Genomic DNA, 144,179 nt, shown 5'->3' on the forward strand with positions numbered 1-144,179 from the left:
TCCCGCATCTGATTAACATTATGTGTAATATCTGAGAGGACAAAAAAATATCCAGCTTTGATCAAAACAAGCACTGATCAAGATGAAATGCTGTACTGCTGCTGTGTTTGTTTTGTTCCATTGTGTGGGCGTGTGTATGTGTTCTGGGTACAGGGAGGATGATTGAGAGTAATGCAGTATGCAGTCAGAGACAGAAGGGCTAGCATTCAGTTTGATAATAATCAAATTTTTGATTCAACTTGCAAGTTAATGTTAACTTTTTTCGAAGTTAACAATGACATAGGTGCAGGTGGGTGTGGGATATCTTATACTGACTGGGGCCGGGTGCTTCATTTTGTTCTGCTTGTGAGGAGGTGATTGAATGTTCCAGGGGTTAAAGGATCTAAAACATGTAAAACACTGACAAATTTTCTCATTTGTTAGAACTTGTCACCGGGGGAACAAAAATCATGAAAATGGTGGCTGACAACACCATCAACCACCCACAAAATTAATCATAACTACACCCTATGTCATTTGTGATTTGTGCATCATGATCTGAAGTTTGGGTTTGACATGCAGGTTGTGTCCTGTTAGCATGAAGTTAGTATGACAATGACATGTACTTTCACCTTGGTAATTGCAATATGTTGGACAAAGAGCCCAGTTTTTACTAGCACCAAACATAGCTGGCGTATAAACAAAAGGGAAAAGCATAGCATTAACATAAGAGCAAGCAAGTTCTGTTCAATTTAATGTTGGGGGAAAAAAAGATGCATTTGTAAATTGATATAGGCAAGAGTGCTAACTTGATTTGGCTAAGTACAAAACAAATCAAATTATATTTATATATTTATTGCTGATATCTGTTTATCAAGGTTGTTAAAATGTAGTTTACTTAAAAAAATTGAGAAAACAGAAAGGAAAGCATTATAAAACAGAGGAAGTAAAGGATGTATAACTACATATGACAAGACAGGAGATTATGCTGAAAGTCCATCCATCCATTCATGAAAATTGCATCTGACAAAGGGACCCACAAGTCAATAAAAGAAGATCTGAATTGATGGACCAATCTAATGCAATTCATATCTAGTCACATCGCCATTGTAAGGATGAGCATACCTCCCAAAGTTAATTTTTATGCAAGTATGCTTCATTTACCTCCACAATCAAATCTTTGGGATAAGATTCAAGGCAGAGTATCACATTTCATATGGAATGGCCAAAAACCAAGAATAAAGAATAAAATAATTCAACAGGAAAAGCGTTTAGGAGGACTAGGAGTTCCAAATTTGGAGTCGTATTATTTAGCTTTTATGATACGCACCATAACAACGCGGTTTGAGCTTGACTCGGGTGTCCCCTGGGTTGAGCTGGAAAAACAGATTCTACAGCAATACACCTTAAAAAATATCCTATTTTCTGGTAACAAATCACAGTCACAATCATTTCGGACCCCTGGTTGCCCATTCTGTATGTACTGTATGTCGTGTCAGGTTGTACAAATGGACCGATGGGACACCAAATGGCACATTGAGACACCAATATTTGGGAACAATGCACTATTAATTGGATGTAAGCCTATCAATTTTCCACAATGGCAGAATCAAGGAGTTCATAGTTTAAAAGATATTATGAGTGAGACTGGTTTAAGGTCCTTTGATGAATTTACAAATTTGTTGAACTTACCTATAATAGCCTTTTATTTTTATTCACAATTAGGAGCATCAGTGCATGTATCTGGGGTCCCATGTGGACAGATTCCACCAACCTATTCCCCTATTAACTTTATACAATCACCCAGAAAGGATGGTCTTGTTTCTTGTCTGTAGAAGAAACTCCCACAAGCTAAGAGTGTGTCAGTGGGCATAATTACAGTATGGACATCGGCCCAAAATATTATGTACAAGATATAAATTGAGAAAGGGTCTGGAATAACATCCGTCTCACCTCTAATAATGACAACAACCAATTGATTAACTATAAACTTATACATAGGTATTACCTATCACCGCATAAATGTTATCAATTTAGAACAACCGCAACTCCAATTTGTACTTTGAGTACTGTTAATATGGTGGGTACTTATGCCTATATGGTATGGGAGTGCCCAGCAATTGAGGCCTTGAGGAAGCACTGTAGGTCTTCACGATAATTTCCAATACGGTGAAAGTTCATATACCATGCCTCCCAAATATTGTATTGTTAAATTAAAGTGGAGCGGCTGGTGGCCCATATTCCCGCTCTCATATTCAATTTGATACCTATATGATGCTGTTTTTGTACCTGTTCACAATTATCTTAGTGTTTGTGTAGCTTTATCATAATTATTGTATTTTTCTAAATTTGAACAATGATGATAAGAACTGGAGAGGAGAGAGGGAGAGGATGGGGGGATGGAGGATCAGTTGCAAACAGGGAAGTTAGTGGGAGGGAAAGGGTAGGATAGGGTGTGTTGTATAAGTGTATGTATGTGTATGCCTACCTGCGTGTGTGCATGCATGTATGTGTGTGTGTGTGTGTGTGTGTGTGTGTGTGTGTGTGTGTGTGAGTGCATGTGGAATCCCATGAATGATGCATTCATGTATGACGCATGTCTTATTGTTTCCCTCCATTGAGGTATACTCTTTAAAAAAACAATAAACATTTGGTCCAAAAAACAAAAAAACAAAGGGACCCACCATAAAAGTGTCCTGGATTATAGGAATCACATATGTAAACTGCATTTCGCCTTTTTACCTTTACTACAAACCATCTGTCCGCAGAGTTTGGAGACACCTTTCTCAAGACAAAGTTATATGCTGCTCACCCTTCTTCAGCATCAAATCTGAAACCTTACAGTCATTGATGAGGGAAATGGTATTCGCCTGAAAACATTTGCAGTTCATCCGGAGAAGGAGACATTTTTACAATTGGTTTAAGAGGTTATGAAGCGTCCATATTTGGTGTTCATTTTTTTTTTATCTGTAATCATTTCTGGAGGAAGATTTTAGTGAGAGATGAGTTTGGATACTATTAGAATTTACTGCTTTGTTTCCTCTTTCACTCTCTCTCTTGTCTTTGCCCCATTGACATCTGCCATCTTTGAGGCAACTCACAGGGCGTAAAAAGCCTTGAAGAGATTCTCTCTTTGTTGTCTGCACATATCAGTTTCACCTCAATCATTATTCTGTTATTTGCCGGGAGCACAATGGATGTCAAAATATATATGGCGGTGTTTCTGTCGTGTAGTGACACTAAAAATCATTCAGTACCATACACACACTTCCACTGTGATGTGGGGAGCAGGCCATGTGAGTGATGATCAGTAGGTATGAAGGGGTGAGGGATCAGGGACTGGCTTGCATGATGGATCAAAGGGTTTGGTGACAACCAGGCGAGGGCTTCCTGGTTGACAGAAACATTCTTCAAATGGACAGCAGAGAAAGAGATAAGTCCCCAAAATAGACAGTGTCCAGTATCCAGGTTGAAGTGTTTTCTTCATCTTAAGACATCCTGTCTGTCTGTGTTGTTATCTTCATCTCTTCATCCCTGATCTGTCCCTGTTGCTCTCTTCTAAGGGGTAATTGTAGTTCATACTGACCTGACAAATTTCACATAAATGAAGCTGTTGTGATCCATGCTAACCTAGCATTCATCAGCTCCATTACCGAAATTCTGGAAATTGAAAATTCTAAGCTGATTTTTTACAAGAATCATTTCAAACACTTACCTTTGAGTCCAAAAGACTGAAGCAGACAAAGCTGGCCATAAATGACATTTGTCCAAATGCCATTTTTTTTGTAGGCAATGTGGTGGAGAAATGAAAAATACCTCCACTAAAATCTATTGTCATCTTCCAAATATATGTAAAACAACAGCAACAACAACAACAGTTTTTTTCCCCATCAAAATCCAAGGCGTTTGTCTTGCTGTAAAAAAAACTTCTGACATTTTTGCAAATATTCTGTGAGCAGCAGAGGAAGCTTTAGTGGACCGGATATGGAAAACGGGCCACCAGTTGATGATTCCTGACAGAGAAGTTAGCCAAGAAGAGCAGCAGATATAGCTTACAATGAAGGATCTACATACACAGTTACTGTACATGTGTATCAAAATAAATGCAGCATAAAGAAAAAGAGACAGCATAATTGGTCTGTGTATAGACTGTACCTGTACAGTTGATTCTGTATGACTCTTCACTGAAGTGGAAGGAGAACAGGACAGTGGACAGGAATGACGGAATGGCACAAGAGGTGATAAAAAGGTTGTAAGTGCAGTGTTTTGGGAATTAATCCATTGTACTAGTGAGGAGAAACTAGCTTTTGTGACCCTTCTCCATGTATCACCATGTCCAGTGCCCTGGGGTCTCTGTGAAGGTATAGAATCACATGGACCAAACATAATAAAGGTAATTTACTGCCAAGGCAAATTCCATAGCTCTGGGCCTCCACACCATGTTAAACAGCCTGCTGACCTTTAGCGTCTGATTTCATAAAGAGGGACACAATCCGATTAGGCCTGGACAGGAAAGGTCAAATGCACTTGCAGTTGTAGTGGGAATGTTGCCGATAGCCGGCTAGAGACGCAGAGCATGGTCAGGGCTTTGAGGGTTACAACCCTGTGCATGCTGGAGTGTGTGACTGAGAAAAGGATGGATGGTCTGTGTGCGTGCGTGTGTGTGTGTGTGTGTGTGTGTGTGTGTGTGTGTGTGTTTTGATGGGGAGACAGAGGCGGTGGCAGCAAAGGCAGTTAGCCTCTGTGGCCTCTGAAGCCATTAACAGAAAGGGCAGCATATCTGACATGGGCGGCATGCTCGCTTTTTATGTCCTGGTGACCACACACACTCACACACACCAACATGTGCACACACAGTGGCATGGCACCAGCTTTTCTTGATAACATCTTCAAGTCCACTGAGCCTTCAAGTGCATCACAGTTTTGCGGCGTGTGTGTGTCTGTTGATTTTCTGTCTTTTCGTTTAGATGTTGGGTGATGAGAATGTCACAGCACAATGTAAAGGTGCAGTCTTAGCTGATTGCGAGTCTCTGTTTAATTAGCTTTGTTGCTTGACACGAAAACTGACCGGGCCTCTGTGGCTGTCCACCAAGAAAATGATAAATCTTCCCGTAATGACTCATGTTTTCTTTGCTTTGAATGGAATTGGAATAAATCTTAAAAGCAGCACACTTGCGCAGTGGTTATCACTGTTTCTAACTGGTAGGGGTTGACCAATATGGGGTTTTAATGGCCGATGCTGGTATTTAAATATTTAAATAGCAGGCTGGCTGATGGCCATGGTAATGTGATGCTGATATCACATTTTGTTTTTTGGGGAGGCATTTCATAAAATACAACAAATTAATAATACTGAATAATGATAATAGTCGAATGAGAAAAAAATTCACCAGACTTACATGAAGATTTATCAAATAAATAGTGACGAAGGATATCAGTAAATTTTGTAAACACTTTTGGATCTGAGTCAACAGAGCCATAAGGGACACGATTTCTGTCAAATCATTTTCAAAATAGAAAAAAAACCACAAGGTAAATATTTGGTTTCAAAATGATCGAAACAGCAAGAGGTGGAATTCTTGTATTCCTAAGGCTGGCTAGTTTGATATCTAATATCTCCTGATGAGTAGGTTGTCAGCCTCAATCTCTAACGTGTGACTGTGTGTTGAATGAGTGAATGAGACAAGATACGGTGGTATAAAGGTTGAAAAGCACTATATTAATACAGTCCAATTATCATGCATTCCACGATTTCAGAATTTTTTGGATAATTTGCCATTTTACCGAGGTTATGAGGGAGCTGTGACATGGAAAACAATGTCACTGAAATGTCAGCTTTCAATGAGAGTGTCTCACTGAAAACTACTCAATTTAACAACACAAATAGATAGAGCAGTTTTTTCTTCAGGTAATAAGTATCTTTAACTCATCCTTCCCACACCAATATAAGAAAGTTTATTTCTATGAATTATTGTTAATCCATCCATGCCGTTTTGCGTGATTCACTCTTAGGGCCTACGAGCTTGATGGGGTTATCCTGTCGTAAAATAATTAATAAATGGGTCTTGAAAAATGTCATACTTGATGTACAAATGCTGTTTTATTGGATGAGCTTGTACTTACCTTGCTGTATCTTCAATGTGTGAATACTTGTGTCTCTCTCAGCACAAGTAGCTTGTCTCTCTTGTGGATTATCTTGGTAGTAGAGCTGTCATCTGTTTTATGAGGTGCCCATTAAGGAGCTCACATGGATAATGCTGATTGTATGGGGAGCTGCCAAGATATGCCGGTGAGTGTGTGTGCAGCCATCCATTGAATGTGTACCTATGCACACATGCTGTATCTAAAGTTTATTTATGCATAAATCCCAATGTGTCTCTGCATATTTGTGAGCAAATTTTATCACAGTGTCTATGTGGACAAATATACTGGTAAATATGTGTGTGTGCTCTGTGTAAAGTTTTGGATTAATGTACGTGGAGTGTGTTGCAGTATGTGTGTGTCATGGTTAATGTTGATTGTGTCAGGCCACAGCGAGGAGCTGACAGTGCCGTGTCTGCTGAATGACGGAGATGATGTTAACAAGCACAGGGAGGTGGTCACCACCCCCCTGTTTACAGTATGGGGGTGTTAAAGCTGTCGAGACCATAACTACTGCATACTGCTCTGTGTGTGTGTGTGTGTGTGTGTGTGTGTGTGTGTGTGTGTGTGTGTGTGTGTGTGTGTGCACACTAATTCCTCCTTGTCCTTTGCTGCTTTGTTGTCACACTGCTCATGTCTGGATTGCTGCAGAGAGGCTTGCCAGACACTCCAGCAGGGGGGTTGGACCTGGTATAGACATGTAAGAAGTCGCAGACAACCACATTTTCACAGTCGTAGTGATAATTATCGAGTGAAGAACATGTGTTGCATTTGTAAAGCAACAAGGTACCTATAGAAATACAACTAATTATTATTTTCCTCAATAGATTAATAGGTGGCCCAGAAACAATTATTTTTACAGCTCTACAGTCAATCATTCACCATTCCTATAAAATAAAAAATATAAAAAAATAAATAAAATTAAGCAGTTCTTGGTTTTTTTTGGTCATATCCATTATCAACTGAAAAGCATATGGTTTTGCTCTATTATTTGGACAAAACAACACATTCAGACATTTGCTCTACTATTTTCAGTTAATTTAAAGGCTTACATTCAATTGAGTCATTTACAAAACTTTCCAAATGGATTGTCCATGGAAAGAGACTTTCACATAAGATTTACAATGTTATAAATTGAAGAAGATGAATGCAGCAAATGTTTCACATTCTTCCTTGATTTGGAATCTTTCCAACATTAAATTCAAAGATTCCAAAATAGTGCAAATCGTAATGTGACTGTGTTGGTTTGTCTGTCTATTCATAGGATGAAGGCTGAAAACCCGAGTCCATCCGCAATGCATAACATAGGTGTAATGAAGATTGTTGAAGACAATAATCTTTGCCCTGTGATTCTTTTCTCACTGCAAAAGGACAAATCCCTTCAGGCATGAACAAAAAACTGTAAGGATACAGCGGCATTTGTTTTTGTGGGCTATGCTGAACGGATTTAGCAAGTGTGGTTTAAAAATCACAATCCGTCTGATATGTTTTTCATGCATGAGTCAGAAAGTTGTGGACGGAATAACAGTAAATTTGACAGGATGGAAGAACCCAACTTGAGGAAGAGTTCTTATATTTTCGTAAGTATGCACCATCTGGGTATTTTCCTTTCTCCTCTCATATAATATTTAATGTTACAGAGAAATAAAGCCCACATCATAATGTCTTGGACGCAAAGTGCATAAACCTACACAGACTTCAACAAAAGTTTTCAATCATCATGAAACACACAAACACAAACAACAATTGATTTTGAAGATTGTGATATTGGATTTTTGTGATTGATGTACTTCCAGACCTGACAAGAGATGACAGCTTCATAATTGGACCATCAATATTGGGAGTTGTCCTGGTCCACTCCTAGGCTGCTCAATGAAAAACAACAACAACAACAGCAACAACAACAAAATACTGTTAAGCCTATCAGTTGGACTAAGTAAAGGAACCTTCCCCTACTTACCATTCCAGAACAAAATACTGGAACACACAAAAGCCAGAAAAGCCCACTGGATGATGTAGGCTTTTACTGACAAATGTTTGCACTCTATGAAGTCAACATGTAGCGAGGTTACACATTGTTTGATTGTGTAATATACATTCAGTATTATAATCATGCAAATTTCAAAGGCTATGTTTTGTAACTTGTTTGTACTCTGGTTGTCTCACTACCAAACTGAGCACCTCAGGAAAATCTAACTGATACAACTTCCCCCCTTCTGTTTATTCAAACATTTGCATAATGTGCACCACCAGTCACTTGCTATTCTGGTTCATCTTTCAGCATTTTGGAATTCAATAGTTGTTGTTCAGAGTGAAACAGTCAGTTACCAGGCCCTTGATGGGTACGAGTTAAAAGCCTGGCTCTTGTAGAGCACCAGAAGTTAAAAGCTTACATAGAGTTATCATAATAGGCCACGCACAACATCAGCCAAGTCATCTCTTTGAGGCAGGCCTAATTTCCCATGATGATGATGATGATCAGACGGACAACATGCTCAGAAACAATTAGTGCTGGTCGCTGAAGTGGACACTTTCCCCCCTAAAACATCAGGGGCCAGGGCATAAATAAGTCCCCCTGTCAGCCATTGCCAAGCAACAGCTAATGACTCTCATTAATATGCAAAATAGCAGCAATTTTTCTCTCCATCTGTGTGTGTGCATGTGTGTCTGTCGTTCCTCATCATGTGCCCTTGGTCCGTCCAGTGCAAAGTGACCGGCTCAAGAAAATTTCTAATTGCGAGTCAATTATGTCATTGAGCTCGTTTAGCTGTTCATTTGTATGCAAATTTGGAGGCTGCTGGGAGAGGACAAGGGAGCTGGCATCCGAACAACATGGAAGGCAGAATTATTCACTGAACGGTGACCCTCACACTCCCTTAGCTGACGTCACATGATTCATCATCATTTTGAATGTGCAAATACTGTAATACTCGAAAGCTATGTAATACACTGAGCAGACTTTGGCAAACCTTTCGAGCGAAATATGTTGGTTTCAGAAGGTGTTCCAATGCCGAATTAATATTTTTGCATTTATTCGCATTTCCTTTGTTGTTCATTTTGCATTGCCTTCATCACCGTGAATGAGCAGGTATCTTTATCAATTCAACTTCAAATGATGGGTTAGGGTTAGTGTTATTAGGGTTATTTGCATTTAATTGTGATCATATCATAATGAGTGAAAATAATATTTTTATTTTATTACTGATTTCAAACGGGATGAGTTGAAGTCCATCGCTATGGTTTATCTGGCTCTTGTGGATTCATGGGGTGTTACCGAGAGCTAATCTTTTCATCAAGCTATCGTCCTGAGGTGTGGCACCCGGGGTTCAGCAAAGTGGGACAGTCCCAGTAAATGATTTCCAGATTCATCATCCTGCTGTGATCTGATCTGATCCCCTATGCTGTTGATTAGACGCTTATTGGACCGAGGAGCTCAGACATCAATATGATCAGGGGGAGCAGAGGAGGAGGATGATAAGAGAGAATTGAAGATGAGAGGAAGAAGGACAGATGAGGAAGGACACAAAGCAAAGAAAAAATCTATCTATCTATCTATCTATCTATCTATCTATCTATCTATCTATCTATCTATCTATCTATCTATCTATCTATCTATCCTCCATGTTTGTGTGTGTACCTCATCAATAGCAGTGAAATATCCTTCTGACATTGAACAGTCATTACAGCAGCCATCAGCAGTTAATGAACGGATGAAGTCCACAGCGTCACCACTAAATTCATTATCACTGCATTGGACTCTGCGGTGCTGATTAATAATTGGTTTGTCACACAGATATTTTGGATGATTAATATGGGTATTGATTAAGAAGAGGAGGCAGAGGGGGCTGTATGTGTGTGTGTGTGTGTGTGTGTGTGTGTGTGTGTGTGGGTGTGAGAGAGACATGAAAAAAGTGCATACACTAGCAATAGACAGCAAAACATCAATTGTTGAAGTTAAAGAGTTGAAGTGAATTGAAGAGACTGATCAAAACATTGGCCAGAAAATCACTGTAGCCCTACTAAATCAAAGCTATGGCTTCTGTCCCAGTGTGGACTGATCTCTTCCTCTGTTTTTTTCCTGTGAGTTTATGTCAGAATGCAGCTAAAAATTCATTGTGGAAAAAAAAATACAGTCGTGTTTTCCCTCCTCTTCATTTTTACATATTTTTTTTATCAATATTAAAATCTGTCTTGACTTTTCAATTGGTCATATGAACAAGATCAGGCAGAAATCTCCCAGAAATTACCCTGCACTCTGCTCTTAAGTCTACACTAACCAGCAGTTTAAACTAGTTAGTTTGATCCTAATGTCCTTGTGTGGTTTCACCACCGAGACACATCTTTGTCTACTACTCTGGTCCAAATTACTGCAACCCAGATATTGTCACAGAAACTGACTATTTCAATTCCTGTGGCCAATCAGTGAGCAGCACTGTTCTTTATGCAGTGTATATTACCATGTTAGCTCTTGGGCCCATTTGTGTTTGAACATTTTGCAATGAAGCACTAAAGACTTAAAAGGATAAAAAAAACCTTACGTTTACTCACCTAAAAAAACAAAACAAGAAGTTGAATTATGTAAACTGAAAAAGCCCACAGTTTGGCAGCATTATATTGAGTGTAATGACATCATGAACAGACAGGCCATGTCACCGAGTTCAGGTTCTTGTCAGGGTCTGAACCACACTGGAATAGGCCAAAGACAGGACTGACGGACAGAAGGAGTTTCCAAAAAAATCAGTCTTTTAATGAAGAATCAGGTTGGTACATGGGGGGTTAGACGAGAAGGCAAATTAGTTTAAGGGGCAAGGCAATCCAGTCCAAAATTGAGATTAGAGGTAAATTCACACCGGGAGTACAAAATGCTGGGATAGGAGGGGAATGACGGAGACTGGGGCAATCAGGAGACACAGGGAAAGTGAAGTGATCTGAAACGAGAACGAGATGAAAGTTAGCCACCAAAATAAAACAGGAAGCACAGGATGAGAATGTGACATTAAGATAAAAGACAGAACATGAGACATAACAGTTCTTAGACTGCTATGTTGAAATTTCAGTCCTGTATTTCTCTCCATGGCAGCAACCCACAGACAGGAACATCAGGGGAGAGAGCCACTGAGGGAGAGGGAGAAAGGGACAGGGCTTTGTGGTTTTATTCAAATTTTAATGTAGACGAGAATGATTTTGAAAAAATGTCAAACATCGTAACTGCGATAAGATTTACAACAATTTTTATGTCTGTAGAATCCTATTTGCTGACTGGGATATCTTTGAAGTTCCACAATACTTAAATTAAAAGTGTATTCTGACATACCTTTGGCCCTTAGCAAATATTGTACTTTATGTGCTTAAGATATTGCAGTAGACCATGTTATATTGTTCACTCCAATTTAACACCACTGTGGATTTCCTGATGTGTTCCAGGACCTTCTCTTTCCTGTATACCTGCTTAAACACCACCCTCTCTATGTTTTGGGACCTCATGATGTTAGGGTTAGGGGCCAGGGAATGCCTTGTGTCAATGATTGTCCCCATTAAGATAGCTACAAAAATCTGTGTGTGTCCGTGTGTGGGGTTTTGGTCCTAAATAGCTGACTCTCAAAGGAGACATCTTGTCTATCTACTGAGCTCAGATTCATTACTATCGATCAGCCATGTACTGGATATATAGATCCACCAAGTATATAGATAAGACATTTATTATGGGAGATCTTCATTCACATGTATAGATCCGGCATGTGAGAATATAGATCGACCACAGACAGGTTTACAGCACATTATCTGCATCTAAACTGAATTGCTGCACCAGGCCTCCAGAGAAACTTCATTTCATTTCCTTCTTTTCTCTTCCTCTCTCTGCTCTTTTGATCAGAAAGCAGAGAGCCACTTACATCCATAGGGGGGAAAATGTTTTGGGTTTCCAAAGATGAAGCGATAATCATGTCACAAAAGAACAAAATAAAAAGGGACAATGCATACATACAATTTTAAATGTTTCTATTGGCTAGGCTCACTTTCTTTCTATTGAGCTTGAGCAGTTGAAACTGAATGCTTTTTTAGTCATAGATCTTATCTCTCCTTGTCTTTGGAAGGAGGGGGATGAAAATAACATATTGCATAGAGTTGTCATTGGATTAAGCCTGCCACCCAAACCTCAAATATTATCTTATCAATTGTTCCCCCTCTTCTAATTTTCCATTTACGTAAACGCAATACATGATACATCCATCAAGACATCAACGACCACCCGTCATCATCCTCTGTAGAGATGATAAAGTGATGTGGGGCTTCCTTGCAACAGAAGGAGAGAAAGCCCCCTCCCTCTCAGATTAAAGAACGCCTCAGTTTCTACAGGGACAATAGAGAGGAATTACCATATGAATTTGACCACGGCACTGCGGCCTCTTAAGACCATCAATCTCCCCACGCTGAACAGCGCGACGCCAGATAACCCCCTGAATATCCCCTCTTAACCTCAATTTCTCAGGATGTATTAAGAGATGGTCGGCCCAAAAAGGGGTGGGGGGATAGAGGGAGATACAAAGAGGAAGGTGCTTGGGCTGGCTGGTGCTGCCATTTTTCTCCGCATACCCCCCACCAAAACCTGAAACAAGTTATGATCCAATTAATCTTGTCCCACAGGGGAAAAATGTGGCAGCTAAGTGAATTTTACATGGTGCTACCCTCCTTTCTCCTGTATCACAGCATATATCAATCCAGGGAGTTGTGTAATGTAGGGGGTAGGGGTGTCTACTCTATGTTAATACCACTGTGTGAACTTGTCTTGGTACAGTGGAGAACTGTAGTGGGATATTACTAATCGTATGGACTGAAAAGTACAACATTATTTCTTGCACAGTGCTTGCATGAAAACAAAACAAGGCAAACCTAGTTAAGCCAGGCTAGGTAAGGGGGATGTGTTGGTTCATTACACGACTTTGTAGTGTACGGCACAAACACAGATGACTGCTCCATCTTTGCTTAGAAAGTTCAAAGAAAACTAAAACCACTGACTATAAATGATAGCTAAATGTAGTTGTGACAAAAGTAATTGAAGTTATTTATCAATTTTATCTATGGTGAGTGTCAATGCATTTGACCTTAAAACATTAGAATTAATTGACATCAATGTGGCTCAGAAATGCGACACAAACCTAAGCGGGGGGCTTGCTGAACCTTTGCACCCTATGTGCCAAACTGATCAAGACAATTTTACATGGTTCTGTCATTGCTTTCCTATGGGGAGAGTGATGCTGCCCAACCAGGCCAAGAGGTTGGAACTTGCGGCCTCTGAACACAATGACACAGTTACTGGGATATATTATGGCTCTTTCCTGAAAAAATAATCAACATCATAATTGACTATCAACATCAAGAAGGAATTTAATTTGTTGTTGACCTCAGTTCCTTTGCCAGCAGGACTTTATTGGTGTCGTTCTAGAGGAATGGCAAGGAAACTTTTCTTTTTTTAACTTTGAAACTTATAATGGAACAACAAATGTGAGGGTGCCATTGGATGTAATGTTTCTGGGTGAGGAAAGACTCCAGAACATAGTTAATGCTTGTGGACCTCACAAGTTGTTTCAGTCATCATCCGACAAGTCTTAAACTGTCGCCATTTTCCTTCATCCAGATTACACCCAGGAACGGTGCCAGGATTTTTCTTTTTCTTTCTTTTTCTAAGGAAGAGCTTGACAGAAATGTGAGGATGCAAAGAAAATAAATGAGTTTCATTGCTACCATCATTTTATAAGGAGGTTCTCATTTTTTCAGTAAAATAAGCTATACTACTCAGCACGAGCAGGTTCAACACAAAAGAAGTTTTAACTGAATTTGGTCAAAGAATATTCAACAAAATTGTTAATCTGAATTCAAGTGACCACAAGGCAATGGCAAAGATGTTTCACGTGCAAAGGTTTCAGATTCAGCACTGGACAGTGCCCTTGCACCTCCCAACAACCAGACAATACATCCAAAATGCAACCACAAGCGTATTTATTCCATATACATAAGGAATGAAAACAAAGAACAGTACACTGGCAATATATTTTGGGGGTCACCACATCATAACTGAAGAAATCAAATTAATAGTGAAATTAATAACATAGGCTACAAACTGCAACTGCTACGAGAGGTGCAAACACCCTGTGCCCAACTAGGCACACACTTAAAGAGCACAAAGAAACTGGCTCGTCACAATCTTCACAATTATATTTCTGCTGCAAACAAAACTACAAGCCACGTCCTGTGTATTTGTTACAGTGTAAATGTCACATCAAATCTAATGTATCACAACCATACAGTCTATGGTTGCAATGTCAGAAAAACTCACCAGAGTTGTTTAATAGGAGGACGATGCCTCTGTTGTCGTGGTTGAGTGCAAATGAGTCTATAATCTTCTGGACATCCAGGGCCTTGGTTCTTTCTGCCTGTATGGACAGGCAGGCAAGGTTGCTGAGTCAAGGGTTTGCAATTTTTTTTCTCAGGTAGATTTTTATGTGCCCAATGCAGGAAAAACTGCACTCAAATGAAGCGGAGGTAACAAGCAGTGAAACAGACAGGGCTGGTTTTATGCAGACATATATGAGGGGGCACTCAGTAATGTTAAGGGGGCATCATGGACGCACATAATGCTCCAGCAGCAATTTATTTTCAGGGGGTGTTTTACACACATTTTTGGGAGTCTTTTTTTTGTGCCCGTAACAGTTTTTTCTGTATACCATATGTCCAACCCCCAACATGGAGGACCAGTGGATTGCTCCTCGTCAGGCCTCTACCCTTCCACCTGTCCGACTGGTGTCTTACTTGGAGACTCCACTCCCGCTGCTCCAGCTTCTGGGGTCACTGAGACACACAAACCCCCTGACCACGACAAAGTGGAAATTCCTCAGAGGGAAAACTGAAAAATAAAATAATTTTTCTTCTTGTTTCCTCTTTTTCCTTTTTTCTCTCTTTTGGTCTTCTTTTTCTCTGGTACATCCAACAGCAACCTGATAATCAATATGTAAAAATGAAATCCTCCTCTATCTCCACTCCACCCTCCTGTGTTTTTTCCTGTTTCCCTCAGCAAAAAAGGTGTGGGTCTACAGACACAAGTCACTTTTCCTCAGTGTACCCTCAGCAGCAAGCTCTGCTCTGCCTCATCTCTGTGCTTGTGTGACCGACAGGCGCTCCGCTCCCACAGGCACACAGTGGGAGAAGAGCAGTACCCTAGTTGGCCAAACAAAAAAATACTAAATATATTTTCTATCTAATATTTTTATTGTTGATGATCTTATTACAACCGATATATAAGAAGACGTGGTTTCGCTGCTTCCTCAAAGTCTTCCTGTTAAGCTCCACTAAGTCGCGTTCTCTTCTGCAGTCTGAACTCTGACACTAGTGTGAGGCTACAACGTCATTGGCTCACTTGCATACTAACAGTGATTGGCCATCTACTGACGGAGTGAGGGGAGGGGGTTTCAGGGGAGTGTAGCATGTGAACAACACAGATACACACAGAGGGGGAGAGAGAGAGAGAGAGAGAGAGAGAGAGCGGAGGAAGGGAGAGAGATGAGGGAATGCCGAACTAATGTTTTTTTTGGCGGACGTTGCAACAACTGCGATTAATTGCGTTCATTTTTAATGCATTCATTTTGTGGGTAACCTATTTATAAAAACATCATAAATTCTTAAATTTTTATTTGAGGGGGCACAATGTTTATTTGAGGGGGCAGTGGCCCCTCTTGCCCCAGTGTAGAGCCGGCACCGGTAACATATATGTGCAAAGTTTATAGATGTCCTCAAAGGAGTCTTTGTAAGGTTTAACCATGGACAGTTGTGTCATTTCATTTATGTGTGGGCAGGATAGGATGAGGATGTTCAGAGTTCATCTGGAGAGGACATAAATGAATGTTCGATTTGACCTGGGGTTTCAACTACATAGTCCTGCAGATGGCGAGGCTGTTGGGATTGTCTTTACTCTTGTGGGAGCTGCTGTGGTTTTGCTCACAGGGCCTCTGCCTTGCTCCATCTGGCTTTCAAAGAGTCCTGTGTGCACTTTTCTTTTAGGCCCATGGTGACCAAGTGTGCGAAGTTGGTGGCAACAAAAGATCAGGGGGACTGTAGAGTGTCAGGCATGAACTTTGCCGTACAAAAAAGATCTGCAAACAGGATAAGATGGATGAATTCAGCATCAACGAGCGAAAGTAATGACCATGCGTCAGTTGATCTGCGTGAATTTGGTTGTGCCTTAATGTCATTTAAGGTTGCAACGATGGCAGGAAGGGTTATTTGCACTGCCCACAGCAAGTAGTTTTGGCAGGACCAGCGCATATCAGTTCAATGGGCTGCCAAGAAGGCTCAAGTTCCCTTTACTTCTTAATGAAACGGGCATGGACAAATGAGCCTCAGAGAAATGTGTACATGTCTTACACAATAATAAAAGAAAAATCCCCCGCTGGCTTCGTGTTACTGACACAGTCCACCGAAACAAGACTTAGGCAGTGTGCATGGCAATGAACGTAAATTGCGTGAGGGGCCTCTTCTCTGAAATTCTCTTGGACCAGATATGACTGCAGCGCCGTCACAACACTGGGCAATACAGGCAGTGTGATCAATGTTACATTTACCGAGAGTGTCTTTGATGAATGAAAAGTCACTCTGCATCTCAACCATCAGCTGGTGTTAAATGGAGAAATTCTTCCACAACTTTATCATGTTTCATCTGGCACACAAGCCTCGACACTTATTCCATGTTACTGAGGTCCTTACTTTCATCTACCATCAAAGCTAATATTTCAGCATCTTGTATTTTACCACTTATCTGATCCCTAAGCATATTTGCCACAAGGTCCAGTATTTCATTCTGTGTATCATGATGTATGTACTTTGCATTTCTTGGATTATCTGATTTTTTCTGTGCAACTGTTCTGTCAAATTTGCCTATAATCTGTAAAAGGTCAAGGAAGTTTCCCCGGTTGATGCCATGCCATGTCATTCTCTGTGTCTCCTCTCTGTGAAAGTCCCTGGTATGCTGTGAAATGCAACGACTCCACAAGTGCTCTCATATACTCTCTGTTTTCTCGGACTATCATGCATGTCCATCAATCAGAGCATTACATATTGTTGAGCCAGACTCTTTCTGAATAGTCCACTCATTCCACGCCACCATAGCATATTTATGCTCCACACTAGCATTGTGTGTCTTGAATGAACTTGTCGCCTTCTTCCAGTTCTGGTATCCATCGTGGGTAAATGCTGCCTTCTCTCCATGGTTTCCTGGACACTGAAAGTGGCTGCATGTCAGGCAGAAAACACGGTCCTTTTTAAATAGAACATTCCAAACATTTGTAATTCTCATACCATCTATGATTGAAGTAGCAATCCTGCTGTCCAACTTTCGTGGCTGGTCAATACCGAATAGAGGCCTCCTTGGTTCATCAACAGGTGACTGACAAATTGGTAGGAGTGGTGTTGGTTACGGCATGACAGCTATCGGGGGCTGTTGAGCAGCCAGCAGCGATGGACTGCTCTGGTGCTCCCTCAAGTCCTGGCTCCCAAGTTTCTCTCTCTGATTCACAAAAGGATCCATTGCAGCGGACTGTTGGCTAGCTAGCCTAAGCCTGACGTGCAAAAAAGACCCACCCCCTGCGCCCCTTCTGTCCCGTCTCACACACACACACACACACACACACACACACACACACACACATTCATGGGGCACAGCACAAACATGCAAACGGAGATTGAATTGGAACAAAAAGGCTACTTGTGAACTTTTTAATGTTTTTTTACTTAAAACAAATGAATTAAAAAATATTTTAAAATATTAAATAAAATTCTTTGGGGGCTTAACTGGGGCTACACAGGCTTTTGACAGGGCTACAGCACCCCCGACTCCTGTTGTCGCGTCTTCCCTGATTACACCCAAACACAGAGTAGAGAGCCTGAAGAATTTCGTTGTCGGCATTGTTTACCAAACACATGGTATGCAACAATCTATTTTTTGTTCTTGTCCATTTTTGTGAGTGTTCCCTTTTCCCATCACCACTGACATCAGTTTATCTCGTTATCAACAGTTTGGTTGAGCTAAGGGCTTGAATGACGATTGTTTTAGTTGACCCTTGACCCACTGTTTTATATAACAAAAGGTATGTTTAAATCCAATTTGTCTTGTATATGTTTTTGTTATTATAATTCACATTTTTTTAATCATTTCAAGGAATTTTCATGAATTACTTTTAAATTCATGAATTTATTTTGAGAATAATTCTTGTCTGTTTTTGCAAATAAACTCTGGCAGTGGCCTTTACTCAAATGAATCGGGAAAGTCACACAACAGCTTAAAGAAAATTAAATCAAAATGTTTCCTCCTCTTTAATTTTTCTTCTTCAAAAATGGTGGGTTTCTCTCTCAGTATGTTCCTCTCATCCCTCTACAGTGTGACAGCTGAAACATGGAAATATGGTGTTTTGGTCATGTGAGTGGGGGAGCGGTGTGGGGCTTGTCTATTGTCCTTGCTTGCAGAGGCTGGGCGTGGATCCTCAGGTGGCAGGGGAGCTGCTCATCACACAAATGGAGCCAGTCACAGTGAAGGCAGCATATAAACAGAGATTTTGAGGGCACTCGTCACCAGATTATTACCATTGCTATTCGGTAGAGTTTGCTTCAAGTTGAGATTCCTCTACAGAGATCATGCTCTCATCAGGGTTTTTTGGCATGATTCACAGTTTTACTTACCTTTTGTTCCATGTGCTTTAGGCTTTTTACTGCCATCCAGCTCCAGTGTGTCAGCCACTTTGTTGCCCAGTTTGAAGTTCCTGCCTATTTCCAGTCATCAGCCTGTGAGCCTGGTCACCTGCCGTCACTACAGCATGACTCCTCTCCTTACCTCCTGTCTGTAAGCATCAGTCAGCATGCACCCCCCCACAGGCCTTGAGCCATAACCTCCTTTCACTAATAAATCCCTTTTTCGTTCTCCTCCCCAATGTCTGTGTTTGCTTCTGGGTCCAAGTGCTTACAAAAACAACAATGAACCCTCGTTTAAATGTTGCTGCCTCCACCGTGTTTGCGCCTGTTGTCAATGATGCAAATTCTCTTAGTTGATCACCCGCAAAAAGTGTGCACCAGAAAAATGTATAATATTTTAGAATGCACAGACAATTAAGTATGCAATCAGGCCCTATGTTTTCACTGCCTTGACCATTATAGTATTTTGCTACTTTTAGTAACAACACAACAACCACATTGTCCATCTTATTTAAAGTATTTTCTGCAACTGGCCACAAAGCAGACACGTTGTTTATTATACATTCATGCCCAGTCTATGCAAGCTGTCATGAAATATACATTTTCAGGTATCTTACCATGGCTGGAGATTCAGTCTGATACACTGCTAAAACTCTTGTGTGAAAGGAGATAATAGTTTCAAAACTCTGGGTTTACATGAAATCCTATTAGTGTGGATGTTGCTTTGGAAGTCCTCTTCAGTGATGGAAGAACCTACTGCATGTATGACAATCTCAACAGGTATCTATCCATCTGGCTCTAAGGGAGAAAGCCACTCTTGAGCAAAAGACATGACAGTTTAAGGTTTGCCAAACAGCTTTGAAATAACTCTGATGGCATGAGGAAAAAGATGCTTTGGTAGGATGAGACTGAACTCGTGGGGTAGAACTCTGAGCCTAATGTCTGGTGAGCACTGCGCTTCTTATCTCTAAGTTAATAGCAATCCTCTAGAGAAGCCTGATTGTGGCATCAATTGTGGTGTTTTTGGTAGCAAGAACAGGGAGACTGGGCCGAATTATGTTGAGTGCAACCAAATTTGGGATGGTTATTGAAGCTGCAGCAGCATAACTGATAATTCCGTATGCTTGCATTCAGTGTTGGGGGTAACATAATACAAACCTTTTGGCCTTAATGGAGAAATACAATTCATCCCAACAAAATTGTGGTACTATTTTTTTTTTACAATTGCTTGGTCCAGTAATATTTTACCACCTCCTACTCAACTGTCATTGCCCCGTTCATTGTTGACGTCAGCATACTGTATCATGTGACATAGTCGACCAATCACTGCTGTTACGGGAAGCAGAAGCAGGAGTAAGGAATCCTGAGGAAGAACTTACTCACAATTTGTATATTTTCACAAGCAGAAGTACTCTTTTGATCCCTAAACTGTTACCAGAACATGTGTCCATATAATACAAATGTAATTTATATACAGGATATGAGGGATACTCCAGCCAAGATGTCTCAAAGAAATACTGCAGGGCTCAACACACCTACAGTATTTGTGAATACTTGTGGGTTAAGAATCATTTTAATGCAGATTGAGCTGGATTTGGAGGCAGTAGCCAACACAGTGTTACAGAACAAAAGGTCAGTTTTTTAAAAAATTTTTAAATTTTTAAATTTTAAAATATTTTTATGTTTTACAAGAGCTTCCAAATTACGAGGGGAAGTACCCGAAAGTAAACCTTAACAATAGACCATCTCAACCGAAAACGTCCTTTTTTGAAGATGACACTGCTCAAGTTTTTAGTGTTTGAAGCCAAAGAAAAGTGGAAAAACAAATGTTACCGACTTTAGAGGTCAATATTTTATTCAAAAAGTCTTCCTAAGTTTTAAAGTCTTATTACCCCAATAAAAGAAGAAATACAACACAAGGAAAAGGTCATATAATTATGGGATATATATCGAATTCCCCATTTGTCAAGCAGATGTAGAGGATGATAACATAATGTTCATGTCAGAGTGAGACAGTGGGAGATGCATGTCCTCAATGAAGAGAGTCGTACAGAGAGGAGACATTGATGTAGATGCATCAGCCTCTGCGAGGAAGAGTGACAGAGAGCTGCAGATGGGAGAAGGAAGAGAGAACACAGGTGTAATAGATTTCTGGTGTCTATATTTCATGTTGAAAATTGGCTGGTACATCCAAGCAGTTTGATCTATGAGGGCCGTCGTCTTAAGAAAAAACCTTAGTAAATGTGTAATTTCTCCCTTGATGGAACACAGGCGAAAGGCGATTCTTCTTATCCCCCCCACTCCCTCTCTCACGCTTTCTCTCTCTCCCTCTTTTTTGGTTTGTTGCCGCCATAGTCCCTCCCTCCTCCCCTCTTCATGCTGCTTGATGTCTCCATTTCATTACCACCCCTCCATCCATCAACCTTTGCCAGTTTTTTTAAGGAGTGACTTTCCTCTCACACAGTTTTGGTTGGGGTCACTGTGGATGTGTGTATCTGCCTCATGGTCACTTTGTATTGGATTGTGCCTGACTGTCTGTTGTAAATGTGTGTGTGGATACAGTGTGTATCAATCTGACATAAATTAATAGATTGAAGTGGCTTGTTGCTTTGCTGTATTTCTGCAATAATTTGAAAACATAAACACACACACACACACACACACACACTCTCTCAATATATGGATGCCTCTATTTGTGTCTGTGACCCTCTCTGACCTCTTCTCATGCCTGCTGCTCTCTGGTTAGATGAACAGTTGTGGACCTGAGCTCAACAGTGAATAGAAAAAGAGCAACAGCATTTAGAGGTAGAAAAAACTGCAGAGAATAAATGGGGTTGAGGGCTGGTCTGTGCTGCACTACTGATGTGTAAAAGATAAAAATGTCCCAGCACTGACCTACAAGCATGACGACAACTGAGAGGAAAGGAAGAAAGAACAGAATACAGATGGAACACAATGTAATGTGAAAGCTGGTGGCTTGAAGCGCTGCATATTGCTCTGAAATAATTTAATTACTACTACTACTTTCAGTGAAAAGTGTTAAAAGCCATAAAACTAAAATCCACTGACAAGGATAAAATTCAAGGGCAATCTCTGACATTCACACCTCTAAAAGAAAATGAAATAAATTAAGAGTACCAATAAATCCATGGGAATGCAGATTTTTCTTATACAGTGGCAAAATCTTTAAAAGACAAAAAAGCGATATTGGCTGGTATTTCTACTATTCAGGAGGAAATGTAAAGGATTGAAAGAATAATGCAAGTATGTCAACTAAGATCCAAATATTTACAATGTTAAATAAATAAACAAACCATCATTGATCACATTAGAATGGAGTTGCTGCTCTTGGTAGTCGGTGGGGAATGTCCCACTAATAATGTGAGATCAGTTGTCTCTATCACCGGTGGGCTGGGCAGGGCTTTTAATCATGGTCTAAGGGGTGCCGAGCCTCTCTATCATCATTGAACTGTGTCCGGGGCTAATTGTGGCTATATTTCACTGTCCCCGTGGACGGCACGTTGCAACGATCTGCTGGCCTGCTGCAGAGCCACACACACACACACACACACACGCGCACAAATGCAGGCAGGCACACGCACACGCATTCACCACAGACACATGCAATAGCATTAAAGGGCTTAATACACACATTTTCAGTTAACACGTACAAGCAAAGAGACACATTACTTTTATGTAGTAGTATTAGTACTGGTGTAGTTTTATCAGTATCAAGGATAGGAAATTTATGGTTGCTTCAGGAGAATTAATTAATCACAACCAATTCTTAAAAGTTTCTCCAACAACAAATATATTTCAGCAGAAATTCTCTATTGTAACAGAAACAGTGGAATATTTACAGGAAAAAACTGGTATAAAGAAATCTAATAAATGTAATAAAGGCCTCTTAAAAAAAACAACAACTACCAAGAGGTTATAAAGTTTCCACACCATTAATCAACCAATAACAATTGAGGTTTTACCATTTTGCTTGTCAATATGTGGAATGTGAACATTTGTGAAAAAAAACACACTTCTTTTTTAGAACTTTTTTTTATTAAACCCTTTGCCAAAGAAACTCAAAGACATAAACTAAACATCACAGTAAGTAAAACGTTGTTTGTGTCATGGTTTCCACAATTAGTAATGGATGTACAAGGACACACTCGTTCCCATTTTGTCCACCTTTGCAATGTATTTGTCATAGTGAAGTCTCAAAAAGCATGTGGGTCTTTCCATCTCATGATTCTGTTTATTGAGTTAAAGTCAGTTATCTGCAGTAGGTGGATCAGTCTGTTTCATTCATGAATGATTGCTTTTTGCTGCAACAGCAAGTATTTTTAAAGGTGTCTCTCACTTCTTGTTGCTCCTTTGAGCAGATAACCCAAATAAAGTGTCACTACCTTCCAACAATGCCCTCGATGTTCCTCCAAATATTTTCCGAAAAGGGTTGTATCCCCAGGCAACTCCAAAATATGTGATGTTAATCCCCACACCCCATATAACATATATTAATTATTGATGGTGGCTTTGTTTTCATTTTAGGAGAAATGGCAAAACAGACAGAAGTCCTCCAAAGAATTCATGCCAATTCACAGAATGGGAAGAGGAATAAAACAATTTCATAAATTATCCCATTGTTTGGTGGTTATTTTATCATTTAATTCTCTCTCCCATCTCTCCATTATGTAGTTTGTTGTAGTTGGCCAACCATTTTCAATGACAATAAAGTTTTGAAATTACAGCTTTAGAGGTCACTTTAATACAGTGTAGTGTAGTAGTCAGTGTTGTGCCTGAATGCGTCCATTGAACGATAGTTCATGAACGCGTTCATATTTTGGAGGAACGTGAAATGAACATACAGCCCTGCTGCCTAATGAGCGCGACTGTGAACTCATTCCATCTGGTGTGTGTGAACGGTTCGCTCTCGTTCAACTTCTTTCAGTGGGGTACCAGATTTCAGGTGAAAGTCTGGCTGAAAAAAACTCTGTAAACACCTCTTAATGTATAACGGAAAAACACCCAATCTGGCAACGCCAGCCACCAGTGTCGCGCCACCGCACGCGTCATGAAAACAGAAAGCAGCATGGAGGAGGCGACAGGAGGGGCATGTAGTTCTAGCCCAGGGACAAGACAAAACTCGACTCAACAAACCAGCAAGGTTGCGTCGTACGGCCATTTAAACGAGTTTTATGAAAAAGTTGAGGAGGATGGGAAAAAAATCTTATATTTCTGTGCAAACTTTGGCCGCTGGGTTTCAAAAAGAAAATACGCACTTCAGTCACATCCACCACAAACCTGAAACGGCATATTGAACTGAAGTACCTGGGTAGCCTTTCAAGGTTTGTGCAAGTAAATAAAGGATGTAGAAGGATACCAAATTGAAAATGAAGATGCAGTCTGACCCATTGTTTCATTGTAAGAACTGATGAAATAATTGCTGTCTGTGGTACCACATGGGCTGTAGCAATAATTAAAAAAAAAATAACAGCTTAAAGCAAAACATGGGAAAAAAGAGCTGAACAAGTTCATTTTTAGAACTGTGAACTTAGTTCAAAATTTTGAATTATGAACTTTGAACTGAACTAGTTCATTTTAAAATCAGTCAACTGAACTTTGAACTTGTTCATGTAGAAAATGAACTTTCCCAACACTGGTCGTAGTATATACGTGTTGCAAAATTGTAAACACTGGCTGCAAAATGTGAGCACAATACCAACACAGCTGTCATCTGTTACAGACAACTCTTGATGCAATCAACAGTGTATCGATTATTGACTGTCTCCAATGCAACAGACTTAGCACAAAACAAGTGTACACAGTACCCTTTGAGCACAACTTTGCACGATTCAAATGACTGATTTTGATAGAAAAGTCTGGGGTTTTGTGAAAGAAGTTTGAATTTTTGGATTCCTGACTAAGGTTTTGAGAAAAAAAGTGGAGGTTTAAAAAAAATGAGGTCTCAGCAATTTGGGAAAACTTACGTATTTTGTATGTCCAGTTAGAAGAATTCATATGGATCAGTCAGAACTTCTCTAAAGACGTGAACCGTGCAGCTGTAATCCCTTCACTTCCTGGTGTTTTGTTATTTTTTTTAGTGTGGATTACAAGTAGCTCACCAGGTGAGTTGATGGAGTGTGTGGCTAGAAAGCTCTCGATGTCAGTGATGTACCTGGGTCTGGACAGTCAGTGACTTGTGAGGGTGTGTAGCCACACTCCTCAAAAGTGTTTGGATTGAAGGACCAACTATCTGTGGATTAGGTATTGGCTTCAATGTTTTGTAATGTTGCAACTACAGGCAGAGCAGTCTTCACAATGGAAATCACATGTTGTCGCCTTCTTAAAATAATCACCTAAGTCATTTTTCAAGTTTTTCAGAAAACACAAAAAACTGGAGACAAAACATCATAAAGAATTGATTTAGGTAAAAAAAATGGTCAAAAATGACTTGGGCAATTATTTTAAGAAGGTGAGGATATGGCAGGATTCATCTTCAGCCAGGCATCACTTGCAGTGATGGTAATGTGGCAGTCAAGTGCGCCTGTTTGTTTGGACATGTTTTACAGTTATTTGTGTGTTCATACATATGTATGTGCCTTTAGATTAGGGTAGTTCTCAATTTTAACAGTGCACATAAAAATTTGATTGAATCATACTTTGTAATTTCCGCTGATACACCGCTCATATTGGACCATCCTTGTGTGCCTCTGTTCCCAATTGCAGTCTTCATTCTGTTTCACTGCTGTAGAGGTAGGATCCATTTTACCAGTGAAACCTCATCCAAGAAGTCTATGGGGTCTGAAAATGTACTTTTTTCTCCTTGAGAGTTTACTTCCTATCTTTCTGCTCCCTGAGTTTTACTGTTCATCTCAAAAGGAATGTCATGTGTAAACACAGCTCACAGATGATGTTCTTTGCCTGAACTGCTTTCAGAATTTTTGTCCATGATGTCATATCCCTCAAAATTATCTTTTTTTTATTTATTATTGTCTCATCTTGTAGTTTAGCAACTAGTAAGCTTGTTGAATTTGTGGGTTGGCATTCTTGCGAGCCACAGCACGGTCTTCAGAATGTTGCCAATAAATGTTACCATGGATATTCCTTCTATGCCTTCCATTGCAAACTTCCTCTAGATTCGATGCTTTGGCTTGAAGAAGTATCTTGTGTTTCAGAGAAAAAAAACTCTTTTCCTGAAGCATAGAAAATAGTTTTTATTCTCATTTAAATTTTCTTGAAGAAACAGGTGTCTGCAGATGAACAGAGCTGGGAAATCTAAGCTGGAACACAAAAGGACTCCACAGCATCAAGATCTACCTCATTCAGATTATGATTTCATCAAAATATATATATAAAAAAATGAACATACAATCCTGAGCTAAAAATGACATTAAATGACATTTGGAGACATTCAAAACACTTGTTTGTCACATGGATAAAGGACTTTTTTTGTTTGTATTTTTTTCACTTGTACATGTCACCATCATACATTTTGTGGTTTGCTTTTTTGCAATGATCTATTTTACATAACCTCACAGACTTACATTCCTGCTTTATGCTCCCAGGATCTGTAAGACTCAGTCAAGCAGCAGGAACTTATCAGAGATCAGAAGCCCATTGACTATGCAAAATCCCAGTCATCGACACAAGTTATCATAGTCGGCGCTGACTTGAGCTTGGAGAATAATGGAAGGCATTCATGTTCAGTGATAAATGTAACTGGATATTGCAGCCAATGGAATGAAAGTGGACTGATCTGACTGGTCAAATGAGGTGTCAATAAGGTAGTTTGATGTTCAAAGGCCAGTTTGACCTGCAATTCTCCTCAGAGTTTACATTTATAAACCTCTTCTTCTGTATGTTTCAAACACAGCCAGTTCCCTCGACTGTAAATATGAATTCTCCATATGTCCTTTTAACGCTAATTATTTTCTTGCGCATTACACAGTAACCCTTCAGGGGAAGAAAGGGATTACACCTGTTGACACAGTAATTGCAGTCACAGCAAATTAACACCTTAAAAGAAAGGCCTCTTATTAAAATAAACTTTTGAATATTATTCTGTCTAAACTAAAGGCCTTGTCACGATCCCTGTCTCTTGTTTCCTGTTTTATTTTGTAGTCATGTCCTGTCTTCCTGTCCTCCCTCCTGTGATTACCTCATGTGTCTCACCTGGGTGATTGCACCACCTGTGTCTTGTTTCCTCTCTTGTATTTAACCTGTGTGTCTCCTCAGTCACTTGTTGGGTCATTTTTGCTGTTTTCGTAGTTGCCATCCTAGTTGTCAGTATTATAGTTGTCTCTGTTCACTAACGTCTTTTGTCGTTGTCGTCCTTGTTGCAGTCTCAAGTTGCCAGTCTCCCATCATCCGTCACCAGCCTCAAGTCTCAAGCCTCCAGCCATCCCCGTCTCAAGCCTCCAGCCATCCCCATCTCAAGTCTCCTAATAAACCTCTTTTTGCACCATCCCTACTGTCTGCATTTGGGTCTCCATCATCCCACAAACCTGCATTGTGACAGAATGACCCAACCTACAAAAAAGACCCAGCAGACTACCCCTCTCCCAAAAAATGATGCCTTTGTCAATATTTTGCCTATATGGCAAAGCAAGCGGAAGAGAGGGAGTCACCTCAAGCAGAGGACTTCACGGGCACCCGGCTGGTCTTGGGAGGCCCTCACTCAGTGCAGCGAGCCCTCTGGTCAGCTCTGCCCCCATCTGGGAGACCTGGGAGCTCCCAGCCCAAGGGCAAAGAGAAGGCGGGCCGCCCTCATGCTCCGAGGCAGTCCGATGCAGCCCTCACCCCAGCTACACAGCTGCCACCCACGGACGCCACTCATGTCTCGGCGTTGGGGGTCCCGGCGGACGCCACTCCTATCCCGGTGGCTGCTGCACCTTCTCCGCCGCCACGGGTCCTGGCGGGCGTCACCCCTGTTCCAGCGCCGAGGATCCTGGCTGGCTCAACTCTCGCTCCACTGAGGGTCCTGGCGGGCGCCACTCCTGTCACAGTGCCGAGGGTCCTGGCTGGCTCAACTCCTGTTCCGCTGAGGGTCCTGGCAGGTGCCACTCCTGTCACGGCGCCGAGGGTTCTGGTGGGCTCTGTCCCCGTCGCAGCGGCTGCTGCACCTTCTCCCCTGCCGAGGGTCCTGGCGGGTGCCAATCCTGTCACGGCGCCGAGGGTTCTGGTGGGCTCCGTCCCCGTTGCAGCGGCTGCTACTCCTTCTCCGCCGCCACAGGTCCTGGCGGGCGTCACCCTTGTTCCGGGGCCGAGGGTCCTGGCTGGCGCCACTCTTGCTCCGTGCCTCCTGGGCTGCCCCCGTGACTCTCCGTGGTCTGCAGCCTCAAGTTGCCAGCCTCCCCGTCTCAAGCCTCCGTTGCTCCTAATAAACCTCTTTTTGCACCATCCCTACTGTCTGCATTTGGGTCTCCATCATCCCACAAACCCGTATCGTGACAGGCCTGGCACTACTCTACTTGACAAAATCACTGTTGTACTCCATCTCAACAAGGAAAGACAAGTGGAAGTGTCTTGCCCTCACCCAAAACACTGACAGTCACCTTCATTGCCAAAACTTCTAATTAAGTTGGAGGCTCTGCCACAAGGAGCCTCAAATCCTCTCCTTGTGCATCTCCTCCTGTGTTTTTGCACAAATATCTCATTTTTGCTCAAACCTCCTATGAATGCAAATGTCAGTCTGGTAAGTACAGTTTGCCATGGTGAGATTTGATCACTGTGCAGGCTTTTTCTCCATAGTGTACTACGCCACATGTTCAGTGTTGAATCACATGAAAATGTTTGCCCATCTAACCTCTGAGCAGGAGAACTATGGGTATAGTGTATATACATAAATCCATTGGGACCCTGTTTTGACTTGCTTGAGTAAATGGCACAATATTTGTGGCACGTTAATGTACAAAGTTCTCTGTGTATTACTCTGTCAGAAGTGATTGGCCAGTTTCTGCTTCTAATCTGAAGGAATAACACTTACACTGTATTAGGTGCTGATACCATGTTAGCAGTCAAAATTTCCAGATGTAGGTAAGTACTTAAAAGCAACAGCATCAGCTCCCGGAAATCAATTATTTGCCTTCTCCTCAAACCTGACATTTATGTAGTGAAGTGTTCAGAGAGGCCAGTGAAAACACCACTAGGGCATAAATGTATTGACAGCACTGTGTGTAAATCTGATAGCACTTACATGACTATATCATCACTGATGGTTGTAGTTTCCAGAGAACTTGCAGTCATGTACACATGCATGTGCATTTGTGTATGTGTACATGCAAGTGAGACATACAGTGCGTGTGCATTTGTTAGCACATTTACACTCACCAGTGCCTCCCTGCAGTGGCTCTGGTTTCAAAAACATCCTGTAACACATTTACTCAAAAGAAAAGCACAACCTTAAAGGAGGCACCTGATTCCAAAAACACAGAGCTGATGTTTTTGGCCAAAGTACACTAAAAAAAAAATGAAATCTCACCATTTTTTTTATCTTAATGAAACCTTTTTCTTAGGATTAATTAGACAAAATTACATATCTAAGGTGAAATTGAGTTAAGTTATTTCAAATCAATTCATTTTGGTAGTTTAAGTAACAGGTTTTCATTGGATCGACAGCACACAACTTTCGGAAATGAAACACATTTGATTAGGCGTTAGGGGATATTTGTCCCTCTGCAAGACTGCCTGAAAGACATTAAATCCTGGATGTCTTCTAACTTCTTAATGCTCAATTCAGATAAAACTGAGGTAATCATTTTTGGACCTAAACACCACAGGGACACACTCTTGAATCGGATCTCTACTCTAGATGGCATCACCCTAACTTCGAGTACAACTGCAAGGAACCTTGGGGTCATTTTTGACCAGGACCTTTCCTTCAGCTCCCACATAAAGCATGTGACTAGGACCGCCTTCTTCCATCTTCGAAGTATCGCTAAGATTAGGAATATCCTTTCCCAGAGTGATGCTGAAAAACTGGTGCATGCATTTATCACTTCTAGGCTGGACTACTGCAACTCTCTCTTGTCAGGATGTCCTAAATACTCTCTAAAGAGTCTCCAGCTGGTCCAGAACGCTGCAGCGAGGGTTTTGACGGGAGTTAAGAAGAGAGAACACATCTCTCCCACTTTAGCTTCTCTCCACTGGCTTCCTGTAGGATCTAGAATCGACTTCAAAGTCCTTCTGCTAACTTATAAGGCTCTCAATGACAAAGCTCCATCCTATTTGAAAGAGCTCATTAGTCCCTACTGTCCGACCAGAGCACTCCGCTCCCAGAATTCAGGTCTTTTAGTGACTCCCAGTATCAATAAAAACAGACTGGGAGGTAGAGCCTTTAGTTACTGGGCTCCTCTACTATGGAACCAGCTCTCTCCATGGGTCAGAGAGGCAGACACTTTAACTACGTTTAAGTCCAGGCTTAAGACCTTCCTCTATGACAGAGCCTTCAGTTAGGACTGGTTCAGGTAGCTCTGAACCATTGATAGCTATGCTGCTATAGGCTTAGACTGCTGGGGGACACATCAGGTTACATTGAGCCCTTCCCTCCTCTCCTCTCCTCTCCCCCTCTCTCCTCCTCTCCTCCCTGCACATTTTACTTGTTGCACTTTGTAGTTTGGCCTTGGTGTCTCGCAGTCTCTCTGTGTTTCCACAGATCCACCGGAGCCCCAACCGCCGCCTGCATCGCCCCCCCCCCCCCCCTTATTCCCTACTGTTACACCGGCCTGCGCTCCCCTTCCATGAACAAGTCTGCCATCCAGTCCCCCATCAAGCTGGCTTGCTCTCCCTGCCTCCCCTACCAGAAGCTTCCTTCTTCAGCTGTTATTAACATTTCCGTGTTTCCCACATTTTGTATTGTAAACTGTTTTCTTGTCTGTAACGACATCTACTGCACGTCTGTCCGTCCTGGGTGAGGGATCCCTCCTCTGTTGCTCACCCTGAGGTTTCTCAGATTTTTCCCTGTTAAAAGGGTTTTCTATGGAGTTTTTCCTCAGTCGATGTGAGGGTCTAAGGGCAGAGGATGTTGTTATGATGCCATGTGAAGCCCTTTGAGACAAACTGTTTGTGAAAACGGGCTATACAAATAAAATTGCCTTGCCTTGCCTTGCCTATGGGTGCCGTAGAATCATTCAGATTTGAACACGAGGTTGTGTCGTTTGTGGACGGTCCGCCATTTTCTCCTTGCTGACTGAACGTTTGTGGAACCTGTTATTTTAACGTGAGTAAAATATTTGTTGCTGCTCATAGTGTACTTGTTTTTAGTTACATTTCAACTGCAAAGTCCACAAACTCAGAGTAAAAACAGCTTACATAATCATTGTAGCAGATTTTATGTACTGGTGGGAAGTTATTGACTGGGCCCTCCCCCGTTACGCCCGCCTATAAATATGCAAATGTATTTAAATAGGGTCTCCGCTGTCCGCACTCCCAAAACAATGTCAAAGAAAAAGAGGTTCACGGCGCTGGAGGTGCTGGTCGGGGAGGTGGGGGAGAGAGAGCAGATTTTGTTTGGCACCCTGTCTAGTGGTGTCAGTACAAAAAAAAACCGTTGTGAGTGGGATAAGAATTGCGAGAGGGTGAACGCGGTGGGTTTGGAGCAACGCACCCCCAAAAAAAGTGGGCAGACCTCAAGGTGAAGGTCAAGCGGCGTACAGCTGCCCTCCGGAGGAATGCTGGCCAGACAGGTGGGGGTCAGGGAGAGGGGCACCTGACCAAATTTGAGCAACGGGTGGCGGCTGTCATGGGTAGCACCTCTGTGGGGGGGGATTGTCGCCGCCACCCAGGCTGACACTATGTATTTCTTACACAACATTTCCACATGCTGTGCCACAGATGTAAATGCAACAAATACACAGAATCAGCCATTTAAATAAACCAATATGTTTTAACAGAAATACCAGCATACCTTTCATGATCCTGTGATGCCAGTGATGTTGCAACTGGTGTGCATCTGACTGAGGAGTACTGCTGGGTATACAAGGGCATGATCATGGTCATCGTTTGCCTGCTGTCCCCTACATTCACTTGGAGATGCAGCAAAACACCACTCTGCACCTTTATGATTTTTTTAAATTAAATTTAGACCCTTTAATGGAACAACTTGACTGCAGTGGGTATCAAGTGTTCATTCAACTACTCACCACATGGAGTACACAAAAACTTGATCACAAGGGTGGACCCAGCCTCAGCAGAGAACATCTGTTAGACTCAAGGATGGAGTCGTCCAAATTACACTCATTGTCCTGAGGATATAAATGTTTCAAATAAAATGAGAAGTGAGAAATGTTATTTGTTTGCTGGCCAGATGATGGTTGGGTTTTGTTTATTGTTTAAATTAAATGACGGTGTGACCCAGGGATTACACAGTGTTTAATGCTACATTCAATAAAAGCACCTGATCTGTTTTTCTATCAATCTGCAACCTGATGAGGAGGTGTCTCTCTTCTGTATGACTGAGGCAGCTGCAACGTTATATAGACAGTCATGCCACTAACAGAAGCGTGAATACCTACATATACACCTGTTTACCGCCAGTCACAGTGACTCTAAGTGGATATATCATGAAATTCAGACATTTATACACTAATGTTAAACTGTTTCTCCTACAATTATTGTTACGCTGTCAGCAAAACCATATGTATGAGACAACAAAAATTGAGTCATACAGATAATGTATGAAAACATATTAAGATATCTGTGGATCACTTTGAGGGAATTTCTTCAAATTTTGGCTAAATTGTCCATTGGGACTCTGACAGGGACCTAAATATATGTTTGGTCTTTGAAGGTTAAAGGTCAAGTCCTTCATGACAGGCTAACTACTATGATGCAGTACTTCTTTCTTTTATTGTTTAATTATGCAAAAAACACTGCCAAACTGCAGTCGTGAGGCAGTTTTCCAGTACACCAACTGCTTTTGCAGTCATAACACACACACACACACACACACACACACACACACACACACACTAGTGATGGGGGATTCTTCCTTTGAGTCCAAGGCCTGGTTTTTTTTGTTTTTTTTAATTGTGCATTTGTCAAAATGAATCCAAATCTAACCTCAGTTTAAATTGTCACTGATACCCAAAGGGCATGTGGTGTACACAGGTAAAATAAAGTCCAGTGGACTTGTAATTTGGTCTTTAGAATTTATTTTTTGAATCAGAACAAAGAACAAGGTTCCCTCTGGTGCCACTTACCAACTCCCAAACAAAACACAACACTAGTTACACTGAATCCAAATATGGTAAACAAGAATCTTAATTAATGACATTAATTAAGGAAATTAATCTGTTAATGTCATCCATACCATTGAATTTAAAGCACTGAATATTCAGCATTAAATTGAAGGATCTGGATTTCAAGTTCAACACTTATAACTCAATACAATACTCATACCCATACTTTATTTAATCATTATTGTTGAAAGATACCTATTTGTGCATATTTGAAAGGGAATCTCTAAAATACACTTTTTGGTTGAAGCATCCTTTTCAGGTCAAAAGGATGATCTCCAAGTTCCCTGAATTTGATCTAAATATGGACACACCATAAATTTAAGTTGGAAATTAAACAAACTGAAATGGAAAAATTATATTGGCCTGATGTCAAATTCAAATATATGACTTCAAGGTCTCAAATTAACAATGTCCATCCATCAATTTTCTACCGCTAATCCTGTCAAGGGTTGCAGCGGGGCTGGAGCCTATCCCAGCAGCCTTCAGGCGAGATTCACCCCAGACAGTCGTCAGTCCATTGCAGGGCCAACACATACAGACAGACAACCATTCACACTCACATTCATACCTACAGTCAATTTAGAGTATCCAATTAGCCTAGTCCCCATTTGCATGTCTTTGGACTGTGGGAGGAAGCTGGAGTACCAGAGAGAACTCACGCAGAAACAGGGAGAACATGGAGACTCCACACAGAAACATCCCATGCCCGAGCCGGGACTTTCTTGCTGTAGGCGACAGTGCTAACCACTGAGCCGCCCTTGCTAAAACATGTTTCTTGCAACCTATTTTCTACCCATTTCCTAAAAACAAACACAAATCAAAAAATTTACACTGCATTCACATAACACCAGACATTTCTATCAAAATCAAACTGTCATCTCAAAACCAAATAATGTGTTCAGATCATACACACAGCAAGTACAAATATATTCACCACAGATCATTTGTTAGACACTACTGCACTAATATAGGACACAGCATCCAGGGTATGTAGTTGATAGAAAATGTTTACTGTAAATGCATTTAGCAAAAAGTCATCGTAGTTAAAGTAATATCTCCATTCAGCATTGTCATAACAAAAACTAAATGACAGGACATTACATTGTATCCTGTAGACCACCAAGAAATGTAAGGAGATGTTCAGTGTTATATGGCCCCAGGTTTGTATGATGGGGGAGAACCCCCAATTACTTATGGCTGCACAAAAGGGTGACATTGCCACTACACCGGCCAGGGACTTCCACAATGGTACATTGACCACTTATATTCCTGCTGCTACGCCTCTTCATCCATATACACTGTGTCTTTACAAGGAATCCACTTCAAACACTCAATAGCTGCAGCTCCCAAATGTTTTTGGCCAAGCACTCCCTTCTATATTCCAGCTGGGTTGATGCACTCCCAATTCCCCACACCGTTGGGGGGGGATGCAATAACGCTGCATGCAGTGCGTAGAAGGTAACTTCTTCTACACTTCATCTTAAAATGAGGTGCACGTTGAATAGCCTGCATTTATTTATCAATTAATGTGTCAGCTTTTGATTTTATATTTTACAAAGGAAATGTTTATTTACATGTCTTTATGTGGGAAAATCCCACGTAAAAAAACAATCCAAACAACCATCACATACAGTTTTTTCAAATGCATAAACACTAAATTCAAAAGTAGTCCACAATTATCAAAACCTTACACACAAGGAGCAAAACATTGGCCCAGATTTACACCACTATAAACACAATGTCAGCCTCACAGCTTTTGCCAAACAATCTACACAGTGATTTGCAAAGCACTACACACTTGTACTTTAGCACAGTGATGTTGCATAGCCTACTGCACATGTAACCTTTTTACATGTAAATTTATACTGAAGGATCTAAACTGAACTACAAAATCTTGTCTTTCACTGTATTTCAGATTTTTGGAGATGGATGCTGATGAAATCCATCACAAATTCATATTTATGAGTAAGGGTTAAACCTAACCAAGGCAAGGAGAAGAAGACACATCATTGGCAACAGGTCCACGATCAATGCCCTGGGCAGTGAGGTGGGGAGGGTTTACATCACCCTTTGCACTGCCATTGCACAGAATGGGGTCCTCCTCTGTCATGCCCAACTGGGCCCTAACAACACAGCTCACACCCTCACATTTCTGGACCATTTGCACAATACCATTGCAGCACTAGACCAAGCTCACCAAGACATTATCATCTGAGACAATGTGGCATTTCACCGTGCAGTTTTGGTCCACAACTGGCTTCAAGATCATCCCCAGTTCACAGTGCTTTTCCTTCCCCCATACTCTCCATTTCTCAACCCGATCGAAGAGCTCTTCGATGGCAGTGGAGGTTGTAAGACCTCCGGCCCCAGTGTCAGGTAGGCCTACGCCTCATTAGTGTACAGTTTTTTAACAAGAGTGTTTCATTTTGCAAAGGATCTGAGTCATTCTGCTTATTGGGTGTGTGGTTGTGCTAATTATGTGTTGTGTTTTGAAAAACCCAGCCCTGTCTTCAAAATCGTGCTGAAGCAATCAAAAAAGAACTGTGCACTTACACACACACCACACTTTGTGACTCCCTGGTCTATAGAAACAGAGTAAAAGTGGTTTAGTACAGTAAGTCATACAGAAAGAGGCTTAAGCAAAAGTGTACTTACATGATATGCAGTCCAGATTAACGTACATTACAATATAGTTTACGGTAATGTAATAGAAGCAAATGCAACTCCTAGCCTACAGTAACAGGCCTATGAGCAGTGAATTATCCTGGAAGCATCAGTGCTGAAAGTGTGTGAAGGCTACAGTTACTTGCACATACTGATATCTTCGATCTTTGTCTCTCGCAAAGTTGTGCTCAAAAGGTTTTCTGAACACTTGTTTCATAAGAAGTGTTCTGTTGTCAGTAACTGACACACTTGATCAAGGTCGACTTTGTGTTAAATGACTCTATGCTGGATTTCACTGAGTTGAATGGCATATTTTGATGGGCCATGTCAACAATGAGTACTTCATGTGTGAAAAGGGCAGGCCTACCATCCTCCTTTGGTCGTCTTTCGATTCCTCAAAAGGGGAAATGCACTTTAACATATTCATCCAGTAAAAATATTACAATTAACATTACAGTACTTACAGTATACTGTGTGTCAAATACTGTACAGCAAAGAAAAAAAAAACAGTTCTCTCTGAATGCTCCTATGATGCTGGCCATAAAGAGTCTGCGCAAACTCAGTTGGACTCTTTGTCCCACTTCCCTCATTGCCTCCCATGAACAAGGACATGGTGCATAAGAGTTGCCTTGTCATCATTAATGATTGTTCTTGGTCTTCCTCTGCCTCTTCCTTGTCCCCTACCTCCTACTCTCACACATATTTTTCCTCCTCTACCTCTCCATAGTTTCCTTTCCAGCTGGATGCACATTATATTATAGTAGGGTTCCAGGATTTAAACTCTCATGATGGACACCAGTCAGGATACATATAAAAGTTGAATCTACTCTCAAGATATTTGACAATGTGGATAGTAGAAGTGTATGGGGAAAGTCAAGAGGGAAAAAAAACCCACATGGTCTATATCTGAAATAAAAATACAACATTAAATGAACACAGAATTATTTTCATATCTTTAAAAATGAAATAATATTTCAACAAAGCTAAGGATAAATTGTGGTGCAAAATAAAGGTCTTACCAATTCTGCCGCCCCGTGTAGAAGTGAAAGGATGAATGACAGTTGGAGATGTGTTTAAATAGTACTAGAGTGAACAGGTAAAATAAATCAAGCTAATGAAGTGTGAACCAGCCAACCAATTAGTGAGAAGGAAAAGGGATGGCAGGAAGTCAGGTAATGGAAAAGGAAGTGGAAAAATTAAGGCAAAATTAGTGAATCTTTACAACACACATCATTAGAACATGTGTTAAATTCTGAGTTGTTGTGTGTAAAAGATAACAGATGTATTGGAATCGTGTTCACATTTTGTGTTTACAATTTTGCAACGCAAGTGTATCACAGTCGGAGATTTGTTGAAGTGACTGAGAATGTGTTTAAGGTTTAGCAAAAAAGAACAATGAGTTTTATAAATTTTGTCTAAGTACCAGAACAGTGTTTAAGGTTGGGTTAAAATCGTGTTTGATTTGAAAAATGAGTGAAGGCAACTGAGAATTTGGTCCAGAAAATGAGGTTTAGTCTTTTAGCCATCAGGAAAAACTGTAACTTCTTTGTGTTTGAACGGTGCTCGATAAATACACTTGATTTGTCCTTATTGTTCAGGCGTTTTACATGAGTGATGATAATTAAGCATAAAATTAACTTTACTAAATAAGTATTGTCATAAGATGATGAATGATTTCTAAATAAATGTTGTGGATGAGTTCAGACCAACCTAGCCAATTAATACATTTAAAATAAACGAAGAGAGCTTAGATTATCGTTGTCGTCATTGTTGTCCTCCGCTTTACTGGTGGGTCCGGGTCGCGGGGGCAGCAGTCTCAGCAAGGAAGCCCAGACTGCCCTCTCCCCAGCCACTTCAACCAGCTCTTCCGGGGGAATCCCGTGGCGTTCCCAGGCCAGCCGAGAGATATAATCCCTCCAGTGTGTCCTGGGTCGGCCTTGGGACCTCTTCCCAGTTGGGCATGCCTGGAAAACCTCCCGAGGGAGGCGTCCAGGAGGCATCCTCACCAGATGCCCGAACCCCCTCAACTGGCTTCTCTCGACATGGAGGAGCAGCAGCTCTACTCTGAGCACCTCCCAAATGACTGAGCTTCTCACCCTGTCTCTAAGGGAGAGCCCAGCCACCCTGCGGAGGAAACTCATTTTGGCTGCTTATATTCGCGATCTTGTTCTGTCAATCATTACCCAAAGCTCATGACCATAGGTGAGGGTTGGAACGTAGATTGACCGGTAAATCGAGAGCCTCGCCTTTTGGCTAAGCTCCCTCTTCACCACAACAGACTGGTTTAGCACCCGCATCACTGCGGACGCCGCCTCAATCCGCATGTCAATCTCCCGCTCCATCTTACCCTCACTCGTGAACCTGACCTGAACCAAGACCCTGAGATACTTAAACTCCTCCACCTGGGGTAAGACCCCCCCCCCCCCCGACCCGGAGTGGGCAAAGCACCCTTTTCCGGCTGAGGACCATGGCCTCGGACTTGGAGGTGCGGATTGTAATCCCGGCCACTTCACATTCGGCTGCAAACTGTCCCAGCAAGAGCTGGAGGTCGTGGCCCAATGGCACTAAGAGGACTACGTCATCCGCAAACAGCAGAGACGACATCCTCCCGCCACCAAACTCGACCCCCTCCATCACCCGGCTGCGCCTAGAAATTCTGTCCATAACAGTTATGAACAGAACTGGTGACTTCTTCAGCCTGACGGCTCCCCTCACCTCTGGTGTCCACCAGCGAGTTCGGGGATTACCACTGCGACCGGCCCCAGCAGCCTTGCGGCCACAGCTCACAGCAGCCAACTCGACAATGGCAGAGCGGAACATGGCCCATTCGGACTCAATGTCCCCCCACCGCCCCCGGGATGTGGTCAAAGCTCTGCCGGAGGTGGAAGTTAAAGATCATTCATACTAGTTCTTACGTCAGGCGTTCCCAACAAACCCTCACTACTCGTTTGGGCCTGCCGGGTCTGCGCGGCGTCTTCCCCTGCAATCTGATCCAACTCACCACCAGATGGTGATCAGTTGACAGCTCAGCTCCTCTCTTCACCCGAGTGTCCAGAACATGCGGTCGCAGGTCAAATGATGCGACTATAAAATCGATCATTGACCTGCGACCTAGGATGTCCTGGTTGCACGTGCACCGGTGGGCATCCTTATGTTCGAACATGGTGTTAGTTGTGGACAAACTGCGACTGGCACAGAAGTCCAATAACTGAACACCACTCGGGTTCAGGTTGGGCCTGCCGTTCCTCCCAATCACGCCCCTCCAGGTCACGCTGTCATTGCCCACGTGAGCATTGAAGTCTCTCAGTAAGACAATGGAGTCCCCAGCCGGGGAACCATCCAGTACCCTTCCCAGGGACTTGCATACGCGCAGACCACTGTCAGGACCCGTTCCCCGACCCGAAGGCACAGGAAAGCAACCCTTTCGTCCACTGGGATAAACCCCAACGTACAGGCAGAGAGTCTAGGGGCAACCAAAAAGCCCACCCCCGCCCTCCGCCTCTCACCTGGAGCAACTCCAGCAAAAGAGAAAGTCCAATCCCTCTCAAGGACTCAGGTTCCAGACCCGGAGCTATGTGTCAAGGAGTGGCCGACTATATCTAGCTGGTAACGCTCAACCTCTTCCACCAGCTCCAGCTCCTTCCCCGCCAGAGAGGTAACGTTCCATGTCCCAAAAGCCAGCTTCCATGTCTGGGGTTCAGACAGTCGAGGCCCCCGCCTTGGACTGCCATCCAGGCCACATTGCACCGGACCCCTCCAGTTCCTCCTATGGGCGGTGAGTCCAAGGGTGGACGTGCTCGTGCCTCCTTTTCGGGCTAGGCCCGGCCAGGCCCCACGAGCCAAGGCCCGGCCACCAGGCGCTCACCTTCGAGCCCCCGCCCCAGGCCTGGCTCCAGGGCGGGGCCCCGGTGCCCCTCCGGGCAGGGTACACAAAGCACTTGTTGGATTTTCCATGAGGGGTCTGTTGAACTGTTCTTTGTCTGGCCCTTCGCCTTGGACCAATCTGCCCTGGGTGACCCCACCAGGGGCAAAATGCCCCCGACAGGATAGCTCCAAGGGTCACTAGGGCACTCTAACTCCTCCACCACGATAAATTGACGGTTCCAGTAGGAGCCTAGATTATAATGATTTATATTCATGCAAAATAAGTGCAGCATAACAAGAATAAAGCACATTACAACAAATGAACCTATACTTGTAGTGTGTTTGAACAACAAGCAGTTGTGGCAGCTGTCATTTGTGAGAAGAAGGTGTCCTGTTTGGAACTGTGCACTCTGAGTTAATTATGGTTGATAAAAAGAACAAGAAAAGGAGGATGCAACTAAAAAACAAGTAAAAACCATTCAAAATTGCACCGGTGGCCTTTCCACAGCCTACCCCACAGCATCAGCTATCCTGCCCCTGCATAATGTTGTGATCCATGATTAATTCCTCACATTTCAACAACATAATGAGTAAAATCTTAAATTAATACCATATGAAATTTCAAGTAGCCTGTGATACAATAAAGTGATATTCTCTTTTTTTTTTTTTAGCACTTTATAGGCCTAATTGTGGCAAAAATGAAGGTGCTCCTCCTCAAAGCAGACTCTCTGGACAACTGGTTCTCTCGCATCCATCCAGTTTCTGTATTGACTCCAGATGTGCTGGTTGATAAGATACTCCCACTCTCACTCACGCCAGAGATGGGCTTCCATTCGGTTTCAGTACGGATTACGTAAAGCACTTGGAATGTGAATAAAAGCAGCCACCTAACGGTTTGACACAAAAGTAATTCAAAAAAGACAAAAAATAATTTTCAATTAAATATCAATTCACATGCTTTTATTTGAAAAAATACCCTGTTTTGTTAGTATTACTTTTTAAAAATGTATTGAATTACATAATTTCAAAAATAAATTTCATGATTCCTCCGCTATTCTTTATTTTCACCTGTTAACATAGGTGATATTGTGGGAACTTGTGCCACTTACTGTAACATTTCGAACCTAAAATGAATTGTGTGTTGTTGCAGATGACAGTCATCGGTCCCTCAGTCCCTCAAAGGAAGTGTTCAGTAGAGAGATGTATGGAGGCAATCCTTCCTTCCCATCAACCACCTCATTAGTCCTGCTCAGCCATAAAGCTGTCCCATCAGGCCGCACTGTCATAACTCACTTTACAGCATTGATTTTAATCACAGCAAATGTAAACATACATATTATCAATATCAATGCACAAAATAACAGTGTAATATGCAATTACCGAGTGGCATTGATTTTTCTTCCCCATTTCCCTTTCATGCACCCCCCATCTCCTCCCACTTCAATGTAATCATGGGATCATCCCACTTTGAACTGATTTAATAAAGTTGTTATATTTAAATATATAGCAGGCAGGCTGGCAGGCACTGGCTGAATATTGCACAGATGATTTTCATAAATTTCAATGCAGGGTTGGGTGTGTGGCAGTGTTTAGCCTGGGAGGGGGTAGGGGTGGTGTTGGTGGGGGATTAAATTAGGAGGCTATATTGTGGTGAATCCACAATCATAGCCAACACCTTTGCCTTTCCCTGATACTGTCTCACCTTTTGAAAATGTTGGATCTAAGACATTAATCCTGGCTCAGCGCGTCATCTGCATGTATGACATCACCACATTCACTTGTTAGGACATGTTGGTCAGAAATGAGCTGTTTAGCTTCAACAGAAAAGCAAAACTGTTTCTATTTGCTCCTTATAAATCGGAGTCCAAGGCATGTAAAAACAGGATTTTTTACATCACAACTTTGCAGGCAGTTACCAGTATTCCAACAAAAGTGTGAAGGGTGCAGCCCAAACCTTCCCATGCACAAACTGTGGGGGACATTTACAAACAGGTTAGTGCTCATTTTAGGCATAATCAATTTACAGTGCATTCCTAAAAAAACATGACATATTAGGCGTGAGCAGCTGCTCTCTCATGAGGAAATTTTTTGATCACTTTCATACACTGTTTCTTTGTGAGCACCATAGGTTGGGCATAGTGCTGGTTGGGCTCAGTACATTCAAATAAAACTAATTTGAACAGCATGATCTCTGCAATGTACATACAAATGGCCATTAGAATGGAATTTACAAAGAAGCAAGATTTTTTTAAAAGCGCTATCTTATATGTGTAGATAGTCCCGATGTAGTTGTTGGAATGATCAACTGTGTAGCTATACTTTAAAAAAACACTGTAGCTCTATTATATATGTTATTACACAAACAATCCCTACAAACAATACTTACAGTTGCTTATGTTTTACAGTTACGACAGTATGTAGCCAAACAATTCTACCCCCCCAGCACACACACACACACACACACACACACACACACACACACACACACACACGATCCAACCTACACATGGATGCAGTTGACAGACTGGACTCTAGTTGAATCAATCTGTCACCATTTCTCTTTGACCACTCTTGAGTGTATGTGAAAGGGTTTTACTGTGAAATAACTTCTGGCAGGTGTATTGAGGACATGGTTCCCATTCTGCTTGACTGCTTGCAGTAAAAGCGTGATTGTTACCTGCCTATGCATCAAACAGTATTGCAAAGATGGAGAGACAAAAGAGCAATGTGACAAACAGAGAGGGAACATCTCAGAGGTGAAAACTCGAAAGAAACAGAAAATGGAGTTGAAACAAATCGAATAACAAAGAGTGGAAAATCAAACTGATAGGGTGGGATGGGGATTGAAAAATGAACAAAAAATGGGAGATATGCTCACAGATATTGCAGAAGAAGTGGCGTTTGAGTTATTGGTTTGGGAAAAACATGTTTTACTGGTCCTGGTATCAAGGGAACAAAGAAGTTAGCTGAATAAATGATTAACTACAGCACAGATGCAGTTTTTATACGGCAGATACATCTCTGCCTCGCTCACAGCACAATGCTGCACTTATGGAATGTGCCTAATCCATAACCATAACGCCAGCGTGGCAGCACGGACATATATATCAAGACATTTTTCTCTGTATGATAATACCCCTTTGTAGCTCACTTATCACTGGTCTACTGATCCTTATATACACATATAAAAAGATTCCTGTGTGACAGCTTTAATGCTTTGTAAAGTAAGAATATCATGGAAAAAGTCAAATTATTTCTTTATTGGAAACCTCATCTTCTCATCATAAATTATGGCCTTGTTAATTTTTAATTTATGCATATGGCATGTGCTGTAAAAATGTAAACACTAATTAAATATGCAATGACAAATGACAATGCCTCTCTTCTCTTCTCTTCTCTTCACTTCAGATTTATACCCACCAGGCTTTGTTCTCTGGTTTCATTCAGAACTGTTCTAATGAGGACAAACTGCTCCCCGGTTGAGCCACAATGGCTCGTCTAACTCTGAAAAGAAGTAAAATGGCTGAATGGAAATGAGAGGGGCAGAGGAGGTCAGCCCCCGACATCAATTCTCATATTACCACACACGCACACAAACACACACAAGCACACGCGCACAAATGACTATTGCATATTGAGGTGTCATAGACGCACAACGGTGACAGCCGCCATCTCTCTAACCATTTCTCTCCTCCAGTATCATCTATTGAATCTCTCTCTCTCTCTTCCTCTGTTTCTCTCTCTCTCTCGTCTCCTAATATTATCATGTGAATAGCCAGCAGGTGATGGGATGTTGGACCGGAGATCAAATTTAGGAAATGTATTAAGAAAAGTGGAATAACTGACCAGTAACCTTATTAGCATATCCTTGGCAAAGGCAGGCACGTAGTAATTTATTTATTTCATTACTGTACTTATTTTGTTGTTATTTAAGATTGATAAGACAAACTTCACTTTTCAATTTGCACATTTTAAATTATATGATGTAGCAATATGTAATTGTCCCACTGGTAATAACCACTGCGAAGAAAACAATTGAGGCCATGGTTAAAAGTATTTCTGTCCCATCTTTGTCTACTAGTATCTATTATTTATTGCTCACATTTCTCAAAAGGAAGACGTTCCGCTGTACTTCTTCTTGGTCTTTGTCCTATGAGCCAAATGATTTAGTTTCATGTCAAATGAGCACTGACCATCTCTGCCCTTCTCATTTCCATTCAACCATTGTACTTCTTGTCTGAGTTAACCATTGTGGCTGGGGAGCATTTTGTCAGATCCGAACATGACAGACTAAAATTGCACTCACACCAAACAAAGCAGATTGTTCATGCGATTAACTTAATTACAAACTCAATTCAAAGATGCCTCCATCGGGTGACAGGAATGGCAAAAATATACTTAATTCACAGGGCACACAATTTAGAAAAATATTCAGATTTGGGAGGGGAATATACTTCAAGCTTTGCCACATAGGGTGATCAGTGTGAAGATTCTCATGACATCACTGATGACCTGATGGGTCGATCAATGGAGGGAAAGCTTATTGTTGCTACACACTCTGGTCCAGTGTTTTTACTTGATATGTTCAGCCACTGGACATCTTAAGGCGCTTTCACACTGGCCACCTAGCCGCTAATTCGCTTGTCTTTTTTGCAGCTTGTTCTGAGGTTTCAGACAGCAAAATTTTGGCCAGGCAATATTCCTCCTCCAAGGGTACACTTATTGCTGCCTCCACTGCTATGTGAATCCAAACCATTAATGTGCCAGCTCAGTGTGAGGTGGGCGGAGGTGTTGATGATGACATAAACTCGCAAACATGAAGCCTGCAGTTCTCCTGTATCAAACACCTCAGAGAATGTCAACGCCGACACTGCTGGCAGCCAGAGTGGCAAACTGCTGTTTTGAAACTTACAGACTGTCACTGGGCTAAATATTCTTCCAATGCATCATCACTTCAGCAAGATGAGCACCTGGGAGCCGCTGAGATCAGGGTGGTGCTGACCATCACTGGCGAGAGGACCATGGATAACCGCCTCTCGGGACTGTGAAGGATGGTTTGTTGTATAAAAGGTCACAGAGGAGCTTGGTCGCCGTGGCTATCACTGGACGACGGAACATCACCAGCACATTGAAAAACTTAGGAAAAAAGTACCACCAGGTCTGTGACCACAACAGCAGCAGCAGCAGCAGCGGGAGGATGGACTGGGATACTACAAAATTTGCCAGACTCTCACAGGGCGAAATATTCTCCTGACATATATTGTATGTTGTACCTCACTGTTCACACGCAACTTCGTGCTGCACGTCACGTCTCATGTTTACGCCCACACAAATGGCGGCTTCTTTGGAAAGAGGAATATCACGCCTCCATTTCCAACAGACAAGACGACAAATTCCCGCTTCTACCAGGCAACAAATTTGGTGCATTCTCTGTCTAAAAAGGGCGTTAGTGGATTGTGGTATTATGGCTGAAACATACACAAAATCTTGTATTTTTTACTACAATCCTTTGTTGAAATACAAACGTCTGTCACTACCTTCTTCCCTCAGCCCTTTTTAAGCCAATCATCAAAATTTGTTAAAATTAAAACAAACTCCCAGCATATTCTTGTACAAAAGCCTTGAGGTATGTATTTGGTTATTTTTCATGTTGTTTTACAGCATTGTTGATGATTAGATGCTGAAATCTTATCGATCATATCCATTTTTTATGTGGGAAAGAAACAGGCATGTGTATTTTTTTAGCAAAGATAATTACATACAAAGTCTACAATTTTAAAATGGGGTCTGGCTAATAGAATTGCCAGCCCTTTGACTGGGAGACAAAAAAGTAAAACTGATATTTTCATAACCAAAAAATATTGGAGGATTTTTCATATAAATTTTACAGTTGTGTTTTTGTTACAGGTGTTTCTGACTCTAGGCTTTGCCATGGCCACCCATGGCCCTTTTCCACCTGGTGTTTATTACAAATAACACAACATACTGTTATACATTGTTAATGTTACAAAACTGGATGTTTTTGTAATTTCAGTTATAATGAGTTAGTTGTATTAGTTATGAATCTAGTTTGTTTACATAATTATAGTAAATTACTATACCTGAGTTTTGGTTGGGATAACACTGCCCTCTCCCTGTTTTTTTGCTCTACAGCAATCGTCAGAATAACTATCTGCAGGTTGAGTGAATGCAGCACAGTAGCCAGTACAGACAGATGGGCCTTATTAAGAAAGGCTGAAAATAAGGCAGCCATTATTTACTGATATAAACTTGCAGCATTATACCCGTTACACCAAAGACACATCAGGATGTTTTCTATCTTTAAGTTGTAAGACACTTTCTTTTGCTCCAGGTTTCTGTCTGTTTATGTTGGTCACATTTCTCTCTCTCTTTCATCTGGTGTGTCCTCTGTGGAGTGTTAGTAAGCAGCAGAGGAATCATAGAGCCATCAAACGCTGCCAGCTGTAGGAAATGTCTTCATTTGCAGTGTGCTAGCCTGACACCTGAGCTCCAGGCATCTGTGTGTATGACTCTTTCTTCTTGCTTGCTTGCATGTGTGCATTTGTGTGTGCGCATGCACGTGTGTGTGTGTGTGTGTGTGACTGATAGTCAGTCATCCTAGCTCCCCAGCAGGTCCATATTTAAATTGTTTCTGTGTGTTTTATAGCTGTGCATGTATGTGTGTGACTGTGTGGCTCTGGGCTTGTGCCCCTATCCATCAGTGTTAAGATGGCACATTACTGTTAATGAATGATATTTGTGTTCAGCGTGTATGTCAGGAGGGAGGACCAGGGAAGCACAATAAGCCCTCCCCAATCACCTCTCCTCCAGTATCCTCATTTTCTTTGTCACTCTCTCGCCTGTTTTGCATTTGCAAATTTATTTCAGCAAGGTCCGACTTATTTTAGCTGTTACAGCAAACACACACACTCACACACACACACACACACAAACAAACAAAAAAGACAGAGAGCAACTTTGACATTCAGTAACCATATTTTTAAGTTTAAATGTTGTACATTTTGTGTGTATCATTAACTATAGAGGGACAAATTGATATGTTTTACATTTTTTGCACTTTACTCTCACAATTACAACTTTTGCATGATTAGTGAATATTTCCTTCAGTATATAATTTCATACCTGTACTTGGAAGCCTTTTTTTCTTGATTTCAAATAGCTATAGTATACACATTTACTTGCTTTGAGGAATAAACATACACAGGTTACCAAGTCAATCGACACTTTCCTCATGATTGCATGGTGGCACATGTGCATGCATGCCACACTTACAAGCAAATTGATGTACCAGACCAAACATAATAACAGCTAAATAGAGAAAATTCTAAAATGTTGTGCAGCAGCTATAACACAGTTTACATGCCATAAATCATGTAAAGACGATATGAAAGTTAAGTCATTTCCAAGATACCTAAAAACCTTGAATCGATACAAACATGTTTATTCACACCTGACAGCTAAACAATTTCGATTTCTTCCCCATCACCCCAAACTACAGTCTTCTGGTCAAATGACTATTAAAATAGATCAACACCTCCCTCAAATAGATTCAATAAAAAATGAATATTATAATCCTCATGAAGGGGGCTCATATGAGGATGTGTTGTGGAACATTTTATTCTCTCAATAGGAAACCTGTCTGGGGATTTAATATTTTGGCTGATCAGCTTATATCAGTACACTAGTTGGAGACCAGCTCTGCAGGAGAAGCTCATAATCCACTGCTCACAAATTGTTATGAGGGTGAGTGCTGTTGCAAGCTATGAATTTATGAGTGAATTAGATAAACGTGAAATACAGAACAAGCTGTGCTAAATTCACATTGTCATGGATAATTGTACACATTTTGGTAACCTTTTACAGTAATTCTGTATAAGAGTACTGAACAATCATTACTTTTGTAAGATTAATAATTTATTAATACACTTTGTCACCCTTGTTGTGAGAGAGGAACATCTCTTGAGTGACTCTTGAGTAAAGTAAGGATGACTTAACTCTTAATTAATGTGCCTTTACTTATTACCTATATTAAAAATGTTGAGCCCTGAGAAACTTCAAAGATTTAATCTATCGGCTTTTAAAGCGAGTGTGTCTGCAGTTTAAAGGGAGGACAGAAGCAGGATGAATTTATGGATGACTGGAGGAATTGACATGTTTTTTTCAGTGTCAGCCAGGTTGACAGTACTCTGTCACACAGACTCCCAGCAGATGTCACTCACTCATTAGTGAATGATGTGTGGGAGCAGCAGGCAAGCAGCCTCAGGCAGCTGGTGTTGATAGAAGAGTCGGTAGTGAACATATTGTCTCCTCCTTATGAGCAGTATCTGGCCAAAATTACCCCTGTTGTGCATTAATAACAACACTTCCCTCTTTATCGTGTTCTGAAAAACAGCAAAATAGCAATCCCTCTCAAAGAATAATGCTTAATTCCATTTCTAATTAACCAACCAACATATAATAGAGAAAGACAGGAAAACAAGTGGCAGTGAGAGGAAATGACAATTGTTGCTGTCGTCAACTGAATTTCAAACCCGCGTCATTGTCTGGAATGAACACATAGGATGTGCTTTACAGCCTCTATGATCTACAGTGCAACCTCTTGTTAACCTCAGTTTTTCATGTCCTGGTCTGTTTGGTCCTGTGGCAGGTTTCACCTTGACCAACTCAAAACACTGCATGAATGTGTCAAACAGGAAGCTGACCCCAGGTCACTGTCATGCCTGACAATGACTTAGTGAGCTATCATTCGTGCAATGCAGACATGTCTGCATACAACATAACTTTTTCGCGACAAAACATGTTTCATCCAACATGTATAGGCAGCAAAATGGTGCAGCAGATATACTGCCAATGCCTGATGCACACAAAATTAGAAAGAACACAACTTTTTTTGGAAAAAAGTGCTGATTGTCTTATCATTTTTAGAACAGAAAAACAAATAGCCTTCTCCTCTCTATGTGCATTACCAAGCTACAGACTGCCACCAAACGGCTGACTGCTAGTTAGCTTACCTACAATGCCTTGCACCCCTGCACACATCACATATGTATATTCTGTAAAGCAGTGATTCCAAAATGTTTTTGGCCGTGCTCCCCCTTCTATAGTCCAACCAGGCTGAATTTCCCACACCTTGGAGAAGAAAAAAAAAAACGCAACAAAGCTGCATGCAGTGTGTCGAAGATAACTTCTGCTACACTTCATCTTAAGATGAGGTGCATTTTGAAAACCCTGCATTAATTTTTTAATTAATGTCAGCTTTTTATTTTAGATTTTACAAAGAAAATGTTTATTTACATATTGTATGGGAAAATCCCACTTAAAAATACTCTGAACTGCCATCTCATTTTTTATTTCATGCACCCCCTAGTGGCACCACACTTTGGGAATCCCTGCTGTAGAATGAGAAGGATTAGATTTTGTATGGAGCCTACTAATGTGTGTTCTATGGTGCAAAAATCATTTTTTGTGTCTTCTTGGTGGTGCATGAGAACACACACACTCATATATAAGGTTGCTGTATATATATATATATATATATATATATATATATGTATCACATGAAGAGACAGTAGAAATAGTAGCATAAATTCAGTGCCTTGAGGATTCTGTTTTTCATTTTTTAACGGTCGTTGAAGATTTACTGTGGGAAAAGACAATGATTTGTGAGTGTGTGATAGCTTTCTTGTGTTTTCTTTGGGCCTGAATCCACATGGCTCAGAAGGCAGGACGTAGCAGAGTCAGAAACAGGAAACAGGAAGTTATTAGCCAGGATGATCTGAACACACTGGGCTATGGAGTACATCAAGAGAACAACAACAGACACGCACACTGCACCTGGCTGTGTGTGTGTGTGTGTGTGTGTGTGTGTGTGTGTGGAGGGGGGGGGGGTATTAAAGAGACAGAGGTCTGAGACCAGATAGAAAGATCACAACACAACATTCCCTCATCTGTGTGTACCTCTCTGTGTGAAACCACACTGAACTCTTACCTCAGTGTGACACCTGCTCACCCAGTCATCACAACACTTCCTGAAAACATCCCGACACACAGGTAACGTCCAACATACAGGAAGTAAAGGAAGCACCTGAATAAATGGAAGTGTGTTGACGTATGAGCTTATTAAATGAAATATACAGATGAATCAATGATGGATTTATTCAACAAATACAGAGGAGGAGGAGTGCCTAGGAGCATAAGCACTTAACATTATCAAGCAAATTATTCAGATACCCCTCGAACATATTTGGTTGAATACATTGCAAATTTAATTGAAAACAAGAAGAACAATCGATTCTATCTGTAGTTGTATCCCTAAAATGATAATACATATTTGCAGAAGTTGTACTGTAGATTTTTTTCATTAATAAGTGAAATTAAGAAAAGGGCTTGCTTTGGTATTTGAAGACCACAGAACAAATTCTACCCCATCGCCCCCACCAATCTCTTTCTCTCTCACACACACACACACACACACACATACACACACGCTAGGAAAGAATATGCACATGCATGTAGAAGGTTGAAACCAGCAAATTTTCAACATGTTTGCTGGATAAATGATTCAAATGATAAATTGATCATCAAAATTGCTACTGATAACTTTTCTGTCAATAATCTATAAATTTACTAACCATTTCAGCCTGTCATTTTCAGCCTCTGTCCAAGCCAGGTGACCTCATCATTGTTTTACTTTACCCTAAACGATGTCCTGCTCTCCATTGTCTTTAGCGCAGCTTTAATGAAAACACTTTGATCGAGTTGGATCAGGTCCTACACAAACAGAATGACTGACAGAAATAAAGAAGTGACTTCACTCAGGGTGGAGCTCAGGCTCTGGTGTTCAGGATGTAAAGGCAACACTGTGTCACAAATGTGACTTGATTCTACAGCCTCAATATGGCTCTGTAAACACAAATACCCACAGTATGGAGAAACTGACTTGTTTTTTTTTTTTAAATCTCTCATGACCACAAAGCAATTCTGAAAATACTGCTTCACCATGTTAGTGAAATACTCACTCACACATACTGGCTCAATAGGCTCCTGGAAGTTCTCACTTTCCTTAAATAGATGTCTATCAGGCAGGTGTTTCCCCTCACAGAGGGGAAGCCAGGTCAGAATGAACTAGCTATGTGTGTGTGTGTGTGTGTGTGTGTGTGTGTGTGTGTGTGTGTGTGTGAGCGTGTGCGTGCCTGCATGCAGAGCCAGCTGCCAGACACCTTGTATCCTTTAGCACAGCTTGTTGTGTAGCAGGCTTGAGCTTTCTTATGTCTGCTCTTTGTGTTTTTCATTCTTTTTTTTTATAAACTATGGCTCTGTCTCTTTTGACTTAAGTTTTGAAAAAAAAATATTGACATCAAAGTAAATATTTTCTTAAGCTTTAGGGCATTTGATGAGCAAACACCTCTGCCAAGGCAACTTGGTGTCTGGTTCTGTTACAACATGTTGTAACTTGTTCTTCATCCCAAGTTAATACATCCATCCATCCATTTCCTACTGCTTGTCCTGTCAAGGGTCGTGGGGGGGGGGGGGGGGCTGGAGCCTATCCCAGCATCTACAGGTGAGAGGCGGGGTTCACCCTGGACAGGTCGCCAGTCCATCGCAGGGCCAACATAGAGACAGACAACTATTCACACTTACAGCCACACCTATGGTCAATTTAGAGTATCAATCAGCCTAGTCCCCAATTGATGTCTTTGGATGGTGGGAGGAAGCTGGAGTACCGGAGAGAACCCACACAGGCACAGGGAGAACATGGAGACTCCACACAGAAAGATCCTGTGCTCGAGCCAGCGATCGAACATGGAATCTTTCTGCTGTGAGGCAAAACCCCTGCACCAGTGTCACCCCTTTAGTTTATCATTCAACTAATTTTAAACTTCCTGGGTGTCCCTGCTAACAAATGGACAATCAGATGGACCAACAGACAGACAGATAAAAAGACAGATCAACACCATTGATCACATCACTTTCTTGGTGGAGGTAATGCATGTGAATGTGATAAAATACCACTTAAGGTGCTGAATTTCCAAAGTGCTGAATTGGTCATTTTGGGACCACCGGGTTTCTTCTGCGGATGATGCGTTTTTGTTGGCTTTGTCAGACTATGACCTCCAGCAGGCCTCCAGCAACAGAGTCAGCAACTCCAAATCAGAGGCCATGGTTCTCTCCAAAGATAAAATGACAAAAAAAAACAAAAACAAAAACAAAACAAACTGTGAATTGCTCACATGAAGTGAGTTGCTGCTCTGTGTGAAATTGTTGAAGTATATTGGGATCTTTTTCAGCACTGAGGTTAAGATGTAGCATGAGTTAGGCAGGTGGATCACCATGGCCAGCAGTTTTGCAAGGGTGAGGTTTTTAATTTATCCACTAATTTATGTTCTAACCCTCACCTTTGGTCCAGTCCTCTCCATAGTGAGAGAAAGAATGAGACTGCAGATAGTGGCCAAAAGACATATCTTCTGTAGGGTGGTAGAGCTTAGCCTTTAAAGATCAGACATCAAGAAGTACCTTGGAGAACCACTTCTGCTTTTTCTATGTCAATAGGAGTCAGCTGAGGTGGTCTAGGTTTATGATGTTGCATAGCATCACCTTCTAAAACTAACTGCCTAATTTCATATTTTGACATCTTTTTTTTGCCTAAATCAAATCTATATGATGTTTTGTCTCCAGTTCCTTGTGTTTTCTGAAAAATGACTTACAGTACAGTAAACCAATTGGTTTAAGAAGGCGACGATAAGTACTTTTTGCTGGAGGACTCGTGTCCAATCTTGTCTGTTCTCTCCCTGCATTCTGGAGTCAGTCTGCAGGCCCCTGTAGCTCCATAGGCTTCCTGCACAAGCAGCTCATTTGGTACTGGTTAATTCAAAACTTGATAACAATTAAAGATACTCTGTGTTGCAATTACAAAATATTTAGCACTGCACCTCTTTGGGTGCCCAACAGCACACAAACCAAGTTTCTGTGTGTCTATTTTAGATATATAAAAGGACAGAAGTGCCATAGAACTGTGTAAAAGCCAGTGTGAAATAATCATCACTTAATACCTACACTTGAGAACAAGTCACCAATATTACTTTTTCCCATAATACAATAATCAGTACAAACAACATCTGTCAGGTATGAATTACTGTAAGTCACACAAATAAGTAAACACTGCATCCTTTTTGGTAAATGTACTGAACTGATGGACCCATTAGTACAAGCAATTGAGGCCAAAATTTGGGTCACCCCTCACTAATTGCAACAAAAGCAAACTGAATGTCATGTTCTGTGCAAGGACCCACACGCAGGACAGCATTCAGTACAATCAACAGTTTATTGAACAAGTGTGAATTTTCTGAGAATGACAGGCTAGCAACACCAATGCTAGCAGCAGGGTAGGCCTCAGGTTCATCCTCCTTGAACTGGTCGCGAGGCCTCAACCTGGTTCAGGGCTGAAGCAGATGCAGCAGGTCAGAAACTCTCCAGGAGGATAGCAGGCAGGCCAAACAGGAATTCACATGGTCAGGAATAGAAGGCGGACAGAGTTACCAGGGCATACACATAGGGAGCAGGCCGGGGTCAAAACCAGGGGAACAGGCTGGAGCAGAATCACTGGAGAGTCATGAGAAAACAGAGGACAATCTGGCCCTGGGTTAATGTGAACCTGGGGTTTAAGTAGTGGACTGATTGGAGAGTGAATGCAGGTGTGGCTGATCAGGGAGTGGTGTGGCTGAGCTGATGCTGTGGGAGAAATGACTACTGCAGGTGAGTGTGGCAGGCAGATGTGTCACTGAATGCATTTTATGTCCGAAGTATCTTAGGAATTTGAACAAAGAAGACATCCTATGAGGGGGAATTAAAAAAAAAAATCGCCAAATTATGACGCTACTGCAAACATGTTTTTTTTTCCTTTTTACAATGGGAGTGTTCAAATCATGACCAATTTAGACTATTCTTACTTAATGTTGGAAATGTATGTTCTTTTACAGATCATCACTTGTAATACCTTATTGATCTTATTAATCTGTACAGTAGCATTTGCATTTTTTTCATAAATATCACAGGTCCTTCAAAAGAACTTTGCTCACCAGGATTAGTCAAAATAACTATGGGGCCAAATTTTGCCAACCTGAAAATTTTGATATCAAATTATGTACCTTTTCACATGATTGTTCATCCTTAGCAGGAATGCTTACCTCGTGGCCAAGTAGTTCCAAGGCACTACATCAGGGTTTCAGCCAAATCACAAGGGACAATTTTTTCCTGACACCACTGGAGTTTTAGGGATCTGCACCCATTTCTAACTCCCACATACAGATAGGACACTGAAATGATCGAAACCCAGACCTTGAGAGTGGGTGTCATCGTGAATAGTCCTTCGCTCTCCTCTATCTCTCTTCTCTTTGCCATCCCTCTATCCATCTCCTCTAATCCTGACGGTGTTAATTGAAAGTCAGGAGAGGGCACTCTTGCGGTTTCATTATTAATTTAACACTCAGGGTAACTTAAAGTGCAATTTTCACCCACATGTGGAACAGAAAAATCAATGGCCACAACAGCAGCGAGCATCAAGGTTGATTACTGATGCACGGGGAGAGACAGGCAAGATGTGTGATGTGTCTGGGTGTTTCAGTTGCGTCAACCCTGTTTTGACACCTCTTTCTTAACACAAAGACATTATCAGATGTTTAAAAATTGCACAAATTTAAAAAATGTGACGTGGTTGTATTCCTTCGCGTGTATTTTCATCCATCATTCAGTTCTCTGGAAGAGCATTTAAATCATTCCTTAATGCTTGTGTGTCTATTTCTTCATGTTCAATTGTGCACATATTGGACTCTGCCATATTACCTCTAGCTGTGCACTGATCGGCACTGCGCTGAAGATTAAATGGGGGAAATAAAGGTATATTGCTCAGTAATGCAATCTGTCCCACGAGTTGAGAGATGAGCACCCTGCCCTTTGCGCTGGGCGGACTCGCACATGATTTAGAGCAAGCAGATGGAAAATTCTAATATGTTAGCCTAACCCTGAATGGCCAAGAGCTAATTCATTTGAAACTGCACAAGAATTACAGTTTCTTCCTCGCATACCTCTCTATTTCGCTCACTCTGCTTTTCACAGACACACTCACACATACGCAGTAGTCTCTTCTTTAAATTCCCAAACACGCTGAATAAATTTCCTCCACTTTGCCTCTGTAAAGTGTGCATGTCATTGTGACCTTGACCTTTGACTATCAGTTCATCCATGAGTCCCAGTGAATGTTGTTGTTGAATTTTCACTCATGGTGTTTGTGAGATATTGCGATCATGTGAGGTGACAGTGTCCTTGACGGACCCATATCTTTTCTGTTTATCCGCAATTACCAGTGGACATTTTTGGCAAATATAAACCAATTCCTTCAAGGTTTTCTTAAAATATCATGTTAATAACAATGTGACTGATATCACGTACATGTGAGGTGACTGTGATCTTTGACCAACACAAAGTGAGACTACACCTTTCTGCCAAGCTCTGTATCTTTTGAGGGAACACTGCTAGAGGGTAATAAAGGTCTGGGAGTGTAGGCTGTTATCGCACTGTCACTGCCTGACAACAAATTATTGTGTTGTCATGAACCATGCTGAGAATTAAAGTGAGCACAGAAAATCTTTCCACTCCAGACAGATGAATATGAAAACAAAACTTCATCTGTCATAGTGGGCACAAACCTCATTCTGCACAGTGACACCAAAACAAGTGCAGAAACAAATCACGTTTTTGAGTTGAGGTGGACTTGTAGCATGTAACCAACAACAAAGCTCCACGTTGTAGAAGGTTTGGCACAACTAAAAACAGTGGAACAGGGATCCACTGACAATTTATAGTAAGTTGATGCTCTGCCAGGAACATTAATCTCCTCATTCACCTGTGATATATATCTCTACTTTATTTTAAGCAATTTCAAGTGCTTTGCACGTTAATTTAGTTTTTCTAATTTATGACAAGGACATTATGCGATTGATACTAAATTACTTCTTGATTTAGGAACCCTAATACCCCCAAACCCCCTGCTCTCCTCCGCCTTAACAGTACCCTCCCATCCAGCTGCATGCCGACTTCACAGACTTGTACCTGGTTGCAACCTCAAATCCTCATACCAATAAATATTTCCTATGAGGAAGACAGAACACATTCAAGAACAAGCTCAAATGCACAATTTTCCTGTTATTTAACACAAAATACCCTAACACAGCAATATAGGCAACTTTCTCCCCTCCCCCTCATTTATATCTAGCTGAATGAGGTATTTCAGCATGATTGCCCTTAAGTGGATGTGTCTGTCTTGATAAACACTTTATGCAGATCAGCTTCCACTTGTTTTGCCTTTCTTCAGGGGGAGAGAGCAAGAGAGAGAGCAAGAGAGAAATAATACCTCTCTAATTGACCCATTTGGCTGCTTCTCTGCCCACAGGAGGGGGGCCTTGGCTTTTAATGTTTGATCGGCCTAATTTCCCCAACACATCATTAGTGGCCATCTCCAGCCCCAACTCTTAATAACCTCTTTATGAGGCGAATGGATGCCACTAAAAGTCTTTGTCTCTTTCATCTCCTCTCCCCGAGTCTTGGACCCTCCTCGTCCTACTAATTAAGTCAGATGTTTCGGAATATGGTAATGGGGCCTGAACCTGTTTGAATTGAATAAGCAAGCATCTCTTGGACTTGTCCACCATTTACATAATTTCTTTATCAGGTAAAATACACTAATTGTTTGGTGTGTGCGTGGTGTGTGAGGGCCTGCATGCAAAAGGTGAGCCAACGGTTCTTTGGCAGAAATGCAGCAGTAATTACAAAGCGAATGGCTGCGTTCCAGAGTCAGGGTGTGTAAAAGCAACAAGCCATTTACACAGAGGCTAATAGATTCCAAAGCACCGGCCAGACCATCCAGTAGTGTAGGGCAACATTTTCAGAGCAAAGCCGGTGTTTTATTACACATTGTATCCTAATAATAGGTCAGTGCTTACAATCTAATGCACAGCGCCACTTATTCCCATTCATTTAGCATTAGCAGCAGCTTCATGTTCATGCTGGAGAAGCAATTACCAAAGAAACATCAACTGCTGATTCAGCTGCTTGTCTCACCACACCAAAAGTAAGAAAGAAAAAAAAAAAAACAGAAAAAAGCAGCACATCAGACCTGTTAACATACATGAGATGTATAAAAAGGAGGCTGACATTTTACAACATTAGCATGTTATCCCCCAGGCTTCATTTAAGTTGACACAGTCAAAGCATCCCTTAAATGGCTGAATAATTCTATGCATGTCCTGTTTAGACACTGGTGTTACACACATCACAAATAGTCTTGAAGCGATACTTCACCCAAATGTACCTTTCAAGCACTTACAAATAGGTGTCTTTAGCTCACAAAAACATTTACCCTCCTGCGTTACTTGAGAAAGATCCAGCTATGTATATGTAGGCGGAAGCTAATGTTGGTTGATGGCTGATAAAAAAAATGTCCATTCACAAACTCTTGAGCATCATTCAGAATGATTTTTTTCATGCAAATTTATGTTCATCAAATGACAAGTGTGAGCTCCTCCTTGAGCTACCACCTTATCGTGGTGGAGGAGTTTGCATGTCCCAATGATCTTAGGAGCTAAGTTGTCCACAGCTTTTATGCCTCTGGTAGGGTCACCCAAGACAAACAGGTCTTAGGGAAGGGACCAGACAAAGAGTGGTTCAAAAGACTCCAATGATGACCAACAATGTTGGACTGAGTTCTCCCTTGCCTAGATGTGGGTCATGGGGCCCTCCTTTGGAACCAGGCTTGGGTGCGGGGCCTGATGGCAAGCACCTAGTGGCCGGGCCTGCACCCTTGGGGCCTGAAGAGGAAAGGTCGGATGCTGTGTGGAATGGGTGGCAGCTAGGAGCGGAATTTTGGTGGTCTGATCCTACCTCAGCTAAAGAAGCTGGCTCTGGGCACATTGACTGTCACCTCTATTGTGGGGGAGGAGCCTGAGTTGATGCATGAGGTTAAGAAGTTCCAGCTAGCTAGTTCCTGCTTCGTTATTGTGCTTCTGTGTTCATCACAGATTGTCTATAACGAACACCATGTTCAAGCATAAGGGTGACCACATGTGCACTTGGCACCAGGACATCGTGGGACGCAGTTTGAGGATCAACTTCAGGGTTGTGTTGTCAGACTTGTAGTCATATGTCTTGGACACTCAGGTGAAGAGAGGGGCAGAGCTGTCAACCGATCACCACCTGGTAGTGAGTTGGCACCTTTGGTGAGGTAGGACACTGGCCTGACCTGGCAGGCCAAAACACATTGTGAGGGTCGACTGGGCACATCTGGAAGAGTCTCCCGTCAGAAGGAGTTTTAACCTCCACCTCTGGGAGAGCTTCAGCCATGTTCCAGGGGAGGCAGCGGACATTGAGTCAAGTGGGCAATGTCCCATGCCTCGATTGTCAAAGCAGCCGATCGGAGCGATGGCCATAAAGTGGTTGGTTCCTGTTCTGGCGGTAATCCCAGAACCCACTGATGGACATTGGTGGTGAGGGATGCTGCAAGCAGAAGAAGGAGTCCTATTGGGCCTTTTTGGCCCATGACAGACCAAAGGCAGCTGACAGGTTCCAGCAGGCCTCGTGGTCACCGAGGCAAAAACTCAGATACGGGAGGAGTTTGGCGAGGCCATAAAAAACAACTTCCAGATGGCTTTGAAATGATTCTGCACCACTAAATGTGGTCTCAGGAGGGGGACGCAGTGCACTGTCAACACCCTATATGGTGCGGGCAGTGTGCTGCTGACCTTGACTCGAGATGTTGTGGATCAGTGGAAGGAATACTTTGAAGACCTCCTAAGTCCCACCGACATGTCTTCCTATGCGTGGGGACTCTAGGGTGGGCTCTCCTATTTCTGGAGCTGAGGTTGCCGAGGTGCTCAAAAGGTGCCCCGGGGGTAGATGAGACCTGTCTAGAGTTCTTCAAGGACCTGAATGCTGTGGGGCTGTCTTTGCTGATATGACTCTGCAACATCCTGTAGACATTGGGGGCGGTAACTCTGGATTGGCAGATTGGGGTGGTGGTTCCACTTTTCAATGAAGGGGACCAGACTGTGATCCAATTATTGTGGGATCACACTCCTTAGCCTTCCTGGTAAGTCTATTTGGGGGTCCTGGAAAGGAGCGTGTGCTGGATATTTGAACCTCGGGTCCAGGAGGAGCAGTGTGGTTTTTGTTATGGCCTTGGAACTGTGGACCAAATCTGCACCCCCGGCAGGGTCCTTCAGGGTGCGTAGGAGTTTGTCCAAGAAGTCTACAGTGTTTTGCAGAATTGGAGTAGGCATTCAATGGTTTCCCTTGAGGAATTCTGTGGGGGATACTCCGGGAGCATGGGGTATTGGACCCCCTGATTTGGGCAGTTCGCTCCCTGTATGACATGTGCCAGAGCTTGGTCCACATTGCTGGCAGTATGTCGGATTCTTTTTCAGGGAGGGTTGGACTCCACCAGGGCTGCCCTTTGTCATCCATGTTTTTATTTCCTTTAGACAGGCCTCCAGTTTAGTCAGCTGATTTGTTTCATGTGGAGGCATTAATAAGCACAGTTGCTTTTCATCTGCATAACAGCAAAAATAATTTGACTGTTTCCTTATTATGTGACCCAGTGGAAATTGATAAAGAGTGAAGAGTACTGGCAAGCTCAAACCCTTGAGGAACCAATCATCATTCACAAGTAAAAACTGAGAACTGAGATTGACCTATGAAATATGACCTTATCCAGTTTAATGTGGTTCCTTTAAATCCACTGTTATGTTTTAGCCTATGTAATAGGATGTGATGGTCAGTGGTATCAAAAACTGCACCAAGATCTAACAAGACCAGCACAGATGCAAGTCCCTCATCTGGTGCCAGTAGGTCTTTGGTAATGTTGACTAATGCCATTACTGTGCAATGATGAACCCTGAAACCTGACTGGAAATCCTCTAATAGGCTATGACTGTGAAGGAAGTCACAAAGCTGTTGAGCAAATGCTTTCTCAAGAATTTTTTGTGTAAGCTCAAAACAACTGCTTGTGAATGCTTAAAAAAAAAATCTCGGTGTAACATTGCTTTATTCAGATGTCCAGAAATATAGTCTATGTATAACTATAAGAGATACAACTTTTGGCTGCACTGGATTGATTTCCTGAATCTACATATAGGACAGAAATATATTTCTAAAGTTGTAAGTAACCTACAACTCCACTGACGTTATGTTTATATTCGTAAAAATCAGAGCACTTGATTAAAGCAGCAGATATTGTATCTTTTTTTACTCTTGGCTGATTCTTGGCCAAGTAATGACAGCATATTTACATCCTGCCTATTTTTGTGTGTGTGTGTGTGTGTGTACACTTCCTTTGTCATGCCTCCTGGAGTGTTTTTGTCCAGATCACACACAGCTGTTACTCTGTCTCTGTGTGGCATGCGACCAAACTTCCTGTACATACAAAACAACAGACTTGCTTATTTTAGCTGATGATTAGTGACACAGACTCACAAGGACACAGCTGTGTGACAGAATGACGTTGACATGTTCCGGAGAGAACAATGATACTGACTGATCTGCAGAAACACAGGAGCACAACTAGTATTTGTTGTCAGTATTACAGGTTGAAAATGAAGAAAAATCACTTTTCAACATCATAAAATATCACTTGTCCACTCCACAAACATCCTTACTGATAGGTCAGAATAGAACTCTAATGAGCATTGGCTGAGTTCTTGAATATATCTCTAAAGAAGTGAGACAATTTACAGCAATCAGCAAAATGCATTGCCAGATGGAAAAAGGAAAGAAGTTGTACCAGAGAACTAAAATTGTGTTATGGTGTGGGAAATTATCATGTTATGACCAAATATATTATGTGTGTATCTTTCAACACTTAGCAAAACTAACAAAATCAATATTAAAAAAAATCTGTTCATTGTAGGCATCAATCTATACTACATTTTGTCCACAATAACTGTCAAAAATAATCTTAGTTATACGACTAACATTATTTGAGAACCATCCATCCAGCCAGTCATTCATTTTCTACGGCTTATTCTGTTGTGGGTGGGCTGGAGCCTACCCCAGCAGCTTTTGGGCACACCCTGGATTGGTCATCAGTCCATTGCAGGGCCAACACATAGAGACAGACAACCATTCACACTCACAGCCATGCCTACAGTCAATTTAGAGTATCCAATTAACCTACTCCCCATTTGCATGTCTTTGGACTGTGGGAGGAAGCTGGAGTACCAGATAGAACCCACACAGGCACAGGGAGAACATGGAGACTCACACAGAAACTGAAACGGTGGGGGTTATGGACCCAAATGCAACACACTGAGCAACAGAAGTTGAATCGGTAATGGCCTTTATTCCGAGGATGCCAGGAACGTAACCACAATAATGGGCAGGCAAAAACAGAGGCAGTCTTGCAGCGAATCAAGGCAGAAGTGGTTACCAGGGCTGAGGCAGGGGGGAGTAGTCGAAGCAGGCAGGGTCGAAGCCGGGAAGTCAGTCCAAGGAAAAACGCTGGAGAGTTGGGCATCGAGCATAACAATCTGGCAGAGAATGAAGGGAGAGGGAGACCTAAATAGCTATGGGACAGGTGCAGGTGATAGAGACTGATTGGCAGAGGGAGTGAGAGGCGATGCATTCAGGGTGCCTTGGAGAAACTAGTGTTGCAAACTGCAAACCATGACAGAACCCCCCCCTCAAGGGACGGCTCCCGACGTCCCAAAACAGGGGAGGGAGGGAGGAGGGGGAACGAGGTGGGGGGCTAGTACTCAGGAGAAGCAGACCATTCCATGTCTGGGGTGGGGTGGGAGGGAGTCCAGGCAAGAGAGCCATCCTGATCATTCGGAACATCCGTCCCACCCATGTCATCCTGAGAGTTCAGAGTCTCCAGAGTGTCCTGAGGTTCCTCTTCCTCTCCATCACGTGGCACTGGGGGAAAAAGGTGATGCTGTTGAGAGAGGACAGATCGACGAGAGTTAACCGTGGTGGAAGTGAGAGAGGGCTGATCAGGGTTCTTCTGGTGAAAGTCAGCAATGAGTTGAGGGTCAACAATAAAAGGGGCAGGAACCCAAGACCTTTCTTCAGGGCCATAACCTTCCCAGTCAACCAAATACTGTATGCCTCGCCCTCGGTGGCGAGAACGAAGGAGGCGACGGACAGCATACACAGGGCCACCTTCAATGATGCGAGGAGGGGGAGGAGGAGGTGTTGGAGGAACCAAGGCACTTTCTGGAGCAGGCTTGATTTTGGAATCATGGAAGGTGGGATGAATGCGCATAGACCGAGGGAGCGTAAGTCTCACTGCTACGGGGTTTATTATCCTTTCGATGGGGAATGGACCAATGAACCTGGGTGCCAATTTATTGGATTCGACACGGAGAGGCAGGTCTTTTGTGGAAAGCCAAACCTTTTGTCCAACCCGGTAAGCAGGGGTTTGTGATCGATGACGGTTGGCAGAAGTGGAGTAGCGATCGGCAGAGCGTTGGAGGGAACTGCGGGCTTGTGTCCAGGTGCGTTGGCAGCGCTGAATGAAAGTGGTCACAGAAGGGCAAGAAGCCTCTTTTTCAAGGGCAGGGAACAGAGGAGGCTGATACCCATATGAACATTGAAAAGGGGAGAGACCGGTGGCTGAACTGACCAGGGTGTTGTGGGCAAATTCTACCCAAACCAATTGTCTAGACCAGGATGAGGGATTTGATGACACCAGACAGCGGAGAGTGGTTTCCATATCTTGGTTCATTCGTTCGGATAGGCCATTTGACTGGGGGTGGAAACCTGAGGACAGGCTAACAGAGGCCCCCAACAAACTACAGAACTCTCGCCAAAAAAATGGATGTGAACTGGGGGCCTCGATCAGAAACTATATCGGCAGGGATTCCGTGAAGGCGAACAACATGCTGAAGGAGGAGTTCCGCAGTCTCTTTAGCAGCGGGGAGTTTGGGAAGGGGAATGAAATGTGCCATCTTACTGAACCTATCAACTATGGTGAGTACGGTGGTGTTACCTTCAGAGGGAGGAAGACCAGTTACAAAATCCAGGGATATGTGTGACCAGGGCCGATGGGGTATGGGAGTGGATGAAGGTGACCAGCAGGAGCTTGATGAGATGGCTTGTGTTGATTACAAATCGGACAGGCTTTGACAAACTCACGCACATCCTCATCCATAGTGGCCCACCAGAACCGTCGAGACAGGAACTCCTTGGTTCTGTGTGCCCCAGGGTGACAGGTGAGCTTGGATGCATGTGCCCACTGTAAGACCTCTGACCTTAATGTAGCGGGTACAAAAAGACGATCAGGGGGGCAAGCACTTGGTCCAGGTTGGTTGACTGAAGGGGCTTTGACTCTCTCTTCAATGTCCCAGGAAAGGGAGGCAACAAGACAGGAAGGGGGCAGAAGAGGGGCGGTCTCAACAGGGGAATTGTCTTTAGAAAATTGGTGGAACAGAGCATCGGGCTTGACATTTCTGGACCCTGGGCGGTAGGAGAGAGAAAAGTTGAAGCGTGTAAAAAAGATTGACCAGCGGGCTTGACGTGAATTTAGGCGTTTGGCTGTGCGGATGTACTCCAGGTTTTTATGATCTGTCCAGACAAGGAACGGAACCTTGGTTCCCTCCAGCCAATGCCGCCATTCCTCCAAAGCTACTTTTACTGCTAGCAATTCTCTGTTACCAATGTCGTAGTTCTGTTCTGCAGGGTTCAGTCGGCGAGAGAAGAAGGCACATGGGTGGAGCTTCTGGTCAGATGCTGAGCGTTGAGACAACACTGCCCCCACTCCAACATCAGAGGCATCCACTTCAACCACAAACTGTCTTTCAGGGTCAGGGACATGCAGAATGGGAGCGGTGGTGAAGCGTGCCTTCAAAGTTTCAAAAGCCCTATTGGCTGCAGGGGTCCAGGAGAATGGGATTTTGGATGAGGTAAGGGCTGTGAGGGGGGAAGCTACCGTGATGTAACCACGAATGAAGCGGCGATAAAAGTTAGCAAAACCCAGGAAGCGCTGTAGCTGTTTTCGATTCTCAGGGGCGGGCCAGGCTGTTACAGCTGAAATCTTATCGGGGTCCATTTGTAGACTACCCTGGGCCACAATATACCCAAGGAAGGTGACCGAGGATTCACGGAACTCACACTTCTCAGCTTTGACAAACAAGGAGTTTTCCAGAAGTCGTCGCAAGACTGCCCTTACGTGATGAATATGCTCCTCCAAAGACTTGGAGAAAATCAAAATATCGTCTAGATAAACAAAAACAGAGTGGTTCAGCATATCTCTCAGGACATCATTAACTAAAGCCTGGAAGACAGCAGGGGCATTCGTTAAACCAAAAGGCATGACAAGATACTCATAATGGCCTGTGGGGGTGTTGAATGCTGTTTTCCACTCATCCCCCTCCCTGATGCGGACCAAATGGTATGCGTTGCGTAGATCCAGTTTAGTGAAGACCCTGGCCCCCTGGAGTATTTCGAAAGCTGATGACATGAGTGGCAAAGGGTACCTGTTCTTTATGGTTATCTCATTGAGGCCTCTGTAATCGATGCAAGGTCTGAGGGTTTTGTCCTTTTCCACAAAGAAGAAGCCAGCGCCAGCAGGAGATGAAGATGGTCGAATGAGACCAGCTGCCAGGGAGTCCTTGATGTAGGTCTCCATGGCCCCCCTTTCAGGGCCAGAAAGGGGGTAGAGGCGCCCCTTGGGAGGGGTGGTGCCCGGCAGAAGGTCAATGGCGCAATCATAGGGACGATGAGGGGGTAGAGACATGGCCTTAACCTTGCTGAATACCTCACGAAGGTCATGATACTGGGCTGGGACCCCAGAGAGATCGGGCTGGCCACAGGGAGGTGGAGAGCGGAGCAGTGCAGCCGCCTGCTTCAGGCAGACCTGATGGCAGGCGGAACTCCAACCACGGATGACCCCTGCCGACCAGTCAATATGGGGGTTATGGTGGCGAAGCCATGAGTAGCCCAGTATAAGAGGGAGGCGAGGTGAGGGCAGGACATAAAACTGGATGGTTTCGTGGTGATTTCCAGACATGAGTAGGTGGACCGGTATGGTCTGATGAGTGACCATCCCCAGCAGATGACCATCCAGAGCCCTGGCAGGCACAGAACAAGGAAGGGGTAACAAACTAATACCCAGCTGTAGAGCTAACTCCTTGTCAATTATATTCGCATCTGCTCCAGAATCAATAAAAGTGGACAGGACTTGGGAGGCTTCCGGCAGAAGGAGCTTGGCTATGAACAAGGGACGATCAAAAACAGAGGAGGCCTTAAAAGAGGATGGACTCACCAGCAACTCCTCCACTACTGATGAGCCCTCCCCTTTTACTGGACAGTGCGAGATGAAGTGGCCTGGTCGACCACAGTACAGACAGAGATTTGACTTGCGGCGCCGCTCACGTTCCTCAGGGGACAGACTGGTGCGGCCCAACTGCATGGGTTCAAGGCTGTTGGTTAAGGGCTCAGGAGTGGCTGTAGAGTGGGCCAAGTTGGAAGCAGAGCCTCGTGATGCATGAGCAGATACATGAGCGGGAGGTGTCTTTTGTTTCTCTCTCCTGCGAGCCTGGATGCGAAGGTCAATGTTTATAGCAAGAGCAATGACATCGTCGAGAGAAAGGGGTAGGGGGTAAGACACAAGTTCATCCTTGATGTAATCAGCCAGCCCATGCAGAAAAGCATCACGAAGAGCACTCCCATTCCAGCCACTAGCACGGGCCTTCGTGCGGAAATCAATCGAAAAATCACACACAGACTGACCCTTCTGACATAGACTCAGGAGACCCCCTGCATCCGTTGAATGGACACCCTGCCCAAATACTTTGCGTAGCTCAGAAGCAAATGACTCAAATGAAGTACAGGCCGGAGTCTGTTTATCCCACTCAGCGGTGCCCCACAGCCTCGCTCTCCCTGTTAGCTGATTGATGGTAAAAGCTACTTTAGCTTGTTCAGAAGCAAAGGTGAGAGGTTGCAATGCAAAAAAGATGGTGCAGTTTGTCAGGAATGGATTACAACCGTCAGGCTCACCAGCATAACGTTCAGGGGCTCCAATTCTTGGTTCAGAAACTGGCCCGGGGGCCAGAACGGGGGTTGCTGGAGGAGCAGGGGCAGGGTCAGAGGCAGAGGCAGAGCTAACAGGGGTTAATTGGGCGATGGTTGCAGTTAACTGGTGCACTTGGTTAGCCAAAGAGCCGATAGCCTGTTCTTGCGTGGCTGCGGCCTGTCTGGCTTCCGCTGAGGCAGATGCCATGAGGGCCTCATGTTGCTGGAGGACCCCTTCAATGATTTCAAAACGATTTTGGGCAGGGGAAGTGCGTGCTGGGTCCATGTTTGGCCAGATTGTACTGAAACGGTGGGGGTTATGGACCCAAATGCAACACACTGAGCAACAGAAGTTGAATCGGTAATGGCCTTTATTCCGAGGATGCCAGGAACGTAACCACAATAATGGGCAGGCAAAAACAGAGGCAGTCTTGCAGCGAATCAAGGCAGAAGTGGTTACCAGGGCTGAGGCAGGGGGGAGTAGTCAAAGCAGGCAGGGTCGAAGCCGGGAAGTCAGTCCAAGGAAAAACGCTGGAGAGTTGGGCATCGAGCATAACAATCTGGCAGAGAATGAAGGGAGAGGGAGACCTAAATTGCTATGGGACAGGTGCAGGTGATAGAGACTGATTGGCAGAGGGAGTGAGAGGCGATGCATTCAGGGTGCCTTGGAGAAACTAGTGTTGCAAACTGCAAACCATGACAGAAAGATCCCGTGCTGCAGCCAGGGCTTGAACTCGGAACCTTCTTTCTGTAAGGCTACAGTGCTAACTACTGCACCACTGTGCCGCCCCTTAATTTGAGAACCTACATGTGTAAATAGCAATTGTCTTAGTTAATCAAATAAAATTTATCAGGGATTTTGACCTAAATGTTCACTTCAAAAATTCATTAAAATCAAAAATTCAATCAATCATTCAAAATCATTTACTCAACAGTCCACATCGCCACCATTGATTCATTCCAAAAAAGGACTTCTTCAAAAAATCTATATCTTTTGGAATTACCAACAAAACACACTAAATCAAAGAATGATTAAAGGTAAAAGCACTTTCCCTCTTTAGTTTCAGTCTGTGTGCGTGCGTGCGTGCCTGTGTAAGAGGCCAAGATAAGTCCCGAAAAAAAATTCTGATCTTCCTTCTTTATCTGCCTTTCTCTTTTAACACATATAAGTTAATAATTAGAAGACAGTAGGCAGCAAGGAGACACATTGTCCTGTGTTGGCATAGTGGAGAAGTGCAGATGTGTGATGCACATGTTGGAAAATGTTAAGACTTTTTGACACACAAAATTATATAATATAATATATTTGTCTTTTGTATGCATACCCTGAATTCCTGGTCCATATTCTTGCCTTTCAACTGGGTGAACAATGTGTTGGAGCCAAGCAGCCAACTGACTGACGGCCTATTGCTGTACTGATGTTGATGTCACTGACCTTTGACCTGTACATGTATTCTTCTTTCTGATTTGTTCTATTTGCCTTAAAAGGACCCAGTGTGGATTGAAGAGGAATTTGTAATCCAGTGTGCAGGTATCATTATTATCTAGTACACATAGCAAAATGCACTGTGCCTAAACATAATTTAATCTGGTACAAGCTCTGAAAAATGTACCTCTTCAAAATTCCACTTGAGAAAAATCTATATCTTTTGGAATGACATACCAACAAAATACACAAAATTCAAAGAATAATTGTATGTACAAGCACTTTTCCTCTTTATTTTCAATCAGTGAAAGTACTACACAAGCAGTACTTTGTGATAGCCTGCATTGTGCTTCAGCGTGTCTCTCTCCATCCTCTAGGTGGTTGATACCAGTAACTCTGCACCTGGACCGGTGAACGGAGGTTACAGTACTTAAAGTGACACTTCCCCCCAAATTACCATTTGATTATCAGTTACTCACCCTTAAATGTCTTGAATTCATGAGGAAGTTTGTTTGTTGTTTTTTTTCCCTGCATGACTGCTTGATGAATCCAGAATTTGGAAAACACCAGTTTCATACTTGTTGCTGGTGGCAAATAAAGACCAAAGATCACATTGAAACTATTAAAAAAATTTCCCTAACTCTCAAATGTGTCATTCACTGTAATCCAAGCGTTCCTTGTATAGTTGTGTGTTATTTAACACTGTTCTACAGTCTACGGTGTGAGACGTGCATAACACAATCAGTCAAAATCCTGCCACCAAGCTCCTTCATTGGCCAGATTCTGCTACCTGGAAGTTATCCTGAGCACCATGTAGACATCCGGGAACAACGATGTGTGTAAAACAAGTGTTGAAATAAAGAAATCAGGTAGAGTACTGTGAGAAATTGATTTTGATTTTCAAATACTTGAGAGAAGATGAAGTGCAAAAGTCTCTACTGTGGCAAGTTTTCTCATGTATGTCAATTGAGATGAATATTTGTGTGTAGCATACAGGCACACACTCTTTCCCTCTCTTGCTTTTTGTGTTCCTCTATCACACAAAAGCCATGCAGCTTTTGATCAGGTGCTGTGTGTGAGGGCAGCATCTAGCACATGCATTCTTATTGTTACGTGTGATTACCTTGTCCTGATTGCCACCATACAGGGAGAGGGAGGTTTTTCCCTACTTTTTTTTTTTTTTTTTTTACAAATTAGTGGATAAATAGATATTCAACCACCACCGCTCCCATTCACCCCTTTCCTCTTCACCCATCCTGCCTAATGACAAGGGCTGGGGAATGGTAATGAAAAACTATACATCACAATCAGCTGGACAGTCCTATTCATGGCCATGCATTATGCTCACTAGTCATAATCATTGCCACCATGACAGAGGGAGAGATGTGGACTGAGGAGAGGAGAGGATAAAAAGAGGAGACATGGCAAAAAGAGGAAGAAATGGTGTGAAATGGTCTGGGGAAGGGAAGCAATGATGAAATGGTACCTAAAAAAGGAGAATGGAAGTAGAGAGCGCAAAAATGAGATGACATTGAGGAAAACTAGAGACAATGAAACTCAATCAAGCCAGACAAGGTCCTAATCTTTTTATCTGCTCTGTTTTTTAGAATTAACACTGCAGTTACTACAAAATTTCCTATTGTATGTATCACTCTGGGTAGATTATAGTAGATGCTTGCTAAACAGAACATCCAGAAGAGGGGTGTTGACTTGAAATAACAAATGATCTTGATTAATTGTTCCATATTTACAAAAATATTGATAGTCAAATGCATGTATTACAGGTTGGTTCATTCTTAAAGTTATAAAGCAATCTGGTAAGCAAATATGGTTAATAATCTACCAGTTGCAAACTGTGAAACAAGGTCCAAAGAAACAATCCAAACCCCCCCCCCCCCCCCCCACTGTCAGCCGCAGCACTACAGTGGTCCCTCGTTAATCATGGGAGTTACGTTCTAAAAATAACCCGCAATAGGAAAAATCTGCAAAGTGGTCAGCTTTATTTTTTACGATTATTATAGATGTTTTAAGGCTGTAAAACCCTTCACTACACACATTTAAACTTTTCTCAGACAGGCATTAACATTTTCACACTTTTCTCTCTTGTTTAAACACTCTCAAAGTTCAATCCTTCATAGAAAATATCTGAAAACTCCACATTAGTATCATAAAAACCAGCTGCCGCGTATCTTCTACCTTCCTTTGACATGTCCAGAAGTCCAACTTTTTGTGCGATGGTTAGCATCTCCCACTGCCTTTTAGGTGCTACCGCAGGTGCCTTTGACGGTGCAGAAGGTTTTCTCGATTGTGGGGTTTGTTGGGGAGAAAATTTTCAAACATACAGTACAGCACTTCAGAGTCACACAGCTAGCGATCAAAGATTTATGTAAATTTGGCAAGCAGAACGCATTCTGTACTGTATAGTGGGAGGAAGCCAGACATCCCGAACAGAACCCACGCAGGCACAGGGAGAACATGCAAACTCCACACAGAAAGACCCCGTGTCCCAGCCAGGGCTCGAACCCGGAAGCTTCGTACTTTGAGACAACAGTGCTAACCACTGCACCACCGTGCCGCGCCAAGGGAGCAAACTAAACAGCAACTTACTAACTTTGTAACGATAACAGAGCATGTGGTTCGGAAATATGGAAATATTAAAGGCTTGGATGTGATTGCACAGCTGCTTTCTCTTGCAAGTAATGTCATATCAGCCAGCGGCCATGACAGCGTTATCACTTATGGCAGAGCTCAGTTGCTGACACTCTAAGCCCATGCCGACAATTTTAAATACCCCATTCTGATGGACTGTGCAGACATTCTGAGACAAACCGGCTGAAGGAAAGTAACCAGAAAGAACACAAAGATCAAGAAAAGGGGCAAGGGGAAGAGGATTGGTACACACAAGTTTGAGGAGACACAGCTCCAGGTTTCCTCTACCCACTATCACCCTGGCAAAGTGCGATCTCTCAACATCAAAGTTGTTCATGAGTTAACTGGAAGACTGAGCCTTGAAACAGACTTTAAACTAACAGAGACTCTAACTGAATGTGTCATGGAGAGAAGAACTGCTTTTATTAATGGGGATCATGATATGGTGAAAGCAAAGAGAAAGGAACTGAGTTCAATCTAAGGAAGAATAGGCTGAAGTATGAAGAGAGGGTAGAAAGCCAACTTTGCTGTGGAAGTGCCAGAGAGCACAGCCCTGGAAGGGACTCAATGTAATGATGGGCAGGGAGGGAAATAAACAGGGGGTCTTAGGAAGTAAAGATGCATCATTTGTTTAATGACCTAAATCAATTCTATGCAAAATTTGATAACCCCCTACGTAATATCAGTGATGAATTCAATTACGATTTTTTTATGAATTCAACTGTACACTCACTGACTGTACTGACAGAAATAGAGGTATCAGACAGTTTGGCCAGAGTTAAACCACATAAAGCATCCAGTCCAGATGGACTTAAAGGCAGGGTGATCGAGACATGTAGATTTGAGCTAACTGCAGTTTTTACAAAATTATTTAATTTCTTACTAAAGAACAATGCTGTTCCAAGACAATGGAAAATATCTAATATCATCCCTGTCCCTAAGAAGCCAAGAGCTACGGAGTTCAATGACTTTAGACATGTGGCTGTAACCAGTATCCTGTGCAAATGTGTGGCGTGATCATAGTAAACCATCTTTCAACATCACTTAACTCAATTTCAGTTTGCAAAAAACAGTAAGAAAAGGCTGGGTACTGGTGACGCAACACTGAGGCTGATAAACACTGTCAGTAAACACCTTCAACAGCCAAAGAGTTGTGCTAGAATATTATTCATTGATTTAAGTTCAGCTTTTAACTATATGCAGAAACACAGTCTTATCAAAAGACTCTGTGATATTAATACCAACAGCTACTGCCCACAGAGAGTGAGGTGCTTTTCCTCTTACACTGTAATATCACATTTAGAGGCACCCCAAGGCTGCTTGTTGTCACCTGTTTTGTTTTCCTTATATACCAATGAAATGCAAATCATGAACCCTATCTGTCATGTGTACCAATATGCAGATGGTATGGCACTGGTTGGCCTTATGCAGGTGTGGAATAATGCAATCAAACAATCCCCCTCCTTCCACATAGAACTTGGCTCCTACAAACACTGTAATGATTGCACTGCAGACTTCTGTGGCACCATGAAATTGCCACCTGGTTGAGAGAGTATATTTTACTCTTATTACACAGACAATATAAGGTGAGGAGGAATACAGATGGCAGCACCAAAATTACATGAAAACAATGGTTACTTATTGTGTCTTTAAGCTTCTAGTTCAGTATGTTGATATTCTCTTGAATGTAATGTATGTTCAGTGTGAATGCATTGTGTTCTCTGAAGAATTTGACATGGTAGATGTATATACAGCTGGTCCCATTTATGCAGTGACTTTAGTTTGAATCTTGTAAAGGGCTGTATTATTTAGAAAAAAAATCTGATTCTAATTGAAAAACACATTAAAATGATGTGACTTTTGTGTGCCAGTTGTATCAAACAAAAATAATTTATATGGTGCGTTGACTATGATGTGTAGATACACCCCAGTCCCACTATATTTAATTTGAAATACTTTTTTGACATACAACTAGCCTTTAATAGTGTGTCTTTTTTCAATTTGAAAACTGTAGTGGTCAATATTGTTATTTCAATCATATTTCATTTTATTGTCTACCCTAACTCTTATGGAAGTTTTGTTTTTTAAAATTTAACACAGAAATGGCTGATTGTAGAATTGTGCTAACGTGACAAAAATGTTAAACTTTTGTTTCTCCCTCAATGTGAAAATCTAGGAACCCCTGCATTTATTACTTTTGTGAGCAGCAGAACTCGAGATCCAAGGCAAGTTTCATTTAACAGCCTATTTATCTATTTATGCCTGGTTATAATGTATGAATGAAAACAGTTTTTCTGTGTCAAACTTTGCACATATATCATTCTGCACAGTGACATCAAATGTGTGAATGAACTAGAAGCTCATGGGGGGGTTTGTTGTAATTTTTTGAATAGAGGGGAATTCTAGCGCCCCTCTAGTTTGCCTTTCACTTACACACCAAAGGTGTTTTGTCTGTAAAAATGTGTTTTTTCCTTTCTTCACCACTTCTTTGTGCAGCTGAAACCAGAATGCACCTGATTGGGCGGCTTAGCTGTCTATCAAAAGGATGATACCAGGAAGCCTAAAGTGGGTATCAATAGTTCACTTCACTTTCATAGTTTACTGATGAATCATATTTTGTAGCATTGCTGGAAATGTTAGTTATGCTGTGATAGAGAGGAACTAGTGTTATGATCTGTAGCTTGGTATGTTACATACATGTTGTGGAATGGGTTGCTAGAAGAAGGAACATGATCCTATATCTGTAGCAACGCCATGGCTTCCTTTTCTGGTTCACTGGAGGGTTTTAAGGGGCGTGATTCGGCTATAGTTAAAAAAAAAATGTAGACAGATTTATGTCATATTGCTTATATATCATGTTTCTTTTGTCTTTGTCTTCTAGAATACATAAAAAAGAAAGAAAAAAGCCAAAAAAAACAGGCAGCACCTACCTCTCCTTTAACCTAAAATTATTTCATGTCTAAACTCCCCAAATTTTAAGAATGTCCCAAAGGACCAAAGCCAGACTGACAAAATAGTTTCTCAAAATGTCCACTCTAAGAAGGTATAAAACAAAAACACACACACACACACACACACACACACACACACACACACACACACACACACACACACACACACATGCGGGCATGCATACATGCATGCACTCACAGGTACATTGTTTCTTCTTGGTCTGTTTTTACAGACTGGCCCCTTACAAGCCATCAAATGTCACTGCTGTTGTTAATCCCATACAGCCTGCCTAATGAGACCATGTTTCACACATTCTCTCCTTCGAGGGTTTAAACGCATGTGTGTCTTCACTTAGTATGTATGTGTTAACATGTCTGTGAGTGGCTGCGCATGTTTAAATGCGTCTCTGTATGTGTCAACCCGACCTTGCCCTCACCCACATCTCATTCCATCTCATTAAATATGTATATCTTATCACGCAACCTTCTCGCAAGTACAACACACACACACACACACACACACACACGGAAACCTACAGTATCTGCATGCTGTAAATTCCAGCAAGTGATGGGAACAGGGTAGGAGGGAGAGACACTGTGCTACTAATGGCATAGGTGGGTGAAAACAAAAAATAAAAGAATATAATAACAGAAAAACGGACATGAATGTAGACTATTTAATCCTTTCCAGGTCCCCATATTTCCATCTCATATGTTTCTCCATGTCTTCCAACTATCTCACTGTGAGTCTTGATTGAATCTGGCCTAGAGAATTATATGCTACAGTGATAAAACACAGCTGTGGCCTTCTGTAAAACATTTAGTATCTCTGGTTTAATTATTTAGTGGTCCGGGGCACAGCTAGAGGTGTTTACAGGAGAAAAAGGAGGAACATTACGTTGACCACCTGCATAGTTAATCATCACTGGACAATGGATAGGGCTCAGAGAAGGGGCATGAAGCAAACATGTCAGCTCATTTAAATCAAAATCATTAGCAGGTCCAGGAAAAAGCACTGGTCCACCACCACATGCGCTACTGGTGAGTGACAGTATGGATAAAGCAGTCAGTAATTTTTATTCATTTTCCAGATATTGATCAAGAAAGAAACAGTTGACAAACTAGTTAGTACTTGGTTGCTAAAGTGTTAATAACTCGTCCAAAAGGCAATACTGGGGTTCCTCTGTTTATTTTTTCTACTGTTCCCACAAAATTTCTTCTGTGCTTATCATGAGTCATGGAGATGGCAGTCTCTTTTGCACAAAGTAGCTGTGTGAACAGAAAAAGAGACCTTGCAAAAAATCAGTCCGTCTTTGACTCTCATCAGCAGGTGGGGGTTAATTCTCTGTTGCAGACAGTTAAAGGGAAAACTTTGTTTTAAGCTTGCTTTACTAATGGAAACACGTTGCCACCTCCAGCACTCATCTGGTGGACAGTTCTTGGCAAAGCTAGCTCCAGCCTGTTTTCTTCTTCTTATACAGTTGGGCAACCAATATTTACATGCATTATTGCCACCGACTGTATGTTGGAGAGGGAACAGTTTATCGGCGTCATCATAGCATAGTCTTCACAAAACTCTTATCTGTTGTGCTTCAAAACTAAAGTAACAAATCTGTTTTTAAATGTTAAGATTATAAAGTATGGATGTTTCTATAAAAATACAGATAGTAAAAATAGAGTCCTGAAAAATCTACTGACAGATATACTTAAGTACAGTAAAGATTTTATTTGCACTTGGTTACTTCTTACTCCAGGGTTTAGGCACTGAAAAATGGATAGGATTGGGGGAAGACCATAATTCAAGTTCAAATTAGCACCTTTTGTTGTTGTATGAAACAACTCTCAGTCTTAACTTCCATGTACTGTAACAGACATCACAATCAATAGCAAGTCAGGTGTGTCTGGGAATTCCAACATGCCAATAACCCTCCTATATGGTTTCTGTTGCTACAAAATTGAGTTGACTTTCAAGGTATTCCTTGAAGCCCAACGAGTGCTTGTACTGTATTTAGATATATTTCCTCAAAGTTTGTCTTTAGCCTGTGGCACCTAGTGAATCAAATGTGGTTTGTCAACTTCAAGATGTCCTGTGAGATATTTTTTGTAACTTGTGATCTTTTAGTTTGTTTGAAAATGACACATTGTGAGCAATAAATTGCACCAAAAAGGCAGATGTAACAGAAATTATACAAAATGAAACAAATATTTTTTTAAGTGTTATTGCATTTTTTTTCATTACTTATTTGTCAGTCTACCCTTTGAACACTCACATTTTTAAAAAAATTGAATTTTCTGTCAGTTATTTGATGGTTCAGGTTTACAGGGCCTCTGGTTAATGATGTGAGAGTGACATTTGTCCTCCAAAATCATTTAGTTAAATAAGTCCCAGTTGACGTTTGTGGAAAATCTGAAGAAATTCCTGAAGGTGTTCCAGCAATATGGCATTCAAGAGAATGGGACAGTTATCTTGTGCATCTGGGGGGCGGTGACTTTAACTTTTGACCACCATCCTTTTGGTGAGTCACTGGTGAGTTCCATCCCTCTCTTCTGTGTTTCAACCCTCCCAAGCTTTGACCAGCATGCATCCAAGCCTGAGATCATCTGTACCTCTGCAGAGACAAAACAAACATGTTGAACCAAAGCCAGACCTGAACATCATCACTCCCTCAACTGAAATTCAGCCCAACTAATCCCAGATTTTGATTCTGTCTTGTTTGTGGTATAAAACAAGCTTTTACACAAAGATTTCATCGAGATGGACACATTTTTCACACACACACACACACACACACACACACACACACACACACACACACACACACACACACACACACACACATTCACGAGGTGACAGGAGGCAGGGGCAAAGCCACAATCGATGGCCTAACAAGGAATCAGCTTGTATAAATGTGTGTGTGACCGTGTGTGTGTGTGTGTGTGTGTGTGTATTTGTGTGTGTTTGTTTGTTTGCGTGTGTGTGTTTGTGTGTAAAAGCCAAAGCCAAAACAATAGCCCATCAGATTGAAACTGACTTCTCCTTGTATCTTGCGGCCTTGGCTTGCGACAATAGATTGGAAAGGAAATGCAATGGCAAGCAGAGAGACGGTGTGTGTGTGTGTGTGTGTGTGTGCATGTGTGTGTGTGGGGGGGGGGGGGCGAAGAGGAAAACAGATTGTGGAATGGCTGAACTGTACTTTATACTCAAATCTAGGTAACTGTATAATTTGAGTGTATTTCAATGGTTTTAAAACAAATTGTTTCTTTTTTGACCTTTTATGGATGTGTTTAGGTACAGGTGTGACCATGAGAGTGTGTGGGTGTGTTTGTGTGTGTGGTGGGTGACCTGGCCCATTTTAATCTGTGGCAGCAGGAAGATGTGCTGAAAACCATTATCACCTTCTCCCTGATGCTGATAACAGCCCGCTAATCTGTTTGCTGGCGGTATTGAACAAATGCATTTGTGCCACCAATGGACAGGGAGAAAGGAGAGGGAGGGGATGAATGGGGAGAGGGTTGTGTGTGTGTGTGTGTGTGTGTGTGTGTGTGTGTGTGTGTGTGTGTGTGTGTGTATTTGTGTGCGTGTGAGACAGAGAGAGAGAAACAAATATATACACATATATATTTGTTTCTTTTAGTGAGGAGCTGATGAAAAATGAGAACATGAAAATGTTGGGAAAAGTTCTCTACCAGCATTGGCCTCAACAGGGAAGGAGAGTGAAATAGAGAAAGAGAATGAGCGAGCAGCAAAGACAATGTGGGGCAATGAAGGCAACAAATTTAGATAATGATAGGGCCGGATGAAAAGAGATAGGAAAAAGGAGTAAATGCTAAAAAGGGATAGAAGAAAGCAGAGGGGAGGAAAAAATTCCAATGTCACTGGAGTTTTCGATGATGAAAAATGAAGACAAAAAAATTAAAAAAGGATAATTTGGACATTCACCTCAGTGACTGTTCTGGGCAGACTGCTGATCATTGGTTACATATGTTTGAGCCTGGGACATCACTGACTGGGAAAAAACTCATTTGCCAGTTGGATAAATATTCATGTATCACCTCATTTTTGGGTTGAAAAATGTTTAGAACAAAAATTCTTGCGATGTGAATACCTGCAATTCATCCGGTAATCTTAACCCATGCATTTTACTTTAGGTCAAATTAATCACGTCTAAGTCTTACTGCTACTTTCTCGTTCAAGTGGAGATGTTCAGCAAAAGGCATGAGAAACTACAGTATAGCGTCACTCGCAGTTACTCAGCAATTGAAGGTTTCTTATTTCGCAAACATCTTAGCTGAGATGTTATTAATCACATTTTAAAACTAACACCAAAGTTTTCATGGATTTCTTAATTCCAGTACCACTGTTTTCCATCCATCCATCCATTTTCTTCCGCTTATTCCTGTTAAGGGTTGCGGGGGGGTGGAGCCTATCCCAGCAGCCTTCAGGTGTGAGGCGGGGTTCACCCTAGACAGGTCACCAGTCCATCACAGGGTTAACACAGAGAGACAGACAACCATTCACACTCATAAGCACGCCTACGGTCAATTTAGAGTATCCAATTAGCCTCGTCTGCATTTGCATGTCATTAGACTGTGGGAGGAAGCTGGAGTTCCAAAAGAGAACCCACGCAGGCACAGGGAGAACATGCAGACTCCACACAGACAGATCCCGTCCCCAAGCTGGGACCAAACCTGGAACCTTCTTGCCGTGAGGCGAGAGTGCTAACCACTGCACCACCATGCCACCCACCACTGTTTTATTTCCTTAATAAAATAAGTAATATTAAGTCTTCCCATAGGTGCTGGGGAAAAAAATGTGAAAAAAGGGCTTTTTTTTTCTCCATCAAGAAGTTTGTGCCTCCACCCACAGGGTTATTTGGACATGATGTTGCATGATTGCAGGGACCTTACTCTCTAAAATTCAGTGGATTTCATGCTTAAACTCTTGATATTAGAGGAAATATCTCACATATTTTTCGGACTAATCTCAAAGAGACGTTGACTGGGCTGGTGTTTGGGTGTGTTTCGTCCCCAGAGCACCTATAGCAGTTAACCTGCTGAACGGAGAGACCCCCTAGCTAGGGCTGGCTAAGGAGACAAACAACTAGTAAAGTAGAGTAAAACAGGAGCTGAGGAAGGGTGGGGTGAGTGGACCAGTACACTGAAAAGTATGTAAATCATGAGAAACATGCTTAAATATGTTCACCTCACGATTTCCCTTTTATTCTGCACCAGTTGTCGCTTTCACATTATGTTCCTGTTGTCGATTTCCATTTCTTCCACTTTCTGTCCCCCATGTCATCTCTTCACCCTCACTAAACCTCAGTCCCTCCCCTTTGTGCTGCTGAGGCCCTAGGGCACCTTCTGACTGCACTGGTTACCCCTTGTATAAGTTTTCCAATTCTTGCTGGATTATGGCATGTGGGTGACGAGGAGACATTTCCTCTCTGATTATATATTTGATTCAGTGACGTGATTATTGGAGCAGTGTGTGCATCATGTGTGTGTGTGTGTGTGTGTGTGTAAGAGAGGAGTGTAGATTGAGGGTGATGATGTTGAGTGGGGACAGAGACCTTGACCTCACCCGCCCAGGGGACAATGTACATCTTGAGCTCTCTCTCTCTCAATCTCTCTCTCTCTCAATCTCTCTCTCTCTCTTTCTAGCCCTGAGGTTAGGGACTATAGATGGCAGACATGGAGATTGGTTTTTAGTTAAATGTCAGTGGAGGTGAAAGTACTGCCCAAAGGCACCTCTCTACATGTGTGTGTGTGTGTGCATGTGTGCATGCACGTGTGTCTCTCACTGTCTGTCTCACCTTCCCTTCTTGCTCTCTCTTCCTATTCTTTTACACATGCAACAATCTTTTGCCCCCTCAGTCTTTTCTTTTGTCTCTTTAGCTTTTTGTCAATATCTTCTCTTCCTGCCTCACTGTATGTCTGCCTCGTCCTCTGTCCTCTTAATCAATAATGATTTTCCTCAAACAGCAGGTACCAAAGAACCACATGTGAATCATGTTCAGAAAATTCTGATGTCTGTCAGTTCTTTTCATTTCTTTAACAAAAGACAATGAAATAAAAGACATCACCAGAATCCCTTAAAGTCGATTATGTCAGTATACACAACATAAAACAGATTGTGCTTCATCATTTGTCAAAGGAAAACAAGTATTGAGCAGATTAATATAATGACTACTAAATCAGCAACCCATCCCCCAAGGTAAGTTAATGTCTGTAATGTGAAAGTTTTTACTCAAGGTGATGAGCTGATTGAACATGCAGTAGCCCTGAGCTCATTTCCAGCCTCAGGCAAACATTTCCAAAAAAGACAAGACCAAACAATCAAACAAAGGTGGGAATGCATCTCCACTAAACAGCAGCAATCAAAGTTATTGATGACACTAAACTGATGTTCAGACATGTTCAGTGAATAATCATTAATGGCACAAAAGGATACACTAGCCTATAAACTGCCAGAGGTACTGTAAAAACAAACAAACAAGACTAGGGAAACCTAGTATATGGCTTTATGCTGGTCAGAGAGCCAAAATGGATCAGTTTGTAGTTGGTTCAGTAATGTGTACTCCTGGATATGATACGCTCGTCTGTTTTCAGGAGTGGTTCAGTAGTATTAGAAGAATGCTGATGCAGCAGACCATATAACATGGTTCAGCTAGAGATGCTTTCAATGCAGCTGTAAGAACAAAACTTGTCACTCATACTTTTAGAGGTTTGTTTTGTGTATAATATTGAATTATACTAATGATTCTCCAGGATTACTGAGCCTTTAAATAATCCTGTTTACCTTGGGTACTCCAGGAGTCTGAATGATAACAAACACACTAATGGCTACTAAAAATATCCATTCTTCTTTATCTAATAAATTACTATATTAATTTAAAACAACTTTAGGATAAAATGAGTGAGAACACAGGAGTACAGGTATCAAAATGCCTGTCAGTAGTGTGGTCATCGAAATGTCTCTCAGCTGGCGGAGCTCACCTGCTGGAGGCACATTGAGATGTCCTGGGACACAGTTCAGTTGAAGGAGGCTTCTTGCAACATGTGACATTAAGCTAGTCTTGTTGGTTCTAGCCAGGAAGCGGTAGTGGCCAGCTCACTTCCAACTAATCTCATGCCCCACTACCTACAGCAGACAAAGGGTCTCCCCTCCTGACACAGGAAACAGCTCCCCGACCTTTCTGTCCTCACCATTTGCAACAGAAAAAGTCTCACATGGCATCCTCCCCCCAAGAAGATGAGTGCATGACTGTCTACTGGAGTCAGATTAATTAAATCAGTGGTTTTACAGCTTTTAGAGCCCACCAGATGTAAAAGTCAGAGGAAAAACAAAGAAAAGGTTTCTATACTTTGAGCCCCTTCAGCGCAAGGCAAGTGTGAATGAGTATCTTGTGTGCTGTATCCACCCTAGAGTATGTAGGAGAAAACATCACTCTAGATGCTTCACAGGCATATTTCAACTTGTCCATTCAGTTGCTATTACCGAAAAAAGTCAAGCTCCAAAACAGGGCTTTTCAGGGATAACCACTTCCAACTTTTCTGCAACAATGGACACAACTCTTTAAATGAAAACAAGTCCTAATGGTGTCTCAACATTTATTGATAACTTATAAGTTGTCTCTCTATTAAAGCAGTAACTGAGTTCCACAAGGTACCAGTACAAACAATGTTTCACAGCAGGTCATACTGCAAAATGATCAGAAATGCAAGTTAGAAAAATGATATAATCAGAAAATTGTAGCCTTCAAAGAAGTATTTCACTGCTGGGAAGATTGCCTTTTTGTACTACTGGGCCCTTTAGAGAGCTGTCGAGTTGTGTTCATATTTTTGCAACTGAACCTATGTGACTGGAAAAAATGAAAAAAAGAGCTGTCACATTTGTTCAAAAGTAACTATTGTACCTACGCTCATTGTCAGATGACTGTTTTTCCCTAATGGCTTTGTTGAAAACAATCTGTGTAAACTCAATAAAGAGTTTGCATAACAGTTTGAGTAGCTGATATGTTTAGCATCACTCAAAGGGATGTTAAAGTGACACCCCACACATTTTTTCCCCCTTTCAACTTATCACAAATAGCCATTCTGTATTTGTGAAAAATAAAAAAAATAACTTCTTAAAAATGCAGGTATCATTGTATTTGAAGCTTGATATTTAGACATTAATTTCAGTGAGTTATGGACTGTGTTTGCTCAAACCACTAAACTATGTAGCTGATGAATATATTGGACAGTTTAACAGCCAGATATCTTGATTGACACAGTGACCTCCAGGTTTATACTTATGAAGACTCTGGTGGTTTTTGTGTCTACTCGTGTCTAAAGCACATGACCTTAAATGTATATTCTTAGCAGTAGCATTCTTTCAAGTGTGAGTCAGAATCTGGACGTCAACATGCCAGCTACTACTTCTTCTGAACGCAGACAGAAAACTCTACTCTACTTGTTGTAACCGATGCTTTTTGTGGTGTATTTGAACATCGGTTGAACGCAGTTTTTGCTTGATAAACATTGAAACCAAGATTCAGGAAATAGATTGTAGTTATGTCATCATTAGCTTGTTCTTACGAGTAGAAATATGACAACTCAATTATGTCAGACTCTTGGCAAGAACATTTCGACAGAAAGGTGGCATCCTCTGTGAATATTTGAATACTTATGTATGCTTCAGTGTGTGGGCTGTCCTGTTTAAAGCCACATGTCTGTTAGCTCGGGGTGGCAGTGACCATGCTGGTATTCAAAGAGGGTTCCCCAAAGAGATCTCTCTCTCTCTGTTTCTATCGCTCTCCCTGGCAAAAACACAGACACACACACACACACACACACACACACACACACATAGACATGCATGCACTTAGTGAACTCATGTCCTGAAGGGTTATTATTGTCCTAAAATGCATCGTATGTTGTCTGTCCAACAATCTGATCACACAGATCACTAAACACCAACACTGCCTGAAACTGAGAGTGCATGTGTGTGCGTGTGTGTGTGGATGATATGCTGATAGACAGCTGTCACACAGCCTGAAGATTAACAGACCCTTGCATTATAGTGTTTGTGTGTATGCGTTTGTTTGTGTGTATGTATGTGTGTTGCATCTTGTTTCAAACTGAAGAAAATGTCACTGACTGCTCTTTTTTAGCTGTTAGCTACATTAAACATGGGCAAACAGATGAACAGTGCAGCAGATGGTGGTTGTAAAGCGTAGTCGTCATACATGTTCATGCCTTCTGTTGTACGTACACACACACACACACACACACACACACACACACACACACACACACACACACACACACACACACACGCACAGTGCCAACAGCCCACACATATAATTTTAAATATATTTTGTGTTTTTCAGTAATGTCCATCTCAAGCGTTAATTACATATATATATATATATATATATATATATATATATATATATATATATATATATAAATAATTAACGCTTGAATAATAATGTCCATCTCAAGCGTTAATTACATATATATATATATATATATATGTCATAGAACATAGAACATTCATTATGACATTGCTTTAAATGGGTATTACTATGGAAAAGTCCCATCTTCAATTCTTGTTCATATACATCGGGCTGAGCCTCCAATATGCCTTCTCACAGCCAATGAAATCAGAGTTATTATTATGTGAGGTCTTTTGACTCAATAAGGTGTTCAGATTAGTTCCTCTTCATAGGAATGTTAAATTATGGCTGTTGTAATGATTGTTTCAGTTTATTTTGTTGGGACTTTACTGTGAAAGGTCACTGTGTTTGTTGTTGAGAAATGTTAGAATTTAAAATTTGCTGGGTGTTAGCAGAACTGAGACTACTCAGCGTATTAACCATACATGGTAGGTCAGAGTGTAATTTTTTTTTGCCATTTTGGGTGTTATTACATGTGCTTGCTACTCTGAGTAGTTTTCCCTAAGAGCAGAAAAGGGGGCTCAGTTGAGAGTGTAAACATCCTTGTTTTATAACCATGTTCCATACATGAGAATGTTTTTATATCATGCTGCTTGGGAGTTGAACTATGGTTATTGTAGGGGGTGGGAGATTTCTGTGAAAGTGTCACAAAAGTGGCAAGTGCCATGACCCATAAAGCTGTAACAAGGAGGGTTTTTAATTTTTTTTTTTTTACATAAATACATACTGTTGTTGATGAGTACACAAACAAAATGAACCAATTAAACAGGGAATGTTTAATTTTGATTTTAAAATTTCAAGTCCTTTACCAACTGTAAGTAGTGTGGTAAAAATGTGACATGTAATGTGAATGATTGCATGGATCTCCACTTCAATGAAATGTCTAAATGAGCAAGCTTCAGTCTTTTGATATAAAACACTCAACTATCTCCCTGCATTATTATTTTAGACTCTCAGTTCCACTTGTTTTGCTCAAGTGTAGTGCCCATTTGAACCAAAGCACCGTGGGTTGGTAAAGGAGAGCAGGCACAGCAAACAAGCTCATTTGGAGACACAAATGGCCTGCCATAACACTTTCCCATTGTTAAACTCCAGAACAATGCACAGAAGCAGGGAAGCAAATGGGACATTAGTGGTTTTGAGTGTATCTCTGAGGGACAATGCGCTGTCTGTGATCATATGTGTGGTGTGTCACAAACTGTATTGCTGCAAATGCAAATGAGCATGAATAAGTAATGAATTACTCATTACCCGTCACTCAATTGAAGAGTAGAGTCATTAATGGCAGGACTGATTCATGACTCTACCGACTGTCTCACTATGGAGACTTTCTCACTTTTTCCAGCTTACTTAAATATAAAACTGAAAATGTACCTAATTTCTCAAAGACATGCCTCTGTCCAAACATTCAGTCGATTCAGTTTCTTGCATATAATGCTACTGACGTTTGAACAGGAATAAAGATTAATATATCAAACACTGAGGTCGGACTCTGTAGTCTTATATGACACACAATAGAATGTGTGAGTGCGAGGTATTTTTGTTGGCAAAAAATATGACAACAATTTTTTAATATTTATAGATTCTGGATTTTTTTTTACACGAGCCTCTCATTTGGTTTGATGAAATTCACAGTGGGCACAAATTACTCAAAATAACTTCTTTTAAATTTGCTAAAATTCAAGGAATTATTGATTATTCACTTACAACATATGCAATTCATTGTGTGTCATTGCAATCTTTGCAAGACTGGTGATTACCAAGTGCAAGAGGTCCACAATAACGGCACGCTTCCATTGGCTCACTGAGGCTCGGGTTAGATCGGTTTGGCAGCACGGTACTAACCATTTCCATTTTGGCTCCTGCTCCACTGAGGTTCCAAGCGAGCTGAGCTGGGACTGAAATGTGACGTAAACACGTAGCAGGGCGCTGATTAGGTAACTTACTTGCTGACGTCGTCTACCGCTTATCATCTTGGCCTCAGCAGAATACTGGTTGATCACTTTGTAAAGTCTTTTATACTTTTCTTGGATGTTCTGTTTCGCCGCTTGAAGCCTTGCCTGTCCCTTGTCGTCCCTTACTCCTAGATAAAGCAAAAACCACTGACCGGGCAACAGGCATAATGCTGCCTCCATGTCGTCCATTGTTGTTGTTGCACGCCGGGGAACTCTTGGCCGGTGAGTCCACCCATGCTGACGTGGTACCCAGCGCTAGTGGAAACGCACCTTTAGCAAGCCGTATCAAGCTGACCCCACCCGACCTGAGCTAAAGTGAGCCATTGGAAACACGCCCTCAGTGTCAGGAGCAAGGAGGAACAAATAACCCCAGAGGCTTAGTGGATTGTTACTTCTTTGGAAATAAAAATGGTCCAAATCATATATGTAGTGTTTAACTACCAAAAAAGTATGTGCGATGACCTGACTGTCTTGTCTTGCCTGACGTCTTTTTACACTATCACAGCTTTCTTGCATTTCAGGAACTGATGAGAGCTTGATCATGCTAGTGATGATGAAATTTCCCTGTAACAGTCCCCTTGTCCAACACCCTAAACCTTGTTCTGACTCACATGACAGCTGACTGAAAATGGTTATACCCTGTGCCAATAAATAAAAAAGAAAAACTTCTCTCTCTCTCCCTTGCACACACACACACACACACACACACACAAACACACACACACAAACAGACAAAAACACACATACACACACAGTGAGGTGGCTCTGCGCTGCATTTTACTCTACTAATTCCTATTCATTTTAAACAGCCACCAGGGTAGAGTGTAGCCTAGCCTGGTCCCGGACACCAGCCATTCATTATTCAGCTGCTTGGTTTATGAATGGCTTACAGGTGGATGCTACAACAGCAGCAGAGCAACACTGCTCATAAATCACAACGCACACATACACACTTTCTTGCTTTCCGCTCCTGTTTTTGAGGATGCATAGTAGCCTGAAGACGCAGAGCTTTGGGTTGTGAGTGTGTCTGCAAACAATGTCGTCAATTTCCTGCCGCGCGCTTTCTCTCGTTGCTGTTTAATTAGTAATGAGGATAAATATTTGTTTGTTCCAACAAAGAAGGCAGGAGGGGAAGTGAGAGAATGCAAGAGACACAGAGGAATCAAGAGGAACCCAGTGGACTAAATTAGTTTCCCCTCATTTTCTGTCAGAAACAAGCCATGCAACTGTTGTTTGCCACCATAGGGTATCAGTGAAAGAGATCACTGCTATCCTGAGAGTGTATGTGTCTGTGTGAGAACGAGCATTAAAGCACAGGCAGCTGTTTAACATCTTCTCTGGTATAACTAATAGATCACACTGTGATACATTTGTCAACATGACACTTTCTCCTTTATTGAGTTACACTCCAGGGCGTTTTCTTTTCCTTATAACCCTGTGTTCTTCATCCTCTTGCATTTGGTCTCTCAGTCTCTATACTCTCTGACCGCTAGAGTCTTTCTCAGTTTGTTTGAGACAAACACTTGCAGCAGGGGGGATCGGCCGACCAGAACAATGCTCTGGCCTGGTCCAGATAGACAACACTTTCCCGCACATATAACTATGATGGATGACAAGATGGACTTCTTGCTCTGTGACAGTTGTGTCATATTGCACTTCAAGTGGTCCTTCAATAGCTGCTTAAATGTTTACGTTTTTCTGTTCTCATATCTGCTAATTTTTTTCTTTTACACATTTTTTCCAGTGTTTATTTAAGCATTATTATCTAATAATAATTTATTTATAAAACTTTATCCTTCTGTGTGCTATTGATAATTAAGGATCAAATATTTGAGGTCACATTGATTAATCTGCCATTAATGTGAGACTCATTTTAACTAAAGATGGTCAAAAGTTACACAACAGCAGCCTTATGACATCAGCGGCTGTTTTGGGTCAAGCTCCAAAAACACAGAATACCCCTTAACATTATATTTGTCATTTGATCACCACCAGCTGAACACCCCCTTTAAGCATTTTGTGCACAACTCATATCCATCCATCCATCCATGCATCTTCCTCTGCTTATCCAGGATTGGGTTGTGGGGGCAGCAGCCTAAGCAGAGACATCCAGACCTCCTTCTCCAGAGACAGGGTCTCCCCAACATGTCCTGGGTCTTCCCCGAGGTCTCTGACTATTTGAACGTGTCCTGAACACCTCCCCGTCTGGGAGACATCCTGATCAAATGACACTTCATTTGACTCCTCTCAGTGTGGAGGAGCAGCGGCTCTGCTCTAAGTCAAGCCAATCAAGTCAATTAGAGTGCCATATTCTCTCCAGTTTGAGTTTTTTGTTTATGCTGTCTGGTTTCGGAATTGTACCAAGGTGCTTATTTCCTTGGATTCATAGTTTTCTTTTTTAGTGGGGCAATAGAGTCCAAAGTTGTTCATAAGGTGCATTTTGCACTTTCGATAAAATGATCAATTTTGGAGGGACTAAGGTTGACATTAGCATCCTCTGTTATAATGGGACGTGACAAGAATTTAACGCCAATGGAATAGCTTCCTTAAATCTAGCTATGACCTGATCAGACAAATATCTGGAAAATACTGTTTTCCAAAATGGAGTATAGTCGATAAGTACCAATTTAGAAAGTGATTAATTGATGGTCAGATAAAAGTGTGTTCTGTGGAAATACAACCAGATGTTCAGCTTCCATTCGATATGTCAGGATGCAGTCGAGGGTGAGGTTGTGACAGTGAATGGGTTCATGTACAGACTGATGGAAACCACTTGAGTCTAGAAGAGAGAGAAATGCAGAACCCAGACTGTTGTTACATGAATATTGAAGTCACCTTCAATAATGATTTGATCTGTTTTAAGAACTTAACGGGATATAAACTCTGAGAATTGAGATAAGAATTCAGAGTAAGGACCAGGAAGGCGGGACACAATGGTTAATAAAAGTGGCTGTAGAGTTTTCCAGGCTGGGTGAGACAAACTGAGAATCAGGCATCCAAATGAATTGAAACTTGTTTTGGGTTTGGGATTTATCACTAAATGTCTGTCAACAATGGCAGCAACTCCACCTCCTTGGCCAGAGCCTCGAGGAATATGAGTGTTAATGTGACTGGGAGGAGTGGATTCATTTAGACTAACATACTCATCATCACACAGCCAGGTTTCAGGTCAATACAATTGTCAGATATTAATTCAATTACTAAAAGAGTTTTTGGCATCAGAGATCTGATATTTAATAGTCAAAATCTAATTTTCATTTACTTAATAGATAATACGATGGCTTTTAATTTTGATTAGGGTTTTCTGATTAACTCCTCTACTAGTAGAATTGGAATGAATAAACTGATGTGGGGCTGCACGGTGGTGCAGTGGTCAGCACTGTCGCCTCACAGCAAGAAGGTTCCGGGTTCGAGTCCCGGCTCAGGCACAGGATCTTTCTGTGTGGAGTCTGCATGTTCTCCCTGTTCCTGCATGGGTTCTCTCTGGTACTACAGCTTCCTCCACAGTCCAAAGACATGCAAATGGGGACTAGGCTGATTGGATTCTCTAAATTGACCGTAGGTATGAATGTGAGTGTGAATGGTTGTTCGTCTTTGTATGTTGGCCTTGCGATGGACTGGCGACCTGTCCAAGGTGAACCCCCCCTCTTACCCGTTGACAATGGGCTCCAGCCCCCCTGTGACCCTTAATGTAGGAATAAGTGGAAGACAATGGATGGATGGATGGAAACTGATGTGGTTGGGGGACAGACACAGTCTCTATGGAGTTTTGGGTGGGTAACTGCCCTAGTGGACGCACAGAGAAGCACTGCCTCCCATGGAACATGGTCAAAACTCTCCCAGAAGCTGAAGTTGAAACTCCTTCTGACAGGAAACTCCACGAGACATACCCAGCAGACCCTTTCAATACATTTGGGCCAGGTCTGGCCAGCATCCTCCCTCACCATTGGAACCATGTCACCACCAGGTGGTGATTAGTTGATACCTCTGCCCCTCTCTTCACCTGTCTCCAAGACATACAACTGCAAGTCCTACAACACGACCACAAAGTCAATCATCAAACTGCGGCCAAGGGTGTCCTGGTGCCAAGTGCACATGTGGACACCCTTATACTTGAACACGGTGTTCATTATGGACAATCTGTGATGAGCACAGAAGTCCAAAAACAAAGCAATGCTCCGGTTCAGATCAGGGGTGCCACTTCTCCCAATCATGCCTCTCCAGGTTTCACTGTCATCACCAACATGAGCGTTGAAGTCCCCCAGCAGAACATGGGAATCTCCAGAGGCAGCACTCTCCAGTCCTCCCTCAAGGGAATCCAGAAAGAGAGGGTACTCTTAACTGATTGTTGTTGTTTATTCTCAGAATCTACTTTGAACCATTAGCCGAGGGACTCACTTGAGTGACTCAGAATACGAATACAGATATGTGATTGTTGGTTCACTCAGTCCCCCTGGCTGAATTTGTTGATACAATTTAACTCCTTGCTGTAAGTTAATGTAACTTTTGGTTTTCTATACAGGAGAATGGGTTGCCATTTGGTCGTAAAGGTTGCAAGATGTTTGTGGGTGATGCGGTTTGTAATTTTTATTGATGATATCTATCAAATGTGGTAGATCTCAACTGATCCAAATTAATGGGTGCTACAGATCCATGAGACATTATTTTATGGATCTGGTTGATTGATTCGGTTAACGAATGATTTGTACATTACTAGTAGAGATTGATCTTGATAAGGATCAGTATCGATAAGCAGTACTGGTATAGATACTGATAAAATCCTCATGACACCCATCTCTGGTCATGTGCAAGGTATTCTCAGACAGTCTGAATGGCCCACTGGCTGGCTGTTGATTGTAATGATTGTTGCTAAGATGTCTGGGCAAAATGCAGCAATCACGTCCCAGGAGAATTGGATATCCAGTGAATTTATTGCACAGCAATAAGTTAATAACCGTGGGTTTTTAAAAAGTTACAGTGCTCATTAGCCTATCCTGTTGTCTAGCTTACAGATGCTAACCAAGCCCTCTCAAAACCAGCCAGCTGTGATGTTTGGATAACATATGGGTAAAATTACCTGCACACACTCACACAAACACACACACACACACACACACACACACACACACACACACACACACACACACACACACTCACACACACACACACACACACACCTATGCACTGTGATTCATAACCCAGCCTGCTGCCTTTTGACACAAAGGCAATAGGAGCAACAGCCTGTACAAGCTTGGACTTTTATTCCTTTCAATTTGTCTTGCTTAAAAAACAAACCGGCTGCAAGCTGGTGAATAAATAAATAACACAGAGGGCACTGAGGGAGGGAAGAAGGAATGGATGAATGGCCCCATCTTAGTGGTGAGGTGAGGTGTCAGGATATGCCTTTCTTGAAGAAGAAGACATATGTGTGTTTGTTGGTAATTGTCAGCAAGCCTGCATATTGGTGCACACATTGACATGTTTTGGCATGAATTCTAAATCTGCATGAGTGCCTTACCATACACTTAAGTTTTTGACTGTATTGATGGACTATATGTGTGTGTTTGTGGATGTGCAGGTATGCGTTTTTGTGTTTGTATTTGCATTTGTGTATCTTTGGTTGAGCAGGTATAGCTTGGCCTGCTGATAACAGTGTGTTTCATTCCTGAAAGTCCATCCCATAAAGATAAGGAAATAAGCAGGACTGCTGTCTTCCTCCTCCTCCCAGCTTGGGTCTGTAAGCCTCCATTATAATAAGTTTTTTGTCTATTGTTCTTACACTCCTTTATGATGGCTCAACAACAATAGAGTAAGAGCTTTAATTTTGAGTTCTACGTTGAATATATCAGATTCTGCTTGAAGAGACATTTCACTCCACACACACACTTGTTCACTGTAGTACCAAAGCGGTTCTGGCTGTGCTCTGGTCTTTGGAGCAAACCCCAGCCATTCTAATCGTCTACATCAGCGTCTGGGGCATGAGTGAAGTGGCTTGGCATGCCACTTTACAATGAATATGCTAAGAGTGTATCTTTGATAGGCGCAGCATCAATCTTTGCAGAGCAGACTGAACCAGACAGGAACTCCCCATTTGAATGGTGCAGTGAATCTGGTAAATTTTCACAATAAAACACCAAGCACAGTCTCAGGACCCCAAAACTGACAGAAAGGGGCCCAATATGACCACTGTATTGTATGTGCATGACTAAAACAGCAATGTCTGAACAAGTTAACAAAGCTGGGGAGGCGAAATGCAACATGGTTAAAATGTGCTGGTGGAAATTCAGCAATGTGGCGGACAGATGTAATCAGTGATACAGTCAGGGTGCAGTGTATCAGGGTGAGAGGAAAGACGTTTTTCATTTAACTTATATGAATATGAACTGACAGAATATATGGAATATACCTGGTTCCAAACTAGAATCTAGTAGGTAAAGACAGAATTGCATCATCAGCACTCATGCACATGTGCAAGGATGAGTTAATGCCAACATAACAAGACATTTCTTATTATTATGTGATTGAAATAGCCTTTACAGCATTGTCCCGGGTGCCACAAATTGTAGCACACAGCATGAATTCAGGTCTACCTCTTTTTTTTTTTTGCAATTAACACAGTTACTGTTTATAACAATTAAAGTGGATTTTAATAATAATAATATACCAAACTGTCTCCAAAATCTCCAATTTGGGAAGATGGAGGACTTTTCAAATGATTGTACTATTTAGTTATTAAATACAACAGATCTGTGGTCTTCTGCTTGCCATTCACTTAATTTATTGAAGGGCATTTAAATGAAAATTTGAATTGGCAAAAAGTGATCACATATTAACTAGTTTTAATTTACAATGCAAAGTTATGTTCTTATTAGTAAAAGATGTTCTCTTTTTATTCAGCATTCCATTAAAAGTAATGAATTTACCAATGCTGATTTGAAACTATATTTTGTTAAAAATAAAAGGGAGAGAGGGAGATATTATTTCAGATTTGTCAATACCCCACAGTTAAAAAGGGGTGGAGTGGGGAGTCTAGAAAGTTCACTAGACTACTGGTCAAGGTCAGGCTCACTTACAGTATACTGTCCAGAATCAAGTACTGAAAGAGTGACATATAGCCTGATCTCTCAGTATACTCAAGTAATGTCAAGGAGTGCCCCAACTTCAGTCCTTCAAAAATACTATTAACATTTCAAACAGATTCAATATAATTACACAGATTTATGTAATAGCACTTCTCTGTGTTACACAGAACTCCCTCGCCTCAGCTGACGAGCGGCGGCAGTCTGGACATTTAACTAACACAGCAGGTACTGATTTCGACCACAAGTGCAGAACAACACAGATATGATCTGCTGCAGATGGATCAAATCACAGTTTACTGAAGTGGGGTGACACAAGCAAACAGTGGTAAAAACAACGCAAACAATATTCCAACAATATTGTCACTGGCAGCAGTGGATGCAGCAGAAGTATATATATATATATATATATATATATATATATATATATATATATATATATATATATATATATATATATATATGTATATGTATATGTATGTGTATGTATGTGTCTTTGTGTGACGTCACAGTTTTGGGGAATGTTGGGGCTTTTTACCCAATGGGAGCCATGGAATTTTGGGAGCGCATTTCATGACTCAGGCGTGGTCTTAGCAGTTCTCTTTTTTTTAGCCAGCTGACCACATGTGGTTTCCAGGCTTTGGAATTTACATGTAGGCCTTAAAGACAGTCCATTGTTCAAATGTCAGTCTCATCATCTGAAGTCAGTTGGTGAGGCACAACACTATTGTATTATACTGAAGTGGTCTTATCTTACCCATTAACTTGGTAAATTTGTTGAATTAAAATAATTCCTGTTAGCTTTTTTAGCTTTTTGCTAGACCTTTTTTTTTGACATTCATTAATTTTTTTGTTTTCCTCCTGTTTTGAGAAACAGTAACCTACTGTCTACTTTTATTTTTTGTTAACTATTTAATAAGCATGTATGTCTCTAATCTTTTTTGAAATTGCTTTCGACTGTTTCTCTAAAAAAACGATGCCTCTAGGGCTTGACTGATATGGAGTTTATGAGCCTGATACAGTTCATTCTTTCAGAGTAGAAAAAAATATTACTGCTTATTAATATGTGCTACCAATATAGTAAATTTATGTGCCGGACTGCAAGCAAACCCATTCTATGTTCATTGAGCACCAAATATGTATCAATATGACCATGTAAAGGTACTCAATCAGAGAAACGGTATGCGATCCAGACGTTGAGGTACTCTGCCTATTGATGTTAGTTTTGTTGGAGAATCTGGCAACATTATTATCTGTGCATCTTATGTACCACCAGGTGGAAATGCCACTAGAGAAGTGAGCCTGGTGGAATCTGTGCACAACTAACTTCAGCAGACTCCGGGGGTGCCTGGGCTTATTCTGGGAGATTTTAACCACTGTTGTCTTGAATTAAATCGACCAGGTTTTTACCAGTAGGTTAAATGCGGCACGTGTCAGAACAGAGTTCTGGACAAATGTTTCGGGAACATAAAAGGCGAATATAAAGCCAAAACACTACCCCCTCTTTCGAACTTGGACCATGCCACTGCTCACCTTATGTCCACTTATAAAACCACACTGAAGTCATCTAAGCCACCAAAAACTGTTCTGCAGTAGACTGAGGATGGTATTGAGACTTTGAGAAGCTGTTTTCTATGCACAGACTGGAACTTTTTTTTTTAAAGTTTGGATCTCGATGGGGCAACTGATTTAATCACAGACTCCATGAATTTTTGTTTAGAAAACAAAATAAAAAATCACATCTGGCATTTCCCAAATAATAAACCATACATTAACAAAGAGGTTAAAACTTGCATTAATCAAGAGAAGCTGGCATTTAAAGCCAAAGGTAAAAGATAGGGGTGGCAGCAGCACATAAAGAGCTAAATAGTATTCTCAGGAAGGCCAGAGAGAGCCAGAGTTTCTCCAACAGGGAACAGGGCCTTGGCAGCATGAATAACAAAGAATTATGGAACTCTATGAAAAAAATAACCAACATGCAAACTAACAAAAAACAATTGATTACCATGAATGATGGGGAGAGAGCTAATGAACTAAATGACTTCTCTATAAGATTTATGGTAAAGGATCTCTCTGAGACAAACAACACTTAAATAGACTGGGCTTCGATGAAGAACACTTCCTTCTCACGGCAAATAACACAGCAGCAGGTCCTGTTGATTTTTAGCAAAGTCTGCAATAAGAAAGCCACAGGCTTGGATGGGTTGCCAGCCATGGTATTGAAAAAATGCTCCGCTGAAGTAACTGCTGCATGGCGTCCCATCTTCTAGAGGTCTTTAGACAGTGGCACTGTTCCAGCACTCTGGAAGAAATCCACCGTAATTCCTGTCCCAAAAATTCAGAGCCCTACTGAAAACAGAGATTTTAGAGCTGTTGTTTTAACTAGTGCTGCAATGAAGTGTCAGAGCTGGATGCAGCACAAAGAATGCAGTCATTACTGTGATCCACTGAATTAATAAGCACTTTGACATCCCAACATCTTATGCAAGAGTCCTATTTGCTGATTTTAGCTCTGCTTTTGACACAGTATGCCCCCAGCTGCTGATTCAGCAGCTTATAAACTTGGAAGTCAGCCCATCCATTATTAGATGGTTCTACTCTTTTTTAATAAACAGATCCCAACAGGTTTGGGTAAATAGCACCCTTTAAAATGTAAGACCCTGCAGTATAGGGATCCCACAAGGGGCAGTGTGCTCCCGATACTGTTCATATTATATACTAACGACTGTAGAAGTACACAGAAAAATAATTACATCATAAAATACTCTGATGATACAATCATTCTGAGCTTACTAAAATCAGGAAACATCTCTCCTCATATTACAATGAGATCAGTTATTTCAAGGAATGGTGTGAGAGCAACCACCTCATACTAAACATCAATAAAACAAAGGAGATGATCTATGATCCAAAAGGAGTGAACTCACATGACCTTATAGTTCAGGAGGAGTGCAATGGAACAGATGACCCCATACAAGTGGGCATCCACATACGTAGATAGTCTACTAAAATGGAATGTGCAGGTTGAACATCAATGTACCAAACTGGGCCAAACACTACATTTCATCTGCAGGCTGAGGTTGTTTGGAGTTAGCACAACTGTCGTGACACTCTTTTACAATGCAGGAATGGAAAGTGCACTCAGATATGGTATGGCTGCCTGGTTTGGCTCACTCTCAGTACAGCTCAAATCAAGACCTGAGAAATTAGTGAAAAAAGCTATGAAGGTGATGAGTAAAAAAGATTACCCATCCTTTCAATCTATTTTTGAAAAAGTCTCCGTTAATTTAGCACAAAAAAAAAATCTAGATGACCAATCCCACATTCTACACACTGAGTATGAGCGACTACCATCTGGAGAAGGTTCAGAGCCACAAGCTACAAAAGCAACTGCTTTAAGTCATCCTTTCTCCCAACCAGAATAGCTCTCCTGAACAAAAGTAAGGGAAGGAGGTAACTTTAATGACCTTTGTAAACTCTCTTGTAACATTTCAACTCTTCTTCAATGTTTTTTTGACTGAAATGAATTTTTTTAATAACTATTTATTGATATCCTGGGTTACTGAATTCTGGGGGTGTGTGGGTGGGGGGTTGTTTGTAAGTGGACAGCTGTGTATGTCCCTATGGTACTGTTATCAGGTTTGTGATGTCAAGCTTGTGCATGTGTGTGACTGTTGATGCAGAGAGATACAGTGGCGGCACTCCTCTAGCCCAAGACAAATTTCCCACATGTGGTACAATACAGTAGATCTTATCTTATCTTATTCGGATTTCTAATTTCTTGAACAAATTACTTACTTTATCAAAAAATATTCAACAATGTCCCGCATGTCAACTTGTATAAAGACAAAATAAAAAAGGCGGTGGCACCAGAGCACCAAGTTACACCAAGTTACACCATTTGTAATCACCATAGATGTTGTTTTCTGCATTTTATGAGCCATACCAAAATGGCTTTAATATTGGCACATGTTGTAACACACACACATCATGACAGTATAATACATCAGTCAGGCCCTATGTGAGAGTTGCTGCAATTTGAGCGTCTTTCCTCATTTTCCATTTATGAAGTGTTTTCAGAAAAAACATTTCTCATATTCTCGCTGTTGACACTGACAGTAACTAATGTGTTCAAGATGATGGTTACACACTGTTTCTATTTAAGGAATTACCTCAAGCATAAAGACATGGTAAAATGCATGCTTCCTCTCCAGATGTGATTTGTTAACTATGTTCCCTTTAAGGGTTATGCAATATTTGGAAATCATACTTTAGATAAAGTGTATAATCATTACATATCTCACGCATTTCCCCCTCACCTCTTCTCTACCTGCACCCATAATCCCCCGATCTTCTTGCTCCCTGGATGGTCCTGTACGTTAAATACACACTTTCCTGACAACAACAACAAGGCATTGATCCTGGTCAGCTCACATGTACACACCCAGCCACACACACGTAGCAGTTAAAGTCAAAACCCTGGAGATAGTTCTGTTAGATGTTGGATTAAAGGAGGGGACATGACGCTAAGAGTTTGCAGTGTGAGGGTAGCTGGGCCAATAAAGGGAAAATCTTTTATGACACGTGAAACGAGCCCAGCGAGAATCTGTTCAGTTCAATACCTCATCACACACACCAAATAATGTTGACTACACACCACACAAACACACACACACAAGCAATCACTAATGTGTGTGCACAGCAAAACTTATTTGATGGAAAACTGGCCTTTCCTGATGACAGTCACACTCCAAGGAACTATTCTGAGGTACTCAACATACTGTACACTCTCAGGACAGGATACTAACACCAGGTGGACAAGCTCTGAATTTCTTCAAAATACACTATTGATCATTTGGCAATGCAGAGTGGAGAGCTTCCTCTCATACAATACACTGATACTCAGAAGTCCTATTTTAACTTTATATTGAACTTCTGCAATATTCGACAGCGGAATAAAAAAAGAGATAGTGAGACATTGTGTTACACTGTTACATCATCAAGGCCTGAACGTCATGACAAAGTGCACTATATACTTTTGGAACTGAAAACTGTGTGTTGTCACTTACATAATGTGTTACTGTTCAGTGTGTTGTGGTTTCGTGATAGAATCTAACTGCAGAGGAAGCTGTCAATGCTAGATTTCATGCTTGAAACTGCAGGTGTTGGCAGTCCGTGGACTTGTAAAATGGGGCTTGGGAGATTAGCGATGCTGTATTTCACTGCCATTCACATTTTCCAGCAATATACTTCATCTTTCTCAGAAACCCTGAAATTTATCAACACTGGATTAAGTTGAATGTCATTTCACTGTCACTCTTTGTTTTTTTGTTTTTGCCACCTTTTGAGAAATGAAATGGCAGACTTTAACATTATATCCAGTCAGATACCTTCAGCTGGAGCATCTCACCTTTGTATTTGGAGTCCTTAAGTCTGTTCATACCCTTGTAACTCCATACATTTTTGATGGAAACCTAGTGATCTCAGTTGTGTTTGCAAAGCTTCTCCCTCCGTTAAATTTTGCTCTGGCATTTGCCTTGAGTACACATTGTCAGTTTGTCACAGCAATAACATAACATTCTCATCAGTTTCTGAGTGATGCCTTAAATTTAGACCTGGTCAGGTTGGTGGCTCTTGGTTGCATTGTGTCTCCCAAAAGGCAGATAACACTGTTTACAGTCCAAAAAAAAAGATTAAAAATCACAAAATATATCTGATATCATTATTGGTTTACTGTGCAAGGTCTCTTAAAAGTCATTGAAGTTCCAGGTTGGGATTATAAAGCTACTGAGAGGGATGTATTCATTCCAGACTGGACTGAAATTAGTGCAAAGGTAAATTTACAGGACCCAAAACTTGTAGGGAGACTTGCATTTGTTTGTCAAAATGTGTTGGAACACTTGGCTGGTAAAAGGGGCAGTCATCAAATTGGGACATGGCTTTTAATTTAAATTGTACTGTAACTGTTTGCTGTAAATGGAATCTGAAAAAAATGTGATATTGGCACACAGTCTTTCACACCTTAAAATGGACACCATGTCCTTATCTGTTTGCAAAGTAAGAAGTAAGAGCCAGCAACAAGCTTACTTTAGGCTTGTTAACACACACACAGTATTATACCCATGTTTTCCAATCTTCTGTATCAAGCTCTTCTAACGTAAAAGACTTCAGTTCAAGTCAGTCTTCACAGCAAAGATGATTTTTTTTTGTGGTTATAGCATTCCCTTTTTTTTGTGTGGGACAGAAGACAAGACCTCTGAAGCCCTAGCAATTAAAAGGTGTGTGTGTGTGTGTGTGTGTGAGTGTGTGTGTGTGTGTGTGTGTGTGTGTGTGTGTGTGTCTGTGAGTGTGAGAGAGAGAGAGGGCATATACAAAGTCTTAAATTACATGTGAAAAATACAATTTATAGGATTTGTACTGTATGTCACTGAAATATACAGAGACATAACAATATAACAGTGCACACAAACACACACACACACACACACACACACACACACACACATACAAGCATACACACACAAGTCCAAAAAACATGCTCCAATTAACACCTCCTTAATCGGTGCTCAGTAAATCCCAAACACCCTGAGCCGAACCCTAGAAACCCGGGGAACCTTTGGAATTGACAAATCAAAGAGCAGAAATCTCTCAACAAGGAAGTAATTGGCCTGACCCTGCGACCTCTCGTGCCTCACATAAGGCACGCATCGAATCAAAACCAGCTCCTCTGAGACACACCCACTCTGCTAACTAGGCTTAAACACGTGTTATATATACAGCAGTGACACACACACACATACACACACACACACATTCAAAGATGCGTCATTAGCACCCGCGCCATGCTCATCGCTCATTAGACACCAACTGTGGAGAGATGTTCAGTTGATGATGGGTAGGCGAAGTGACTCCTACTGCACACACAGAACACAAACGGGCAAACACGAGAATGAATGGGTCTTCATCTACTGAGGACAAGAAGCTGCTGGCTAACAAGGCAGTCTCATAAATGGAGGAAGGGGGGAAGGAAGTGATGGAGAGACTTCCATTCCTCCCCAGTGTTTAGAAGAGCAGAGACTGACAGTGAGACCAAAAGATTTTGACTTCTTTAATGTTTTTTTTGTTTTTTTTTGCATGTATGGTCTAGAAAATACCATCTCATTAGAGTTTGTGAATATATACATCCTAACAGCCTGGTCCGCACAATAAAATAAATGTTTCTGCTTTCCAAAGATTAAAAAAAATAATGTCAATGTTTCCGAACCAAAAATGTGTTAAAAATCAAGATTTTTGACATGAACTAAAGCAATAATGCGAGGATGTATATACAGCAAGAAGGTCTGCATCAGCAGGCATGTTACCATGATCAATGGACCTCAAGAAGTGTGACTGCAAAATATAAATGGCAAAGAGACAGATAAAATTGCTGTCCTTCCTCAAACGAAGAGATGAGTCCCACATGCTTCTAAATAAGTTGGGGTGACTCTGGCGTAGGAGCAGCAAGAGCTCAGCGACAGCCTGTCCGTGTAGGCTGAGGCAGTTAAAATGGCAGCAGCTCGCACAGTCAACAGACAACCGGAGCGGGACCCAACCATATCGGGAGCAGTTGACCAGGTTTAACAGCAGGACACTGCAGGTCCGATTTGGGCATATCTAATTAAAACAGAAAAACTGCAGAATTACCCTCCTCTATGAAACCTTATATCAATAATTCAAAGAATTGGATGCAATTTTTTCTCAAGTGAGAGCTGTATAATTCTGTGTGTCTTAGACCTGAAAAATTAATCAATGACTGCAAATTCTGTAAGCGCCACAGTTTAGAATTGATTAATGTGAACATTTTGCTGTGTTGTGCAGAGTAGCCTAAAATAATTTTAAATGAATGGTATAACATTTTAATCACATAAGTTCTTTGAAATTGAGGCCTGTGAATCCCAAACTGTATAGTTAGTGGGCATTTGGGTACAAGGCACATTTTCTGCACCATGTTCTGTATCAGTTCTGGAACCAGTGCTTGCTTCCTCTCTGCTCTAAAATGCACTTTGTGTTCCAGTACCTTCTGATTTACAAATTAAGCACAGCCATAGAACAAAGCAGACATGAGAAAGAGGTCTGATGGTGGTTATGGTGGTGCAGTCTAGCTCTAGAGTGAGATTAAAAAAAATAACTGATGCTGTTTGCCAGAGATTGTTAGCCAATGTTAGCTCTCTAAGAACATTTACTTACTGGTGTTCTTTCATAATTTAGTTTAAGTGCCCCATCCTAGAATGGCCCTGCGGTAGTCCCTGCTGAAATGTTGCTTCCTGTAGGCACCCTTCAATCAGCTGTCCAGCTAATGTGGTTGCCGCAGCATAATTCCAGGTCGCATTTCTCCTAAAGGTGCTTCCACTCCCCAAACTAGCACACTTAAAATACTACCCCAAATGAATGAGAGAACTTGCATCATAATCTTTGACTTTTCAAATGTCATACTAGGACAAAAACATAATGTAATAAAGGTACGTATATAGCTGTATTTATTCCAGCATTGTCGAGCAGATGATGACACCCCATGTAGGAGTTAGGTGTTATAAGTTCAGGATATTCTACATCCTAATACTAGCTAACGATGCCATCTTATCTACTGGAGAGGTCATACCAGTGGTTTATAATGTTAACCAAGTTTCAGTTTGTTATATGCATTGTTATCAGAAATACATATTTTTCAGCATCATGTTGAGTGTCCAAGCAGGTTCAATTCCATTTCAATATACATTATGGAGGTGGTTTGTTTATAGAGCAATGTATCCTATGCTCGCATGCATGTATTTCTTCACACATTAATATACAAGCACATACAAATTTGTATTAGAAACACAGGAACACATGATACGAGTGTGAATATATAAATGTTGGTATGACACTCACTCATGTTTTGACATTTATTCATAAAAATGCATAAAACAATATAAATTAAACAAAAATAGTATACCACACACACAAACCACCATCTCAAGGATCATCTGTTGGCAAACATTCTTATCCAGCCCCTAACCCCAAACCTAATCAGGACCTCATTTTAACCCCAACTCTAAAGCCAAGTCTTGACTGTCATAAGCCATTTAAAGTGTTCTCTCTGCTTTCAGACCCCAACAGACTAGTTACACACCACTATTTCACTGACAACTACCCCCCACACACACACATGCATACACACACACTTAAAATCTAATTTCTACACTCAAGCTCCTTGTCTCACTGCACACACAACATAGAGGATGATCTGTACACAAACACACACATACATACTGTTAGTTAATCACTGTGTTAGATGGAGCACAGACACAGTCTATGCTAATGTCTCAGTTAATGCCTCTGTGGCTCTCCTTGGAAAATATATTTATTGCTTTATTATGGGCTCATTTCTATAATTCATAAGGAGCATGCTGTCCTAGATCACCCCCAGATGAATAGAACCTGGGAGATCGGAAAGAGGTAAGTGTAATTCATTGAGGTCTACTGCTGTTATGTCCCTCTCCACTCTTATGTCTTTTCAGTTGTTCAGTGTCTCTAGTTATGGATCATCATGTTATGACTGTGCATGTGCAGCTGTTGGTTGTGCATGCACCATTAATGATGTAATCTCATGGGGAAGAGCAACTGTTTCAGCAAGTGCATACCCTTCTGGGAGCCATCAGAGAGAGCCCTTATATCAAATGTTCAAATATTATCTTAACTCCGAAGATTTTCAGGACTATCATCTGCCATACTTATCTTACTGTTGCTAAACATGGAAAAGAGGGTGGTAGAGAACAGCAGGAGTGGAGTTAGCATCTTCATGTGTTCACTTAAGCAAAAACCCAATGGGATTTTTACTCTGGATGTTTGATCATTGCAGTTATGTAACGAATTGTGCTTCATTGCCTGCGACGGACAGCTTTGACGGAGAAACTATTGTACGACTGGGTTCAAACTAAATTGGATTTAAACAAACAACTTATTCATGCACGTTAATAATTGCACCTTTCACTTTGATAACTGTACTACACATCAATATTTATACTGGAAAAGTGTATATATTGTGTATTTGCACATTTTGTACACTACATTATGGACCCTTTTAATTGGACATGCACTGAATGTAGAAAAGTTTATTGATTGTGGTTTCATATATGTATAATATATTGGATATAATTTTTATAAAATTCTTATACATTGAAAACACACAAACACACACACACACACACACACACACACACACACACACACACACACACACACACATATATATATATGTGTTCCAGGTTCAAGCCTGGGGCTTTTCTGTGTGGAGTCTCCATGTTCTCCCTGTGCCTGCATGGATTCTCTTCAGGTACTCAGGCTTCCTCCCACAGTCCAAAGACATGCAGGTTAGGTTAATCAGCGACACTAAATTGACCGTGGGTGTGAAGTCTTTGTGAGTGTGAATGTTTTTTTGTCTATATGTGTTGATGATCTATCCAGGGTGTAACGGAAAAGCAGTACAGAAAATGGATAGAAATATATATATATATGTATATATACATACATACATACATACATACATACATACATTTTCTAACGCTGTTAAGGGTCGGAGGGGTGCTGGAGCCTATCCCAGCAGGGGTGGGGTTCACCCTGGATGGGTCGCCACTCCATCGCAGGGCCAATACCTTTCGACAAACAACAATTCACTCTCCCAGCCACGCCTACGGACAGTTTAGAGTTTTCAATTCACCTCGTCCCCTCTTGATGTGGGAGGAAGCCGGGGTACCGGAGAGAACCCATGCAGGCACAGGGAGAACATGCAGACTCCACACAGAAAGATCCCGTGCTCAGGCTCAAAACGAGAACCTTCTTGCTGTGAGGTGACAGTGCTGACCACCGCACCACTGTGGAATGAACCAAACTCTGTCATCGTGGTGACCACTTTGTTCACCACATGCTTACAGACAGCTTGAAAACGATCTAGAATCTAGTCTATCATCTCAGTCCCTCATCTCAAAAGCTCTAACATCTCTTCTTGTTATCGCTGCCATCTCAGACCCAAGGTTCAATACTAAGACTATTAGACCCCAGACCATCAACAACATCACACTTTTTTTAGGGAACCAGCAATTCACACACCAAGTTGACATCAACCAGCTGAATGATTATTGAGATACCTGAGTCACAGTCATTCACATTCTTTCTTTAAAATATGATTAATATACAAACTTTTCCACCTCAGTCAAGCGTTCTGAAAGCTTTCAACTTGAAGGAAAAGTACCATTCCATTTTGATGTGCTCTGAAACAGATGGATGGAAACACATGTACTTTCAGAAACTTGAATGCACTTTTTTTTTTGACAAAACGGTGCAAACTCCCTCCATTGAGTCCTGTTGTACTGTTTGTTTAAAACATGACAAGCCACAGTGTAGAATGACATAAGAGCACTTACTGTATAGGCCAATGGGTTGTGATTAATTCTATTCAACTGCACTGTTGAAATATTTGGGACTAAAAACACAATGTCAATGTATCAAAAAGTCAGACTCAAAGATTCTGTATGTGTGTGGATAATGGCTTGAGTATTTGCAGAATGATAAAGTCTGGATCACAGCACATTTATTCACTGACATGACTCTAATAACCACATACACAAAAACACACACACACACACACACACACACACACACGATTCATTACCTCATGCTTCTGTGTCACTGCACAGACAAAACCATGGACATGGGAGACACAGGGTCTTCAAAGTACAGTGATTCCTACTTAATGGGTTTTTTCTGACATGTGACCTCTCTCCTCAATCTTTTTTAATTCATGAAATTCTGAAAATGTATTTAGTTGAAATTAGAAGTACCACACCTAAATATCTTTTGTCTGCATGTGGAAATAGTTTCAGTTAAAAAGTTTTGTTTACACCCTTTTTTCCACACATTCAAATTTGCAGTGAGAATGGGATTTTAACAGATTTCATTGGCACAAATTCACATGTGTACAGGAAAGCAAGAGGAGATAAAATGAGGTCCTTGGGCAAAGGTTATGATAGATTAACACCCTTTATCTCCCACAATGCCCAACTTTTACCTCATCATGATATTAACAGAGCAGGAATTGACAAAAATGTTAATGAAATTCCATTAATCAATCCTCCCACGCCCGTAGGGTATTTCAGATGATGAATGAATGAAATAAGATTCCTAGAGGTTTTTTTTTTTTTCTAAAAATAATGCTTATAATGTATAGTGGTTAATGGATGACAGGACAGAAAAAACTTTTAACTTTTTTTTAGATGAAACAACATGGTGTTTTCATGAGTTGCTTTTTGAATATTTCATGCATATTCCTGTTTACATGATCCAGAACAAAGTGACCAAAGACACACTCACTTTCCATCCCTTAGCTCGACATCTGAGTCTTCTTCCTGGTTTATTCGTCAATGTCATTAACATTTCTTCAATTGTTGAATGACTTAACTTCTTTAGTTTTAAAACAACTGTGACAGTCTCTAGCAAAAAAAAAATAATAACAGTGTAAAGTGGGCTGCCCACCTCTCATGAGATGTCTCACTGTAAATATACAAATGTTATGATGTAGAGAGGAGCAAAAGGATGAGGTACATGTTGCCCTGCACCTAACTGCTGGCCAATACAACAATATGTGCCAATTTAACTCTTCATTATTATTTATTTGGAAAACCGTTATCCCAGTTTTTTAGTTTATAGTTTAAAAATATATGTAGTATCTCCTTACACACTCGACCCGTATGACCACATATTATCACACAGAAATCAGGAAAAAATATATATAAAAATGAAGCAAACACAATAGGGTCTTTGCCCCGAAGTTCCTTCGGGTTCAGGCCCTAAAAATTGTGGATCAGTACTGTATTTTGGTCCTGCACGCAAGGACAATGGAGAGCTCCTGAACGTGCGAAGAATCACAAAGTAAATTAAGACAGAGGGGAGGACTTCAACACTTGCTTGCCCCTTAAAGAGCTCTTTATGTTGGATATGATGAGTTCCAAGACTAGACTAGCATGTTTTCAGAAAGGGAGGCAAGTGAGAAACAGAAAAAAAATGCAGAGCAGAGAACTAAAGGGCCTCTTCACAATGCCAGTTAATAGTACCAGAGTGGTAAGCATGATGGAGGGGAACCTCTTGGTTGTCTGACCCCTTGAAGAGCACTCAAATCTGTGCTCACTGAGTTCCAAAGCCCTCTTTCCCTTGTAGACCTCCAGCCCTGCAACCCCCAGGGGTCAGAGCTAACCCTACAACTCTACTCTGGAGGCTTGGTAAATGGGGCCTGGATGAACTCTTCATGGGGATTAAAAGCTTCTTCTCTTTCCAGGGCTCTGGCTTTTTTAAAATGTGCCTTAATCTGCCTACATTTTCAAAGCCAGTCCTAGGTTTTTTATACCATTACATTTGACAATACACCTGAAATGTGTCAGCATGTAAATGAAAAAGAATCAGAACACAGAGGAAGAACCAGATTTTTTTGTACGAATACAGTACAAATTCTAAAATGCAACAATATAGCATTTGCATATGTATAATTCTTGTAAAAGGTGGCACACATAGCTAGCAGGCACTTTTCTTACCTGACACTCTGTCTTGGATCTCTGCCATTGTAAGGGTTACTGGATCTTGTTCTGGTCTGCTCTTAGATCCACCAGCCACTAAGCATTGGTGCTGTGCCCTGAGAGTTGACTAACTTCTCTCCGTATTGCCTCGGCCTTCTCATTCTCCATGGGTATCATACATTATGGTTTATGGCTTGTGCTGGGTAACAATTATAATTCTGGACTTGGAAACATGTTAAATGGGACCAACTCATCCGCAAACAAGGCATATGAGAAGCTCAAGGGGAAACAAGTCCATTGTGACGCAGGTAGAAAGCCTCTGCTGCAGGGAGGATGGGTTAAGAGGCCGACCGGCAGTTGAGTGGAGAGATGAAGTGGTGAACTAGTCAGGGTGAGGGAGAAGAGATTTAGGGATCAACACAAGTCAGGGGAGCATGCATCAGGAAGATTTCTGTGCTTCAGTACTGCATTGCAGATATTTAAATTAATCAAATTACATGAAAAGTTCAATCCACTAAACAGCATGACAGTAAAATGTATGTACTACAAATGTAGTTGTGAATGTATATTTGCACTCTTTGATTGACCACCTATCTCTGTCAGCCTGGGGAGAGCCCAGAACTGGACTCATGCATCCTCCTATTCATGGCCCATTGCAGACCACGTCTTGTCATGAGACAGAGGGGACTTTGACCAGTAGGACATAACATGTGGGAGGATCACATTATTCCCACTATTCCTTTTCCCTCCCATCAGGGGCCCCGATTTACCAGAGGAGATGCTATCATTATCAGGGGGGACATGAGGGGAATATGCAAAGGTGTGGGCACCTGTAACATGGACGACAGGACAGGCCAAACAGCGCCCACAGGAAATCAAACTTAGGACCTTTTAGCTGTGAGGTGACAGCACTACCACTACGCCACTGTGCCGCTTGATTATTTACTTTCTTTTAAATACAAAATATAAATTGTGCATTTGAAAATGTTACAGTTTTACTTCAGCTAATATTCACTCTAATAGAAGTAAGACAATATACTGATATTCAGGATAAGTGAAGCATCAAAGGTTTTGGTTGCACGAATACGTGAAATAATTAAAACGTTGGCAAAACATCCATCCATTGTCTGTAACGCTCACCCTGTTAGTGATGGTGGCACTCAAGGTGCCCTAGAAATATCACATAGGTTTACAATATTCATGTGCCAAATTTGAAGAAATTCCCTCCATGTGTTCTGAGATATCAAGTTAAAAGGAATGGGTTGAGCAGATAACAACTCTCCAGGCTACAGCTACTGCTATTGGAGCGGCGTTAAGGTGTGTGTGCAACAGATTTAGGAAATTTAGCCCATGAAATGCTTTAAGGAAACAACTGGAACAATGAACTATGACGGAGGCCATTTTTTTGTCTGTCTAAAAATGATAAATAATACAGTTAAATCACACTCTACTGACAAATGATTGCATAGAACTCTCTTGTCCTATGATGGCATGTCAGAGTGGGACTGTAGTCGCTTCAGAGACTACGCAGGCTTAAACTCCCATGCGATTAGTTGAGTGGCCATTTAGGGTTTACCTGTGATTGCTATAGTGAGTGGAGGTAATGTAGAGTATTTTATGGACATTGGACAAGGGAAAAACAAAAAAAGTTTGATGCTGTCTTCTTACATGTGACTTTCTTGAACCATTTTCTTTCAGTTTATCTCACTTTATCTTATTCATCAGACTCTTTCTCTCTCACTCAGTTGCCACAGTGTCAACAAGCTTTTCTTGCTGGCCCTTATGATGTCCCCCTTCGCGTCTCTCCATCCCTTCTGTCTCCGTAGTCTTCACCTTCTCCAATTTTACCTTGCACCTTACAAATCTCTCTCTCTCTCTCTCTCTCTCTCTCTCTCTCTCTTCTGAGTCAGGTGACACCAGCCAGCCAGACCACTAATTAGAATCCTGTCACTAAGTAAATGCATTTTGACCGGTTCCTGACAGCTGTGTGTGTGTGTGTGTGTGTGTGTGTGTGTGTGTGTGTGTGTGTGTGTGTGTGTGTGTGTGTGTGTCCACACATGTGTGAGTGTGTGACAGTTTGGGCAGGTTGTTGGCGGTGACGATGGCAGCCGCCTGGCATTTTTAACATGGCAAGGTGCTACTCTCGCCACTGACCTGACAGTCATTTAAATTACACAGAGTATGGTGTGTGTGTGTGTGTGTGTGTGTGTGTGTGTGTGTGTGTGTGTGTGTGTGTGTGTGTGTGGAGAAAGAGAGAGAGAGAGAATGAGAGATAAATCGAGGAAGCACCATTAGTAGCTGTGGGATAATTCACTGACTCGCAGGTTGACTGATTGTGTCGCTGACTGACTCACTGACTTATTGTTGGGAAACAGACAGACAGATAGGCAAGGCTTGTTTACCATGTCAGATCACCAGTCTAACATGAACCTCCTTCTTGCTAATTCACACACACACACACACACACACACACACACACACACACACACACACACACACACAAACAAACAAGTGTGAAAGAGCCAGAAATTGGATTTTAAGGCCTTGCAACCAACTTTTGGATTTGGCTAAAGAGAGGGACAGTGGTTGAAAGGATGATTGAGGTAAACAAAACCCTTTTTTCTTCATTCTAGAAAGTCATTGAAGAGTTGATTTTGCAAGTTGCAGATAAAACCACATTTCACAATCTTTCTTTTTCAAATATCAATGGACATGTACAAGGTAAATTAATGTGATCAATAACTTCAGTGTCACAGTGAAAGTTATACATGCTTCAATATCATGTTTAATTCATAAGATTATTTAAAAAAAAAATAGGCTGTAAAACAATTGTGATATAATGATCGTGTACCACCATTATGATGCCATTAGTTTACACATTTTTTTCAGCATCATTTCACAGCCGCACAAAGCTATGGTTGACATAAGAGCACCGCTGGAGTGGAATGTTTATGAGGGCAGGTCCTCAGTGATTACTGTACAAAAGACAACTTTATTATTTGGTTTCACTTTCATCATTTCAGTTTCTGCAGTGGTTGCTGTGTATATGGTCATAAGGATAGTGTGCTGCATCCCAACAAGGGCAAACCGTCTTGATCATGAATACTCTCCAGATGGAACAGGAGAAGCATGAAAAACACCAAGGATTGAAAGAGGATGTATAAAAGATGTGGGGAGTAAGGGCAACAGTGGTGTCAGTGGTGTTTGGAGCACTGGGGACTATGACCCCAGACTGGCAGAGAGGCTCCAACAGATTCCAGGAACAACATCTGGGGTCTCTGTCCAGAACAGTGCAGTCCTGGGAGTAGGTGAGATACTGCACAAAACCTTCAAACTCCCAGGCCTCTGGACCCAAGCTTACGGACGAGGATGATTTTTTAAAAATAGACACACTTAAATTATGTAATCTACCTTTCATCCCTTAATGAGTTTTATATTATGGCTTTTGGTGCTGATGCTGTCTGTGTGTTCTTTTTCTGAGTAGAGATTTCACTTGACATGAAGCCCTTTAAGAACTGATTAAAAATGACCTATTACATTTTGCTGCAGATATAAATCACAGGACTGACAAATTATTTGTAAATTTAACATTGTGATATGGAACATAAGCTAGAGTGGGTAATAATATCCAGATTGGGGTGTTATTGTGTTCTCAATATTTTTTTAACTCATCATCACAACCTCAAGTTTCACCCTTACATATAATGTTTTAGTCACTGTAAGCAAATTGGTCCTCTTTCACACAATGTACTTCATACCCACAACACATTTTACTTCATGGCCCTTCAACTGATAACAGTAACCCCAACTGCCTGAATATCATTCATTTGTGTGAAGCAAGCTATTTTATCCTGTTCTAAGTGACTAAGCATATGTATCACAAGAATCATGAAATAAACTTGATAAGATGTTTTAGGCATTTGACAGCCCTTATTTAGATCCTCCTTTGTAGCTTAAATCTGCATTTTGACTATAAAATTATTTTCATTTCTGTTTTCTATATAATTGAGAATGAGTAAAGAGAGTTTTCTTGTCTTCAATGTGTGTGATACAGCAGGTTATTTTGAGTGTGTGTGCATGCGCGCGTGTGTGTGAGCATCTCTCCTCTGCTGTTTTTCACATGCCCATCCCAAAGCTTACAATTTGATGGCAAGATGTTTCATAAAAATGGCCCATTTACCCTCATTTTGGGATGAGAGCTGAGAAAAATGTGATCATGAGAAAAAGTTATCAACAGACTGAATCAAAAAAGAGACAACTGTATTGTGAGACCAAGACACAGAAGACTGGGGCTCCAAGTAGATGCTTACAGGAAAGCCCCTCGAAGGAAAACAGCACTCAGTGTCACTGATGGCAGACAAGCCACAATGACAGCAGCATGGTAAAACACCTCTAATGCACCTCTATGGGATTTTATTGCTTCTCAGATAGCAGCACAGACACACACACACGGCACATCACTGCACACACAAATGCACACACGAGCCAACAATGGGATGCTGACGCTTGAGATTCCGTCTTTCACCGCAGCAACATCCTCCAGTACGAACTTACGCACACAATGTGGATATTATTCACGCTTTTGTTTTGCACACAGACAACATACTTGCTGTGGAGAAGAGGAGGGGAGGTGTGAAGAGATAAATAACAGTGATAAGTCTTGTCAGAGGAGAGGAGAAGGGCTGAGTGACATACGATTGGTCTCGTGGTCGTGAAATATGCATGGCTTTTTCAGCAGCCAGAGGAGAGGAGAGGAGAGGAGAGGAGAGGAGTTAATTTAGGCCTCTTGCTATGCTCGGGGTAATTAAAAGAGATGATCGATAGCCCCCCACCCCCAGTGACTGATAGCAACAACCATGCAACAACACACAAGCACACACATACATCCACACACAGTGACACAAGCAAACATGCAATTTGAATACACAGACACTGACAACACTTCCACTGTACATGCATATGAAAATCCCACTCTAAATATGAAAAAAAGACTGAATGTTGATTAGAAGATCATCAAAAAACAACAAATTTCACGTTTGGTGTGATGCATTATAAGGAAAATTATTCAATGACAAAAATTGCGGGCTCGGCACGGTGGTGCAGTGGTCAGCACTGTCGCCTCCCAGCCAGAAGGTTCTGGGTTCGAGGGCCGGCTTGAGCACAGGGTCTTTCTGTGTGGAGTCTGCATGTTCTCCCTGTTCCTGTGTGGGTTCTCTCTGGTACTCCGGCTTCCTCCCACAGTCCAAAGACATCAAGAGGGGACCAGGTTAACTTGATACTCTAAATTGACTGTAGGTGTGGCTGTGAGTGTGAATGGTTGTCCGTCTATAGGTGTTGGCGCTGCGGTGGACTGGTGACCAGTCCAGGGTGAACCCCGCCTCTTGCCCTAGAACTGCTGGGATAGGCTCCAGCCCCCCACGACCCTTAGCAGGATAAGCGGTAGACAATGAATGTATGGACGGAAAAAGAGAGGACATAGATAGACATACAGGGTATAGTTCAATATTGTCTGATACCATCAGACAATTTTCTCCAAATTTGGATAACAGATTACTTAAATTGTCTGACCGTTACAGCATAGGCTTGCTCAAGTGAATCCTCAGTGTGAGTGCTTAATAGATCACAACAGTTTAGAGCCAAAACATGTACTGTACAACAAAAGAAAACAGGGCTAAATTAGTCATAATGTAAGCTATTGTCATTTACAGGTGCTTCCCTTCTGTATTACGCCTCCAATTGTAAGTTCACTTTGAATTCTTGCAGCTGTTTCTAGGATGTTGATTTGTTATCTGTAGTCTGATAACAAGGCAGAGAAGAAGAGAGCTCAGTGCTCCAATCTCTTCCATAAACAGGCACTCTGTCATCAATATTGTAGAGGAATCCATACTGCAGGACAAGAAGACTAATTAGAGGCAGCTCTAAATTATTTAACTCCCTCTGATTTTATTGATTTGTCAGTTCTGAGCTGCGACTCAGAGCTGTAAAATTGACTCTGCTGAAAGAGACATGCTCGTCTGCTGGTTTATGGCTGTCAGCACACAGTCAAAGACGGACAGTAATGTACTAATGCCTCACACAAATACACACACACACACACACATATACACAAAAAAAACAAACAAAGGTGACATAAGCGTATCATACACATGGACAAAAGTGCACATGCTAATGAAGAGGTCCCAGTAGATAATATAGTGGAACTATCAGGTTGCAGCATTAAACCACTTAATTAACAGTACAATAAAACAGTCTCATGTACTTTGCACACACCAAAAAACCAACAAACAAAACACACACCCACACACACACACTGATACTCATGAACTAATTACGTATCTCTCTCAATTAACATGGATCTCCATGTGGAGTGCTCGCAGCCCCAGGGATCCAGTTAGCCACCTGTTACTATTATCTGAGCTCAAGTATGATAACATCAGTCCTCACAAATGTACATGTGCATGCACACGCACACACACACACACACACACACACATCACAATACTGGCCTCCACTCATATGCACAAACACCAGCATCGTTAGGACAGGCCTGACTTGTCTGGCCTCTTACATGTTTGCTAAATCGGTTAATTGCCAACAGATTATGTTCAGATGAGTGAGAATCAATTGACCAGGAATGTGCATTACTTAATATGATTGACAGAAGCAGCAGAAAATGATCTCATAGGCTGTAAAGCAAATCATCTGCAGCGATTAACCAATCAGAGCAGATGTCAATTGATCTCTGAGGCCTTGAGGTGATCTGGAGCTTATGGCAATAATTGTCAAGTAAATGTTATTAATGGAGGACCTTGATCTGCTGTGGATGGATGGATGTTCTCTTTTTTATTGTATGCATGGATTTTGTAGAAAAAAAATTCTTTTGAATTCCTTAATAAATCCATATATATTTATAAAGGCTTCTTGCAGTCATGTAAATCTCACTTCAGACAAGATGGCACTCCGCATATTGCAACATTCTCCAGGAGGAGGCCTACTTTGCATGGTTTATGCTTATTCTAGTTAGTCCCCTGCTAACTTCAGTTTAGATAAATCATTTGATTGCTATAAAATGTTATCAGGCAAAACACATTAAATTCCAAGAGTGAAACATATCCTTTTAAGGGGGCTGTGTAACGCTAAGATTAATTTATCCACCATATTACACCTGAATCATTAATTCAATATAAAAATATCAGTAATGTGGACAAACAGTTTAATTGTCCAGCTCTTCTTGGGCAGCATGGCTCAGAGGTAGAGTGGCTGTCTAGCCACCTAAGGGTCACTGGTTCAATCCTCACGTCTCCTTGTGACCATGTCAAAGTATCCTTGAGCAAGATACTGAGCCCCTAATTGCTCCTGATGAGTAAGGTGGCACCTAGCATGGCTGCCTCCATCATCAGTGTGACTGAGATGACACTGTTAAGCATTTTGTGCCGCTAAGGTAGAACAGCGCTGTACAAAAATGAGTCCATTTGCCATTCTAAATGTACCAGTTTTGACCCACACATATAGCAGAGAGGTTTAGCCTCCAGCCTTTCATGTGGGGATCTACGGTTTGATCCCAGGTCTGGCCAAGGGATCCAAAAGTGGGTGGCACGGTGGTGCAGTGGTTAGCACTGTCGCCTTACAGCATTCCTGCATGGGTTCTCTCCAGGTACTCTGGCTTCCTCCCACAGTCCAAAGACATCAAAAGGGGACAAGGCTAATTGATTACAATTGACCGTAGACATGACTGTGAGTGTGAATGGTTGTCTGTCTCTATGTGTTGGCCCTGCGATGGATTGGCGAGCCGTCCAGGGTGAACCCTGCCTCTCACCCGAAAGCTGCTGGAATAGGCTCCAGCCGTGACCCTTAACAGGATAAGCAGAGAAAATGGATGGATTTTCCCAGTGTCATCAGACCCCAATGATTTAAACTGTGACAGTGACACAGATCATTTTAGGGGTGTGTGAGGCTTGACACAATTTATCCATGTTTTTTATAGCCAAAATAGTAGAGCCTATATAATGTTCCATAATTTAGCCTTAAAATGGAGTAACTTTAAAATTCAAATGAAATGGTCACTTAAACATCTTGGAACACTGAACATGAGTCAGGATCTCATGCTGGGTTGGGTTGGGTTTAATTTAACCAATAAATAAAGTAACCACAAAATGAGTCAACAGTTTTGCCTCTTCGCCATCCTACAAATTAAATTGCACTCCTCTGTGTAACACTTTACCATGACGGTGCATTAACAGTTAATACTCCATTGTAATCTTCTGTCATCTTTTACTACAGATGTTAATGTTAACTTTCAGGTTGCAGCAAAGGGGGAGAGAAAAATGGGGAGGTTGGGTAAGGTAAAGTTTAATGGAGGGTGAGTTATCTCGCTGACATTGAAAATAGAGTGGCAAAGGCAGCACATGGGATAACGCATACAATCCACTGTCCCCACCACATCCAGAAAAACAGCTACCAAGCCTTAATATCATTCCAGCCATTCTGCCAGAGGGAGAATCAACACTGACATCAGGTGTTTTCAAGAAAAAGCTGATCTGAACATTACTCTCTTCAAGCAGAGTCATCTTCAAAAGCAACCACTGAACATTATTATTACAAACTAGCTCTGGATTATGAGTAAGAAACAGTTTTTGGAGAACCTCTTCAGGTTTTGGCACGATATGTGTGAAAATTACACAATACAACACATGATACCCTGGACCTTTGTAGCTGCTTATAAGGTTTCAATGCAATAAAACAAGGGTTGAGCATGGTGTGACTCAAGTAGTCTAATGTACTTATGAAGGGAATCATTGCCACTACTTTGCAACTGCAAATAAATTGTCTGGTGCTCATCAGTTTTGCTGGCTAAAAGACATCAGTCAAATACATTATTTAAAAATTGAATCAATGATTTAAGAAAACACAACACTCGCAAATGAAACATATCTTTTCTATTTTGATGTTACTTGAAGGCGGAACCAAATACAAAACACAGCAGAAAGTAAGAATATGCATTTACCAGTTTGACAATATGACCTGGTTGTTATGGTTATGACAACCTGGAAAAGCCATGGAATTCTAAAATAGCCATTTCCTGGCCTGGATGGTTTTTTTTTTTTTTTTTTTTTTTTTTTTTTAAGTAACTAAATCCAGAAAGGTTTCAAAATTTGCTTCAAAAATACCCACGTATGAGAATTCATGTGTTTCATATGAGATCAACTGAGAAAAATCCCTTTTGGTAAATACTATCCATCCATCCATTCATTTTCTTCCGCTTGTTCCTATTAAGGGTCGCGGGGGGCTGGAGCCTATCCCAGCATCTATGGACGAGAGGCGGGGTTCACCCTGGACAGGTCGCCAGTCCATCTCAGGGCCAACACATAGAGACAGACAACCATTCACACTCACATTCATACCTACTGTCAATTTAGAGTATCAATCAGCCTTGTCCCCAAATTGATGTCTTTGGACTGTGGGAGGAAGCTGGAGTACCCAGAGAACAGGGGAACATGCAAACTCCACACAGAAAGATCCTGCGCCCGAGCCGGGACTCGAACCCCGAACCTTCTTGCTGTGAGGCCACAGTGCTGACCACTGCACCACCGAGCAGCCTGGTAAATACTAATTTACTTAAAAAACAAACAAACATGTTTATGTTGTATCAAATAATTGTAATTAAATATAGGCATGTAAATCTGACATGGCCTCAGGAGTTTCACTCTGTGAATAGTCATAACAATAGAAAAGTTTTATAAATGTTGTAATAAATTGTGTATGAGTCCTGAAATAAGAGAAAAAGGACCACATCACAAATCCTGACAAGCATATGACAGTATGTGGTCCTAGCCAGTTTCCTGAGCCCCCTCTGAACCTTCACATGCCAACATGTATAGTAAATACCGGAAAAATCTAAATTCAAACAGCGCCGTGTTCACTGACAAAATCAGTGGCTGAAAACAACAGCATATGCCTCAAACATGGTGGGATTGCAGTCAATCCATCACTCTCCAATCATCCATCAAGCTCTCTTGCCCTCTGCATTTTTCTTTCCTTCTCTCCCCCTTCCTCTCTTCCTTTTCATTTATCAACCTTTCCAAACCAAAAGAAAACCAGTAAACCTTAAGGAACACCTGGCCTGCAGTGACAACAAGCATCACACACAGAAATGAGGGAAACACTCACATGATAAAACATTCCAGCAACAAAAGATTTCATTTCTGACCTCAGTGTCAATCAGTAGCAGAGAGACATAAGTATTTGTCATGTAGCTGGAACCTTGGCGGCTCTGCAGATGTGTGTGTGTGTGTGTGTGTGTGTGTGTGTGTGTGTGTGTGTGTGTGTGTGTGTGTGTGAGAGGGAGAGAGAGAGAGAGGGAGAGAGAAAGAGAGAGAGAGATTGTGTATGTGTCTGTGTGTGTCAGGGCTGACTGGACACAGATTAGGAGTGGCATTACAGGCTACTCCCTCATTGAGCAACAGCCAGAGTGTGACCACTGCCCCTCTCTATTCTCTCTCTCTCTGGTTTGCTCACTTCCATAACTCCCTCTTTTGTCCATCTCTGTTAGTTCTCTCTCTCTGTCCAATCCTCAACACTGGTGAAAACAATAGGAGAATACCCTCCCCTCCATTGTTAATTAGAGTTACTCAGGACAGTTTTCATCAAAATGAACCCCTGTAACCCATTTTTCACTGACCCCCTGAGTTTTCATTACTGGGTTCAAGGGCAACACGACAGACAGACGTTTGTGAGTTTTACTCACATCAACAAGGTTTTTATTCCAAACTTAACCCAGCTATCTGTCTGTTTACAGAATTACAGTAACCGCTGGTGCTTATACAGAAGGGGTCCAAAGTCCAAACAAAAAGTAAGCAGAAAAAGGAACTGGGACAGCAAATGGCCCCAGCTGCACAGTTTTTTTTTTTGTTTTTGTTTTTGCTTTTTGGGGGGGGGTTGTTGTTGTTGTTATGAAGCAATTGTGATGCTCACTGTCAGATATGAACTTCAAGCACAGCACCTCTGGTGTTGCTCTGTAGGTGTTAATCATGATTTATCTCACAAATATTCTATTCCATTTTATGGACACTAAAACAAACACTCAGTATTAATCCATATTTTCTTCTGGAACTGCAATGACCACAGAAGTTTCTTTAACAATCTTTGAAGGGTGTCAAAGAAGAAGTTTTTATTATTGTGACAAAACTAAATCTGTCCTTTGTATTTAACCCATCATCTACTGAGCATTAGCAGCTGAGTGCTGCACTCTGGGACTAACTCTAGATTTTCTGACAACTCCTTGGGTGTATAAACCTAACAGATTATTTCTTATTATTACATAACAATATTTCTGGAAACCAGTGCGCCCAGATTAAACCCATGCAAACATGAGAACATGAATGAACATGAATGAGGGTGTCCGTCCTCTGGAAATTTTCTGTAGATTTGAACCTTTCATGCCAAAACCATGAAGCAAGTTGGTGACAAAGCCCTGGCATCCTACCTCCACAGGGTAAACCCCAGCTTTCAGGCCACCACCATGGCTCTCTACTGCCAGCCTTGAGTACCTGAGGCATTTCAAGTGAGTATTTTTGATGTAAATAGTAGCTTGGGCAAACAAACAATTATAACAAATAATTATTATGGCTTAATTTTGTTCTGCAATTTTGGATCAATCTAACAGTACTCTGTACACTGTTAACAGCCCTGTTTCAAGTCATAACGGATAGTTGTTTTCAGTGGGAACAAGATGATGATGACTAGCTCGTGGATATGGCGAAGGATGTAGGAGGCTGCAAAGCCAAATATTTCCCCAAAGATTAATGATAATGATGCCTGTGTCAGTGTTTGCTCCAACGGCTTTGCTAATATAATGCAAGTTCAACAAAATGAAACCTTACTTTTTCAGTTTTGCTTTAGTGACACATGAGGGGACAAATCAAACACATGCATATGGAGAGCATTACATTAAACTTTACCAAACAATTCGTATTTCCACACATTGCGCTATTGACTACATTCAGGTCTAAATAACATGGACTGCATGTAGTGGCATGGACTATAGCGCAGTGTTTACTGTAGTCTATGATGCACGCTAAGATATGCATGTATGCAGCCACAGACACACTTTAGTTTGCATGTACAGTTTGTCTCAAATGTCTCTTCCTGTCAATAAATGAGCACACATATGCACGTGAGTGTGTGTGTGTGTGTGTGTGTGTGTGTGCGTGTGTGAGTGAGTGTGTGTGCGTGACAGGGCGACAGATGTATCCAGTGGCAGTCCCTTGAAGAATGAAGTCACCTGGCTTTCCCCTGTCTTTGAAGGTCAAGGAGACCCACTTGCATATTCATGGGCGACAGTGTGTGTTTGCGTGTGTGTGTGTGTGTATTGATGCGCGTCCACATGTGAGGGTGTGCGCCAGGATCGATGGCTTTTAATTGTTTTTTCCTGAGCTGTGGAAGGAAGTGCCAGCAGTTATTGATTGGATGGAGGGATGGGGGAAGAGGGATAGAGAGAGAGAATAGATAGGAAGACAGAGCACAAAAGAGGAAGACCAAGCATGGAGGGAAAGAAGGGGAGCGCGAGACAGTGTGGCAGACAAGAAGGAAATGTGACAAGACAGGGTGGCGACATGGAACATAGAATCACTGTCTAGTGGGTGGGTGAGGGGATGTGTGTGTGTGTGTGTGTGTGTGTGTGTGTGTGTGTGTGTGTGTGTGTGTGTGTGTGTGTGTAAGAGGCGAGGGGTTGATGGGTGGCATGTGTGCATAAGTAAGTGTTTGCTTGGTTGTATGCATGTGTGTACTATATATGTGTGTGTGTTTGGGGGCTTGGGGAATGTAACAGGGTGTCTGATTTGGATGCTACACACACACTGTTCACCACACCATCTACCTGCATTATTGAGTTGAGGTTTCGTGCGTGAGTGTGTTTATGAGCATGTGTGTGTGTGTGTGTGTGTGTGTGTGTGTGTGTGTGTGTGTGTGTGTGTGTGCGTTTTGGGGTGGTCGAATGATTTCAAATAAGCGCAAAACAGGCCCTTCAAGTTGAATATATTGTCATATTCTAATAAAAATGTAACAGTAATAATGAACGGCACATTCCAATTATTTAGTTTGGTAAAAAGGTGCCATTAAGAAACATCTGTTTGGGAAGTATAACAGCTGATATTTTTTTTCTGAATTTATTGAGAGGTTATTAAAGACATCATTAGCTGCTGAAGAATTAGGATACAAAAGAGTCACTCTTTAACAAGATTAGTAAGGATATGTAAGGGAACACACACACACACAGGTATATATATATATATATATATATATATATATATATATATATATATATATATATATATATATATATATATATATATATATATATATATTTGTGTATTTGTGAATTTTTGACTAATGTTGCAATTGCAATATGATTTTTGGTATTGGAAGAAAAGTTATCTTTATACATCATAATTAACATTTCCATTGAAAGTCCCATGAAATATTAGTTTTTGTATTTTTGGGAGAATCTGTGTCAAACAAAGATGTATCGTCAAATCTTTCGAATCGATTGTCAAGGCAGTGCATCCTTGCATCATGAATACCTTATTTAAAATGTTGGAGGTTTCTTTTGCTAATGTTTGGGCACACAATTGGAATTAATTGTACCTGTCTGCATTTTGAAAATTGCAGTGGTTCTATTGCAATTTGGAATACACTTTATTTATTTGTCCCTCCCTATTTTGTAACCTTTGTTTGAGACAAGTATCCAAAATCATTGCAAATGTCCAGTTAAATGAACACCATCCATATTGCACCCTGGTTGCTAAAAAAAATTGTCAGAATAAAACACAAAAGACAGAAAACAAATAAATGTCAAATAAAAGAGTCATAAAAAAATGAATGCCATCATAGCAAACCTATTACTTGTCTTTACAATATGAGTCAGAAGATTATTTAAGCTATGACAGGATCCTTGGCTAAAGCCATTTATATATAAAAAACAACAACATTTACAATACCATAGATTTCAAAGCAACACTTTAAACCAGTGAGAACCATGATATGAATAATATCAATTCCACATCCTTTGCAAATTATGAACATGACATGTATTGCCATAATACATGTGAGGCTACAATGTCTGTTAAAGCTGTTAAATGCATCCTGTGTCAATGAAAGATTTGAAATTTATCTCTTTTTCACTAGCATTCAGTCACAAGCCAATAAGTGATGGTACAACTTAGTTTCTCCTGTTACAAAAGAAGGCAAGAGAAAGAAAACAAGCAGACCTGCTTTGAGCTACAGGGCAAGATGAAATTGGAGTTAATGGTGTTGGTCAACCTTGACCCAGTGTTAGCTAAGTCTTGTGTGGATGAAACGCTGATATATGTGGTGTGTGTGTTTGTGAGCATGTGTGTTTGGACTAAAAGTAACAAGCTTTATTCCCTAACTGTGTTCTATCATGCCCTCATTACATACAGGTTAAAGTGGCACTTGGCCCGTCTAGACAGCTAAATAGCACACAACCACACGCACAAGGACACAGACACACACACACACACACACACACACACACACACACAGGTAAGGGTGGACAGGTTTCACATTTGAAAGACCATAAGCCCTCACTCACAGGCCAGCATGAACAGGACTTGAGATTATATGCAGGCACAAAGTGTGTGTGCCAAGTCTGAAATGTTTATATGAATTTAATACAAAATAAACACCAATATTATTGCAATGTATTATTATATACATGTGTACAGCTATCAGTTATCTATATCTATATCTATATCTATATCTATATATAGATATAGATATCTCTCCATAATTTCTCTCTCTCTCTCTCTCTCTCTCTCTCTCTCTCTCTCTCTCTATATATATATATATATATATATATGTATATATATATATATATATATATGGTCCTAGTCTCATTGTTGGACTAGTGAGCATCAGAGCCAAATTCCATGATGAAACCTCAAAAATCCAAAAGTACATCAAGAACTTGGCCCCTCTGGACGAGCTGCTCCGTGAATGCCTCAGACAGCTGAAACCCCATGACAGTGAGGAGGGAGAGGAGCAGATGTGGACGGCCCCTACAGCCCCTACATGGAGTGTACAAACGCCAGATTGAGCAAGTGGCTGATATCAAGAAGATCTATCAATGGCTGGAATATGCTGGACTGAAAGACAGCACAGAGGCACTCATCATGTTACTGTAGGACTAGAGCCGGCCCTAAGCACAAGAGCCATGGAGGCCAAGGTCTACAACACCAGATCAGACCCACCCAAGATGCAGGCTGTGTATGTGGATGCAACTGAGACAGTCCAACACATATTAGTGAGTCGTAAGATGCTAGCTACCATGGCACAACCATGTGGCAAGGACAGTGTACAGAAACATCTGTACCCAGTATGGACTTGAAGTACCCAAATTCCAATGGGACATACCACCAAAAGTGGTTGAGAACAACAGGGCTAAGGCACTGTGGGACTTCAGCATCCAGACTATGTAGAACCCTCTAGCTCCCAGGCCTCTGGTAGAGGACTCAGGCTAGAGGATGACACAGAACTCCCTTAAAAGGGTGAGTGGGACATCTATAGATAGTCCTTTTTTCGTTGTTTAAACTGAGTTTTAAATCTTCATACTAGAATTTTAGAGTGATGTACTGTAATTGTGTTTTATATTTATGTACTATTACTATTATTTGTCTGTACACATATATGTTCAGTTAAACAAAGTGGTTAGGGGGTGGGTAAAAAACAACCTCCACTAAACCTGGCATTTGCCTGTGACACACCGATTGAATTGGAAAGATCCAAGGAGGAGGAATGCTTCCATCCGCTTTGCCCTCTCCCCACAGCAAAGAACTCCTAAATTGGACAAACCCAGATATGTACAGCCCCTGTTCCTCCACCCTTCCAGTGTGAGACCCCATGTATGTCCCTGTTAAGTAAAAAAAAAAATCAAAGTCAATTTAAAATGTTTAAAGGGTTTACTTGTAACATATGGGACACATTTGAATTAGGGGTGCCTCAAAGTGTGTCAGACTTAATTGTAAGTTATTTTGTGAGAATAGGTTTTTTTTTTTCCTTCGCCCTTTAAAAGGTGTTTGGAGACATGTGATATTTAAAGCACAGTGATAATATTCTCACTATAAAACAAGTGTTTCTTCTTCTCTCCATTGTGCCGTGGTCTCTCTGAGTCTGTCCCCCCAAATTTCTATCTCACTCTTTGCAACAAACACCATTCCAAAAGATGTGATAATCGACGTCTACTGGAGCACAGCAGAAAAACACTTAAGAGAAGGTGGGGTGGTGGGCTTGAGAGGTGCGGTGATACTAGGCTGAGGGGGAGTTGGGCAACAACACACACACACACAGGGTTTTTACTCTGCTTTGCCACGATGCTGAATCTACCTTCTCACACAAAAACACACACACACAGATTCTCTGTAATAGATTCTCATCTTGACACTCAATTCTGTGGCGAGACGATCCTGCTTTATCCCTCCCTGCATCAAATATTTAAACACTTGTATTAGCGGCTGTGTCATCCCCTCAACACCCGCAGCTTAGGACACCAATCTCCTCTCTCCCTCTCTCTTCTTCATCTTATTTGTTTTCTGCCTCTCTTCCACTCTGCTCACACTCTTTCCTCATTTTATGCAATTCCACCTCTAATATCCACAATGTTATCACTTGCTTACCTCCCTCCACCACCCTATCATTAGATTTTTTTTTTATATTTCGACCTTTTCTCCTCATGAAGGAGTGTTGAAGCAACATCATGGAAGGTTTTTTTTTTCTTTCCTTCAGCTACCCTGTTCTTTTCAGGCTTTTCTTGCGAGCCGAGAGCTCTTTTCAATCTTAGGAGGCGAAGCTCTACAGATTGCAACAAGGAGAGAGGGAGATGGAACGGGGAAAGCGGGATAAAGGAGGGAGGGCAAAAGAGAAAGTGGAGGGGGAGAGAGAAAGAGAGAGAGAAAAGGGGAGGGACTGGGGATCGGTGGTGGCGGCTGTGTGCTTGAATGATGTCTTTCAAGAGGAGCAGTCTAGCTTGTCAAATCGCCGGCCGCAAAATGAATTGGCATATCTGTTGGGCTCAGCACTGAGATGTCGCACCATGGAGTTTCATATTCCTCGATAAGGCCAAATAATGCAATTGTCAGAGAGAAAAAGTGTGACAAAGAATAGGAGAGTACAAGCCAGTTAGAAGAGAGCTGTGGAGGGGGAGGAGAATAACTGGCAACAATAGCATGTGTATGATAGACAGAAAGAGCTTTTTCCCATGATATTTGGTTTATCTGTCTGTTATGGCAAGCTAATGCTCACCTTTTAAAATCACTCAACACATAAATGTGCCGGCTTAAATCTGTGTGATCCCATCTAAGTTTTCCACTTATGAGACAAAAATGACTAGCAGCATGATATTTTCACAAGAAGATTCCCCTTGAACAGCAATGCTAGTGAAGGCTAGCGATCAAGGTCAGAAGCTAGATTCTAACATATTAATTTCACAAATAGATAAAACAAAAGCAGTTCTTTACAAAAGGAAAAAATGCACTCATCTTTAGAAAAAGTTAACATTTCTTTTATCACATTGTCAGGTTCTATTTGAAAAACATGCTTATAAAACTATTACTTTGATACATTATGGCATCAAAATAAGTTGAGATTTTATTCACACTCTACCCTATCCTCACACTAGAAAAGCTCCTATTCTATGTTTTTTTCACAACAGTTGGTATGATTTAAAAGACATGCCATGCTATGAAAATAATAAGGATATGTAGTTCATAGTCACTCAATCTTAAAAGGATATCTTAAGGACATGTTTGTTATCAGCACTTGCATGACAACATGTCACTCGTTTTCAGACTTTGACCTATTCCACCAGCCTTAGTTGCTGGGGATTGTCTGAAGAGATGGATGAAGTCAAACAAGAGAAAACTAAGAGTCAAATTTTAAACTTCAAGTCTAAATTAAGTCATTCTCTCTGAGGTACTTCAAATGGAGTCAGGTCACTGGCTTTGTCAAGTCAATTCACATTCCAAATCAAGTAACTTACTCAACTTACTAAGTCCAGTCTAAAGTCTCAATTTTTTGTCAGGTCACAAATCGTCATAATAGTGACTCAAGTCAACTTAAGTTCGAAGTCGCAATGACTGAATACCCCCTTGCTGGACTTCCAGTGCCCTAACTCTCAATTTCATGTCTGATAAAAGTGATTTAGATCGTTTCACTACAGTCTACAGCCTGTCTGAAAGTATGACTCATCATTTTTGCCCCAATAGACTTCAATGAAGGGATTTTGCAACATTAGGTCAAAAGATGGTCAGCTTACTTGGTGTGACTCAAGTTTTCAGCCCTTTTCTATTTCCCACCAGATGGAAACAAATGAAATAGTATATCAACATAACATAAAATGTTGTAGTAGGTTTCTGGGGCACCACAAGCTTCCAAAACAGCTTTGATTTGCCTCTGATGAAATTGACAAGGCTCTGGTCGTTGACTAGAGGGATGGATAACGTAAGTCCAAAAGAGTTCCCTTGAATTTGTTTTCTGCAAAAGAAGAGGAAAGTGCTGTGGAAAGTCTCCCTAGATCTATTGATTAGGAAGGCTATGATGTGATTAATCTGTTTTTTTTTTTTTTTTTACTAATTATTTAATCACTGAGTGGTTGCAGTTGTGCTATGGTTACAGCTCAATTAAGCAATTTAATTGGGTAACTGTTGTTGTCCAAGTATACATGAAAGGTGGATAATTTGATTTATTCACTGAGTTTGTCAGCCTTTGGAACAATAAGACATAGTATGCCCCCTTGTAGCCAGAAGTAATCAGATTCTTCCAGTTCATCTTTTGCTTCACAAACCAAACAAGCTAGTGGGTGGTGTCTCTGTTGAATGGCAGACTTATATTAAAAGCCTATAACAGACAAACAGACAACTCATACCTAAAGGGTAACTCAACATAATGCTTGCATTCATTTCTCTTTCCATATGCTTTTGGACTGTCATAGTAACAACCTGTGTGTCATTAAAAAAAAAAAAAAGCTTTTTGTGGGTAGAATTTTCCAGTAGCCATTTGCCCCGTTGGTTTATATTATAGCATGCTTCAGGGTTAAAGGCAGTTCTGCCTTTGCTCTATCCATCCATCCATTTTCTACCACTTATTCTGTTAACCCTCGTATTATGTTGAAAAAAAATTACATTGATTATGTTGCGGGTCATGTTGACCTGTACTGTGTAAATGCTTGCAAAACAGTCAAGAAAACAGGTTAAACCAATAACCAATTTATTTTAGATTATATCTACATTTAGAAAAGTGACATACAATACATTTTTAATTCCAACACTATATTTAAGAACTATTTAAGATTTTCCCTCTTCACAAACACATTTCTTTTTAACTTTAACTTTAATTTTAACATACCCCATTTCCTCAGATTTTCAACATTCAACATTTTCAACGTTCTCCACATGATGGGCAGAATATTATAGTGTACTTTCTGCAGATGTAATTCTTGCATTTCATACAAGAGGTACTTGTTTTACTGTCCTCTTGGGAGGGACAGACCTGACATCTTTTTCTTTTCTTTTCACCTGTGTCCACTGCATGTTGGTTGGGTGAAGTTAGGTTGGGTGAGGCTGCAGGTTGGTTGGGTGACCTGAGCATGACCTTTTCAATGAAAGCTACTGCTGCTGGGGATCGGGCTGGCCTGGCTCGCGTCTGGATCTTCAGTGTGACAAGTTTTTTGCAGAGTTCTCCCAGGAAAAGCCAACATTGGTACAATTTGCTGGCGTTCCATTGCTGGTTGATTTCAGTCCACAGGACATCGGTGTAGTAAGCAGACACATCCACAATGTTGTAGAAAATCACCAAAGGCCAATGGGGCAGTCTTGCGCTGGCAGCTGTATGTTGCTGAGATTTTGTCCAGATTGTCAACTCTTCCTTTGGTGGAGTTATAATCCAGGATCATTTGTGGCTTCATGTCTTCTCTTATGCTCAGAGATGCATCTTTTTGCATTGTACTCATTACAAGAACATTCTTGTTTCTCTTTGGGCAGTATGAAACAATTGTTGCTTTCTCAGCGAAAGCAAATAGTGAGGAATGCAGAGGTCTGCCCTGCATCTTCAGAATTTCACTGGGAAGTTCGGGCTTATATCTTCTAACTGTTCCCAACATGGTCAGCTTTCTCTTCTGAAGTTCATCTCTAAGGCAGGATGATGTAAAGAAGTTGTCACAAGTTATGTTATGACGTTGCAGCTCTTAACTCATCTCCAGCACCACACGCATCCCCTGATTCTTCTCAGAGGTTCCTTCAGGTAGCTTTGCTGTGTATGCTTGCATTTTCGATTCATAGCTAGATTTTGCATCACAGGCTGTCCATACTTTGATGCCATACTTGGCAGGCTTTTTGAGCATGTACTGTGAGAAAGGACAGCGCCCCCTGAATGGAAGAAGGCACTCATCTACAGTAACATGGGGACCAGGACTGTACAAAAAATGTAAAATTTCAACCCATTTATCCCACACATCTCTGATCACAGCTAGTTTGTCTCCTTCACGTCGACCAGCTCTGGTTGTCAAAGCGGATCACAAGAGATATCATGTGGAATGTCTCCAAAGACATTGTTGCACGAAAGATTGCCCTTCCATTCTCTTCATTCCATAGACTTGCAGTTGCTTCTCCCTTTGACCTGTACACTCCAGCTAATTGCAGAACTCCAGTGTATGCTTGCAAATCAGACTGATCCAGTGGCTTCCATTTCTCTTGAAACACATGTTGGTCATTTCCAGTATAATCCTCTCTATTGGTGGGGATATGAAGAGCTGAAATGCTGATTGAATCCCATCAACTCGTGTGACAGCAAATCTTGTAGGACCGGGAGTCATTTTGATCACATTGGAAGACAGTCTGCCTTGGTTTTGGTGTGGTGATGCTGACCATTTTATATTACCGTCCTTAGATGCCCATGTCCTCTCTGTGGATGATGATTGCTGCATTCCATGGTTTTCATCTGTTGGAGGGACAACGGCAGACTCATCCTCTGAATCCTCCTCATCGTAGGGAAACTGACAATCTGGATCAGCAATAACATTGTCCTCTGCCTCTGAAAGATCCTCTGCCTCTGAAAACTATTCCTCTACATCACTATCCCAGTTCAAAATCTGTGATAAAGCTTCCTCAGCTGTAATCCTTTTGGAGCTCATTTTTGGTGAGTTTGTCAAAGAGATGACATGAGAACAGTGACAGGGACAAATGTGAGAAAGTTCCCTCTCTCCACACACCTGGGTCTGGGTCTCAGAGGCAATCAAAATACAAGTACATCAAAGAGACATGTTTATTTTGGATCTGAAAAGCTACTTACCCACATTAAATTATCTGGGTCAAAATGACCCGCAACATCATCTTTGCATACAAACTCTGCACAGACATTCCACTACACATCAAAGTGTCCAGATTTTACAAACCAGTTCATGACCCTAGATGAGGAAAAGTCACCAAATTTTATGAAGAAAAAAAATGATAATCAGTACTTTGGTCAACACAAAAACTGGGTCAAATTGACACTTATCATAATACGAGGGTAGGAGGGCTGGAGCCTATCCCAGCTAACTTTGAGTGAGAGGCAGGGTACACCCTGGACAGGTCACCAGTCCATCGCAGGGCCGACACATATAGACAGAAAACCATTCACACTCACAGCCACACCTATGGTCAATTTAGAGTATCCAATTAGCCTAGTCCCCAATTGATGTCTTTGGCCCAGGGAAAGAAGCCAGAGTACCTGGAGAGAACCCACGCAGGCACAGGGACAACATGCAAACTCCACATAGAAAGATCTTGTGTTCAAGCCGGCACTCGAACCTGGAACCTTCTTGCTGTGGGCCGATAAGGCTAACCACTGCACCACTGTGCTGCCTGCCTTTGCTGTACACTGGAGCAAATTAAAAAAAAAAAAAAGGTTATTGACATTGCTCAATTAGATTTAAAAAAATCATAACAAAACAAAACAGAAAAGTTAGGAAAATAAGCCATCTGTCCTGAAATGCATTGTTTTTAACCATAGTTTCTACCACCACAATACTTCCTTATTTGCACTTTGACAATTAAAATAATGTACTGTGACCTACAAAACATGCACAGCCACAAGGCCAAAGTGGGGCTAATTAAAGTGTACCCTTGCCAGAGTATTCCCAACAATATTATCAACATCTGGGTTTCATATGTACAATTACCCATCAGACACACACTATTTACATGGTTCTTGAAAGTCAAGTTTCAATCAGATGAACACAATAATCTTATTTCTTCCAGCATGATGTAAATGTATTGTGTGATTGCTTGTAAGTCAAGAACATCCTCTTGACATTCGATTTAGCAGAAGAACATTCAGAGGACCACCCCTGTAATTAACTCAACACATTTTCAGACACTGACCCTACATGATCCAGCCCAATACAAAATAGGTTGCAACCTTGTATTATTTCCTTTTAAGTCATTCTTGGTAATATATGCATCATTGATGGGTTCAGTGTCCAACAGTAGATGGCAGTCTGATTTGGGTCTGTCAACCTAAGACTTTTTTGTTCAGTAAAATCAATTCCAGCACAGGAGGGTGACACAGTATTGTTAAGCGAGACCACTGTCTTGTAGACTTGTGATGAGAGGTGTGAAGAGCCATACCTTAACAAATAGAAACACACAGACACACACTGTGATTGTGCAGTAGTTTGATGGAGTTTGGTTGTAGCACAGTGTACAACAACCACAGCGGGGTCATTTGAAGTTTTAGTCCAGCTGTAAAGAAAAGGAAAAGGAATAGACAGACTTTGGCTTGAAGAAGAATACTTCTGCACGTTCCATGTTTGCAAGTGTGAGTTTGTGTGTATTGAGGATGACAACAGTGATGGCAGAAGCATCCCAGGTTCATGGTGGGTAAGAAATATGCACAAGAAAACAAGGAATGCTGTCAGACCCTGGCAGTGACACACACACACACACACACACACACACACACACACACACACACACACGTACCTTACCAACAGAAAATAAATAAAATGTGTGTGTTTTTTAGTAATTGCTTAATTTTTTCAAAAACAAAGACATTACATATTTAAAGAGACACGTTCTGCACCCAGTAACCTGGTAAAACAGCCCCTCTGCAGTCTGAAAGGCTGCCTTAAGTGCAAACCATTCACACCTTCAGGGAGTGTGTGTAAAACAACGTGTGTTTATGGGTCATTGTAATTCTGGCCCCAGCCTACAGGGGGATAGCCTGGCATGGACTTAAACACTCACACATCTTCAGGTCCCCCCTTGGCCAAAGTATAAAAAAAAAACGTCACCAGAGCATGTTACATATGATTTAAGCATGATTTAAAGCATGACCAAGAGGGGAAATGTCCCCAGTTGGCTGTGGGGTCCCCTCTTGGTGAAAGTGTTATGACGCCGAAGTCCACTCTTGGATAGGTAGGAAAGTGCACACACACGCACACACACACACACACACACACACACATACACACACACACAAAGTTGTGTTGCTGTTATTTCAGAGGGTATTTTATTGATTTAGATTGATACAAACTATTCCTTGATACCTATTCTAAACTCTACTTCCTAAATATTATTTTATTCATCCACTAATCTTCAAAATCGGTTGCTGCTGCAACACCAGTAGGGAACCCAAAACTTCCCCTTGCCTGGGAAACACTGACCAGCACTGACTGGGGGATCCCAAGGCATTTCAAGTTCAATATGGAGATGTAGTCCTTCCATCAAGTCATCAGTCTGCTCCCTGGCCTCCGCTGAGCTGGATTTGTCTGGAACACTTCCCTAGAGAGGCATCCATGTGGCATCCTGACCAGGCACCTGAACCACCTCAGCTGGCTCCTTTCAACACAAAGGAGCAGCAATAGGTGAGAGAAGGAATGAAGAGTGACCCATAAATCAAGAGCTTTGCCTTCTGGCTCAACTATATTTTCAACAATGGTGCAAAAAGAGCAAATGCACAACCATTCCCACTGCTCAGATGCTTCAGCCCATCTCATGCGCTATAGTTCCCTTACACAAGAACAGGACCTCAAGATACTTTTACTCCTCCACTCAGGACTCATTCCCTACCTGAAGTGAACTGTCAACCATTTTCCTGCTGCGAATCATGGCCTCAGAAATAGAGCTGGGGATCCTCATCCCATCAGATCCAATAGGAGCTGAAGTTAACAGACTGATGAAACCCAGCAGGACCACATCACTTGCCAAAAGAAACAATGTAATCCTCTGCCCACCAAACTGCAACCCCCCACCACCAGGGCTACACCTCAAAATCCTGTCCATGAAAATCACAATTGGGACTGGTGATAAGACACAGCCTTAGCCGAGGCCAACCCCCATCGGAAACAAGTTAGACTTTTTTGCAAAGAACTCAAACACAGCTCCTGCTTTGGGAGATTGGATGCCCCTGAATAGCTTCCCCTCACCATAAACTCTCAGAGAACTTCCCACAATGTCCCTTGCAGAACTTTGTCAGAAGTTTTTTCCCAATCCAAAAAAATCCCCATGAAAAGCTGGTCAGTTGTTACACTGCCAGTATGGAATTGTCTGCATTGTTCTTCAATCCAAGGTTTGACTACTGGCCAAACCCTCCTCTCCAGCACCTTGGAGTAACTTTTCCCAGGAAGCCTCTTTAATTGGCAGCCTCTGGTCCCCTTCAATACTGCCTCAGACATCCACTGGATGTCAAAGAGGAGTGTCATCCAAAACAACCCCTCAATACTCAGCACCTTCAGCATTTCCTGATGATTCTCATCAATCCCTGGGGCTTTGCCACTATGTTATTTACTTATTTATTTATTTTTACTGCCTCAGTGACATCCTCGAGGGAAACTGACATTGATTTGCCATCATCCTCAAGTTCTCCCTTTGCTGGTATTGAGGGTTGGCCAGTCAGGTTAAGGAGTTCCTCAAAGTGTTCCATTCACTGACTGCCTACTTCCTCAGTTGAGGTCAGCAGTGTTCCATCCCTGCTGTATACAGCTTGGATTTGCTGTTTCAGTGCTGTGACAGGGCCTGAATCCTGATTGAAAGGGCTCCAAGATGGCCTGTTGCGATAGGAAAGGGGACAGCTGGGACAACACTTTTCCTTCCTGAGGGGCCAAATGGATTTTCAGAGGCTATTGGTGACACTTGAATATCCTGCACCATAGCTTCTCTGAATTCCTTCCACACCCGCTGCTTTCCCTCAGGCACATCCCAAGCTGCTGTCTCCCGGGTCCATTGGTACCTTGCGACTCCTTTTGGAGTCCCCCTGGATAACATATCCTGAAAAGCATCATTCTTCCTCGGGATGGCTTCCCCTTACCAACAGAGTATTGGCCCTAAAATTGAGCCTTGGGGGACACCATAGGAGACCGGGGAAGAGGCAGATGAGGAATGACCGATGGAGACTGAGAAAGTTCTATGTTGGAGATAAGACTTGAACCAGAGTAGTGCTGTCCCTTTCATGCCCACCCACTCATCCAGGCGGCTGAGGAGGATGGCATGATCCACGGTGTCAAAGGCTGCACTGAGGTCCAACAGGACCAGGACTGCATTTTGACTTGCGTCGAGTGTGAGGAGCAAGTCATTTGTTATTTTCAGCAATGCAGTTTCAGTGCTGTGACAGGGCCTGAATCCTGATTGAAAGGGCTCCAAGATGACATGTTGCGATAGGAAAGGGGACAACTGGGACAACACTACTTTTTCTAGCACTTTAGTAATAAAAGGCAGTTTCGAGATGGGCCTATAGTTGTTCAAACATTCAGAGTCTAGGTTGGGTTTCTTCAGTAGAGGATGGACAACGGCATGTTTGAGGCAAGCAGGGACAATACCAGATGACAGACAAGAGTTTACAATGAGTTGTAGGGAGGGTCCTACGACATCAAAGGCTTCCTTTAGAATGGAACATGGAACCTCATCACCAGGGGACGAGGTGGTTTTCATGTGGAGGACAATGTCCTTTAAATCGACCATGGAGACAGGGTTGAAATGACAGAAAGTAGCTATGGGGTGTGGGGGTGTATGAGGAGATGGAGCAGAAGGAGGGAATAGAGCTCTGATGTTCTCAATTTTCTCAGTGAAAAAATGAAGGGAGTTCTCGCAGACGTCAGAATTTATAATGGGGGCTGGAGAAAGAGGTGGGTTAATGATGGAGTTTATTGTGTTAAACAGGATTTTAGGTCTATTGGAATGCCGGTTAATGGTATCTGAAAAATGTCTGGCTCTGGCTTCTTTGGCAGCAGCGTGAAAAGATGACAAAGCAGATTTGAAAATTTGAAAGGAGACAGTAAGACGGTCTTTCTTCCATCTCCTTTCAGCTCTGCGGCAGGCCTGCCTGAGTGAGCAAGTATGGTCATCAAGCCTCACCTCAGTGAACTGGGCTGTAGCCTGAGGGTTTAAGCGATGGAAGTATTGTCCAGGAGCTTTGACTATCTGAACAGGATTAGCAATGTTGATGTTAAAAAAGATGGGCTTATGATCAGAAAATGTAGCATTGTCAACTGTGATGTTCTCAACAGAAAAACCATAGGATAGGACAAGGTCCAGAGTATGACCCAGTATATGGGTGGCTTGGTCGATGTGCTGGGTGAATCCAAACGCATCCAATATGTCACAAAATTCCTTGACCATGGGCTTATCCGGACAGCAGACATGGATATTGAAATCGCACAGCAACAACAGACGATCATACATTGACACAAAGTCAGATAAAAAAGATGAAAATTCTGCAATGAAGTCTTTGTCTGGTTTGGGAGGTCTGTAACTCAAGATACACAACAGTGGGTTGCGTTTTGATTCCACAGTAACACATTGTAGTTCAAAGGTGGAATAAGTCCTCACGGAAGGCGGCTGGATTATTAAAACGTTTTTGTAAACAAGAGCTACTCCACCACCACGTCCGCTCCACCTTGGGTTGCTAATGAAAGAGCAGTTTGTAGGGCACAGTTCACCAAAGGCAGAGGACTCACCAACTCCGGCAGAAATCCAGGTCTCAGTTCAAAATAATAGATCCAGATCATGACGGGAGAAAAAGTAATTCAGGATGAACGTCTTATTTGACACTGATCTGCTGTTGACAAGCGCCACTTTCGCCTCGGTGTGTGTCGCGAGCTGCACACAACAAGAGTATTCCAACAGTCGAATGTTATCCGGGTTTACCCCACTGCTGCAGATGCGAGGTCTCAGTCGGATGGGGATGACAGGTTCCGAGGGAAGCCGTGGGACAATGGGTACATGGCAGGAGTAGTGCAGGTCCCAGGATCGCTGCGTCAGGAAGAGATCAACCCGATCTGTGTGGAGTAGACGGCGGCAGCGGGAACCTGACCATGGCTAAGAGACAGCGAGACGGGCCCAGGCCATGATTTTTACTCGGAGACCTCCACGTTTACCCCGCTGCTTCCGACGTTTCTGGCGGCAAACAATGCAGCAAGGGAGCCAGGGAGCGCACTCCACAGGCAGGTGGGAGACCGCAGGATGGTGTCTGAAACTGGCAGCAGGATTTCCACTCGTGTACTGCTCGAAACAGTTCTTAATATGCAGCAGAGAATGGCAATCATAAGTATGAAGAGCCATGGAGTGTTCACAGAGCAGCAGGAGAATTAGCAGAGAGAGACACAACAAACAAACAGGTAGGAGCTGTCGGAACAGACGGCAAGCCGACAAACACACTGGCGCCATCTTGATGAACAATGACAGCTGTCCACATGTCACCAACATTCAAACATTCTCAGTTCACTGCTCTTTTAGGCTTCCAGTACTACAGCTCAGCCCCTCTCTATACCCAGTTGCCCAAGACATACACCCCCAGGTCTAATTATAAAGTAATGAAAACGATCATCAAACTTAGTCCTCGGGTGCTCTGGTACCAAGTACACTTCTGAATATTGTTCTGCTTGAACATGCCGTCAATTATGGGCAATCCATGATTTACACAGCAGTCCAGTAACAAAAAACACAAGTTCAGATCAGGGGGGCTGTTCCTCCCAATCAAGTGTCCCTGTTGTTACACACGTTTACGTTGAAGTCCCCCAGTAGGACTATGGATTCCCTTACAAGAGCTCGATGAAGGACTTCATACATGGTCCCCAACAAGGCAGAGTACTTCAAACTGCTGTTCAGTGCATAAGCACAGACAACCGTCAGAGTTTTCCACCCAATCACCCTAAGGGGTATGGAGGCAATCCTCTCATCCACCAGGGTAAATCCAATGTAGTGGCCCTTAGCTGCGGACTTGTGAGTATCCCCACACTCGACTGACACCCTTGTCCAGGAGTTTGGTTCCAGAGCCAAAGCAATGTGTAGAGGTAAGCCCCAACAGATCTAGCTGATTGTGCACCCCCACTCCCATCCCAGAGAGGTGACACTCCACATCCCAAACCTACCATCTGCAGCTTTGAGCCAAATCTGTCAAGGACCCCTGTCTGCTTTCCCCACCACCGTTGGGACAGAATACCCAACCCCAGCATTTCTCCCTGGCGATGGTGTGTCTCTGGGGATCAGTAGAGTCAGATATGTTGTTTCTGCTGTGCCTGGCTGGGCTTTGTAGAAAACTAGATGCTCACTGACAGGCCCACCCTCTGGGCCTAGCTCCAGGAGAGGGCCCTGGGCTTCCCTGAAGCAGGGTCTCTGGTCTTCTTTGGTCAAACCATTATTTTATCTTAACATTAATACAAGACTTTACCTTTAAATTGAATAACATTAAGACTTGTTTTTGTAAGGGGGCAACTCACCACATTTTTGACAAACAGATTTATGTCCCTGGCCAACATGAAAAATTCCACAGGCACACACAGGCACACATGAAAAATTATTCTCTTGTTTCTTATGGTGTTTAAAAAGTGAAGTTCATTGCTAATACCTTCTCATGTATAATTCTACCACTTTATAGATGGAGATTAATGTGAACACAACATTCAAAGACAAGAATAAATACATATGTATAAAATAACATTAATGCAGTCTTGGGTGTGGAGTGGAATTTGATATTTGGTTCAAAGTGCTTCATCAAATGGTTATATCACAGCCAAAGACAAGATGAGCATGTGTATTTATGCATATCCCAACCAGAATGCAACAATAAATGCCCTGCATTTGTTGGGATTGAAAGTTACTCATTAAATGTTTTTTGATACTGTTTAATTCTTCGAAATAACTGAAGCACTCTGTTAGATTTCAGTGCATATTCCCATGTGACCTTTATGATGATCCTTTTTATGGAAGACACAATGATTTTGTTTAATGGCGGACACATGAACTCAACACTTCATCAACACACAGAACATAATTAGGAAATGTTACCTGTCAGTAGCCTCTTGAAATTGATTTGATTGTTAATAGTTCGGTTTATGTTTCATTATGTTTAGATGTGAAATAACAACAATTTCATTAAGGTTAGGAAAATATTGTGGTTTGGGTTTAATTTGTGAAACTGCAGTTACTAGTCAAGTCAAATCATGTCAATTTTATTTGTATAGCACCAAATCACAACAAAAGTTATCTCATGACACTTTACAAGTAGAGCAGGTCCAGTCCCACACTCCTTCAATGAATTTACACCCAACAATTCTCCATGAGCAAGCACATCCTGCAACAGCAGTGAGGAAAACCTTCCTTTTAATAAGCAGGAACGTCGAGCAGATTCAGGCTCAATGGGGACCGCCTTTGGGGGGATGATTAGCATTGAAACAGAACTTAAGCAGCTGATGCAAATTCCGGTTGTTTGTTGGTACCGACCACCACCCTAAACTGCTTTCTGATATGGACTTCCCCATGTTTATGAAACTGCAATCACTGGGGCCCAGGTAGGGCAGTGGTTTTGTGCTCCATATATATAAATACACTGCTCAAAAAAAGGGAACACTAAAATAACACATCTCCTAGATCTGAATGAATTAAATATTCTGATTAAATACTTTGTTCTTTACATAGTTGAATGTGCTGACAACAAAATCAAACAAAAATTATCAATGGAAATCAATTTTTTTAACCCATGGAGGTCTGGATTTGGAGTCACACTCAAAATTAAAGTGGAAAAACACACTACAGGCTGATCCAACTTTGATGTAATGTCCTCAAAACAAGTCAAATTGAGGCTCAGTCGTGTGTGTGTGGCCTCCACCTGCCTGTATGACCTCCCTACAACACCTGGGTATGCTCCTGATGAGGTGGTGGATGGTCTCCTGAGGGATCTTCTCCCAGACCTGGACTAAAGCATCCGCCAACTCCTGGACAGTCTGTGGTGGTTGCAGGCAGCAGAACATTCTCCAAGGCATCTCCAAACTCTGTCATGTCTGTCACATGTGCTCAGTGTGAACTTGCTTTCATCTGTGAAGAGCACAGGGCACCAGTGGCGAATTTGCCAATCTTGGTGTTCTCTGGCAAATGCCAAACGTCCTGCATGGTGTTGGGCTGTAAGCACAACCCCAACCTATGGATGTTGGGCCCTCATACCACCCTCATGGAGTCTGTTCCTGACCGTTTGAGCAGACACATGCACATTTGTGGCCTGCTGGAGGTCATTTTGCAGGGTTCTGGCAGTGCTCCTCCTGTGCCTCCTCGCACAAAGATGGAGGTAGCGGTGCTGCTGCTGCTGGGTTGTTGCCCTCCTACGGCCTCCTCCACGTCTCCTGATGTACTGGCCTTTCTCCTGGTAGCGCCTCCATGCTCGGGACACTACGCTGACAGACACAGCAAACCTTCTTGCCACAGCTCACATTGATGTGCCATCCTGGATGAGCTGCACTACCTGAGCCACTTGTGTTGTAGACTCCATCTCATGCTACCACTAGAGTGAAAGCACCGCCAGCATCCAAAAGTGACCAAAACATCAGCCAGAAAGCATAGGAAATGAGAAGTGGTCACCACCTGCAGAACCACTCCTTTATTGGGGGTGTCTCTTTAATTGCATATAATTTCCACCTGTTGTTGTCCATTCCATTCCATTTGCACAACAGCATGTTGAAATTGATTGTGAATTGATTGAAATTAGTGTTGCTTCAGAAGTGGAATGTTTGATTTCACAGGAAGTGTGACTGACTTGGAGTTACATTGTGTTGTTTAAATGTTCTCTTTAATTTTTTGAGCAGTGTAGACTATATATATATATATATATATATATATATATATATATATATATATATATATATATATATATATATATATATATATATATATAATGTCTTGCAATCCAATCAGCCATATTTGCCACCATCTGTTATAGCTTACCTTTTCTTTTTTTTCCTCCTTGGTCGGCCCATTAGCTGGGTGACCAGTAAAGGATGACAGGGTGGCCTGGTCATGGCAACACACAGCTGTAACATGGACTGTGCCTTTCACATTAGTGTGGTGAACAAGGGGAACAGGAGCAGGGGCTTTTCCATTAGCACCTCCCACGATCTGCCAAGATTCTGACAGAGAGAGAAAAAAAGAAATGGAGAGAGAGACAGAGAGAGAGAGAGAGAGAAAATGCCTTCAAATTGAATGGCTGCCTAATAGTATGGCTTAGACTTGACCCACCATTTTACCATCTCTCCCTTTTGTGTAATGGTAGAATGAAACAGAATAGAAGACACATTCATATTAGATGGGGCAAGTAGCTTACATATTTAAAAAAAGGAACAACAAAAAACGTGATTGAAATTGATTTTGTTTAAAATAAATAGAATTTCCCCTTTGGCTGATATAAATAATGTCGGAGTTGAACAAATAAAACCCTGATGTTTCTGGTTGTTTTATATGTCTGTTTGTCTTGTCTGTTTTTCTCATTTTGTGTGTGTGTGTGTGTGTGTGTTACATACTAAAACTGTATGTATGTATCACTGAGTAACCTACCACTTCACACCGATTGTTAATTTATTGTCTGGTCTTTTTTTTAAACACTTTAAGCTGCATTTCTGAATGATCTTTGCATTAACTTAATTTAAATCAATTTCTGTTATTATTAATATTATTATTATGATAACACTTAGAATTAAGTTGATGTTTTTGAGCTGTTGTTGAAATAAAAAGCAGTACCTTTACGACATTTTTAAAACAAATAATTTTTCCTCATCAACATGACTAAAAAGACAATTATCCTTCTTCCTCTTTTTGAAAAAATTTAGTGTTTAATGGATGCTATCTTTTAAACAAGGCAATAACTATTAGCAGACAATGCACTGCAGAGTCAGTAGATGTGTCTCTTACAAGTCAAAAGAGTTGAGGACTGCTCGATCCAAATTGAATTCGTGAAGAACATAGTGGTCAGATTTTTTTCTGGAGAAAAGAGGTTGCCCAAATGTTTGGATTAGCTACCTTGTAATTGAAAGGTTGCTGGTCCAGTCCCTGGATTGGCTGGATAAATCTAGGAGGGGAACATCGAGAACAACTGACATGCCCTTGAGCAAGGCCCTTAAACCCATCCCTATATTGCAGGTCATCATGGGTCCAAAATGAAGTAAACAACATTCATCTATTATTTAAAAAAATAAATATGGACCTTGAGCAAAAAAAAAAAATCCAGTCCTCTTTGGACCACCTTATTTGAAAACTGGAACCCATGCAGTATTGACAAATTTCTAACTCGCATTACTCTGGAAGACAAAAATTGGGGCCAATTTCACATCTGAATGCTGCTAACAATTTTATCTTGTACCTGGCAATGATTTCATTCTTGCTAAGATCCAAGTCATTCTGTACTTCTCCCTTGCCGATTGTTAACAATCCATTTGTCATGAAATCAACTTTCTTGGTGACAGATGACAAAACGGATTCATTAGCAAAATAAGGAAAATGATATCCAGTTTTTACAGCCGCACGGTGCAGATTGCTCATTTGGTGCCACTAATGTTAGCATTGCTAATCTGCTGTAATCTGCCTCCCTGAAATTAGGTTGACCTCTGTCTCTCCTGAAAAGCAGCACTTGCTTATCCATTTTGATCACAGCTCAGTCTTTTCTGATCCACTCAGGTATTGCACATGATGTTAAATAGACCCAGGATACATGGTAACACAACGGAACTCAAAACAGATCCCAACAGATTAAATGTGGACTGAGTAGATTTGGTCTTGGGTCCAGCAGATCTGTGAAGACCATTAGGGCAAATTCATTGAAATTTCAAAACAAAATCTTTAGAGATACAGTTTGAGAGTGTTGCCTCTTGGAAGATCAATATTACCCTTTCATTATTAAACATCCTGACTTTTATCTTGATGACATCATCAGGGATATGTCCTACAATGAGACTTCTTTTATTTTCTATTCAACTAACCCTTTCAAAGTCATGAGGTGTAATCACAATGAAGCTATTGAAATAGATTGCAGAGAATTTCATCAATGGTTTTATTTTTAAAATTTCTTTTTCCTTCTCTGTCTCCAAAGGTAGCAGTGACATTTCTTTATCAAAAGGAATGTCAATGCTCTGTAGCAGACTGTCAAGTCCTTTATTTATGTTATCCTCTGTGTTTCTGTGTCATTGTCTTCTTCTGTCTGTTTAGTTGTAATTTGACATGGAGATGCTCGTTACGGCAGATCAAAAACAGGTATCTGTCCTCTGTCAGCTCCCCTCAGACAAAGTGGGAGGTGAGGTGATTTCAACTAAAACCCCCATATCAGACAGGGAGGCAGACAATGAGAGTCAGTGGGAAATGGATGCATTAATGGACAAGGACAGAAGAGTACCAGCAGATCACAAAGCAAACAGGTGATACATTTTCAATTACAGGATAAAATTTTTAAAAAAAAGTTTTGATAGAGTTTGTGTAAGGTCATAAAACAAGTTGGAACCAGTCTTTTTCTCATCCAAACCCAAATGTTAGCATCACCAAGGGTTCCCTTAACCAAAAGCCAATAGCTTTCTTAAAACAAGTTTTATTATTAATGCCAAAAATAAGCTTAGTGGAAAAAAAGTTTAAGAGTTGTACATAGTTGTTTGTTTGTTTGTTTTTCCATGTGTTTTGTCCAATCAGATAGCCTTTACTAATGTACAGAGCCTGTGTCATGCTAGGAATTACTTGCATGACTTCAACATCACCAGATATAAACTTTACATTTTCCTTTGCTCCTTACATTGAATGTCTGTGACAACCTTTGTAGTTTTGTTCGCCCTCTTTTTTTTATGACAGTTGTTTTCAAGACACATGAAAAGCTTAGGTTTCACAAGTGGGGTGTTAACTGGGAAGGGGCAGGGAGGGCATCATCGGAATATTAACAATCTGTTATTCATTTAAAGATTATTTTAGTGGTGGTGTGTGGATTGCTATTATGCAGTCCAGCTGTCCGTGGTTAACACAACATTCTCAGCCCTGACTAATTTATTTAACAGCTCCTGCCTTCGTTCTTTGTAATGAGTTCCTACAGTCTTGGTGATAGTGCATTGTGATGGAATGCTCCATGCTGTTTCCATCGTCATCTTCCGCTTATTCCTACACATTAAGGGTCGCGGGGGGGCTGGAGCCTATCCCAGCGTCAATGGGCGAGAGGCGGGGTACACCCTGGACAGGTCGCCAGTCCATCGCAGGGCCGACACAGAGAGACGAACAACCATTCACACTCACATTCATACCTACGGTCAATTTAGAGAATCCAATCAGCCTAGTCCTTGGACGGTGGGAGGAAGCCGGAGTACCCGGAGAGAACCCACGCAGACACGGGGAGAACATGGAGACTCACACAGAAAGATCCCGTGCCCGAGCCAGGACTCGAACCCGGAACCTTCTTGCTGTGAGGCCACAGTGCTAACCACTGCACCACCGTGCAGCCTCCATGCTGTTTCAATTATTACAAAACTTATAGGCAGCATATCCATCTCAAGAAATTTGCACATCACTTGAGTAATTTCCAGAGGTGAAACTGAGGTGATACTAGATTTAGAAGACAAACATGCACTGAGGTTAACCAGGGGCGGTACATTGTACATTGTACATTGTTCGAATGGTACACTATTGTTGTTGTTGTTGTGATGTACTTATACATGGCTTCACAGTGTTTACAGTGAACTTCATTGTTTTTTTATTTGAAATGTTCCCACAACAAACCTTGCCTTCTTCATGTTAACATTAGCAGCAGTAACTAGTAAGGAGCCGAGTGTTTCCATTTCACCTGTCTCCTAAAACTAGTAAATTATCGCCCTGATGTATCCTTGTTATGCAACACAGCCTCCTTTGGTCAATGAAGTTTCAAGTGATCAAACAAATTCTTAATGATCAGTTATTGCTCATTGATTATTTGCGACTATCCCCAGTATTTACTGATTTATTTTATTCCAGAGAATTAAAAAAAGAAAAATCATATGAGCCACAGACCTACAGGGAAAGGTTGTTCAACAAGTATAATTTATTTCCAGGTGTGAGGACTCATTTCTATGCCACTCTATGGGTTGGTTCTCTTGACCACAAACCAGAAGGCAGCATCTGATGCATATAGTAAATGGAACTTCGGACAAGCAAAATTGTGTTGGAGCATCACTGCAAAGTCCTTCAATTCTCCCTGCCATCTATTATGATGGCTGTAGAGGACATGAGCTCATCTATAAATTCAAACCACACTTAACTCCAGACACAGGTAATTTCTTTCGTCCAGGAATTGGTGCTGTGCTGGCAAATCAACTTTGGCTGGTGGATTTTATTTTTTTTTAATGGCTTCACATAGCTTTGATATAAAATGCTGTCATAAATTTTGTGATAAACATATGATTATATACAATTGTATTTACCAGCATACATATTCATGGAATTGTCTCATGCCTGTTAACAATACTGCTTGATATACCTCTTACAGTTCTGTCAAGCTGAAATATTTTTAACTAGCAGCAGGAATAGGAATAATGTCAAAATGACTGCCGCCTAGAAAATAATGACCCTGAAAGATCCCCAGTGTTTGCAAAAAGTCTGTGACTAAAAATTGTGCTAAGAAGTGAAAAAGTGTCAGATATATTGTCGCCTTCTGATAATGATCGCTTCAATCATTTTTTTTTCAAGTTTTTCAGAAAACACAAAAAAATAGAGACTAAATATTGTAAGGAGTTGTTTAAAAATGAGTTAGGCAATTATTTTAAGTAGGTGATGATCGATAATAAGTTTGATATCTGGTGTATGGTGGACACACTCTTCGATGTATAAATTTACCTGTAAGAATCTTTGATTGTCAGATTGAACACATCCAACTGAGACTGAATATGTCAAGTCCAGTGCAATTTTCTGAACTTCTTACATTATTTCTTTGTCTTATCAATTTTCTTTGCTAAACTGAGTAAAAATTGAAGATGCATATTAGATGTAATTCTGTCACCTTGTGTGGTTTTCCATGAAACTGTAAATATTATTTTTGGGATATCTCAAATAAACACTCAATTTCCTCCCTTATATAATGATGACTACCAAATAAGTAATAAGTCCTTAAAAGTACATGATGTAGAGTGACGAGACAATAGCCACCTCATGACGAAGGGCACACATTACATGGGGAATGACAGAAATGGATGACAGAGGACAATGTAGGCACATAATGGTACAAGATTCATATTACACAAGACAAGATATTGCAGAGGACGGAACATAAAGTGGTGAACCCTCTCGAGAGAGTAAAAGGAAATGACAGAGCAAGGGACGGTAGATGGGATAGTTAGGCAGGGGACAAAAGAATGAGCCAAGAAGGGATGACATCGGAGGACAACTCCACTCAGAGGCACCCTATCCCTCAAAGTAATGATGATATCTTAGTTGGTTAAAAAGCAGTGTTAAGTATTGGCTATGTTGAATATCAGGGAGAGCTGGCTTAGAGAGATAGATTACTTCTTAAGTAACAGTGTCCTGAAAGATATGTTGGCATAGGAGCCAACAATGACGCATACTCTGAGGAGAGGAGGGTGTGAAATATTATAAGGGGAGGAAAAAGAAAGAGAGATGGGGAGTTGGCGAATACTAACCTCCCAGAACAAAAGACACATCGTGCTTTATTCATGCTTATTTGTCATTGTATGTTATTTTACATAATAAGTACAAAATTATAGGTGACATAAATAATTTGTGTTAGCTGAGAAAAATATAAGGTAAAAATTGTGTATCCTGAGCCACAGTCTTGGACCCGTCAGCTAAGGACAAAATGTCTTTGCTATGAGGATATCTTGCAAAGACTTCCTTTTTAGCTTGTAATTTATAGATAACGGGTTGAATAGCACCTTGAGGTGCAAAAATGGAGTTGGAAATGAGAGACCAAACTGTTTTTTTTTATACAAGTAATAGCAAAATGCAGATCAGTTATAAGCTTAGTCAGATGAAGTAAGACCACATGGGTTGTGAGACCACAGTTGAGCAATGCGTTGCACCTTTTTTTCTCCCCACATAGACTGTAAACCTGTGTGGACTGTAAAGCCAGCTGACACATAACAAATATAAACCAGAAGACTTCCAGGGGCCGGTACTGCTCATTAAACATACAATTTACCTTGGTTGACAAGCTCCTACAACTGCAAGTGGATAAGTGATAACACAACAGCGATTTTCAACTTGTTATATTAACAACAAAGTTTCCTGACCTGGTAAAAAGGGTGGCGTAGTCACAAGATGACCATTCAAAAAAATGCCAAAATGAGTTTGAGATCCACATATTTCACTAAAGAGGAGTAAACCAAAATCTCTCGCAAAGATGAGGACAATGAATCTATTAAACAGCTTAACAGTACCACAGCTGCTGCAGCCAAAGGCAGGATGGAGAGCTGGCAAATATTAGCCAATGATAAGAATGTGCAAATCACTGTTCCACCATTGAGAATCACAAGTTGATTGCCAATAAACATGCGTGTTTTCTTGGTGTACATTTACGTGTTTGTACGGGATCAATAATGTGAATGTTACAGTCACCGAAATCTTTACAAAATTGTATACAAACAGAATTCAAACAAATGTTTTGGTTTGAGAGCACACTGCAGTGAAAAGTTGGAGGTAATGGCTTCAGAAATATATTAATTAACATTAGCCAGATGATAATAAAAGAAAAAAAAAAGAATCCATAAAACTAAGTGTTTAAATGACTCATTCACCAGACACTTTATGCATAATATGCTTCTTTTAAATATGTGAAAAGGGAAGGTTTATTTGTCAACAACGTGATCCGTTTCTAAAAGGGGAAAAAAGGTACAAACCTGAAACTTAGCTTTGAAAATACATCTATTTATCATCACCTTTAGACTGCTCTTATCCTCCAAGGGTTATCTTGTCTGATGGGACTGAACCGTCCCTCCTCCCCAACCACTCCAATAAGTGTTTTTCAATTACTGCTGTCAGGTGGTAATCATCCAGTGATGAATAGTCTGATATCCAGCCTTTATATTCATCTGCCTTCTTTCTTAGATTGTTTCTACACAAGCCCCCTCTTGTGTTGTGTGCGCGAGGTAATATATTTTTTTAATTTACAAAATATAGAAGGTGATATTAAATAAATGACAAAGTTAATTAATTTTGCCTTGCTTAGTTTTTCATCAGACAAACAAATATAAATGCTGCTTTTCTGTCCAATTAAGCCCTCCTATAAAGACGCACAAGATTATATTTTGAACAAATATTTATGATTATTACTCATTGTGGATAATCACTGATATTTATTTTTCTTTTCTAGCTCTTTTGGTGCTAATAACCAAAGCAAAAGCACATGCCAGAGTGGCCTAATATTGTCATTAGAAGCATTAGGTAAATACAGGATTATGCAGAAAGCATATAATTGCACCAAACAAAAGATGCAGATGGAGAAAACTGATTTTATTATGTTTTGGTAATTATAGCAAGAGGACAAGAGGTCAAATATTATGAATGGAACATTTACACTAATGAACAGGAAACAATAAAAAAAATTACGAATACAAATACTTGTCTAAAGTGGACAAAATTTTGTGTGTATATAGTGTTGCAAACTAGTCATTGCAGGGTCAACTCATATAGACAGACAACCATTGGCTCTCCCGGCCACACCTACGGTCAATTTAGAGTCTGGATTAACCTGGTCCCCTCTTGATGTCTTTGGGCTGTGGAGGAAGCTGGAGTACCAGAGAGAACCCACGCAGGAACAGGGAGAAAAAAAAATCCCAACACTGAATGTAAATTCAAGAGGTTGTTGTGAGTGAATGATACAGTTTTCTAACCTACAAAAATCATTAAAAAAATAACATTAACCACCATTAGTGCCCACAGCACATAATGGTTGAATTAGGGTGTGTGTGTCCACCATTACAGAGAGATCTATACATCAGTCATGAAGGGATCCTTATTGAATCTCTGTCAGCATCGTTCGTGGTGATATGTCATTTTTAACATGTCATACCACCACGATATGATAAGGGACATGACAACTTTTAGGAAAACATGCAGTCCTCCCTTGAGCCAAACAAATGGTTTCTTCTCTGTGCTACACTGAG

This window comes from Aulostomus chinensis, chromosome 5, assembly GCF_037954235.1.
Source record: "Aulostomus chinensis isolate RoL2024-O1b breed Wild chromosome 5, RoL_Achi_v1.0, whole genome shotgun sequence".
NCBI classification, from domain to species: domain Eukaryota; kingdom Metazoa; phylum Chordata; class Actinopteri; order Syngnathiformes; family Aulostomidae; genus Aulostomus; species Aulostomus chinensis.